Source organism: Barbus barbus (genome assembly GCF_936440315.1).
Source record: "Barbus barbus genome assembly, chromosome: 31".
Classification (NCBI taxonomy): Eukaryota; Metazoa; Chordata; class Actinopteri; order Cypriniformes; family Cyprinidae; genus Barbus; species Barbus barbus.
Genome location: NC_136759.1, coordinates 7,619,712 through 7,731,441, shown reverse-complemented (window position 1 = coordinate 7,731,441; position 111,730 = coordinate 7,619,712). Strand labels below are relative to the sequence as shown.

At 35.8% G+C, this 111,730-nt stretch overlaps 2 protein-coding genes across 3 annotated transcripts; both read left to right on the top strand.

Annotated features, from left to right (window-relative positions):
• Positions 1–9,170: 9,170 nt before the first annotated feature.
• On the top strand, positions 9,171–59,121 carry dgkb (diacylglycerol kinase, beta). Of its 2 annotated transcripts, XM_079387716.1 has the most exons (26): positions 9,171–9,188; positions 13,517–13,635; positions 15,419–15,544; positions 17,625–17,701; positions 17,927–17,947; positions 18,040–18,190; positions 18,582–18,722; positions 19,319–19,368; positions 20,052–20,126; positions 20,230–20,349; positions 21,020–21,137; positions 21,587–21,675; positions 21,974–22,090; positions 22,178–22,276; positions 22,375–22,473; positions 24,445–24,518; positions 26,241–26,315; positions 28,804–28,889; positions 30,293–30,382; positions 30,655–30,815; positions 35,661–35,725; positions 47,058–47,148; positions 47,497–47,692; positions 54,236–54,356; positions 55,296–55,356; positions 56,816–59,121. In XM_079387716.1, exons 3-26 carry the CDS (start codon positions 15,475–15,477, stop codon positions 56,918–56,920), a joined length of 2,352 nt encoding a protein of 783 aa, XP_079243842.1. In that variant the 5' UTR covers positions 9,171–9,188; positions 13,517–13,635; positions 15,419–15,474; the 3' UTR covers positions 56,921–59,121. The 2 variants fall into 2 exon arrangements, with proteins under 2 accessions (XP_079243842.1, XP_079243843.1); XM_079387717.1 differs by lacking the exons at positions 9,171–9,188; positions 13,517–13,635 and having other exon boundaries at positions 15,425–15,544; positions 18,043–18,190.
• A 1,110-nt stretch (positions 59,122–60,231) lies between these two features.
• etv1 (ETS variant transcription factor 1) lies at positions 60,232–79,726 on the top strand. Its single transcript, XM_079387087.1, has 12 exons — positions 60,232–60,741; positions 61,622–61,709; positions 61,951–61,998; positions 66,587–66,640; positions 69,654–69,783; positions 71,955–72,143; positions 72,306–72,550; positions 74,358–74,426; positions 74,535–74,603; positions 74,847–75,016; positions 76,934–77,035; positions 78,251–79,726. The coding sequence occupies exons 1-12, from the start codon at positions 60,697–60,699 to the stop codon at positions 78,470–78,472; spliced, it is 1,431 nt and encodes a 476-aa protein (XP_079243213.1). The 5' UTR covers positions 60,232–60,696; the 3' UTR covers positions 78,473–79,726.
• The last annotated feature ends 32,004 nt before the right edge of the window (positions 79,727–111,730 follow it).

The following is a 111,730-nucleotide window of genomic DNA, read 5'->3' as shown; positions in this document are numbered from 1 at the left end:
TACTATTTTAGTAAAACTCAGTCTGAATAAACCAAGAAACACTGTTGTTAGCTGTGGTGGGATTTCATGTAATTGTACAACTTAACACCAGGTGGTGCTAGCAGGGCCCCTAAAACTGTGTCCCATTTCATTCAATTGCCTGCATGTGTTTATTGATCATTTCAATGCTTGTCAGGGCTATAGTTTCACTGGAGAGCAATTACACTACCACTGTCATATGAGCTGACTAGTTCAAATAAAATTAGTTCATAATAAAGAACCTTGGTATCTTTTTAAAAATGAAACCACTACATGGACCTCGTCATTGTGCAGTAAGTCAGCAAGACAAATAATGCAACAAAAAGAAAAACAATCTGCCTCCCAACAGAGTAAGAACATTAATTTTAGTAAATGTTTATGAGAATTAAACCATATTTGATTTTATATTTTCTTTGTCAAAACTTGTTTATATGATTTAAAACAGCACCTTTCTAACATGATATGACGTGTTTGTCACTATTTTTTACAGTTTCATAACATCTGGATTTCACACCTGGAATAAAGCAAGGTGGCGTGCCTAAGTGGCATAAATAATTAATGAGTGTCTGAATTTAATGTTACTTAAATGTTATTTCTCATTAGGTTATCAGAATCTGCAGATTGACACTTTTTTTCTTTAATTTTTTTCTAATAATTTGTTACATTTATATAGCGCTTTTCAAGGCCTCAACCACCACCAGTGTGTAGCATCCACCTGGATGATGCGACGGCAGCCATATTGCGCCAGAACGCCCACCACACACCAGCTTACTGGTGGAGAGGAGGCAGAGTGATGAAGCCAATCAGTGTATGGGGATGATTAAGAGGCCATGATGGTCAGAGGCCAATGGGCAAATTTGGCCAGGATGCTGGAGTAACACCCCTACTCTTTTTCGAATGACATCCTGGGATTTTTAATGACCACAGAGAGTCAGGACCTCTTCAACGACCACAGCTGGAGAATTGCAGAAAATAGTTGAGTCTCGGGGTCAAAAAATTGTCAAACAGCACCTACATCACCACATGTTGTTTGGCAGGGTTTCAAGAAAAATTCTCCTCACTCCGCCAAAAACAAACTCCAGCATATTCAGTTATCAGACACGACTGGAACTTCAAATGGGACTGGCTTCTATAGTCAGATGAAACAAAAAAATTAGCTTTTTAGCAGCAAACACTCAAGATGGGTTTGGTGAGCACAGGGATAAAAAGTACCCCATGTGTACAATGAAATATACTGCTGTATTTTTGATGTTGCCTGCCTATATTTCTGCTGGAGGTCCTGGACATCTTGTTTAGACACATGGTATCATGGATTCTATCAAATACCAACAGATAAAAAATCAACAAGAGACTAACTCTGTTAGAAATCTTATAATGGGCCATGTTTGGATCTTCCAATCGGACAATAATCCAAACACAAACCTAAAAAACAACACAAAAATGGGTCACTGGGCACAAAACCAAGCTTCTGCTGGCCATTCCAGTCCTCTGACCTGAACCCTGTAGAAAATGAGTGAGGTGAACTGAAGAGAAGCACCACCAACATGGAGATGAGAATCTAAAGGGTCTGGAGTGATTCTGGATGAAGGAATGGTCTCTGAACTCTTGTCAGGTGTTCTCTAACCTCATCAGGCATTATAGGAGACAATTTAGAGCTGTTAAACTGGCAAACGGAGGTTTCAAAAATGATTGAATAAAAGGGTGCTGTTAATTGTGGCCAATGGGTGTTAGAGAAAAAAAATTATTTCATAATGATATTTCCTCCCATTTTAAATTCTTATCCAATGAAAGATTTTTGTGAATTTTTTAAATAAAAGAATTAACAATGCAGATTAATTTTCACAGCTTTCGTTGATCATATTTACCAAGGGTGCCAATAATTCTGACCACGACTGTATGTTATATAGGCAGTTTGCATCTAATATAGACTATTTGGACAAAAGTATTGGGACACCTGACCATTAAACCAACAGGAACTTCAATGACATTCTAAATACATGGACATTAATATGGTGTTGGTCTCCCCTTTACAACTATAATAGCTTCCACTTTTCTGGGAAGGATTTCTAAAGGATTTTGGAGTGTTTCTGTGAGAATTTTTGCTCAGTCATCCAGTAGTGCATTTGTGAGGTCAGGCACTGATGTTGGACGAGAAGTCTTGACTTGCAGTATCTGCTCCTGTTCATCCCAAAGGTGTTCGATGGGGTTAAGGTCAAGGCTCTGTGCAGGCCAGTCAAGTTCTACCACACCAAGCTCATCTGACTGTTTTTATGGACCTCGCTTTGTGTATTGGGGCACAGTCATGCTGGAATAGATAACCTTCCCCAAACTGTTCCCACAAAAATGGAAGCATAGCATTGTCCAAAATGTCTTGGTATGCTGAAGCATTGAAGGGTTAGTTCAGCCAAAATTAATTACTCGGTCTCATGTCATTCCAAACCCATAAGACATTTGTTCATCTTCAGAATATAAATTAAGATATTTGTGATGAAACCTGAGAGCGAAAATACTTCGCTCTCAGGTTTCAGAAAATACTTTCCTAAGTATTAATACATTAGAGCATGTAGTAAGGATCAAAAAGTAAAGGGACATTAATTTGCTAGGCAGAATCATAAACTCATGTAATTTGTGCACAAGAGGTTTATTAATTAAACACTAACACAAACTAGTCTAACAAACAAACAAACATACTTACAATCATTCATACATGGGGAAAGGGCAAATGAGAGTTGATGGATGAAACCATCCGGAAAACCAGAGAATGCAGTTATGGAAAAAGTAATTTAACCACCTGAGTAAAACCATCAGCGCCGTTTATAACGGGGTCTATAACTTGTACTAATAACCTCTGTTTCGTTTAGTTAAATGTACAATGCGTTTGGTCGTGACGAGTGTCCGGAATGCAGTCTCAGATGAAAGTCTTAATGGTTTCAAGGTTTTGGACTCCCGATCACTTTCTTCCGGGTTGAAGATGAATTCCAAAGATGTTCTGAGGTAGAAATGTTCTTCCAGGTAGAGAGTGGAAAATAGCTAAGAAAGAGATCTGCTGAGGTCCGAGGAGCTTTGGTTGAATGGAAAGACAAGGCCGCAAGGCCTGGCACAAAACTTAAGAGGTGCAGAAGAGTTCTAGCTCACATCCTCATCTTCTCAGAATCTAACAGAACCGCAGACTGCCGGGGCGTCACTGAATGTGAGAGGTTTATCTGCTATAGAGGTCACACCTCTGGGGAGTCAAAGAGCCTATGGTGACTTGAACTTTTGGAGGAAAAGTTTACGACTTTTTGTCTCCATGCATGGTAATTTGCATATGAACTGGATTGGAAGTTGATATACAAACTATTAAAGATTCCTAGAACACTTGTATGTTGCATAGGTATCGACATATAATATACACTCTTAATTTTATACACTATCATTTTCGTTTCTATAACGTGTGACTATATCCCCTATAGCATTCTAAAACAAAACCAATCAGAGCGCCTTGTTATCACTAGTTTTATTTTGATTTCTCGAGTCTGCTATTAGCTTATAGCCCATTAGCATCGGCAGCATGGCTGCCGCTAATCTCGCTTAGATTGCTAATACTCTATTCACACACATTACCATTGTTTCACTGTTACTTGCTTAAATGGCAGATTTGTGTCTACCTTTGAGTGCAGGTGAGGACACATTCGAGCTGCATTCGGTGCAGCTGGAACTGGAGGCCGTGGAGAAGCAGGCCCAGCTAGAAAGCGGAGAGCCGCGCTGGAAACATCCCGAGCTGATGCTCACAAGTCCGGGGTAAGTATACAGCATGCTGCTAACACTCCCACCACCTCTACTCTGTGTGTTTCTCTGCACAGACCCTGTGCACCCAGAACGCGTTCTTCCCAGATGTCCTTCACTCCGGCGCCGGGACGCCATGGACCCTGGGTTACCAGCAGCGGAAGATGCGAGCCAGGCCCCGGGCGACGACCTCTCCGCTCCCCTCCGCGAGACGGAACGCGACGCTGTGATCGTCGGAGACTCCATCATCCGGCATGTCCGTGCTACGTTAGCTGAAGGTAAAGTGCACACTCACTGTTTCCCCTGTGCTCGTGCTCTCGATGTTTCTGCGCAGATACCCGCGATCCTGAAGGGCGACGAGAGCATCGGTGCTGTCGTGCTGCACGCGGGGGTTAACGACACCAAGCTGCAGCAGATGGAGACACTGAAGAGGGACTTCAGGAGCCTGATCGAGACGGTACGCAGCACATCGTCCGCGATGACGATCATCGTGTCAGGACCACTTACCACGTATCGACGAGGACACGAAAGGTTCAGTAGACTGTTTGCTTTAAACGAATGGTTATCGTAATGGTGTAAAGAACAGAAACTGCTCTTTGTTAATAATTGGAATGTTTTCTGTCAGCGTCCTAGGCTTTTTCGTGCTGATGGCCTGCACCCCAGCAGAATCGGAGCGGAACTCCTGTCGGACAACATCTCCAGGACGCTACGCTCCATCTGACTAGTAAGCCAATTCTAAAATAAATACTATGATGACTTTTGTTCTACCCACTTAAAAGATAGAAGTACTTGCGTTGTCCAATCTGAACAGACTGTGTCTGTTCCCCGAATAGCGAGGTCAAAATATAAATTTAATGCAGGATCTAGAAAAAATCTTGATTGTGATTAAACCAGAAAAAAGCTGAATGAATGAACAAAAACTATTTTTAAAGCTTGAGCTCCTAAACATTAGATCACTCGCACCCAAAGCAGTTATTGTAAATTAAATGATCACAGATAATAATTTTGATGTACTCTGCCTGACTGAAACCTGGCTTAAACCAATGAATATTTTGGTCTAAATGAGTCTACTCCACCAAGCTACTGTTATAAACATGAGCCCCGTCAGACTGGTCGTGGCGGCGGTGTGGCAACAATATATAGTGATATTTTTAGTGTTACTCAGAAAACAGCATACAGGAGGTTTAACGCATTCAAAATACTTCTGCTTATTGTTACACTGTTAGATATGCAAAAGAAATCTCTCCTATCTCTTGCTCTGGCTACTGTGTATAGACCGCCAGGGCCATATACAGATTTCCTAAAAGAATTTGCAGATTTCCTCTCAGATCTATTGGTCAATGTTGATAAAGTGCTAATTGTCGGAGATTTTAACATTCATGTTGATAATACAAATGATGCATTAGGACTTGCATTTCCCGACCTAATGAACTCTTTTGGAGTCAAGCAAAACGTCACCGGGCCCACTCATCGTTTTAATCATACGCTAGATTTAATTATATCGCATGGAATTGATCTTACCGATATAGATATCGTACCTCAAAGTGATGATGTTACTGATCATTTCCTTGTATAGTGCATGCTGCGTATTACTGATATTAATTATATGGCTCCACGTTATCGTCCGGGCAGAACTATTGTTCCAGCCACCAAAGACAGATTCACAAATAACCTGCCTGATTTATCTCAACTGCTCTGTGTACCCATAAATACACATGAACTAGACGAAATGACTAGCAACATGGGCACTATCTTCTCTAATACATTAGAAGCTGTTGCCCCCCCTCAAATTGAAAAAGGTTAGAGAAAAACGTACTGTGCCATGGTACAACAGTTATACCCATTCTCTCAAGAAAGAAACTCATAATCTTGAGCGCAAATGGAGAAAAACTAATTTGGAAGTTTTTAGAATTGCGTGGAAAAACAGTATGTCCAGCTATAGACAGGCTCTAAAAGATGCCAGGGCAGAGCATATCCGCAAACTCATAGATAATAACCTAAACAATACAAGGTTCTTATTTAGCACAGTGGCTAGATTAACAAATAAACACATGCCACCCGATCTAAATATTCCCTCACAGTTTAATAGTAATGACTTTATGAATTTCTTTACTGATAAAATAGATAACATCAGAAATACAATATCAAATGTAGATTCTACTGCGTCTAGAATTTCAGCTTCATTCATCGCACCCAAAGAAAAACTGCAGTGCTTTACAACTATAGGACAGGAAGAGCTAAATAAACTTATCAGTGCATCTAAACCAACAACGTGTTTATTAGATCCTGTACCCACTAAACTACTGACAGAGTTGTTACCTGTAGAAGAAGAACCGCTTCTCAATATTATTAACTCATCGTTATCTTTAGGTCACGTCCCAAAACCATTCAAGCTGGCGGTTATTAAGCCTCTTATTAAGAAACCACAACTAGATTCTAATGAACTGGCAAATTACAGACCCATTTCAAATCTTCCGTTTATGTCTAAAATTTTAGAAAAAGTCGTGTCTGCTCAATTGTGTTGCAAAAAAATGTCTCTATGAAGAATTTCAGTCAGGTTTCAGGCCTCACCATAGTACAGAAACTGCAGTTGTTAAAATTACAAATTACTTGCTTCTTGCTTCAGACCAAGGCTGCATCTCATTGCTAGTATTACTTGATCTTAGTGCTGCGTTCGACACTATAGACCATGACACACTCATAGATCGATTACAAAACTATACTGGTATTCAAGGGCAGGCTTTAAGATGGTTTAGATCCTACCTGTCCGATCGCTACCATTTTGTTCATTTAAATGGGGAGTCATCTCAATTATCACCAGTAAAGTATGGAGTACCACAAGGATCTGTCCTAGGTCCTCTGCTATTTTCAATATACATGTTGCCCCTTGGTAATATTATTAGAAAATACGGGATTAGTTTTCATTGCTATGCTGATGATACTCAACTATATATCTCAACAAGACCAGATGAAACTTCTCAACTATCTAAACTAATAGATTGTGTAAAAAATTTAAAAGATTGGATGACCAATAATTTCCTCCTATTAAATTCAGATAAGACAGAGATATTACTTATTAGACCAAAAAACAGTACACAGAATCTATTGGATTACAATTTGCAACTAGACGGATGTACTGTTACGTCCTCTAAAGTCAAAAATCTGGGTGTTATATTAGACAGCAACTTGTCCTTTGAAAATCATATTTCCCATGTTACAAAAACAGCATTCTTCCATCTTAGAAACATTGGCAAGCTTCGAAACATGCTACCTGTTTCTGATGCAGAAAAGCTAGTTCATGCATTCATGACCTCTAGACTGGACTATTGTAATGCACTGCTAGGTGGTTGTCCTGCATCTTCAATAAACAAGCTACAGATAGTCCAAAATGCAGCGGCTAGAGTTCTTACCAGGTCAAGAAAATATGATCATATTACCCTAATTTTACAGTCTCTGCACTGGCTACCTATTAAGTTCCGTATCATTTACAAAATATTATTACTTGCCTATAAGGCCCTAAATGGTTTAGCTCCTGCGTACCTAACTCGTCTTCTACCACGCAACAATCCAACCCGCTCCCTAAGGTCGCAAAACTCTGGACTTTTGGTAGTACCTAGGATAACAAAGTCCACTAAAGGAGGTAGAGCTTTTTCACATTTGGCTCCCAAACTCTGGAATAGCCTTCCTGATAACGTTCGGGGTTCAGACACACTCTCTCTGTTTAAATCTAGATTAAAGACACATCTCTTTAGCCAAGCATTCACATAATGCATTTTATAATCTTGTACTGCAGTTATATCTGATCAATGATTTGTATCGCTTTGCAACGATTTGCAAGCGCTATACAAATAAACTTGAACACTCTCAATTAGATCATCCGAAGACGAATTGATAGACAATACACAAGAACATATACAAGAACAGTAATAATATACACAATGACCTGAAGGATATGTGTGTTCATTCACAGAAAGGTTTTTCTATGAATTAATTAGAGAATAGTCCATTTTCTTAAGGGGAAATGAAGTGAGTGTTGCTCTACCCGCATTCCTTTGAGTAATAAAACTGGTGTTATCAGATTGGTTGCCATGGAACCGGGGGCCTGGAGTCATCACAGACATACCAGCAACCCAGTATGTGTATTGGGTGTGGGGTCTGTGATTATTTGTTAATCTAATAACTAATTGATTTGTTAAATCAAATGCAAAATTGTGTGTCTGATTGGTCCAAATGCTACAATAGACATATGTGTGTGTTGAATGAGAGCCGTGACTAACAATTCCTTAGGGAAGATGGTCCCCCTTGACATTTAAAAATACTCCTTACATGGAATTGGTTATTCCGTTCAATAACTTTGGAGTCATAATGTGCGTGTGCTCAGTTATGGTATTGTTTATATAAACTAGCACAGCTCTATATTTACATGACAGCTCGGTTTGGCACAAATCTCTTTCCTGACATCACCGACTGTTAGTTGTTTTCCTGCACATTGAGTTTGAGCTAAAAGCTCAGCGATGTGAGGATAACTCACATTAGCAGTGACCCAAACCTCTTTTGCACAGATATTCTGTTGGTCTATTATGCTATTAAGTGTCCACTTTAAGATCTGCATTACAAGTACACAATGCAATCCACTGGAAACAATTTTCAGAGGCTTGATTAGGTAAAATGTATAATGTGGTGAAAATAACAGGCCTGTGTCCTCATCAAAATGGCAGATGGGTCCTGTTAGCCTCACAACTGTGGTGTTCTGCTGCCAGAAAAGACCCAAATGACTCATGTTCACATTATAACATTACACTGCTTGCACCAACTGGCAGAACTAGAAAGAAACGGGTCCATCCTTTATGTCTCCTCGCCTGGAATGAAACTCTTCCACGGGATGTTGACCATGTTAAAGCATACAGTATTATGGGATTTGTGGCCTCATTTAGCCTTGTAACAAGATTGTTTATAAAATATGTGGTGTTTGGGTTGCATTTTCCAACTAAATATGTTTACAGTTGGCAGTAATTTGCCTTTGGTAATGGCTTCCAAACAGCTATTCATTGAAAAGTGATGCGTTCAGATGTTTTTCTGGTTAACTTAAAAGGATAGTTCACTGAAAAATGAAAGTTTTGTCATCATTTACTCACCCTCATGCTGTTCCAAATCTGTTTGACTTTTTTTTTTTCTTCTATGGAATACAAAAGAAGATATTTTGAAGAATGTTTGAAAAGTTTTACAGAATGGTATTTTTCAGTTATATGACAGATGTGATTGGAGTTATTCAGGTGAATAAAAGGGATGCCGAAAGCTTGGAAAAGCTGTCAGTCACATCATAGCTGTAAGGATGTAAACAAAATGAATGCACCAGCTATCCCATGCATGGCATCCAAGAGGTTTATCCCTACGCAAAGTGTATGGTGAGCCATTTTACCTCTAAAAAGTTTAATTTTTGTTACACATAGTAATAAGGATTTTTGATATGTAAGTTTATAGTTCAGGCATACAATTACAAAAATTGTGGTTATACAAAATCTGTGCAGCATAAGTTTGGGGCAAGTAATATTTTTTTTCTTTTTAATTATTAATGATTTTTTTTAATTTAGCAAGGATGCATTAAATTGATCAAAAGTGACAGAAAACACATTTATAATCTGAATCAGAATCAGAATAAGCTTTATTGGCCAGGTATGTTTACATATACGAGGAATTTGTTATAGTGACAGAAGCTCCACAGTTCAACAGAAAGACAGCAACAGGACAGGACACAGATAATAAAAGAATAATATACAAATATATAAATAGGCAATGTTCAAAATAGCAAAAACACAATATAAATTTAGACAATTATGTGTGTACAGGTCTGATATGTGCAAATTTGAAATGGAAAAAAAAAGTATGTGTGGTAAATAAATAATGTATAATAATGTTGTGTGTTCCACGTTTAATGTCGTGTTCATGAGATGGATTGCCTGAGGGAAGAAACTGTTCCTGTGTCTGGTTGTTCTGGTGCTCAGAGCTCTGTAGCGTCGACCAGACGGTAACAGTTCAAAGAGGGAGTGTGCTGGATGTGAGGGGTCCAGAGTGATTTTGCCAGCCCTTTTGCTCTCTCTGGATGAGTACAGTTCTTGGAGAGTGGGGAGGGTTGTACCAATGATTCGCTCAGCAGTCCGGACTACGCTCTGTAGTCTTCTGAGGTCAGATTTGGTAGCTGAGCTGAACCAGACAGTTATTGAAGTGCAGAGGATGGATTCAATGATGGCGGAGTAGAATTGTTTCAGCAGCTCCTGTGGCAGGTTGAACTTCCTCAGCTGGCGAAGGAAGTACAACCTCTGCTGGGCCTTTTTCACAATGGACTTAATGTGATTGTCCCACTTCAGGTCCTGAGAAATTGTGTTACCCAGGAATCTGAATGACTCCACTGCAGTCACAATGCTGTTCATGATGGTGAGTGGGGGGAGAGCAGGAGGGTTTCTCCTGAAATCCTCGATCATCTCCACAGTTTTGAGTGTGTTAAGCTCCAGGTTGTTAAGACTGCACCAGACAGCCAGCTCCTTAACCTACTGTCTGTAAGCAGACTCGTCACCATCCTGGATGAGGCCGATCAGTGTGGTGTCGTCTGCAAACTTCAGGAGCTTGACTTTGGATCTTTGGATGTGCCGTTGTTGGTGTAGAGGGAGAAGAGCAGTGGGCAGAGAACGCAGCCCTGAGGAGCTCCAGTGCTGATCGTACGGGTGCTGGATGAGAATTTTCCCAGGCTCACTAGCTGCTGCCTGTCTGTCAGGAAACTGGTGATCCACTGACAGATGGAGGTGGGAACGGAGAGCTGAGTCAGTTTATTCTGAAGGGTGTCCGGGATGATGGTGTTAAAAGCGGAGCTGAAGTCTACAAACAGGATCCTCACATAACTCCCTGGCCTGTCCAGATGCTGCAGGATGAAGTGCAGTCCCATGTTGACTGCATCATTCACAGATCTGTTTGCTCTGTAGGCAAAATGCAGGGGCTCCAGTAAGGGTCCAGTGGAGGCCTTCAGATAAGCCAAAACCAGTCTTTCAAATGATTTCATGGCCACAGATGTTAGAGCCACAGGTCTGTAGTCATTAAGTCCAGTAATTTTGGGTTCCTTTGGGACGGGGATGATGGTGGAGCGTTTTAAGCATGAGGGGACTTCGCACAGCTCCAGTGAACTGTTGAAGATCTATGTGAAGATGGGGACCAGCTGGTCAGCACAGGTTTTTAGGCAGGTTGGTGACACACTGTCTGGGCCTGGTGCTTTCGTTCTTTTGTTCTTTCTGAAGACCTGGCGCACATCATCTTCACTGATCTGAATTGCAGGTGTGAGGGAGAGGGGGGTTGCTGGAGGTGTTAATGGTTGTGTGGAGAGGTGTTCAGGGTGGGTGTGGGTTGTTTTTTCAAACCTGCAGTAGAATTCGTTCAGATCGTCTGCCAGTTGTTGATTCTCCAGAGTGCTGGGGAATGGTGTCTTGTAACTAGTGATATCTTTCATACCATTCCACACTGAAGCAGAATCACAGGAAGAGAATTTGTTCCTTAGTTTGCCAGAATAATTCCTCTTTGCCACGCTGATTTCCTTTTCCAGTGTGTATTTGGCCTGTTTATACAAGACTTTATCCCCCTTTCTGTAAGCATCTTCTTTGGCCTGACGGAGCTGTCTGAGTTTTGCAGTGAACCATGGTTTGTCATTGTTGTAAGTTAGATGAGTCTTGGTAGGAATGCACATATCCTCACAGAAACTGATATATGAAGTTACAGTCTCTGTGAGCTCGTCCAGATCATTTGCAGCAGCTTTGAAAACAGTCCTATCAGTAAGGTCAAAACAGGCTTGTAAAACCCACTCTGTTTCATTAGTCCATCTTTTAACAGTTGTTAATACAGGTTTAGCAGATTTAAGTTTCTGCCTGTAGGTCGGTATGAGATGAACCAAACAGTGATCAGAGAGTCCTAAAGCTGCTCATGGGACAGAGTCATATGCGTCCTTTATCGCTGAAAAACAGTGATCCAATATATTACTGTCTCTTATGGGACATGTGATGTGCTGTCTGTATTTTGGCAGTTTGCGGGAGAGATTTGCTTTATTAAAGTCCCTTGAGAATGATTAAAACAGAGTCTGGGTGTTTTTGTTCTGTGTCTGTGATCTGATCAGCGCGTTTCTGTAAAGCTGATCTCGCGTTCGCTTGCGGCGAGAATGAATGAACAAATCTCCCGCGGCGAATAGAACGGCTTGCAGTTAATGAAGAGCGTTTCTAGATCAGAACAGCACATATTCTTTAACACAGTTACATCTGTACACCACCTCTCATTGATGTAAAAGCATGTCCCGCCGCCGTGCGATTTCGCCATTGATTCTGCGTCGCGATCTGCTCTGATCAGCTGGAAGTTAGGCAGATGTAGCACGCTGTCCGGTATGGCGTCATTCAACCAGGTTTCCGTGAAACACAGAGCAGCAGAGTTTGAAAAATCTTTGTTTGTCCAGGAGAGCAGAAGGAGTTTGTCTGTTTTGTTGGGTAGAGAGCGGAGATTCGCCAGATGGATGCTAGGCAACGGCGTTCTAAATCCACGCTGACGAAGCTTCAGAAGCGCGCTGGCTCGCTTCCTCTGTCTGCGTGTCCTGAAGCGTTTGACCAGAGCTACGGCTCCGCCAACTACAATGTCCAGCAAAACGTCCAAATAATCAAAAACCAGCAACAGATGTTGTGGTGTGCTCTGCGGAATGTTCAGCAGGTCATCCCTGGTAAAACTGATCTTGTTTGAGAAACAAAAAACAGGAAAAACAAACAAAAACAGTACAAACACTGAAGAGCAAAGCACTGTAGCTGCCATCTGCAGCGCCATTTTAGAAGACAAAATGTTATAAAAGATTTCTCTTTCAAATAAATGCTATTCTTTTGAATTTCAAAGAATCAGAAAATTTATCATGGTTTCCACAAAAATAGGTTTTCAACTGATAACAATAAGAAATGTTGAGGATCACGTGACCCTGAAGACTGGAGTAATCGCTACTAAAACGTTTAAAAGTAAAATCTTTGAAAAATATTTTCAGAAAAAGAAAATCCCGGAAATGTTGACATTTGTTCTGCATATAATAAATTTGTTCTAAAAATTTCTTATCCCCAACAAATCTTTAAAAAATATTAATTGAAATTATAAAAATAATCTACATGCTTCTGAATGTGGTTAATTTGTTTTACCATTTAAAAAAAATATATTTTTAACATAACATTTTATATAATTTTTTAAAAATAAAAAATATACAAAAAGAAAAATGATCCAAATTTATAAATGTGGTTAATTTGTTCTGCAGATTTATTTATTTAATCATTCATTACTTATTTTGATTGCTCCATGAATAAACAGATGTTGAACACTTTCTGTCAGACAACAAAGAAGCACAATAAACCCAGAACATGAAAAAGGATGTTAATTGTGAAACAACACTAGTCTCATTTGATGATGAGAAGTTGGCCGAGACTGGTAGGAGTCTCTACAGTAGGTCCGAAAAGATAGACATCCTCTACCCTAACTCCCCCTCAATAGACTGCATCCTACCAATATAGCATCATAGATCCACTGCCTGCTTAATGCCAAGATGGAGAGATGAAGGGGAAAAAGAGGAAGGGAGGGGGAGTGTGTGTGTGATGCGAGCAGAGGCACGAGAACTGATTGTTGCAGATGAGTAGATTGCTCTCCCTCTCTCCAGAGCTCCTCTCTCACGCTCATTTTCCCATAGATACAAACACAGTGGCGCTGTTAGAAGAGAGAGAGATGCTGGCAGGTGACGTCCCCTCCAGTCGATGCAGGAAAACACACGTCTGTTGGATCGCTGCTGTCGACTTTGAGAAGCATCAGGTGAGTGGAACTCTTGTTTTGCACTTGTGTTTGTGTGAGAGAGGGAATTGTGTTCAATCCGTTACCAGTGACAACATGATGGAGCTCTTGAGTGTATTTGCATTATGCTGTAGTGCAGACCAGTGGTGACAGGGTTGAACAAACACTGCTGTATTTGATGTTTTGTATGTTTATGGTCATATAACACATTATTTGTCAGTTTGTGAGCTTAATTTGTGGGTATTTTAACGGTGAGCTGTGAGTAAAAGCCATTTTGAATGTGGGTTAAGGTCAAGACGAGGCCAAGATCATCTATTTTTCGTAGCCTGAGGTAACGCTGAGAAGAGTTTGTTTTGGGTTCTTGACATAGCAAACACTTTTATTCATAAATACAGATTATCTTTCAGAAAAGACACTTGCCTCAGGGACTTCCTGCACTTGTCGCAGGAAGTTCAAAAGCTTGACAGGATGTGGAATTGAGTTTTCCTTGAGTAGTGAGGATTGTAGAATACTTCAGAAATGGATGAGCTCATAAGCTCATTTTATTTTCAGATTCTATGTGACTATCATAATTTTTTATGAAAATGTATGAATGTTTTAGCACAGTAGAGCTAATCATAGTTTAACTGCGATATTTGTTGCAAAAATCAGGTGAAACTGTCAGATCAGTCAGATATGGTTTCTTTAAAACAAATTTTTGCTAGCTTTAATTTAGAAACTATAAATATGAGGGTTGTGTGATATATTAGTACCATATTGCTTATCGGCTAATATTAGAGTTTTTTAAAGTCTCAGCATCAATCGATATTGGATTTTCAATTGTACAGTATTGTGCTGTATTTTTTCATCTAGATTATCTTTGCCATCATCTAACACTTTGTTAATTTTAAAGTTAATCGTTATGATCATTAATATCTTATTAAATGCAGACTTTAGCAAATTTTAAAATTAATAGTCATTTTTCATACTCTACATTATAATGTCTAAATCCACATATAAAATGGTTGTTTTTACTTTTTTAGTGTTTTATTTTAAATTTATTGAGGGTTGTGTGATATATTAGTACCATATTGCTTATCAGCTAATATTAGAGTTTTTTTAAAGTCTCAGCATCAATGTAATACTATTTATACAAAATAGTATTACATTTTAATATTTCCATTTATCGGTTATTGGCTGTGATATTAAAATAATTATCAGTTTATCAGTGTATAACTGCAACTGTATACTTTCTCCCCTAATAGATTATTAATTTGGAATCTACATTGTCTCCACAAAATACCAGTTATTAATTTCACTCATATCTCACTTATAACTTGGTATTTTCTTTTATACGATATTATCTTGAATAAGTCAAAAATATCTGGATGTTAAGCTAAAAATGTTGCTGATACTGTAATTTGAGTTTTTTTTTTAGATTTATGTGCACTACCATTCAAAAGTTTGGGCTTAGTAAGTTTTTTAAATGAATACGTTAATTAAAGAATGATCAGTTTCCACAAAATATTAAGCTGCTGCTGCACAACTGTTTTCAACATTGATAATATTTTCTTGAACACCAAATCAGCATGTTAGCATACTGTATTAGAATGATTTCTAAAGGATCATGTGACACTGAAGACTGATGACTGCTGAAAATTCATCTTAACCATTAATAAATTACAGTTTAAAGTGTATTAACATAGAAAACACGGCTTTACACGTATACATGAAATGAGAAATAAAGCTAGACTAGGCTATATTACACAAGATGAGTTTTGTCAAATTTAAAAGATGATTGACAGTTTTCTCATTCTCTCCACAGAGGCTGAGCTGCTGGATCTTATGTATGTAAACAGAGGCAGATAAACACTAGACAGCATGTCGAATGAAGAAAAGTGGGTCACTTTGAGTCCAAATGAATTCTCTCTTCTTCAAGACTATGCACAATGTAAGGCTTTTATTCTGCAATTCTTCCAAATTTACAATATTTGTTTATCAATCCATAAGTTATGGTTCAGTTCAGTTATATGTTTCCTAAAGAACATTTGTGAGATGGAAGTGCCAAATAATACTGTTTCAATTCATGGTTTATTCGATGCATAGAACATCTTCCAGCCGCTAAATATCCTTGTGGAGACACGCTGACAGGCTGCCATTTCACTGGAATAATAATCGAACCATTTAACAGCATTTGTGCGTGTGTCACTTAAGGAAATGTCATTTCCTGTCTGGAGCTTAAGGTTGAGACTTCAATCTAATCCAATTGGTACCAGACAATGAGGGGAGAGAAAATTCTGACTGACAGTTATTAATTCCCTTAAATACATAATCCATCCATGATGAACGTTGAATCCTTTGAGTGCTAATGCTGCAGTGGGAGTCAGTCTGAATGAAGTGTCACCTATAATCTCTTTTTTGAGGAAACGGTTAGAAAAGCCCAGTGTTTGCTGTCAAAGTAGACCATTTTTCACCATTAATTATTACATTTACCATTAAGATAAAGAGATAAAACTCTTATTTTAGCAAAAATCTGCTTGACATAATAATAATAATAATAATAAAGGATTCGATTACACACCAATTCAAAAACCAACCACATAAAAATGAAGATACAGATTTGTGCCGTTTGATTACCCTAAAACCTGCATTCATACATAACAAATCAACTGTCAACCAGAGGATCTTTCATTGTGTATGCAGAGAACAGAGATTGTCTGCATTTAATTGAGTAATCTGAATAATTGATACCGCAGAGCCCACTGTTTCCTGTGCCAGGCCAGGGCTTCTCTCATTCTGATTGGCTAGCACGCAGTATGACAATATGGGGTATTAGTGAAAAGGAAGGAGGGATATGAAACCTCTCTGCTCTCTCTCTGTCTCACAGGTTCGAAAGTTGTGAGCTCTAGTATCATTGGACTCCTGGTAGAGATGATCTGATCTACAACCCCAATTCCGGAAATGTTGGGACGTTTTTTAAATTTGAATAAAATGAAAACTAAAAGACTTTCAAATCACATGAGTTGACCTGTAGCAGGCATCCAATTTGAAATAAACTCATTTTGTGCATAAAATTGTAAAATTTCTGTTTAAACATTTGTTATGTTATCTATGTTCTATTATGAATAAAATATTGGCTCATGTGATTTGAAATTCATTTAGTTTGCATTTTATTCAAATTTAAAAAACGCCTCAACATTTCTGGTATTCGGGTTGTACTGAAAGATACACTCTGGTGAATCAGTGCTGTTTAAAACAGAGGGAAAAGATGTCCAGTTAAATCAAAACTTTATGTTTGAAGTTTGGAAGGGAGGGTGGCATAGTAATTTGTTCTTCAAAACCTGTCTTTTATAAAATGTCCATGTTCATTGACGAATAAGGACTTTTTAAATTGGGACAAACATTTTTCATAAATGTATCACAAAGATTAAATTTGAGAGCATTAAAATATTTTTCCTTTTCAAAAAGAAAACAATGATTTAATTAAGTCATAAAATAATAATTTAATAAAAAGAATGCAAAATATTACGCAGCACTGTTTTCAACATTGATAATAAGAAATGTTTCTTGAGCACCAAATCATATTAGAATGGTTTCTGAAGAATCATGTGACACTTAAGACTATATATATATATATATATATATATATATATATATATATATATATATATATATATATATTTATTTTTATTTTTTTTACTATATTTTAAACAAATTGCCTTGGTGAGCTAAGACTTCTTTTAAAAACATAAAAAATCTTACTTTTTAACAGTACTGTAACCTTGCTATGTCCAAAGAATATCCAAATATCTTAATATTTTTCACAAAAAGCATGAATATGAATATAGAAGTTCCAAAAATGTTCATCCTAAAAAATGCAGGTCATTATCTCTCTGATATGCATTTTTAATATTTTTTTCACCACATCAACAAGTAATTGACCATTAAATGCCTGAACTAGATCTATTTAAGTTTCTTAAGCTGTCTTAACTATTACAGTATCTTCCTTTTGTTTCACCCATTTGTTGCAGATACAACTAAGAAACTAAAAGATGTTCTCCAGGAATTTCATGGAGATGGGATTCTGGCCAAGTATAATCCTGAAGAGGTATTGCAACTCTTTATGGCCTTTTGAAGCACACTATTTTGCAATGTTCATGCTGAGCTAAGAATGCTGTACTGGTGCGAATGTTATGATGATGATCTAATTTCAGTGGTTATTAGAGCCATTAAACTATACAATGTTCCTTTTTGGTAATGGAATCATTTCAGTTTCCATAAGCTTGCCATCCATTTACTGAAGATGTTTTTACTTGTCGTTTGTGCTGCATAGAAGCCAGAAATCCTCAATCAGGTAAATTGTCATTTTATGGTTTTACAGCCTGGCTGCGCAGTTATTTGGTCAGTATGAAATATTAACCGAGTAACAGGGTGAATCACCTTTAGCAGGAAATTGACTTTGAGGGTTTCAAGCTTTTCATGGAGACCTTCCTGGAGAGTGAACTTTCTGAAGAGTTCTGCCAGCATCTCTTCCTCAGTTTCTGCAACAAAGACCCCAAACCAAGCCCCTCCATGACAGACAAGCAGAGAATCATGGGTAATTTAAATCTGCCCATTCGCACAGGCTGAACAACCTTCATTCAGACTTTTTTGTGAAAAACAAATATACTGTAATATCTAATCAAGAAACCACTACTAAACTACTTTAGTTTAGAGAAGACATTTGTAAAGTCAGTTTACACTACAACTAAATAGTTTTTTTAAAGAACATAATACTTTAAAAAGATGCATAAGTGACAGTAAAGACATTTATAATGATACAAAAAATGTAGATTTAAAATAAATGCTCTTATTTTGAGATTTCTATTCATCAGAGAACCCTGAAAAAATATATCAGTCCACAAAAAAAATGTGGAATTCCCAGGGATTTCTAGCGAGAAAACACCACAAAAAGTGATGTTAAACATAATTTACTTGTGGTTTACAAGGTCTAAAACTCATAAAGGGAAGCTGCACGCCGCCAAAGGTAACAACATCCCCGTCTAAAGCTCTCGGTTCAGTCCAGCTGAAGGATATGATCTGCTACCTCTCTCTGCTGGAGGGTGGACGACCAGAAGACAAACTAGAATGTAAGATCACTTACTATGCAGTACCTTTCCTACTAATTTACTAGTTTTATTCAAAATACCTCACAGTACACTTACGAGTCCTGTATGGTGTTGAAGAAGCTACCTTTTGGTTTCATTAATGGTTTTCATAATAGAGAAAACACGAGGCGGTGCTGCCATCTACTAGTAGCTTTTGGCACATCTGTAATGGTTTCCTGATTGTAATTCCAGGCTGCTAGTTCAGAAACCTGTTCCTATGGCCTGCTCAGATGCTAATAACCTCTTGCTAAGGTCTAATACTGCCTCTGAGATGCTATTATGCAAGAAATGACAAACTGTTTGAATGAAAAACATCAGTGATGGGCTAGTTCAGATTGAATTGTCTTTGAATCTGCCATTGGCTGAGCTGCTGGTTTTCATGGCTACACCTACTTATAATGCCTCATAGAAAAGATTGCACTCTGAATTGTGAGATTTCTTCCATAGATATCCTTTTTTTGAGAATACAGAGCCATTTTCTTATCAGGTTACCCTTTTAGATGCAGAAATGATCTTTGTATTGAATCTGCAGTGTTTTCTCTTTTTCATACTTTCATTATTAATTATTTCTGTCACAGTTATGTTTCGCCTTTACGACACAGATGGGAACGGGTTTTTAGACAGTAAGGTGAGACTTCATCTTTCCAGCAATCTTTCTGGTTTATTATTGTTGTATTAACAGCAAACGCCACCTTGGTGGTTCATTGCTGGATTGGTTGCATTTACTAATTTCGCTCTTCTCTGTTCAAATTTGTTTCAAGACTTGTCTGTAATTTTTAGTTTTATACATGCTTTTCATAAAAAGGACAGATTCAGGATGAGACATCTCAAGATAAACAAAATTATAATTAATGTATATACTGATTTGGTGTAAAAATTTGGTAAATCGTGGTAGAAATTGCTTGTAAATTTCACAGAAATTGCTAGAAACTTTACAAAGAATTAAAAAATGGCAAGTAACACGCATGAAATTTTGAAGTAGATTAATTACTCGTATGTAATTCAATATAAAGTCTAAAATATATATAAAAAATATTTTACAGTAAAATGTTCTCCAGTAATCTTTTTTATTATTATATAATATATGCACATAGCACACACAGACACATTTATATGTGTGTATTTAAATACACATTTATACGCGTTTATATGTGTATATGTTACAAGTAGAAGAAATAAATAATCCTGTTGGAAGTTGGAAGTAAACTTTTTACAAAAAGGTAGATGTAGCAGGATTCAGGATCCCACCACTAGGTCTTTGTGTAGAGTTACAGTGATGTTGTGCAGAAAATGTCTTCTCCTCTTGAACAGGAACTGGAGCACATTATCTCTCAGATGATGCATGTTGCGGAGTATTTGGAGTGGGACATCACAGAACTGAAGCCGGTAAAATGAACTTGAATTTGACCGTGGCCAGACAGTGTGTGCCAAATTTGATCATATTTTTATAATAATTAACATGTCTAACATCATTGGTTTTGGGGTGTAGATTCTGGAGGAGATGATGCAGGAGATCGACTATGACCGTGACGGGATGGTTTCTCTTGAAGAGTGGGTCCAGGGTGGCCTGACCACTATTCCTCTGCTAGTACTTCTGGGACTTGAAACTGTGATTATCAATTAAGCTTTACATATACTCCGGTTGCAAAGACAAGGCTTGAGCCTAGTCCCATACTAAAATGAAATTCTGAGCTGTTTCAACAGAAAGCAACTTGCACTGACTGATCTTAAAATATCAGTGGCTTTGTTTTGTTTTAAGAAGCACACCTGTAATGTTTTTCATAAGGCATGTTAATAAAAATACTTAAGTGTCCTAATTGAACTATGGCTTAGACTAAACCCTGTCTGTGAAACTGGGCCTCTATGTGTTTGTCCGATGTGTTTATTTTCCCATCTTGTCCATTCATCCAAACCAAAAGAACAGAAACAGTACATCATTGTTGATAAATTGAGATGTTACACTCTGTTTGCCCACTAGATGGAGTCCTTGACTAATTTTAAATGCCTTTTTGGCTGCACTAGTAGTCTAGTGCCTTGATTTATTTTGCATGTCATCCAGATTGTTAAAGATGCAGATTCAACATTTTTCAAAACATATTCCTTTCCTTTCAAGTTCTGCATTTGTCTCAGCGGGATTCCAGAGTACCCTTTATGTAATTTGCTGTAGTGTTTTTCATCACAGTTGTCATAGTTGTATTATCCCTGTCAAGTCCTCATAGCTGTCTTCCTCTCATTCTCTCGCTATTGTCTTTATCTTTTTCACTCTCTCTGTTTTGCAGAATGTAAAGGATGATGGGCAGCATGTGTGGAGACTGAAGCACTTCAGTAAACCTGCATACTGTAACCTTTGTCTGAATATGTTGGTTGGATTTGGAAAGCAAGGCCTCTGCTGCTCCTGTAAGTCCAGCACCAGAACTTCATTTATTATGCTAATCTGTTCACTTATCATTTTGTGCCTTATGCTGTAAGTGCAAATGGACAAATACAAGTCAATATCATCTAATTAATTTATTTTCTAATGTAAGCTAATGTATTATCTCATCTTTAAACATTGACATTCAAAGAATTAAAGATGGTTGAAAGGTCATAATAAGACAATTTCAAATGCTTGTATTTTTTTATATTTTTTGTACTTTGGTGAAGTATTATGTTTTTATAATGCGGTTATAAATTAATATAATAATAAATGCTGACATTAAATAACCAACTGTAGACATTATAATAGTAATACATTTAATTAAAATACATGTTAAAGTATTAAAAATTATAAAAACTGATACTAAAAACAAATGATCAAAACATTTTTACTTTACACTATGAATACATTTTCTGTGTCTGTTTTATAGTCTGTAAGTACACCGTTCACGAGAGATGTGTGGCTCGAGCCCCCCTGTCCTGCATCAAAACATACGTCAAATCTAAGAAAAACACAGAGGTGCGTCGAATTGTAGTGTTTAAAAACCAGCACGCTTGGATCACCAATGCTTCACGAGGCTTAGAGCAAGGACTTGTTTTCAGCTAATGAAATTAGAAAGAAATTCTCTCTCTAAGCATTGCTAATTACATGATTAACCTGGTTTAAACAGGGACCTGAATACACCAATGATGAGTCGTAATCAAAGCCTATGCTCATTTGTGATATGCCTGTATATTCTTTCTTCTTCTCTCTCTCTCTTTCTCTATATGTGCATTTATTTGCATTTTTACATGTTAACAAAAGCTTTTTTTAATAGCTTATGCATCATTTCTGGGTTGAGGGAAACTGTCCGAGCAAGTGCGATAAGTGTCATAAAACTATCAAGTGTTATCAGGGTCTTACAGGCCTTCACTGTGTCTGGTGCCAGATTACTGTGAGTTTATCAGTATTCTTAATTATTAAATAAATATCGATGAATTATCTGATCTGTTTTAAAGTTAGGTTCTTCTCTGTCTTGCAGCTACACAACAAGTGCGCTTCTCACGTCAAACCCGAATGTGACTGCGGATCACTGAGAGATCACATACTTCCTCCAAACACAATATGCCCTGTTGTACTGGTAATATGTCATATTTCTTTTCGTATGTTATTTTGGGACTCAGTTGTTATATAAAGCTCAGCTTTTTTTAGACCTTTACATGTGACCTTTAACTGCAGGAGAGACAGTCCACTCTGAGAAAAGACTCCAGCCAATCAGGAGGCCGGGGGAAAATACAAAGGACCAATTCAGTATCAGTGGATGGACAGGGGCTACAGGTGAATGACACACACTTATAGTCGGATATTGCTAAAAACAGGAAGTCCCAGGGGTACACTTCCTGCAGATGGAATCAAACAAAATAACATAATGCTTTAGTGAATCTAATAGTCCCTAATGCTATCAGGCAAAATACATGATTGATATGAAATACATTTGGGAGTTGACTTGGCTAGTTTTATGTTTTTCATGCATGCATCTTTTATGATCATCTCATATAAATTAGGGACAATATGGAATATGTGATCTTTTAGAATTTCTCAATACACCATTTAAATGAGCTAGTGTAGACAAAAGGTGATTTAAAATGACATTTTTAGAGATGCACTGATATAAATTTTTGGTCACACTTTATTTTAAGGTCCAATTCTCTCTATTAACAAACATTAACAACCTCAATAAACTCCTAATTTGCTGCTTATTAATAATTAGCGAGGTAGTTGTTAAGTTTAGGTTCTGGGTAGGATTAGGGATGTAGAATATGGTCATGCAGAATTTATTAGCACTTACTTTATTCAGTACTAATAAACAGCCAATATGTTAATAATAGGCATGCTAATAAGCTACTAGTTAATATTGAGAATTGGTCCCTATACTAAAGTGTTACCATTTTTTCCCACAAATTTTATTCTATATATTTATCTATGTATTATGCATTATTAATTATTTGTAATTATTTAATAAGGCTGATGCACTTCTGTAGAAAAGTTTATATTTAAATTCTGCATTTTGTCTAAATAAATTAGTTTTAAAAAATAATGAAAAACACAAAAATACATTAATTAAAAATAAACACTAACGACTAAAATAATTGTTTTAAATGCAACAAGTGAATCTAGGCATTACAACATTATGATATGCAGTATAAAAACAGCGGCCTGTTTCATAAAACAAGTTTACCAAATAAGCCAGGCTTATTTCAGTTAGTCTGATTTATTTTGAACCAAATCAACTGGCGATAAATCAGACTAACTGAAATAAACCTGGCTTATTTGGTAAACTTGTTTTATGAAACAGGCCCCAAGTGTTCTAAAATATAAGTATACAAATAAAAAATCTGTTAACATAATGTTAACGATTAATTTCCTGGTGAGTCATCAACTAAGTTTCGCTCAAAATTACAATTGTATCTGAAAATCACACTTCTAGGCAGCAGTGACCCTCTGTGATTGGGTGTTGTCTGAGCATAGTAATGACAGAACGAAAAAAGACGAATCATGTCCTGGGTCATCCATCTTGGCTGGCGGCGGCTAACCAATGTAATAATCAGGATTATTATTTATAATTAGAGGAAGTAATGGATCACTCGTCACCGGACAGGCGGCTCATTAATTCACCTGGGCCTGCTGGGATTGTTTCGATGGGTCCTGTTTTAAGCGCTTCATCTGTGTCACTGTTCACCGGAAGACGACTCACACTCTCTGGATTAGTTTGTGCGTGCGTCGTCCGCACCAAAACCCCACAATCATCATGCATCCATGCAGAAAAGTGACTCATGGTCAAAGACTGTCATTAATGACTAAAAATGGAGCTGATTACTGAGCTTTGCCAGTTGCGTCTCATGATGTGGGGTTTTGCATGGGTAGTGCATCACAGACGCTTTTTTTGGACTGAAGAGTTATTCTGAGATCTTTTTGAGCAGATCAGACTCGATTAACGTCAATGTGATTTTAAACTGTGTTTTATAATTATGAGAGGATGGAGAGAGAATTATCACATTGCTCACCGAAAATTAAGGTTCAGGTGGTGAAGAAAATGTTAAGAAAAACCTTTGTTGAAGAATAAATACATTTTCTGAGATGCATGGTATTACTAAATGTAAATTTGTGAATTTAAGGATGTTTTATGCTCTCTGTTGGTCATTAAAAATGGAATCATAAAGCACAACAGCTGATTTAAAAGCTAAATTCTCGTAAAATGTTTCTAGATTAGGATATGTAAAAAAAAAAATTTTTCATTTTAATCTGTAGATTACTCCATTAGAAGGAACTCATCCATTGTTGGTTTTCGTCAACCCTAAAAGTGGAGGCAAACAAGGGGAAAGGTGAGATCTGTGAAAGATGGTCAGATTTTAGTAAGAAACTTACACATCAATATTTTCATATAGCATTTTTACTGTCTTTGAATCAATCTGCATAATTTATCCATCACTACAGTTTGTTTGACACCAGTTTCAGTCAAATTAGCAATGCACTGAATGTGTTCGAGATTGTAGATGAAACTTCTCTGAGTTACAACTACAGTTTCACATCCATTTCTGGCAACCTAAATGAGGATCTAATCAAATCAGTTGCAATTTTCAATCCATTTTTGGCATCCTAAAGATCCTTATCAGATTTCAGTTCCTCTTGATGGACAATATTGGATGAGATGGCCATGATCACCAGTATTTCTTGAATAGCTAATGTCTTGTAATAGCTAATATTAATGACAAAATCCTTAGTTTCTATTGCGAATTCATCCAACCACATCCATCTCTTATTAAAAAAAAATCACTGTAAAATATATCCTGTTAAATTTATGTACAAAAATGGCATCTGTGGTTGCCAGAAATTCATTGTGAAAATATTATGGATGGAATATTGGTGCCTTAAAACTATCTATTTAAGTAAAAAAAAAAACTAGCATGTTCATTTACTACCAAAAATGAACTACCAAAATACTTGAACTTGAATGACCAAAATCGTTATGCTTGTATTGATAATAACCATAATAATACAGGTGGTAAAATAGAAAGCCACATAATAAATCAGAGTTCATCACACAGTAAGTGGCCTGTCCTTGAAACATTGCACAGGATCATACACACGAAAACAAAAGACACATGACACGGAAATAATGCAGTAAACATCAACTAAATATTGACAGAAAAACACCATAATGTACATTAGTGATAAAATAAGAAGAAACAAAACTATTTAAATAAAATATAATCATGCTGTGGGAATGTACTTTTATTGTTTTTCACTGTTAATTTAATGGTAAAGAGAATCCTGAAAAATAATAATAACACTGTACATTAGTGAAAACAAAAAGAAACCAGAAATAACAACAACAACAAATAAATGTTCCAAACATATAAATAATTAAATAAATAAAAAGTAAATAATAATTATAATAAATATAATTAGGAGATTTTACTTGAAAAATCATCAATTTGAAAATATTTGTCAATAAAATAATTTTTTTTACCAGTTTATAGAAGATCATCTTTAAACAGATGTTAAAAAAGTGACTTTATTGACATTTTTTCCTAACCATTGATTTGTCTAGAACATTTGATCATTGTTAAAGAAAAAACCTTTGCCGTAATTTATTTCAAATATATTTATTTCATACTAAATATACTTCAAATCCATAAACACATTTATTGACATATCACGTAAGATGTATTGATATAAAATTATATTTAAACATTGGTATTTCTTTATTGCACAATGCACATTTCTTAATATTAAGCCTAAAATGTGTTTTAATGTCACTATAGATGAGGATTGTATGATCTCTGTATAATATCAGTCTTTAGATTAAAGATTTTTAAAGTGTATCTGAAGTATACATGCAATAGTTCCTCTTTAGCACAATCATTAGTATATCTTTAGTTGGACCTCAATACAATTAAAGTGCATTAAGTACAAAATTAGTTGTTCCCATTTAGAAGAATTTAAGTATACAAAAAAGTACAATTGCAGGGTATTTTTATTAAACACATAAATATGTAAATGTACTTATATAGTTAACATGATATAACTTCTGCCCTATCTAGGATCTTCCGAAAGTTCCAGTACCTCCTGAACCCCCGTCAAGTCTACAACCTGGCCAAGAACGGCCCCATGCCTGGGTGAGTGACAGTTCTCCAGACACTCCAGAGAGGCTTTTCTCTTATTATTCTAACAGAAGCATTTAGCTCCCCGCTGTCTAGCTTTCTGGGAAACATATTGTTGTGCCACATTCTCGCTTTATGATCATATAAGTTCTGACAACCCCACGTTAACAATACATTGTATATGCAGACACCGCTTGATAATAAAGTGCACTAATTCATGCATGACAATCTCGCTCTGCATCTTAGCTGTAAATGTAGACAATATTAAAGGGTTAGATCCGCCATCACAAACACCACGGAGAACAAAGCCAGACTGTGGAAGTCTCCAGTGCTGACAGTCAGCTGGTAATAATAGATTCATGTTAGTGTTAGTGTGTTGCCGCTCTCAGGGCCTTGTGTGATCACGCATACCATCGCTGGTGTCAATCAAATGCACGCAACCATGCGGCTCTGTGATCACTGACTGAATTAGTTATTAGTATGCCAGCTACGTGGTCACTTTTGAATTAAGTGCACAGCCGTGAGGGTTGTGACAATACTCAATGAGACTTTATTTTGAAAAAGGAATTTCAAAGCGCAATAAAGAAAACAGTGGTAGGTAGACAGTGAATCGATTCCAGTCACTGTTCATACTGTTGGTTTTTTATTCAAATTTGGAAAATTTAGAATGATTCATTTTGATTCATTAATTGATTTGATTCAATTAGTGATATGATTCTAAATGCATTTTTATAAATGCATTTATGCGTCTTGGGCAAAAAAGAAGAAAGAAAAACTACTCTAAATGCAGTTAAAGAACTGAAACACTTTTCAGCATTGATAATAATAATAAAAAAGAAATGTTTGAGAGCCAAATCAGCATATTAGATTGGCTTCTGAAGGATCATGTGACACTGAATTCAAGATTCAAGATTTTTATTCGTCACATACACAATTATACAGAGTATAACCAGCAGTGAAATGTAAGTCAGGTCCGCTCCAAAGACAGTGCAATTATATAGAATACAAATATTAAGAAAAAGAAAAGTAGAAAAAATAAAAGAATAAAATAAAATAAAAATAAAAAATATAAATGTGCAGGTCAGTATGTTGTTGACTTAAATAGTAATATAAGAGGAATGTGCAAAAAAGTTGTACAGGGTATTTAAATAGCAGCAATATGAGGTAGAGAAAAATTATGAATAGCTTTATGAAGACTAGAGTAATGACTGCTGAAAATTTAGCTTTGCATCACAGGAATAAATTACATTTTTAAATATATTAAAGTAGAAAACAGTTATTTTAAATTGTAATAATATTTCACAATTTTATTGTATTTTCAGTTGTTGTATTTTTATTGTTTTATTGAAAATACAATAAAAATACAATAAAACAACAAAAATACAACAATTGAAAATACAATAAAATTGTCAAATATTATTACAATTTAAAATAAATGTTTTCTACTTTAATATCATTCATACATGCATTTAATCATACATGCATTCATACATTTAATAAATCATTCATACATACATAAATAAATAAAAATCTTACCAACCCCAAACTTTTGAACTGTAGCGTATTTTTCACCAAAATCTCAGTTAGAGTAATTGGATTCCTAGCATTTTAAATCAGTAGTTCAAAACAAACGATTCACAATTCAAACATCTTATTGGAAGCTCAATGCATAGAGTTGGCAGTTTTTACTTGAATGTTTTCTAGTGTAGGAATATTTGTAGGAATATTTTCTATAAATGCACCCCACTGAGCGATGCTCTCCAGACACCATTTAGTGACCTTGTCAGCCTTTGAACCTATTGATTATGGTGTTTGAAGTCAGGTGTAGCCTATGTATTAACGTTTCTCTGCTGGTGGAAAAGATAGCTTTTGACTTTATGCATTCACAGTCACATCTGTTGAAATAACACATGAGCTTGGCGTAGTCATGTGATGATAATGTGACATTGCTTTGTCGAGGTGACTGTCAGCCGTAGCTCTGGGATGTCTGTCAATTACAGACCCTGCTAATACAATTAGAGCAAATTGAGTGTTTGTTTCTTCATACTCAAACATCCTCAAAGTTGCTTCTTCATGTGATCTGTTTTTGCTGTCTAATATGATTTGCCAAGCCTGCATGTCCCAATAAGTAAAGTAATTGAGAGTCTTATTTTGTGCACCATTCTACTATGTAAGGTCCCTTCATGCAGTTAGAGCTTTATTATTGTGAAGGAACGGAAGAGGCTGCAATGAACATTGTCTTGGTAGATCTGATTAGCTTCTGAACAGGCTTGGCTTTCCAAAAGATGGATTTGCATTAGTTATTTAAACAAAAGATTCTTTCATAATCCAATACAGTGAAAAAGATTTCACTATTTTACTGTTTCTTTATGTGTATTGTCTAATAAATCATGGTTATCTTTCATTAAATACATGCATATACAGTATTTAATAGTTGTAGAAGTATAAAAATATGGTTAAATTGCTTTTCTAACACTTATTCTGAAAACGCTCTTTATTTCAGCTTAAATTTCTTTCGAGATGTTCCAGATTTCAGAGTCCTGGCCTGTGGTGGAGATGGTACCGTTGGATGGATTCTTGATGTTATAGGTGAGTTCAGATGAAAAGTTCAGAGTTGTACAACACAATTGTACGATGCCCACATAGTGCTTGTTTGTTTGCTTTGACCTCTTGTTGACCGAGTCATTTCTTAGAGCAATTATAAGCTCGAGTCATATAGATCAGGGCTTCCATACTGTGCCATGTTGTAAATTAAATCCAGGAAGTTTTCATTCTAGATTTAATAAAAACAACATGCTAAAGTAAACTTCATAACATAAAGACATCTTGAGGAAATACTGCGAAAAAGGCTTTTCTTGTTGTTTCAGAGGCTCTTTTGTACAGTTATATTTGTTGAAATAGTCAAATACTTATTTTTCACAGAACTAAAGCTATTACATTCGTACCTGTATTTTCAGGGCAGATAGGATGATTATCTTTCTTCAAGAAATTGCATATTACTTATATCATCTGAAGAATAGTCTCTGCAGGTGATTATTTTAGATGACTGCGTCCTCATTTAGTCCTTTATTTGTGTCAAAAATTGCCTCCATTTTTTATCAATCAAAACAAAGGCAGAGTAATAGACTGGATGCTTTCAGAGGAGTGTATTAGAAAAGAACCACTGTAGTTTTGACATTACCATTTATTTCATTATACAGTACATGTGTATATACATATGTACTGTAGTCGGTATGGTCTATATGTGTATGGCTCAAAATCAGCAAAGAGGTAATTAAATGTAACAAATAATGAAAAAATTGAAAATTAATTTTTTATTGGAAAATGAAACAATATTTTATTCAACTTTGATCATTGTTTTAATCTTTTAAACAACCTGTTAATTTCAGTGAGTAAAGAACAAATTTATACTTAAGTGCTACGTACATTACTATTGTTGTTGTTGTTCTTCTCCTCAGAAAGCGATGATGTAGTATTGTGGGTTTTCCAAAAAATGTGTGTGTTCCCTGAACCTCTATATTATGAATACTATTGTGCATGTTATTTTTTTGACAGACATTAATATTTTTATATTCACATGATCTAGGTTTTAGTTCAAATGTTCTGTGTAAATGGTTTGATTTTTGGTTATTATGAAACATGCTGGAGATGTCAAAAAAAGAGGTTTTGATGCACAAAGTAGCATTTTATTGTCTCTTAAAAATATTTTATTTAAACCCATGAAAATGCAGATCCTGTTGTAAATGATGGTGAAGAAAATCACTTTTCACTATTACCCCTTAGCAGATTTTGACTCTTATGTAAACTATGTACTGAGTGTAGTACAGTTGAATTCCCATAAATAGCCCTTTTTATTTATTATTGCTTTATTTTCTGGAGCAAAGGTAAAACAGGTTATATTTTTCCCCCCTGCCATTACAAAGCAACTTTAGTGGAATCATGGTATGTTCTGTTTTTCCTATTGTTCTCTGAAGTGCTGTTCTTTTTCTTAGATAAAGCCAACTTTGAACAGAATCCCCCTGTGTGTGTACTTCCTCTCGGCACAGGAAATGACCTTGCAAGGTGTTTGCGCTGGGGTGGAGGTAATTTAAGTCATTTCAATATTTTAATTTGATGCTGTAAATGAGATTTTGCATAAATCCTAAAGCCTAAATCCACACCGCGAGCCACACTGGGAAACTTATCACATATTATCACTGTAGTATTTTCACCGTTTTTTTAACTCGTTTTATAGCTACTTACATCTAAATGTTACAATTACATCAGTTCCTTGTCTATAAATAGCTGGAGCACAATGAATCCAAACCTGAAACACCTCAGTGGAGTAACTTGTAATGTGTCCTTTGGCTTTCAGGCTACGACGGAGAAAGTCTTTTGCAGATTCTCAAGGACATTGAGAACAGTCCTGAAGTGATGCTGGACAGGTGGAAGATTGACATCATTCCTGTAGACAAAGATGAAAGAGGAGATCCAGTCCCGTACAGCATCGTGAACAATTACTTCTCTATTGGCGTGGTGAGTCTGAAGAATAAAAGTTGCATGTAGAGACCCCTGGGGCTCCTTAACAATCCACATACTTCCACTCTTTCCCTCCCAATAAACAGAGAGAGACTCGCATATACGCATCTGGCCGGTGCGCTAGTCTGGTCTATTAACCATGATACAGTATGTGATGACTGTGAGCGGAGTTTATGAATGAAGAAGTGAATAAGGCCCCCAAGTAATAAGACTAAATGAGCTAATCAAGAGGGCTGAGTGCTTTTTGAAATGCCAAGAGCATCTATTACATTAACAAAGCCATCCCTCATCACTGCGGTGAGGAGTGAAGCTTGCCAATTGACAATGAAATATGCTGTAGACGTTAGACGGCTCTTGTCTTACCGAACGACGATCAAACACGTCGTGTGTTGATGCATCTCGGGCCGTCTGAAATCTAATGATGCTTATTACGGCGACCGCATGTCAGCCATTATCCAAAAATGTCAAGGGAAATACGGTAATTGACATTTACAGGTTTGACGGCTCTATTTTATTTTAGATTTGTACACATCTCAAAAAAAAAGAAATTGTAATGAGGGAGACATGCTTGGAAAAATGTTAGTCAATGTCATCTTGTTAATAAGGGAATTGATGGCTTTAAGTACTGATTTATGAAACATTCCCATGTTCACCTTTACATAAAACAAGTCTTTGATAGATAGACAGAGAGATAGTCAAATGTTAATAACTGAAACAAAATAAGAGGGATCATGAAAATTGCATGTTAGTTTTTATTTAGTACTGTCCTGAATAAGCTATTTCACATAATAGATATTTACATATACCCCACAAGACAAAATAATAACTGAATTTATAAAAATGACCCCATTCAAAAGTTTACATACCCTTGAATCTTAATACTATGCGTCATTTCCTGGATGATCCACGGCTGTTTTTATATTTTGTGATAGTTGTTCATGAGTCCCTTGTTGGTCCTGAACAGTTCAACTGCCAGTTGTTCTTCAGAAAAATCCTCCAGCTCCTGCACATTCTTTGGTTTTCCAGCATCTTCTGCATATTAGAACCCTTTCCAACAGTGACTGTTGGAAAGGGTTCTAATTCCATTATAGCCTTTTGTTTTATTTACATTTTGCACATTCTGCGATGTAATATTATGTAAACTTATGAGCACGACTGTATGTATATAAAATCTTTTTAATAATAATAAAAAAAAATGTTTTTAATTTTCAATTACATATAGATATATACATACTTTTATGCATACTATAAAACTATAAACATGTTGTAAACTGATTTATAAATAGATCGATCTCTGTCTCATTAATTATTCAGCAGTAATATATTCAGTACTGTGTTAATGAAATAAAATTTTCAATGTGTTGACAAATTTAGTTGTTTGTTTGGATTATAGAGAAGTGTAAATCTCAGTGGGATCAAGTGATATTTTTCCTATCACATTTGACAAGAAAACACAAATTCCTTTTGAAAACAACTGAAAACCAATAGAGATTACAGAGCAAGTCGTGCTCATAATTACTTTGCAGATTATGCAAATGGAAAACAATGTCTTCCATAATTATGTATATGAACTCTAGGAACAAAACAGCCAACAAATGCAGCTGCTGCCAGACAAGATGGTGCAAGAACATTTTAACAGATAGGGGTAATTTAAGACATTTACATCAATATCTGTGCCACAGCTTCTAAACAACTTGAACTTTTAGGTCTAAATTAACATGAGCTCAGAATATGCATCATTGCACATATTTGTAACTTAAAATATCACCATTGTATGCAACCTTTAATGAATTTCAATTAATTTAAGACTTTCTGCTCCAATTTAAGACCTTTTAAATGCTTTTTAAGAAACCCTGTCAAAAAGAAAACTTTAGCACTGCAAAAAGAAAAAGAAAAAAATTATTTCTCATAGCAAGCCTGATAAATAACCTGGAAGAAATACAGCAAAATACAAAATACTTTTTCAAAAAATGAGTCAAATCCAAGGACCAACAGGATTGGTAAAACAAATGTAACGCATCAACAAAAACTCTCAAATCAAAGCTGTTCTTCATATTACCGCTTGTCTCACTGACTGATCACCCTGTCAAGTGATATTTTGGGTAATTAGGTACCATTTAAATACCAAAGTTGAAATATCCCTCTCCGTTAGACAGGGGGTGTTATCATTTCGGTCAGAGCCAGAAGCTAGAGACAGTCCCTAATCACACAGGATCGCCTAAGATAATGTAGTCTGTTTCCTAATGACCCTGCGCTCATGTCAAAGTCATTACTCTCCCGCTGAAGGCACATCATCTGCCTGGACAAGCCGTAATTGGACTAAATGGTGAACTATGAGAGAACATTACACATGTCCCTTTATTAATTTGGGCACGAGAGTTTTGCAGTGGTAATTATCGGGGAGGGGTGGACAACGGCAGATGAAAGATAGCAAGTGACTGACTGCTGCAACTTTGACTTTAGAGTCAATGAAAGGAAATCTGCTCTCTCTCTCTTTCTCTCATGGACGCCGGATACGATGACGTCTCTGAAAGCGCCTTGGTTTCAGCGCCAGGCATCAAACCAGAGCCAGGCCGAGGGGAGACTGCGCCTTTGCTCTCATGTTTTTATTTATTGTGCAGTTTGTAAGAAAAGAGCAATACAATCTTTTAGATACACCTGTCATTTTACCTTTCTTCTTGTTCTGGGTTGAAGAAAACCAAGACTGGTGGGACCACGGGCCTCCCTTTGCTCTGCAACTAACGGCGGGTTTAAAAGATGTCAACAGTAAAGGAATTGATTTTTTTGGCTTACACTAGACTTTTTAAGCGGTGAGCTAGCAGGGGGTCTTCTGTGTGGAGGTGGTTTCATTGGACAAATGGTCCTAACAGTGTGTTTGGGGCTTGGGGGAAAAGAGAGGGAGGCCCTCTTAGAGGAAGAAGAAAGTTTCAGCAAGTTTTTTAATCTCTGTTTGAGCACACCCAAGTTCTCTCATACTTTATTTCTCCCGAATATACCTAGTCAGGTGGAAATGACCTGTTTGTGGAAAATTTTTTGCGAACCTTTGAACTCTATACAGTGCTATTTTAGGACACTTTTTTTTGTTAATATTTAGAATAAAGATTTAATTTTTCTATATTTCTTTTCATTTTACCTCTAAAGTTTTAGTAATTTTGTTGAATTTTTATTATATTTTTGAAATGTCTGCATAGTTTTAAGTTTTAGTTGATTTATTTATTTTGCGTACTTCAAATTAAACTAAATGAAAAGGAGACATGACAACTTTATTTATTTTGTTTATTACTTTTTTAAAAGCTTTTTATTTTTTATTTTACATTTAGTTTTAGTTATCAGTAGTAACCGTTTCTATAATCCTAAATTAATATTGCTATAATTTGCTTTGATGATTCAACCGAATTGGCATGTATTAAAAATCATGTTTTTCTTCCTGAAAAAGGTCACAAGGCATTTGAACTGTTTTAAATCAAACAATATAATAATTATAGTCCAAGACCCTGACTGATGTAAACAAATCAAAACAATTTAAACTATCTAATAAAGAAAAGATTGACTGTTACACATCTTTAGCAGGAAAAATAATTACTTCAAAATTAGGAAGCCAAACTTTTAATAGAGAGCATATATATACACACACACACACACACATTGTGTGCTCTGTCTATTTTTTTTTTTTTTTTTTTTTTTGAGAATGCAGTGAGACATTTTTAAGCCTTTTTAGCAAAAATACAAAGTATAAAACCTGTATTGGTAGAATACTGCTAAAGTGGAATGCTTACGTTTCTGTTCATTTCATTTCAATATTCATTCCATTTTCCTGTGTTTCTTAGATGTTTTTTCTTTTTTTAAATGGTTTTGTGTAACAGACTAATTGTCAGAAAATGTGCCTTTTGCCTGTTTTCATCATAGGTCCAGTAGTTTTGTGCCATGTTGCACAAAACTGCAAGTATGCAGCATCTTTATAATATGTCAGCAGTTTCGTGGCCAGATATTTACTTTTTTTTGCTGATAATGGGGGGCAAGCTGTGAAATTCTGCTGAATGAAGAATGTATATCTTCTATATTGTGTATAAAAGCGTCATGTTAGTCATGCTTCTCCTCTTCATCCTGACAAATGATCAGGCCTTCAGAAGCTACATTCCTCAATCAGGACATATAGTCACTTTACATTTCAGCCACCATTTCTATACATCACCAGAGCAACAAAACATTTACACTACACAAAACACATGCAAACAGAGCGCACACAAGTGCATCTGAACCTCTAACCGCAGATGTCAGAGTACCTGTGACGGGCGCCAGCAGAGCCGCAGTATCGTGTATGTGTGTGCGATTAATTAGCCTGAACCACGTGTTCAGTCCTCATGTCAATACTCATCATCATTGGCTAGAACCCCAGCAAAGAATCGCAAACACCTTATCTGTTAACACACATACATTTCCAGTCATGTGGAAGGGCGATCAGGCCCGTAATTGGAGCTCGGTGTGGGGGAAGGAATTTAGTTTTTGTCGTCAGAGTTTTGTCTGGTTTTAAAATAAACACGTCTCTGTCTGCGACGTCTCTGACGCGGGGCTTTTGTTTATAGCTAATGGTCCGTGATAAAACCATCATGAAACTATTCAATACAATCCTCAATCTGTTGTCTTTTCATCTTCACACAGCTGTTTTGACAAATTCAAGATTTTAAGACCCAGATGCACAGAGGATGATGAGAGAATCTGATGCACGAGTGTAATATGTCAAAGGCTCCTAACGAACCATTGTCAGAAGCTCGCAAAACAGCGATGATGGTGTATCGGTGTGCATAAAAACCTGATCTGATTTGCCTTTTCTCCTTTTTGCAGGATGCATCTATCGCTCATCGATTCCACATTATGAGAGAGAAACATCCAGAAAGGTTTAACAGCAGGTACCGCTCGCTCTCTATCTCTGTGTTAACACCAAACACTTCACCAACACTGCATCTTAACTCCCACTGTATTGGCTGTCATCTCAATCTGTAAGATCACCAGCGTGCCTGCTAGGTTTACAGTGAGTTAATGCCTCGATAACTCTCCTTTCCCCTCAGGTGTGTTTTTGAGACTTTGCTTAATTTTTTTTAATCTGATTGCATAATCCAGATTACATGTAATCAGTTACTACCCAGCAAGTACATATACAGAGAGAAAGAGATACAACCAATATTTTAAATTATTCATATATAAACATATACACAAGCATATCTAAAATAATGTAGCCTATATAAAAAAGACAAAGTATTGTTTTTTGCAGCATGCACTGCATATAGGCTTAGTCATAATTTATTGATTCCCCCTAATTCTATTTTTATTGTATAAAAATACACACTCATATACATATAATTTTTTTTTGTCAAGAATAAATCTCCATTCCTACCAGAAAATGTAATATAGCCACTGTAATAAAAAAAATATTAAAACTGTTTTTAAAACTATTTTAAAAGCCCATATTGATCACTCATAATATGAATATTATACATATTTTTTACAATCATAGTTGTTTTTTTAAAGGCTTAATATTCAGGTACAGCTATATAAATAAGGTATTTATAGGTTGGCTTCCCTGAAATCACTGTGGCTCTATGGTACTTTTAAAACATTGGCCTGACACAACAGCACCTGGCTCAATCAATGGCGTGAGTTTGGGGCGGGACTTTCTGTTTGTCTGACCAATAGATGACCAGAAAACCTGTTTGGAAATATTTGCATTTAGTCATGCCAGTGTCACAGAAATGATACACTTCACCTTTACTTTATTGTATATAGCTATTGGAGTAACATTGTGAGCCAAGTTTACTCATGTATGTATTTACAAAAATAATTTACTTCATAAAAACCTGTTCTTTTAGGACCTTTATGAACAGTTGAGCAACAGATGTAGGTGCTCCTTTGTGCTGGAGTGCTTTATTCTTTGCTAAAAGGATCTGAGTGATGTGGAACATCTGTGATTAGCCCACAATGCGTGCACCTTCTAATGATGAGCAAATTTGATATCTATGCTCCCATTAATATTTAATGTCCCAATAAGTCAGTACGAACGCAGCCGAGTAATTGGTTGGGTAATTGAATTTGCTTGGGTAGTTTGACATCATTTTTCCATCACCGTGATGACATAAGACCTTCAGGAGAGTCTTTTAATAATCAAATGATAATTATACTTTTTACGTGCGGTCCTATATTTCAAACCTGGTGAGCAGATAACATTTTAATTTCAGGAATTAAGGATTGGTGAGGAGTCAGAAGACACAAATGCCTTTGTTTATAGGACTGTGTTGATGTTGATTCAGATCCGTGTTAGACGTATAAAGAATCAAAACGGATTCTGATCACACAAAAGCATGTGTACAGGAACTGTTTAATGCCACTGTGTCTTTTGAATAATGATTAAGATATTTTAAGAAAATTATACCATCTGTTATTTGAGTTTGCTAAATAATTCACATGAGAGAATGGGTTTAGATCTTTCTATTACATAGTATCTTTTCTCCCTCAATAATGTATGATGTAGGAAGGTATTGCAGATTTTTGTTGGATTTTTCTAGGAACCTTTATCTTTTACAAATACATAGCTGTTTTAATTTATCATCATATTAGTGAAGCAAAGGGCAAGCATATCTCGCTTACAGTTAATGGTACTGGAGGTTTTTTTTTAATTGACACTGACACATCTTAACCCAGGGGTCGTTCTGTGAAACAGGGCCTTTTAAAGTTTGATACGGTGCTTTTAAGGATACATTTTGCATGATTTTCAGAATTCTATTTCAGATAAATAGTGTGTTAATGTCTTAATGAATTACACAAATCATTTGAGTACACATTTGGGCACAATTAATGGAATTAAATCAGAACAGATTCTGAGATATTTAGCATTATTTCACTTGATCCTGTGCTGTGAATGGGTGCCGTCAGAATTAGAGTTCTGATAAAAACATCACAATAATTCACAAGTAATCCCAGCCCAATCTCACGGCAATTCATACATATTTTACAAGTTGCCAATTCGTATGAATTTGTATGAATGACCTACACCTAAACCCGCCCCTAAACCTACCTGTCACTGGGGTTTAGACAAATCTTACTAAATCGTACGAGGTCATACGAATTAGCCACCTCGTAAAATATGTACAGATTGGTCGTGAGATAGTATTGGAAGAACACGTTATCTAAACGTATCATTTGCCAAGACATGTTATTTTTAATTTGCTTCAGGAAATAAAAGACAACTTGGAACCCTAGAGGAGTCACGAAATACCAGCTCGATCAAAACTTCTAGCAAACCTTCATTTTTTTTGTCCTCCGGTTCTTTTCAACGTTACTGTGGCTTCTTTATTCTTTATTTGTGACTATGCTAATTTGTGCTGCGCTTGTTGTATTGGGTTGGTCGTTATATGTAAATGAGATGTTGCGTCTGTGTTCTTTAATTTGCGCATTGTTAGTAAATCACCCGCAGAAATTTCCCCTCCCATCAGTGCTTTTTTGGTATTGCGCTCTCGTGCTAATTTGCCCTGTTTAGTAAAACTGGCCCTGTAATGCATAATAATGCTTCTTCTATTACAAAAGTCCATCTCTTATCAAAATTATATTTGTTTAGAAGTGTTTTGGACTGTTTTCACTTGCAAACTGTGCTTGATCTGTGCATATTTCTAACCTGATTCAAACAAGACTTTTTCACTGGAGAAAGCAATATTATATGGAAAGAGGACTTGTATTTTAACCAGAAACAAAAAGGGCTTAATGATGGATTTCTTTATTACAAACACGCAGCTTTTCACAAGAAGTGAATTAATGAACTGGAGTTGTATGAGTTACTTGTGGATTATTGTGATGTTTTTATCAGCTGTTTGGACTCTCATTCTTACGGCACCCATTCACTGCAGAGAATCCATTTATGAGCAAGTGATAGAATGCTAAATTTCTCCAAATCTCATCTCAGATAGTACATTTTATTCAAACTTTCATTTTTGGGGTGAACTATTCTTTTAAGCCTTAAGAAAGGTATCAGTGTTGACAGTTGAACTTGTTTTTGGTTTTTTACTGTGTTTTATTTGTTACTTCATACAGTCCTTTCCTTCTTAAAATGGTGTAGCATTAAAATGAGCATATTTTTAATAACAATATTTAATGACTGTTTTCTCTGTGCAACTTTTCCAGTCTCTAACGTTTTCTCCAGTTCTCACCGCCTGTTATTGTATGTCATTGCATTGACCTTAGTGAAGACACAAATATTTGATCGGCTTAATGAGCAACCCAGCAATGGCCAATTGGTTTTTAATTATAACAAGGCATCATCTTGTTGATAACGGACACGGGGTCTTGAGCGAACCCGGCGCCCTGGTTTTATTTGCACCTCGGGTGATTACCAGGAGGAAGGTGAGAAGATTTGACACTTTGCAGATAGATTAATTTACTGCTGGAGTAAGACCAGAGGGTGATAATGAGGTCGAGGATTAAAAGCAGACAATCAGTGTGGCAGCGCTGCATGGACTCGTTAAAGTACACTTTCTCTCTCGTCACTGATCGTTCATGCGCTTCAAAGATAATCTCTGTCTTCAGGAGGATGTGAAAAAGGAGAAAAAAACGTGTCTCAGTTGTCTTTGTTTTGTGAACTTCAGTGTTATGTGTGGCATCTTTTTATGGTCTTGCGGTTGTTGCCTACAAAAAATACAATTTTACACCAAAATACCATAGTAAAATTGTGTTAAACTGGAATTAGCCATCACTTTCATAAATAAATAAATGGTATTTGAAAGCCTCTTAAAATGTTTGATGCAGATCTCATATGAACTTATTCAGGTTTTACGATAATAGCAATAAGAGCTATATGATCTCAAGGTGGAAATGGTCATAAGGCAGATGAACATGAATGGATGTGTGACTGTAAATATTTTTGTGCTTAGTCTTTAGTACTTTAATATTTAAACCCCAAAATTATTTTTTTGTTCTTATTTTTACATGGATACTAAAAGGGGATTTGCATACAACACGTGGTCATATATATTTATTTTTATACTTTCTCTTTTTTTATTAATTTACATTTTTTTAATCAGTACAGAAAAAAATATACCATTCAAAATTTATGGTGTTTTTTTATTTTAATTTTAATTAATACTTTTTATTCTTTAAGGATGCATCAAATTGATCAAAAGTGACAGTAACAACATTTATAATGTTACAAAAGTTTTATATTTCATATAAATGCTTTTCTTTTGAACTTTCTTTCTGAATCCTGAAATCCTGAAAAAAATGTATTACAGTTTCCACAAAAATTTTTTTAATAATAGTTTCTTGAGCAAAGTTCCACTTTGGTCTATCAGGAAAAATTAAAATTCTAAATTTATAAATTTCAGAATCTAATTTACAATTTAATAACTAACAATACTGTAGTTTTTACTGTATTTTTGATCAAATAAATGCAGCCTTGGCGAGCATAAGAGACTTCTTTCAAATACATAAAAAAATCTTTCTTAACTTAAGTTTTTTTTTCTAGACTTTTAAAACTTATTCGAGGGTTTTAGTCATTATTTCCTTGTTGGCATTTTCACATCTACACCTAGTGTGAAAGAAATGAAAGTGTCATTAATGTGTAATTTATTTCAGCCATATGATACTGACTAGGTAGGGGTACTTGAGCGCTGCTGAGCCATCTTTGAAACAGCCTGCTGCTGACCAGAGTGTCGCCTTAAGGGTGACACGCTCAGCCTGAGGTGCTCTTCTTTAATTATGCTCTGTTTAACCTTTCCTGGAGTCGGAGGGAGGCTGAACCATAGAGGGCCGTTTAGCGTAATGAGGGTCCTCATCAAAAAGCTATTGCAAGAGCTAAGACTGTTTGACCCACTGCTCTCTGTCTCTCTCTCTCTCTCTCTCACACACACACACACACACACACACACACACACACATATATACATAAACCATCCCAGCAGAGCCCTGGGCAGCACCGCTATGCACACTGCTCCTCATTTCAAATGAAATCGCTGGTCTGACTGGGATGTCATCTATAATTAATGACCACTTCAGAGTGTAATTTATTGAGATCTCACCTGTGGCTCTGTCCCCTATCCCTGCTGGACTTTCAAATCCCTCCCTGCTCCACCTCCTCATGTTCACACACTGCGTACATACAGAAATAGCAGACGACTTCACCTGATGTTTGCCATTTCACATACTGAATGCTAGAAGATCTCACACCTTGCACAATCATGTCAGGTATCAACACTTCAAAAAAAAGTCACCATAGCGAAGGAATGCATTATAGGAATGTTTCAGAATCAATTATTGAAAAACCCATATGTATTAAACAAAATATTGTCCTCCTCAATAGTTAATGGTTTCAGCCCTGCATTGACTTGTTTGTTTGACTTGGAAGTTTATGCAATGGTCTCTGCTGAATGTTCCAACTGAAGCATCTGTTCTTAAAGTAATAGTTTGAAATAACATGAGGCAAAGTAAATGATCATTTTTCAGTGAACGCTATTTTTTTACATTCTACAAAGTAGCATTTATAAAATCATTTATAAAATTTTATAAATGTTTGGAAGACCCCATGTGTTTGATTTCAGATGGATGGCCATCGACCAGATCCTCTCTGGTTTAGTCTCAATTCATTCATGTTGTAGACGTGCCAGGACTTGCTGTCATCTGATTACCTATGTTGCATCTCTTAGATTCAGTTGACAGATGCTGGTTTCCATCTGCAGGGCCTGTGAGACATTCCCCATCTGCACTGGAACAGAATTCCACAGGGAAACCCTTACTGTACAAGAGACTGAGTGTATACTTGTGCACCGATGACTGTTGGGTATCATGATCACAGATTACGCAGAGCTGTTAGGCTCGAGTTCAGTTTTAAGTGCCGATGTACACTTCGTCTCTGACCAGAACGGCGAGCCAGATAAAACCCAGCGGTACTAGAAAGGCCTGCTTCCCCTGCTGAGTTCTCCTCCGCCTTCACGGCAACCTCTTCAGTAGCCACAGCCCCATGTGGAGCCACTGACTCCTGCAGGGCTGCCAGCTGTCAGGGAACCTCTCCTCCTTCACACTCTCCAGTCATTAACCATCACCCTGAGTCAGGAGAGCCTACTTCACATGAAGTAGGCCTGGCTTTACACTTTACACGTCTTTAAGTGGGTTTTAGGTTTAATTTATCATTTTGTAATGTTGCATCAGTCATGTGGGTCTGGTGTGGCATTGTCTTGCACAGTATGTTTTACATTTTAGCCTGATTGAAATCATACAGTCCTATTTTTTTTCTGTACATCAGACATGTATTGTGCAGTATGATAGACTCAACTTGTTTTCAATGTTACAAAGGTAACTGCTAAATGCATCTTTACATCTTGTATTTTCACTGAGCTTGTTGCAGTGCATTCTGGGATTGCTTTGTCCACAAGGGAAACCTACCGTAGAAATATTACATCTTGAGGAATTATACATGTATAATTACAATGAACTTTTCCAGATTGAATATGTATAGTATTTTGTTTTTAGTTTTTTTCTATATATTTTTCTCTTCTTTAATTTTTAGATTTTATATACACTACCGGTCAAAATGATTTAAAACTACTATTATATAAAAACAATTAAAATCTGATATATAAGCACGGTAATGGTCAAAATTTAGAATAAAAAAAATTGGAATTAATTTGCTGCACTTATTTGATCAAAAATTCAGTAAAAATAAATATTTACCTGAAATGAATTAAACTTTAAATAAAATCAAATATATTTAAAAACTTTTATTTTATTTCAGCTAGTTGTCAAGACAAATTTTTCTACTAAATCTACTAAAATAAGTAAAACTAACCCTGAAATAATATATATAATGACAAGAACGCAACTAAATTGCTAAAACTTTAACTTAATAAAAATGAAAAACAAAATCTAAAAATAAAAACTAATTCAAAATATTATTAAAAACTCATATCTCAATGATACTAAAATATCACTGTGCTATAGGGTTACGGTTTTATAACAAGCAACACCTCTCTCTTCCTCTCTCTCTGCTCTTCTTCTTGTAGTGCCATGTTCTACAAACCAGTGCATCAGAGCAGTCCTGACAGAGCTAGTTATAGCAATGTGATATTTATCACCTCAGATAAAGACGAAATTAGTGTGAGAATGAGGTCGTACATCACTGCAGGTTAGATTAGGTGTCAAAGAAAAAAATCAATGACGAGACCATGTTTGCCTTCCTCAGATGCAGCAGAAAGTGGTGAAAGGCAAAGTTGCCTCGGGTCGACAACACCACAGTGACTCTTTGCCTCAAGTCCTTGTTTGGTAGCACTGGGAAGACACACAATAGACCATTTTGATTCAAAACACTTTATGTACATTTTTGGTACTTTTAGTACACTTTAATTCTGTTACCATGTAAGAATATACCAAAATTTCATTCCACCCCTCCTAGTGTGTGCACACAGATCTTTCCCTCAGTCTTTAGTGCAGCTGTGACGCTGTCTATCAGCCCTACTTGTGTGTGTCGGTGAAAGGGAACGGAACAGATGGGAATCCGATTGAAGAGATGAGATGCTCCTAATTACCTAATGAGCTAAGGGATCGGCTTGATTTGTCGCTTTAGCACTCTTGTTAGGTTAAGTGGAGGGAATCGACTAAGGACATAAGGGCTCAATCTATCCTCATCTTTTGCTCAAATGTCTGCAATACTAGAAATTAGAGGTGAGGCCTAAAAAGATACATTGTCTGAGATCTGCAATATGTTATAAACCTTGAAACTTCTATAATTAGACAAGTATATTCTATTTAGTCTTTACTTCTTTATTTTACTTTATTTTATGCTTTTTTCTCTCTTTGTGAAAAATTCTGACATTTTCACACTTTTTTTTATATACAAGGACAGTTTATCTGGCCACTTCTATGGTCACAAAATGTCACAAAGCACCTGTATTTAAGTCTTCGCTAAATGAAAGCTTACCTATATCTTCTAAAGTAATATCTTTGTGTGTGGAACAGAATGAAAAATTATTTACTTTTTTTTTAAAATCTCAAAACTATGAAATCTCATCCATATTGATACTTTGATGCAAAACTGGTTCTTATTTTTTATTTAGTAGTTAGTTACTTTTTTCATGTTTTAGAATGTTGTATTAAAATTAGCACGTTAACGCAGGCGATTCATTTTTTTCAGTTTAAATATTTAATGCGGTTAACGCAGGGCGAGCTAGGGTTGGCCACCCCACACACAACGGCTGTTTCTGTCTAATATTTCTTGACAAGAACCATCGTTTATTTAAATGCAGAGGGTCTTTACGACCACATCAAACCGGAGACGTTTCAGACGCGAACACCACTTCGCCTTAGTATATTAAAAAATATACTGTCTTTCTGTTGTTTTGACATTAATTTGAAGATTGAATGTGAAATTATTGCAATGTAAAAGTAATTTTAAAAACTTAAATGTTAGAAGGGATTAATCGGGATTAATCACGATTAATTTCAGAAAAAAATGTGCAATTAATTAGTTTTTTTTCAGGATTCAGAATTTAAAGTCTTATAGACTACATTTTGTGCAACTTTTAAAGCTGTATGACATTTCTTCAGTTCTTTAAAAATACAGCATATTGATTTGGAACCAAATTCTATTACATTAAAACAAATATTTTATAAAAATATCCAGTCAAAAGTTCACAAATGACACTGCACGGATATTTACCTGTGGCTGTTACCCTTCGCATTCAGATAAAATATAATTTATGCAAACAAGCCATCACTCGACATTCTGCTCTGGGTTTTAACGCAGCTTTTAATTAGAAGTCTTTTAATTAGCAGCCCTACCAAGATGCATAACGAACATAAAGGTCCATATGTTAATCCAGGCATCCTGTATGTCCTGAATCTGTACTATAACTGTAAGTACTCTCTGGGAGGAGAGTTTTCAGCATCTGTCACTATGAAGAAGTGTGTGTGTCCATGCAATCTGTGCTTTGAGGTGTGTGTGGTTATGTACGGGGGCCGATCTCAGCGTGTGCACCGTGTTTTCCTCATCCGTTCTGCCATATATTGACCATGTTGCACATTATAAATCAAAGGCGGCGAGGTTCTCCTGCAAGTGGCTAATGAAAGCTCATTTTTAACGTCACTAAATGGTCCTGACAAAAAGTCTAATGAGGAAATCAATAATTCAGCGATTGTTGTCCTGCTTATACTAATAGATCCAGGTTGTTGGGGCTGGGATCCAGTGAAGAGGGGGCCATTTTTTATTGCGCAGTTTCTGCACATCAGCGTGTTTTAAAAGGTTTTTTCCCCCTGCTGCGGACCCCTGATTGATAATCTGTTCTGGATTTGCGACTGATGCCAGGACTTTGGTCGGATTCAAGTTATGGGCATTTAAGAAGTGCTGCTGCCATTAATATAAATTTAATCCATTCTGTGTGAAATTAGGTGAAAAATACCTCTCACCTCCCCTTTAATTACGATTGATGTTACAAAGATAACACTTTAAAATGCTTTTATGCGTTTATCTTTTTTCTTCTTTTTCATTATGGCTAAAAAGTTGAAAAACTACCGTGCTAACAAACACTATGACTGCTCGTCAGTCTACTCCTTCAACAAAAAATGAAAATTTACTGAAAATGTTCTCACGCCCAGATGTAGATGAGTTTGTTTCTTCATTAGAACAGATTTGAAGAAATGTAAAATTACAGTACATCACTTGCTCACCAGTGGATCCTCTGCAGTGAATGGGTGCCGTCAGAATGAGAATACAAACAGCTGATAAAAACATCACAATAATCCACACCACTACAAGTAATCCTGTTTTGGACTGTTTTTTTTTTTTTAGAATGAGTGCTTGATTTGGGCTTATTTCTCTCCTGATTCAGACAAGATGACTTTAGCTCTGGAGAAAACAATATTATGGATAAAGGACTCGGAAAAAAAGGTTTGAAGTTAAAAATGCTTTGATGGATTTGTTTCTTATAAACACAGTTTTTCACTTCACAATACATTAATTGATGGACTGGAGTCACGTGGATTACTTGTGGATAATTGTAATGTTTTTATCAGCTGTTTGGACGGCACCCATTCACTGTAGAGGATCCATTGGTGAGCAAGTGATGTAATTCTAAATTTCTCCAAATTTTTTCTAATGATGGAACAAACTCATCTACATCTTGGATGGCCTGAGGGTTAAGTACATTTTCATTTTTGTATGAACTATTTCTTTAAGCCTTTTTATTGTTTTAATGCCAATTACTGAGTCCTCCTTCTCCTTTATTTTTCCTTTAACCAGATCCCTTTTTTCTGCTTCGGATTGTGTCATTCTCTAAATCTCGAAATCCTTGCTGTTTGGTCCCTGCTGTAGAAGGTTCAGGTGTGTGTGTCTGCTGGTAATGAAAGCAGATGGTGGTTTGTTCTGGTGAGGTCACTGATCATGATCCTGGTCCCAGAGAGACTTTGTGTGGGGTGGGGGACAGGGGTCCGGCTCCACAGCCCACTCTTAATTGAAGGGGCAGCTAGATTACCCTCTCTGAACCCTAGCTGGGATCTTTGATGGTAGGGGTTTGCGCCATGTGCTTCAGTTTTTGAGTCATCCTGGATATCTATCAATTTCATTCAGACAAGACCAGACAGTCATTGTGAATTACTTTAGGTTATGCATAACTCTAAAGCATTTTGATTTTGAGCCTACAGTCTTACAGTTACAATGCACTAATATTAAAATTCTGGACATTATTTGTAATATTTCAAAATGAACATGTACTGGATTGAAACAACTTAGGTATTTTTAATTATCCATCATTTTATCATATTATCTTTTAAAAAACATTTATTTGTTTATCTCTGAATCATCATTGTATTGCATTGCATTATATTTTTGCCTCCACAATAAAAACTGCAGCTTTGATTAAACAATTAAACATTTAGATACACTCTTACACAGAATTGGGTATAAACTGATATTTATATGCATTTTATGTAGTTAGTCTGTTATACTGTCATAAAGATCTCATTGATTTACAATCGAAACTATCAGAATTTCATCTTACTTTCTGGCCATATAAATATCAGTATCTGATTCATAGGTTAAATGTTTGCTTAAAAAAATCATGCACATTAAAATATATCGACTTATAACCATGGTATCCGTATATTCTGCAGGTTACCCGCTCAGATATTTAATACCATGCCTCACCACTTACTTAATGATTGCATGAGTTGTAAATGATACATTATCCATAAAAAACTGACACAACTTGTTGGTTTCAGGAGGAAGAATAAGCTTTGGTACTTTGAGTTTGGAACCTCAGAGACCTTCTCGGCAACTTGCAAGAAGCTGCATGATTATCTTGAGGTGGAGGTAATGAGAATAAAGTGCGAAACCCACATGCCTTATCACCTTTCTAACACTTAAACACTCCCTGCTGAACCACTGGAAAGAACTGTAGTGTATTGTTTTAAGCCAAAAAAGTACATTTTGACAAAATGTCTTTCAAGATTTTGTTGTATTCACACAAAATACTGATGATTTTTCAGAAAGGGCCACGTAACAGAAAGCACATAATTTTTAGCTTGTTAATGCTAGTGCAACAGTGATTTATTTATTTATTCATTTATTTATTCATTATTGATTGATTGATCGATCAAGCCAATTATTTGTTCACTCATTGTATAATAATTGTAATTTTATCTTTCTCATGTTTTATAGTGTGATGGTGTCACCCTAAACCTCAGCAACATCTCATTGGAGGGCATTGCCATCCTGAATATTCCCAGCATGCACGGCGGTTCCAACATTTGGGGAGAGAGCAAGAAACGGAGGGGTCACCGTCGAACAGGGAAGAAGTCTCCGGAAAAGAAGACCCCAATTGTTGACCCCAAACAACTCGTTTTTGCTGTCCAAGGTATATAAACGCTTATATTTTCTGTGGCAATCAACATTATGCCATAAATGATGTCATTAGAGCTTAACTTGCATTTAACTTGGAACATTTCTTTAAGGGTCACCTTTACGTTACTGGTTTGCAAAGTCCTTGTCTTCATACCTGATTAATCAAAGGCAACTTCTGAGGAACTTTTCTTTCATGATGAATATTTCACCAGTGACACATTGAATCATGGCGAGTGGCTTTTGTTTGGGTTGAAGGGATGCAGTTTTAATGTCAGTGTTTGGGATTGTCAGTGGCTCTGTAATGGCTTGTGCTAGCGTTGGTGGACAGACCTGTCCAATCAAAGCAGACTCAACTGTACCATGGTAAAACAGGCTGATTGGGGTTTCAATAACTTTCTAAAGCAGCAGGCTTACTGTCACATACATCTGCTGCTGCCACTAGCTGTGCTAAGTGTACTGAAATGACCGACATAAATCAGAGCCAGGCCTGCAAATTCCTGTTTTTCATAATACAAAATTCACACAGTTGTGAATCTTTGGTGCTTTGTAGTCTCGGACTACAGTCTGTTCACTGACTGTTTAATACTCATTGCACACAAAACTAATCACTCAGTTTGCCAGATTATTATGATAACACATCTTTAAAATATATTCCAATTTTATTTTGAGGCACTTAGTAGCAATTTAACTTGATAAACTGTTTAACTGTCTTTAAGTTATGTTTGTGAGATAGTCAGAATAGCACAAACATAACTCTGTACTACTGTTTGCTAATAAAGCCTGTCTCTAAGAAAAAATATAGTTTGTGAGAGGCAAAATTATGTTAAATACAACGTCATGATGTGAGATACTGTATAAAGCCATAACATGAGATATAAAGTCAAAATTGTGATATATAGAATCACATTGTAAGTCATAATATGCTATACAAAGTCCCATTTGTGAGATATAAAATCTCATTTGGGAGATTTAAAGATCCATATATGAGATATAAAGACACATTGTGAAAAATAAAGTCATAATGTGAAATACAGTATGAAGTTGCATTGCTAGATTTAGTCTGCGGTGGAAAATGACTTCTACAGTTTGAATAATTTGCCGCAATGTTATATGTTTGGTAAATACAATATGTATAACAATGTTTTATCACATAATATACTTTTAATAAACCCACCTCTAAATGGCACATACTGTAAAAAAAAAAAAAAAAAATCTAACTGTAGTTTATCACTTTACATGTCAGTCAGATCAACACAATTCATAGCCATTTTACATTTTGGTGAATTTTTGCTATAAATTCTAACAATTTGTGTAGTTTTTAAAAAATCTGCTTAATAGACTTTAGTGTTCTTATGGGGAAAAAGAATACAAATTCATACATCTCATAGAATAGTTACATTTTGGCCAGAATAAGCAGCAATTTGGCCTAGAGATTGTTGTGATGAACCCTAATAAAAATTATCTATGCAAGAAGAGCAAATGCTGTGCTGCTGATACAAGTGAGATACCAAACACGCATAAACACTTACACCTAGTTCTCTGCCAAATGATATTAACCCAAATCCTGTCAAAGTGCAAAAAACACTAAAGACTTGTTGTTGTTCAGATAAACACTTAGATGTTCCCTCCACGGAGAATCGTGAAGGCAGAACGCTATTCACTAATCTAGAAATGTGTACGCCGGTTGTCACCACGTTGGGGAAAAGCCATGTATCGTGCTGCTTTGAGAGCATTGATTGTAGTTTTACAGAATCTCTTTGGGCCGTTATCATGGGACCGTTTGGGATCACAAAGAGCAGAATGAAGGGTGAAACGTCAGAGCCTGTTCGAGTCTTACAATCACAGTATTCGAGGTTCCCTGATGAGAAATCACCCATTTGAAAGAGATTGTCAGTTCGACTTTCTTGTTTAAAGAGTTTACTTGCTTGGCCCAGCTGCTTTCTTTCCAGTCAATATGGGTGAAAATGAAATATAACCTCTAGTATGAGTATTCTTATTCATTTTTTGTACAGTATATCAATATCGGTACATTTACACGCCATAACTCCGTAGTATCTCATTCATTAAACTCTTTAATCTGTCCACCTCAGTTAAACCCCAAGTACCAATCCATTATCTCAGGTGTCGTTAGTCTGAGACGTCTTTACGGTTCATCCAGCCCCTTGCACTCTTTAATTTCAGTCAATACAAGTCAGCAGCTGATAAATGCACCCATTTGTATCATGCATGTTTGCTTTAATATCCTGCCACTGCATCTCTGCTGCCGCTCTCAGTAGAGACGGAGCACTTGGTGAATAAAATCGGCATCCAAAAAAGAGAGCAAGAGTACAAAACCCTTTACGCTCCATTCTATTCCATTTACTCTGGAAAAAAGATCTATTGATTGGCGTGAAGGCGACCACGAGCCCAGGTTTGGACCAGAGAAGGCACTAAGCCTGGGTGCCTCGCTGATGGTTTTGAAAGCCTTCGTAGATGCGGCTTCATCTGAAGGAGCTCTGAAGGTGAGAGGCCTGTGCTTGTCAGATTAGTCGAGGGAGCATTAGCTGGTTGGTAAACAGGGAGTGCATTAGCCCCCGAGGCCCGGCTCTCAGATGGGGTAGAGTCTTACCTTTTGGGAGCAGTTGAGTGGCCCTGCTGGTAACGCTAGGAGACAGGCCTCCTCAGGTGGAAGGGAATGGCGGCAGGCTGAATTATTCAGCATGGACGTGGGCTGCACTGGGGCTACTGATGTCCCCTGACACACTGTGCGAAAGCCCCTCAAACCCCCTCCCGCGCACCATGTGCGTCATGAGCAACACGGGCTGTTCAATCACACAGAAAAAAAAACAGGTGACAAGAAAACACCATTATCAGGTGCATACGGCTTGTATGTGTGTGTGCATGTGCAAAAGAAAGAGAGGTTTGTGTTCAAAAGTGAAGGTGATTTGACATTTTGGTGTTTAAATATTTTTTTCTTATCCCAGCTTTACATGCAGGGTCTTTTAGAAATAGATGTGGAGGTTGAAAGTGTAAAAATAAAATCTAAATTTTTCTAAAAAGTTTAAAAAATGTCTGTTTGTTTAAGTAGTGGACATCAACCAATCATGTCATCTATGGGTGGGGCTATTTGATTTAAAGCAGTTTTATTGGAGTCTTCAGAAAACCTGTTTGAAAACAGTCATTATTTCTGAAATTATGTTTGGTTATTCTTTATTTTTTAGTATATTTTTAGAACCAAGGGGTTAGGGTTTGGCCAGTTAACCCCTCCTGGTATATTATGTGCACAAAAGGATATTTCTTCACTGGCAGCTATTCAAAAAGCCATGTAAATTTATTTTTATTAATATTATTTTAGATAAATGTAAGTTTTAATTAATTTAAATGTGTATTTTTTAGAATTTAATTTACTTTAAATGTTGCAAATTATTTAATTAAACATTTTTATTATTTAATTTAATTTGATTGAAATTGTACTTTTTTGTTAGAATATAATTAGAGCTTAATTTTTTGTTGGCTAGTAGATGTTTCACCAGCTGCGTGTCCAAAATCACATCCTGTCTGAGTAGGTATTTCATTTGAATTTGAACTTACTTTGCAACTGATAAAAAAAATATGTTCTATATAGTATGAATCTGGATAGTATGAATGAAATTCAGACATACTATATCCGAAATGTTGTTACTGTCATATGACCTACCAGCGTCAGTTGTGTCACTTCACTGCCATTCAGAAATCCTCTCCCTTGGCCTCATGGAATAGTGTCCATCGAATACAATTCAATTCCAAGAGAATTTAAAAGAGATGACAGCTCCCATCCAGAGCATGTGAAGCTGTAGGTAGAGAGTGTGTTTAGAAATCCCCTTAGACTGTCTCTGACGCTGTCCACACACACACACACACACACACACACACACACACACACACACACACACTCAACGCATGCAGTTCTTACTTCTCACACTTTTTCGAATCCCAGCAAGGCCTCGTTCGCAGCCTGTCTCCTTGACAACAGTTGAACACCGCGTTAGTACAACAATCCAAGAATTTGTGTTACCCCGTTAACTGTGGTTGCCAGACAACTGTAACCAACTCTGTTTTGTTGTTTAGCTTTTACATTTTTAAGAAATATATTCCTGCATTGCCCTTAGGTACCTGTGGAATGACTTTTTCCATACAAATGGCATTTAACTTGAATATGTGAATGGACTTTCTGATCCTTGCTTCTGATTGGTCAACAGTGTTTGAGCCATGCAAAAATACATTTTATAGTAACAGTTATGACTCCAAGCACTACCTAGCACCCGCAGGGGATCTAAATAGAATTTATACAGAATATAACAGAAAAAAGTACGAAAAATATATGTAAGGTAGAATAGAATAGAATAGAATAGAATAGAATAGAAATGTAAGATACAGAATAGAATAAAACAAGGAATAGATAGAACAAGATAAAATATGTAAGCTACAGAATGGAATAAATGTAAGGAAATAGAGCATAATAAATGTAAGAAATAGAATTACATTAGATATCAAATATGTAGACTAGAACTGAATGGAATAAAATGTAAGAGAATTTGATAAATATAAAGAATAGAATGAGATATAAAATGTGCGAGCTATAGAATTGAATGTAAAAAGATTAGATGTAAGAAATAAAATATGATATAAAATATGCAAGTTAAAGAATGGAATAAATGTGAGGCAATAGAATAAATCTAAGGAACAGATTAAGATAAAAAACATGTAAGCTATGGAATAGAATTAAATAAATGTAAGATACAAACTAGAGTAAATATTAAAAATAGAATAAGATATGAAAAATATGAAAATAAGTTGAAAAATATGAAAGCTATGGTATAGAATATACTAATGAATGTATGATATAGAATAGAATAAATGTAAGAAATCTAAATAAATATATAAAATATGCAGGATGGTATAGAATAGACTAAATGTAAGATATAGAATAGAAAAAATGCAAGAAATAGAATAAGATATAAAATGCATAATCCAGAGTTAAATAAATGAGAGAAAATAGGTTAGATGTAAGAAATTGATTTTTATGAAATATGCAAGCTATAAAATCAAATGGAATGAATGCAAGGTATAGAACAGAACAAAAGCAAGGAATAGAATAAGATATAAAATAATAGAAATAGAATATAATAAATGTAAGGAATAGAATAAAATAAGATTAAATATTAGCATTAGAATATAGGATTAGAATAGAACAATAATGTTCAATTTAGTAAATGTAAGGAATAGAATAGAATAGATGTAAGATACATGATACATATGCACATTAAGCCATCGTGCTTATGTTAGTGGCAAGAGTTTGAACTTGGCTCGCAACATTTCCTTATCACATTCCCTCTCTTTTTCCATCTCACTAAGATTTCAAAAGTGGCTAAAGCGTAAATAGAAATGATTAGTGCAACAGACCTAACTGGACCTTGTGCTAGCGGTCAGAGCTTTGCCAGCACTCGCTTCTGTTTATTTGTGTGGTTTGACTGTTGCCTGTCTGTGGACTGAATGACACCGTGTGTGTGTGTTTGAGGAGGAGGAGAGGAAGACTCATAGGAGCTGTTACTGAACAGATGGTCCCAGCGCGACACTGGACCTCCGACCGAGGAAAAATCAATGCTCATAACTTCAAAACAAAAAAGAAATTAATAAATATGGAGGAACACGAGATTGCTTTGCATCAGTATCGCATTCTAATTAATAGGTGTTTTGTTTGTGGGTTGTTGGTGTTTTTTTCTCCCCTCCTTTTCTCCAACGGTGACAATTTATGCTTTTTTAGAGCGGAAGGCAGACTGTGAAGATTCCAATTCAAGCTTGTCTGCTTTTTTTTCTCTTCTTCTCACCCCCCCCCCCCCCCCCCCCCCCCCCTTCCGCCCCAAACACACCTCCACTGTCTGCTCCTCATCTTCTCTTTTGGTCTTTCTCCTCATAATCTTTTCCCCCTGACGTCCCCCACGGGTCAGACTCAAGCGTTTGGTAGAAAGCGGATGGTTTAAAAGGCTAACCCATTTTGACAGGGATATTGATATTGGTTTTGTGTTTTGGAGGGAGAGGACTGCCTTTTTGGGCTCTTTGGTTTGTGTATCTCATGTACGTTAATGATAATGCTAAATAATTCACTTTAGGTATTAGCACATATTTTGCATGTGTTACATATTTATATTTTGTCATTTACCAGATGTTTTTTTGCAAAACGAATTATAAATGTGAAAAATCATAAGCAATTTATCATACAGGACACAACAGGATATACTATAAAAATGTATTATTTAAAGGAAGTTCATTTGTGGTGCATCCAGATAGAACCAGGCAGATTGATTCAAGATTCATTATCTGGATCTAGAGGAACTGGCAGGTATGTTCGGAGAGTTTAACCAGACTAGACTTTTTATTTAATTAAATGATGTGAATGAAAATGTCTGTTAGGAACAGAATTTTCTAAGATGAAGTGCAACTAGTCTTTTTCATTATTTGATGGATTTTTGCTCATTTTTAGATCAGGTTGACCTCATTAGTTTTTCTATTGGTCACAAGTTTTCTTTTTGTCTCTTAGACCCGTCTGATCAGCTGTTGGAGGTGGTGGGGCTGGAGGGGGCAATGGAAATGGGGCAGATCTACACAGGTCTGAAGAGCGCAGGCAGACGTCTGGCCCAGTGTTCCTCCATCATTATCAGGTTACTTTTCATTGTAATTACAAATCAACCCCATCCTCCAGTGTGTTGTTCCTAATATACTGAATTTAGAAATGTTTACTTGTCCAATGAAGTAGTGCATTTGGGGAACATTATTTCTATAGTAGAACCCTTTATATTATGCTTTACTTTTTTTGCTAGTTCTTTTATTATTAAGATAATACAATTACAATTAAGGCAGCTTTTAGGAACTTTTTAAGATTTTTGATAATATTAATGATATGCTACGGTTTCAAAGTTTAGGGTTAAGTTTTCTTTAAGAAATTAATACTTTTACTCAGCAAGGGTGCATTAAATTCTTTAAAAGTGACATTGAAGACATTTATAATTAAAAAAATATATATTTCTGTTTCAAATAAACACTGTTCTTTTGAACTGTCTATTTATAAATGAAAAAAATGTTTTCCACAGAAATATTAAGCACCACAACTGTTTTCAACATTGATTAAAATACGAAATTTTACTTGAGCAGTAAAAATTCAGCTTTGGGATCACATGAATAAATTATACTTTAAAAACATATTTAAAAAAAGAAAACAGTTGTTTTAAATTGTAATAATAGTTCACAATATTACTGTTTTTACTGTATTTTTTATCAAATAAATGCAGCTTTGGTGAGCATGAGACCTTCTTTCAAAAACATTAAATGTTGTACCAACTCCAAACTTTTGAATAGTTGTGTATTATGTTTAGAGACTACATAGAATATTTTTACAGTACTTTGACTACATTCAAAGTTAATTTGCCACACTGTAAGACTTACGACAGAAAAATATTAAAAATGGTGCAGAAAAACAAAAAAATTAACCTAATATCTTGATGTTTACAGATATACTGTACTGTATATAAACAAAAATAAAATTTTGTTTTACTTTTAACATATTCATGTTTCAGTATTATATAACTATGTTCCATTGACAGAACCAGTAAAGCCCTTCCTATGCAAATAGATGGTGAGCCATGGATGCAGAGCCCATGCACTGTAAGTATGGCATGCACATTTAATATTTTTAAATGCTTAAATGTCCTTTATATTGCATGTGTTTTTGAATTTTTAAGTGTAGGAATATTTTTGCTGACTTTGGGTTTTGGCTTTAGTTGGTCAGTCTTAGATTCTCCTGATATCTTGTGCAAAAATCACAGCACCGTTTTACAAGAAAGCTCAAAATAAGCTCCAGCCTGAAACAACCACCTCATTTGCAAAATTCGAAGCTTTGTTTGCTTTTAATTAAAGTTTCCTTTCTCTGAAAGCATCTTTTCTGAAGTGCAGTGTTCATTTACATATACTTCATTTTGTCGATGCCTGGAATTCAAAAAGCATGACAACACAATTAATTGGAAGGAGCACTTGTGGTTAAAGGTAGACACCAACAAAACTGTTATCGTAGCAGGTGATCTCCATAGCAACCTATGGCTTCGCTGTGGCTTAATTAGTGTCAGTAAACGTAAGGAATGCTTTTGAGACACTACAGTCAATATTCAGGTGTTCCAGCTTATCCTCAGCAAAAGTGATTATGCTAATCCATTTTTAGGTGGCGCTGCATTGTATCTGCTTGCTTGTGAGGGTTTATGTGTAAATTAGTGGAATTGCATTTTTAATAGATTTTTTTGTTATATATTTCATGCAATCAATGTGGAAATAAATGAAAATATTCCTTTTTTATATATATAGATATTATTTATTTACCAAATAATATCACTAAATATGTATTTTTTTCTTAAATAAAATTTTTACAAAATAAATAAATATTCCAAAAAACATTTTTTTTTTTTTAATTATTTAGCAATAAAGATCAATTTTATTCCACAGAGAAACATCAAGTTTATTTATTCATAAAAATAAGCACCTAATTTGATCTTGTCTTTCTAAATTGTTCCAGAGAGACACTAAAAAGGGCATGATTCCAATAAATTTGCATTATATATGAACACTCTCGATTTCACCCCATATGTTAAAAAATGTCATGTTGACTCTTCCTCTTAATTAAACATAAATGCTCCAAAGGTTTTCTTTTTGAGGTGTTCAGTACCATTTACCTTCTGATTCCCATTACTGTGTCTGAATACTTTCATGAACAAAGCAAATGGGTGAATTCAAAGAGAAGAGCTTGATATTTACCATCACCTTTGATGTGGAATTATAATTGACCCACAAAAGGGAATTCAGCACCCAATTAAATGTGACAGGAACAAGAAAGTTAATAAACAAGATTTTAACGACACTTTCACTTCACATTCTAGTACATTAGTTCACTGGCTGTTTTTTAACATGTTTGTGTCTTGGAGAGACTCTTTGGCAAGTTATGTGCCTTTATTTGTGTATTACGCCAGTTCATATAACATTTATCTGTCATATCTTCTGTCATCTGATTGTCTTTATGAATTTATATCATATAACGTAAACGTTTTCACATCATATTTGTTTTCAATCTTTCTGACAGGTTAAAATCGTGCATGAGAATCAGGCCCGTATGCTGATGGGTCCTCCTCAAAGCTCTAGCTTTTTCTCCTTCTTTCGACGCGACCGCAGAGAGAGTAAAGACTGACAGCTACACCTGCTGTAGAGCTCATGTGAATGGTGAAAACCATTGTGAAGGTTCCTGACAGCTGCGGTTAGGCTACAGATCTCTAGATTTCAGCTGATCACTTTAGCCACCAGTTTTCTGTCTCATGCTGTACTGCCATTATCCAGTACAAGCCAAGTACTGCAAGGAAAAGGCCAAACTTGGGTTTTTTTGTTCACAAATGTTTAAAAAGGTATGTTTTGGCTCAACTGGAATTGGAATCAGAGAGATCTGAGGATAATAGGCCCTGCAAAAACACTTCAAATCTGAAGTCTTTTGGAGTTTGAGTCTTATTTGCGGATTCTTGAACCGGAATTGTTTTATTTTGGGTATGTTATTTAGGAAGTGCTGGATTTCTTGGTGCCAAATGTGAGATGAGACATGGCTAAAAGAAAAAAAAGTACTTTTTAACTCGAAACGTGTAATGTGTTAGTCTAGTGGCACATTTTTAATATTCTTTAGTATGTTGTGTTCAAATCCAGAACTTTGTAAAATATATATATATATATATTTTATTTTATATTTTAAATTTTAATTAAATTTTATTTTAAATTTTATTTTATTTTATTTTATTTTGCATCTGAAACTGACAGCCAATAATTTTTCTATAGGATTTTTTTTTTAACTTGCCTAATTTTGATGTCAGTGGGTGATTTCTACAACAGCATGTTCTTACATTAATCATGCAACTTTTTTCAAAAGTATAAATATATTGATTGTTTTGGAAGTTGCATTTAAAAAATTCACTTGGATCAAAAAATCATTTAAACTGGTTTTCTGAATCACTAAACACGGTCAAGTTACTTGAAGAAGGATCAACTAAACATTGAAGAGAATCATTTCCAGAAGCATGAACATGTGGTCTTTTTATTTCAAGCACAAATGGAGGTTTTAGGTTTTCGTTAGACAATCCTCGTCCAGAGTCAGTAGTCGATGCACAGTTTTTAGGCTTTTTAATGTGAATACCTGTCTGTGTTTTATTTTAAGCTGAAGCTGCTTGCTTGTTGACGAAGAATCAGATTGAAAGACTTGTATTTTGTTGTATTTTGTCTTTACAAGACATGGTTGTCATGGTCACAAGGTGCTTTGCTCATGCATATTCATGTGTTGTGATGCACTTCTGCCAGAGCTAAAGCAAATGTGCGACTGCACCTTTTCTTTTCTTGCGATAGCAGCATGCAATGATGTGAGACACTATTGCACATCCTGGTAACTAAAGTTTCTAGTTAGGCCTAGTTTAGTTGCACTCACCCCCACATAGCCCTCAGTTCATAATAGGTGCTTTGTGCAGTGAACTGACAATGAACTTGCCTGATGTATTTGCATGTTGCATCCAGATATGACGTATGACATTTTTAGCAGTTAAAAGTTAAAGCGCACGTCATAATTCATAGACCATTTATACCAAGGATATTCAAAGCCCGTTTTGGTAAATTGAGAGATTTATATTGTATAAAAGTGAGTGTTGCATTTTGTGCTTGGCCTATTATAACATGCATATATGATGCTTACTTTGTAAAGTCATTAAAATAATCAATATTAATGTGCCACGTCAAATACTTGTGCATTTTAATTTTACTAAATATTATTTTTCTTTTTCTCACAAAACTCTGTGTGAGATCAAACTGTTTAAGACCCCAGATTTATTTAGAGATATGCAGAAAAATCTAACCTAAATGACATTTTTGATCCTTTCATAAAAGTTTTGAAATCAGTAAAAGCAACAATATTTATAGAAAACACATTATTAGTATGCCAGGTAAGTTGTCCATTCGTAACTCTAACAAACACACCTACTTTCCCCTTTTGACCCTGTCAGCTTGCCGCAGTCGCTCACCTCTTGACCTGACAACAGATGCATCCCTATGGTTGTAACCTTTTGATGTTAACCTGTCAAATGAACATCTATACCTGTCCTGCATTCCATAAAGCTCACGGGATTATACATTGCGTCAAGAAGGAGTTAAAATGTTTAGGTTTCCATCAGTTCCCTATAATGGAAGATCCTCTGTTTATGTGCTGTTTTACCTGATCCTGCAAAAGTGACATGTTAGATGTTTCTTAATGATGTGATTAGAGCTTTGACACGAGGAAACGCCGGACTGACATTTTTAGCACGTGTTAAATATGTTGCATGTAAATGGATGTAATGAACTTCATTTCAAAGGCCAGATAAGGTGTGAAAGCATATCTATAATAATAGGTGTTATTGGGGGGGGGGGGGGGGGGGGGTATATTATATATGCATTCAAATACTCATCCACAAAGACTTATTTTGATTAAATCAAATTAAAATACCAATCTAAGTGGCTCTTTGTTAATCTTTTTTTTGTCATTCTTGCTATTACGATTATTGAGAATGAACATCTTTGTGTATATTTGTCAGTTCATGTAATAAAAATTAAAACAAGGTTACTGTTACGAAACCTATAGTAATGAAAAATGGAAAAAAATGAAAAACTGTGAGAGCATGTTGTGACCTACTATATTTATTTATATTAAAAATTAGTCTAGAAACAGTTTTCAAATTACTTGAAAAAATATCAGATCGTTTTTTACTTTTTTCTTTGTAATGGTTTGTGAAATTTACATTTACTTTAATAATAAAAATTGAATACTTTTAATCATTTATATTTGTTTTATTTTATTTATTTAACATTTTTTACAGAATGCATAACTCATTACACAGCTATTTGGAATAAAGTTATTCTGATTGGTCAAGTATTTCTGGATATTGTCTGTTATCCATGGCAACACTGTATAACTGACCACTCATCTGTGCTTGTCTTCTGTCTCAGCTTTTTCCCTTATTTCAACCCATCATTTCAGAGACCATTTGGAAGTTTGCTGAGGCCCTCTAGGGGACCACGGCCCCCAGGTTGAGAACCATTGCATTAAATTGTCTAAGATTTACCCATAACAGATACTTTTGGAAAATGTGGCTGTGGCCATTCTGAGCATATGCCTGTTTATTTCATTCTTTGAAAGTTTGAAAGCTTTTTCAGCTTGCCAAAAACTGTAAGGTAATTTGTAAGCCTTTAAAACGGGATCCAATGATTGTGTGCACTTTTCACGTCCAAAACATCTAGACACATAGAAATTATAATGACTTGCTGTGTTTCTCACAAATAAACACCTTATAATTGCAATATCAGTTTTGCATATTTTAATGAAGGAACGGTCAAATAGGCTCTTGATTGACAGGTGGAAATCTGATCCGGCGGAGGACAGTGGCAGCCAATGGGAAGCTGGGCGCCGGCTGTTTCTGAAGGGAGGCCCCTGGAGCAGCAGGCAGCGCGTGTGAGCGCGGAGGAGAGACACGAGAGCGCTTTTCTCATTCAGTCCGGCGACACATCCATGCACGAATGCGGTGCGTTTACTGGGGTGAGTGCAAGCTTTAAGTTCACCTTCGACGCTTCAGTAAAACGTAACTAGAAACAGCAAAAAAAAAAGAGTTTCCAAAAGTCCAGTCCCTTCGGAGGATCGGCTCACCGCGTTACGCACGCACAGACCGCAACATATTTACATTAGGATACTTGCAACTTTATCTATAAAGTGTCTCGGATCTGCTGCATTTAATGTCTGTTTCATAATAGTCAGCATGTAGTCGGTCAAATGAAAGATATGTTTATGAATGGAGCCGCTGAATGCGCTCGAGCGCGCAGCAGTTCATGTTCCATCTCCAATAAATCGCTTAAAGTCAGTCTCCTACTTCAAAGGGTGACCGGACGGCGCGCTCAGAGCCCAACCGCTGCAGAATGGACGGACTTTACGACCAACAAGTGCCTTTCATAAGATCTCATGTAAGTCTAATGAAGGTAAATCAGTGCTCTCCATAATTGTAAATATGTATCTGTCATATAAGTGACTGATGAGCAGAATCTGCGTTTTTTAAACCGTAACGTGACAGGTCTGTCATTTGTATGTGTGTGATTCTTCACTTCAGGAAAACTTCTTGACTGATTTCGAAGATATTAATAATCATTGATAGTTTTAAAGTATTCTTTATAATAGCTGTGAATCCTGTTATTGTGTATTAAACTACTTGTATACCAGAATTGTTATATTTTGGACTGTATAAGGTTCCCTATATAATACATTTAAATTGTTTTAAAACAAGGGAAATCCTATTTTTTCACTTTTTCCCTAAGAAAATCATATTTTCAGTTCTGCAGTTTACTTTTTTTTTTTAAATAAAGCATTACTCTTTTATTAGTCACAAATGCATTTTACTCAATTATTGATCAAAGAAATTGTGTTATGATGTAAACGAGAAGTGACATTGTGAAGATTTAAAAAAAAGAAAAGTGTTTAGAACTTTTAAAAAGGTATCATTACCAAACAGCTCCGTTTTTGAGACTTTTTCAAATAAAAATAAATAAATTGTTGACTTTCTAACATGTTGGGTCAGTATAGTAAGTTCAAGACTTATTTAACGTTTTCCTAAAAAAAACAACTCCACTTGAGGGTTGATCAAGGCCATGAGCATATCTAATATAAAACACAGTTTTATATTTCATTTTTAAAGATTTCAAACAAGTCAAAAGTGCCACTAACTAAAGAGTCTCTCATATGTTAGCTGTAAATATGATGTGTTAAGGTGTAGTTGTGTGTTGCATGTCTTTCAAAAACCAACTCAACACACTCCATCTTGAGACAATTGATCTGTTGCTTTCTGCTTAGAATCCTCGGGGAAAGACGTCCAACACGAGACCAGCGAAGGACAGAAAAAGAAAATTCATTAACTCTGACCTGGCGTTGGACACAGAGGGTAAGCACTCAGGTGTGGGTGAAAAAGACAATGTTCATTTCACGCCTTCTTAACATCTCGCAAAATGCAATATCGCTCGTTGCCACCTGCACTCGGGGCTTTAAAATCTCAATCAGCAGCGCTCGCCTCGGTCTTCAGAGGGCTTTGAGACTGGAATCGAGAGGTGCTGAGGGCCAAAACTCATAATTAAAGCTTTGTACCTGTTGTTTCGCCATCTCAAACTCTGCCGTTTTTGTTTTAGAGCTGTTTCAAGATCTCAGCCAACTTCAGGAGACCTGGCTCGCTGAAGGTAAGCTCTGGTCTGTTTACTTCAGTCTCACTCAAGGTTTCTCAGTGGTTGATCAAGCTTTTGTTTTGAAGCTGAAGAAGCGGAGAGAGTGTTGGGGAGGGAGGGGGGGGGGGATTTGGGGGAGGGGAGCAAATATGCCTCAAGTTACAGACCTAATCTGCAGTCCAATTAATGCATCTGTAGCGAAGGCACTTGGTGTGTCATGCATACATTAGTGTTTGAGAAGAGCAGGAGTCTAGGGGGAGACCGAGGAGGTTCTACTTTGAGTGTCATCACAAATTACCAGAAGAACTTGCAGTCTCGCTCACTCTCTTCTCCTTTCGTCCGCTTTTGGCAGGAGCTAAGGCAGACGAGCCACCAACACTGCCACCTCTCTCTCTCGCACGCACGCACACTAGCACACCTTCTCTCCCTCACTCGTTTTCTTTTGCGTATCCCTCTCTTTCTTGTCTGATACTTCTTGTATATTAGGTTTTTCTTTATTTTTGTAACTCTTTTTGTTAAAGAGATGGATTGACGGTAGATCGCTTCAAGAGCTTCAACTTTTAGCACTTCGGTTTTTTCCCCTCAACTTTTTTTTTTTGGGGGTTGTTTTTGGCAATTTTTTGTTTCTCATGGCAAGACATGCTGGTTGTGGTCTAACTCAAACGTGATGCTTCAGGAGTTAAGCGCGAGTGTCTTCTTCCCACCTTGCTTGCAGCACCGACCTTTAGGTTAGTAAATGGTTCACTCTTTAGTTGATTGTTCATTTGTTTGGAAATATTTTAATGTGATAAAAATTTGAAATTTCTTACAGTGTTACGTTAAAAAAAATGTAAATGGCAAACATTTTGATATTAAAAAATTTAATGTTTTTCTTGTCTTCAAAATTTAAAATTTTACATTCCTAACAATACTATGTTAAAATTTTCTAAATGGTAAACTGTCAAATTTGATGTTAAAAATGTGTGTGAATTTTACTCTAAACTGTGATTTTTAGTGGTGCAAATATTACTAAAAAGTATTTTTTCTGGCTGCAAAACGTGAATGATTTTGAAAGGTTTGAACATTATTGAAATGTTGTTGAGAACATTTATACATTTAGAAACCTTAAACTGATTATGTGCATGCAAATTAATTTGAACTGATAAGTTAAATAACTTTTTTTTAGTTTGCTAAAAAAATATAAATATTCATATATAGTTGGCTACAATTATACTGTCATGTTTCCATATTTATCAGAATCTAAACAAGCTTTGTGGGATTTTATTATTGTCGTAAATTTAATATAGGCTGTGAAAAAGTTTAAAATATAATCTGTCATGATAGACATAAGAGCCTTTTGTCTGTTTATTGTAAAAGAGCAGTTTGGTTGCAATTTGTGAAGAAAACAAAAAAAAAACAAAGTAGTTGGACAGCTGAAAATCATGCAAAGCAGTTTATAAAACCGATTCCAGCGCTTTGCATTTGTGAAATCCCAGCTGCCTTTCAGCCGATGGAATGCATTTGCGTGCACTTTGGACAAAAAGAGGAAATGAAGATGAGTGTGTGTCTGTTTTCTGTTAGCGATCGCATTACATCTGGCTCGTGTGACTGAATTTTTGAATGCCACATGAAAGTCCGATTTAATCAAGTATCTTTTTATTTAGTATCATCTGAAATAACTTCATTGAAACATGCTTTAGTACAGCTGCACCACAGGACACTGTTGTGTGCACCGGTCACCTTTTACAACCAAACATCTAAAATAAAAGGAAATAATCTAACATGTAAAATAGGACTTGCCCACCTGCATAAGGAAAGAGAATCTTAATTTTTAATAGACCGCTTTCATATATTCTTTAATATATTTAAAAATGCTTGCAGTATAGTTGTGGATTTTAAAATTAAAAGTACGCTTTAGAACAGATTTTGGACTTTACCGTCCTTGTCGTGAGTTTGATTATGCCAAATCCACCCCAGGGCCTCTAAAAGAATAAGACATGACTTAAATATTTTAGTGTATCCGGCAGGGGAAAAAAAAAAAAGTGTGCAGAGGAAAAAAAAAAAGTAGATATTACAGTGAGGAGTACAGTACAATTCAACCTGTCTTCCATCCATCAGCCGCAGCGCCCAAAGATTCCAGATAAATCGCAGATAGATTTAATATATGACTTCCCGTCCATTAGAACCCAAACGAAGACCTAGCGGTTTCATTTCAGAGATTTATTAGCTCAGGTAATTGGAAAGAAGAGGAAGACGTATGAGCGACGGACTGAATTTCCGGCAGCGTAGACTAAAGAGCTGATGGCTTGTCATTTGACATACATGTGTCATTTTGGCCAGAGACAGCTGACAGTCACTTATTACGTCTAGAAAACTTACAAAAGACTTGATTGAATATGCCATATCAGGATTTAGTTTACTAGTCTTTTTTTGATTTCATAGTGTGACCTTAATCTGATTTCTCTGCATCTTTTCCTCTTTGTTTGCCAGAGAGGTGATTATGAGTCTCTTTATGTAGCTGGATTTGCGCCGTTCACGGCCTGGCGCTGCAGTTTGTGTGTTTTCTGCTCTTCTCTTTTTTTCTTTAACTGGTGGACATGCTCCAACACCTTAGCTAGCCTCAGGAGTGGTGCTGGGATCAGCTGTCCCATTCACAGGTTGACTCATTCACCCTGCTGAGAGTACTGGCTGCTGCTCAGTCTCTCCCTTCCTCTCACCTTTTCTCTCTTTAACTGATGTTTACTAAAGCTACCTTTCTGACTCCTAATGCACTTGTTCATTCTCTTCTTATCTGGTGAGGGGATTGTTTAATATTTCTTTGATTGTGTTTGCTTTGGAACCAGCCAGAGAAATGGTGGTGCTATTTTTTGTTGAGTTCAACTGGTTGTGCTCGACTTGCCTTTTCAAAACACTGACAAATACTGTAACGATAAATTGGTCCTGATTACCGTACAACTATATGGAATTGTATGCTATACAGATTGAATTTGAAGTTATAGAACAGGGGCTAGTTATCACACTTTTTACTCGAGTGAATATTTTTTAGCGCGGGTTTATTTATGAAAGTCAATTTCTGCATATATTCTCACACACACATTTATATTTATTATATATTTCTATTTTAACCATTATTGCCCAGCAACAAAAGATACAGGTAATTAAATACATGTGGGCCTTTGTGGGGTAAGATGTCACAGAAAAACCTGTAATTAAGCATTTTTTGCAAAATTTTAAACAGTAAAATAAATATGAAACAATAATTTTTGAAAGAGCAAAAATGTAAAAAGTAACACAAAATAAAATATCAAACCATTGCTTTGGCCACAAAATATTGTTTTAAAAAATATATTTTATTTATATGATTTACAGCACATATGGCAACTTGCCATGATCTGACATATATATTAAAAAATATATATTGAATTTTAACTTTTCAGTTATAATGTATCTTCATTATATAGTTGTCTTTTGTTTAAATTAGATTTTTGACTTAAAAACCTGAAAAAGTACTAAGATAAAAGCCTTATGACATCTACTCTGAAAATAATTAGGTGTTTTTACTCAGAAATTGTTATTAAATTTCGCAAATAATTTCAAAGAAACAGCAAGTAGTGAAATTTCAAAGTAGAAAGACAGATTTGATTGTGAAATATGCTCCCATAAAGTTTTTTTTTTTCAGTTAAAAATTTTCCCATCTTGCCATCAGATATGAATACATTACAATTTACACAGACATGAGAAAACACTCCCATTTCCAAAAGCACAGCCGAAAAGCCAAGTAGTCGAGCGAAACTTGTTGCCTTACACAAAGCAAATGTGGATTTGTGCGTGTTGCGACTTGTTACTGTTGTTGTGAAAATGAAAATCCAATTTTAGCGCAGAGGAACAAATGTGCTAATAGCCCCGTGCAGCGAGGTCTCGTGCTCTCCTCCGCCACGGTGCGCCTTTGTGTCGAGCTGAACAAGCAATAAACAACAGAAGTCTTACAAGAGTGCAAACGCATGTGATATAAACATGAATGTGCTTAACTGAGCTCCGTATGAAGGCTTCATTATTTTAGCATTAGCTACGAGAGAGGGAAATGTAGGGGAACGTGCTCTGTTTGGACGGCAGCCGTCGCGGCAGGTACAGGTGCATTCACCAGTGGGGATGTGTCCCAATTAGACAGTGTGAACAATAGGTGTTTTCTCGCTGCATGGCTAGCCTTATGAAGACGCTGTGTAAAGCACATTTGATCACAAGGCAAGGTGTTTTTCCTTTGGTTGCCTGGTTTGTTTTATTTCGTTTTTTCATTCTCAGACTATTTTAAGACACAATTATGTCAAGACGGATAAGGGATGCATTTCACACGCAAGAGCCTGCTTTGTCCAACAAATTAAGTTGAAATTAAATTACTGGCATAATTAGAGGATATGTTTCTGGTTTAAACCAATAAATGTCTTTATGGGTTGGCCTGAGAATTTCAAATCATTAGTGTTTCAATTACAGAGGATTATTAGAGGAAATAACTCATTAAAGTGATTATTAGAGTAGAGATTGTGTTAGAATGACTTGTGGAATCCTAATATAATAATTCTGAAAGAAAAATGTTTATTTACCCTTTTCTCTCTTATTTTTCTCCCAGCTCAAGTTCCTGACAATGATGAGCAGTTTGTTCCAGACTTTCAGAGTGAAAACTGTAAGTGTGAACTTTTACTGTGGCTCTACAAAATAACAGCTTATATTTTGCAAAGCGACTTCTGACTCTAAAAGAAGCTCAGATTTGATGATTTCGTGTGAAATTTTTCCAAACGCAGCTCGCGTTTGTGACATGTTGTCGTTCGCCGCTGTTGTTTATGTGAATAAACAGAGGGAGAGCGCGAGCGGCGTGTGTTCTCTAGGTTGTGTACCTTCTCAGCGAGTGCAGCCAGAAGCAATAGGCCTTTAAATGGGCATAGGAAGTAAAGTTGGCGCGCAGTGGTCGTGGCAGAGCCGGTGCCAGTGTCGGAAGTGGCATGGACTGAATGAGGCACAGTAGGGAGCGAGTCCAGCTTATGTCTTAAAGAGGAGCCAAAACAGACTCTGCTACTGAGGATGTAGGGGAGAAGAAAGGGGGGCTTTGTCTTTCTAGAGAACTCAAGCTCATCAGGCAAATAAAATATACTAGTGTTTGCTGATAATGGGCTATTGTCCTGTATCCCTTCCCTAGACTCTATTGTGAGCGTAGGCCGTGACAAAAGAGGAGTGAAATGTCACTAAAGGAAGCCTTTTTTGGTGTCGATATTTTCAAAGTAAAGATTTTTCCATTCCAAATGTATTTTTAAGCAAAAATGATGGAACTGCAGGGTGTTAGTTGGTGTTGTCGGCAGGATAGTGGAGGAGAGGTGGGACAGGCAGATGGAGGTAGAGCGAGGGCATGGCGGTTGGGCTCTTGAACGGGCATCCTGGCCCTCCCATATGGGTCTGAGTCGACAATGCCAGTAGATCACTTCCGTTTCATGTGGTCCATTCCCACAAAACACCTCGAAATGGGATTTACAGGGATAACACAGCCAGAAAATACACCTCTCAAACTGCTGCTGCGCACAAGACGTGTGTGGCCTGATAAACTGGTTGTTTGTGAAATTATTTTTGTCATTTAAAGATTTGTAATATATATGTTGTTTACTTTTACCATTTAAAAGTCATTTTCAAGGAATTCATATTTTTAACTAGCAAGCATGCATTACATTGACCAAAAGTGACAGTAAATATGCAAAGAAATTATTTTAAGTAAATTAAAAATAGTTATTTTGAACTTTCTATTCATCAAGAAATCCTGGAGTGTTTGAAACATCAACGATAATAAGAAATTGAGCACCAAATCAGCATACTTTGTTTCTGAATGATCATGTGACACTGAGTAATGCTGGCTGCTGAAAATTCAGTTTTGCCATCACAGGAATAAATTACATTTTAAAATATGTTAATATATTACTGTTTTACTGTATTTTTGATCAAGTAAATGCAGCCTTGGTGAGCGTAAGTGCATAATTTCTTTTTTTTTGAATGGTAGTGTATATATTTTTTTTCTTTTAAATGCCTTTGTAATTGTTAAGAGAATTGGTGGTGGTACTGTAAAAGATCAGTTTAAAACACTAGTATAATAGTGATTTGTGGCTGGGGAAGTGTGATCAAACAGTGATTATATTTTAGTTATTTGCCCTTTTGTAAAGGCCATCGTAATTTAAGCCCAGTGTTTAAGAAGAAGGTGTGACTGAATCTATTATCAGCGAGTAACAGTCAGCGAAGAGGTGAGAGTGAGAAAGAGAGAAGGGTGAGAAAACGCACAACCATCAGCACAGAAAAAAAAAAAACCAGTATGACACTTAGAAACAGTCATGGTTTTTACCCAAATGCACTTTTATGTAACACATGGAGCAGCGAAAATGCTGTTCGGTAGCATATGAATGGACTTTTGCCAGAGAAAAGACTATTGATTTATGAAAATGAAATCTATTAGAGCACAGCTTTAAGGAAAGAAATGTAACATTTTGAGGAATGGAACATGAATGTTTAGTGAACGTCATAACAGTGGAAATAATTTGTGAATATTTTGCATAACAAGTTAAGATTCAGAAATGAATATTTTGCTGTATTCAAGATGTTCTTTTGATTTTATAAGAGCTCTTTATTTTAGTCAATTAAATCAAATGTTTTTAATTTTTTTTGAAGGTGTTGCCCACTTCAATTGACATCTGACGTACTCTGGGGCTTTTAAATGCATCTCATAAATTGCAAGGACACAAAAAATTCAAAGTAAATGTCATAAACGACTTCTTGAAAATGTTGTCCATTAACACCAATCAATGAACGTGGAATTGTTGCAATCCTGGAATGACATCCTGCACGTATGATGTCCTGTGATGCTAACAGATTTTGTATTGATTCGTTTACTCATATTACTTTGCGTAAAATCAATTATGCCATTTTTTCTCTTCGTCTGTCTACGCGCTTCTTAATATGATCCGTCAAGAAGTCTTCTCAAGTATAAATTATTCATCCATACTGCTACTTTTAGAATCCACTATCATGAACAACGACACATCCTAACAAGACCATTTAAAATTTCAGAAGACTGCCAAATAAATGACGTTTTTTTGCTTTAGACATTGATATTTTTATTCTTAACTTTGAGATTACACCAGCTTAATCAAATAAATGAAGTACTTTCTATTTATGCTTTTATTCTTCTTCCCTTTTTTCATGTTTTCAAAGATTACCTTTAGAAGCAGAAATGTTTAAATACATTAATAACACTTCTTCTTGACAACAGCTGTCATTCAAATTACTGAATGTAAAAAATCTCATTTCTGTGTGCTAATGAAAAACAATACTGAATTTACTTAAATGTGCATTTAAAGATATTTTTAATGGAATTTGGTTACTGAATTGATGCGGATTTATATTTAAAAAGTACTTTATTACATATCCATCTGTCCTTGTTTATGTGAGTTGCAAGAAACCTTTGCTGAAAACACAAACTTTTTGCATGCAAAAAGAAATCTAATGATTTTTGGTGAATGCATTAAAAATGTTAACGCTGTAAAGTCTTCTCAACTTCATCTGCAGATGCCTTGTGTGAGTGAGAGACTGATTGTAGCTTAAAGTGACACTAATGAATATAGTGAGGATCTTGGTGTTAAACATCTATACGTTTGTCTCTTCCTCAGTGGCGTTCCACGGGCTGCAGTTGAGGATAAAGAGAGAGCCCCACAGTCCGTGTACTGATCTGGGCTCAGCCTGCAGTCAGGAGAGGCCCTTCAGAATCCACTATGGGGAGAAGTGCCTGTATAACATCAGGTAGCGTTCACAGAATCCCACATAAAATAATCAAATCTTGTATATGACACTAAATGATTGTACAACTTACATGCATCAAGTGTTATAAGAAAATACCGGTAGTAACGAGACGAACGCTAGACATGCTAGACTGCGACGTCTGTGTGAAACCATAAGTGTTTTTGCACCAAAGCAGTGAAAATCAACTCTAAACTTTATACTTTTAGCTGTCAGAGAGACTCTAACATCACATATTTTGGTTAGCAGATCCAGCCTCAGCATCTGGAGTGAGAGAGTTAAGTGATAAATGGGCCGAATATGTCTACATACATTTGCAATAACGCTACCGTTTAACAAACTATTTTTACCTATTATTTGTCAATTTAGGGTGTGTTATTTTCTTAATTACAGATGTTTTGTGAAAAAAGCCTAATTTCTGAATGCAAATGTTGGGTTTGTTAATCACGCTGCTCGTGACGCTGAATTTTCAGGGCTTCGCATAAAGCACAAATTCACCTCCGACACTAAGGTGTTACAGTGGGTGTGTGTTTCACCTTTTATATGTGACTAAAGGCTGAATAAAAGCACAGACGTTCATTTGACAGAACAGCCCTAAAGCAGATGGGGTCTTGGCATAGATGTGACTTTTCAGCCTGAGCCAAGAATAGTCATAAAGATTTATGGAGGAAAAAAAGCACAATAATAATAGTTTTCCTTTAGTTATTTACTCAAAGGCAACTGTACAGCAGGTGCTGTTCGAAATGATTTGAATGAGATCCACCTGAAATTGGAAAGGGGGAAGAAAACACCGAAAAAAAAAAGAAAAACAAGAAATTACACTACGGTGCATTAAGTGCAATAAATGGCTTTTCCACTTGGACAAGCGTCTACGGCAAACACGGTTGCTTGGTTACAGTCATCTTCCTATTGATTTGATTTTAAATTTATGACATTTCACTTGGATGTTTTATTTCGCTGGAGGAGCCGACCTGCCCTCGTGTTGCAGATGGCACTCAAGCTGAACCAATAACCTCTGTGATAATGATGTTCTCTTCAGAGGTGCTTTGGAGATTGTCAAGCCCCATAGAAGCCTGTTCCTTCCTTGTCTTTTAATGTTTCTGAATGGAGTGTAATTGCGTTAAGGTTCATATCTGACAAGATATCAGATGGTTTCTCTCTGGTACCTTGTCAATTGTGGCATGTGAGGGGTGGAGAGCTAGTAGAGCTGGATGGATAAAAGATAGATGTGGGGAATTGTGGGATTTTTTGTTAGATTATGGAACTATGTGAACAATTCCTGCATGTAAGAGGTCAAAATTTTATTATGTGTGTGTGTGTATACACTATTGTTCAAAATTCTGGTGTCAGCAAGATTTTGTTTTGTTTTTTTACAAATTTTTTAATGCTGCTTTTTTTGAACATTCTATTCATGAGAGAATCCTGAAAAAATAAAAACAATGGTTTCCACAAAAATATTAAGCAACGCTGTTTTCAACATTGATAATAAAAATGTTTCTTGAGCAGCAAATCAGCTGAAGGATTAGAAGGATTTCTAAAGAATCATGTGACACTGAAGACTGGAGTCATGATGCTGAAGCATCAGCTTTGCATCACAGGAATAAACCACAGTTTGAAATATATTAAAATAGAAAACAGTTATTTTAAATTGTAATAATATTTCACAATATTACAGCATTTACTGTATTAAATCCAGACTTGGTTAACATAAGAGACTGACCCAAAACTTTTAAGCAATAAATTAAAATGATATTTGACTAAATATTCTATGTTTATTTGAATTATAATTTATTATTGTTGTCATTATTGCATAAATTATAATTGTAATACCTTTAGTCTTATGAATATTGTTTTCACAATGGTGCAACATAAATAAATAAAATGTCATTGAATCTGCTGTTATACATATTTTTTATTTTTATTTTTTAATTAATTTTCCCCTTTAAAAACATGTAATTCAAAAGATATAAAAATATATTGAAAAAAATCATTTTTGAAATACCAGTTTAGCATGCATTATACAGTAGGCTATGCTGCAGACAAAAAGCTTTAGCGTTTATGTTTTTTTAATTCTCCAGCAATAAAGTCGAGCACAGTCTCATAATAATCTCAGTAGCCTGAAAGGCCCTCCGGAAAGACTAACTTAAACTGCTCTTGTTCCCTGGTGTCTCCAGTGCCTACGAGCAGAAGCATCCCTCGGGAATGAAGGCCTCCAGCCCAGTGTCTACCCCCTGCAGCACGCCTGTGTCCCCTGGCCAGCATGTGTCTCCCACTGCCGCCCCCACCCCGAAACCAGACAGGACGTACCCTCACCTCGCACCCCCCCAGCCCCTCCCTGACAGCGCTTACCCCATGGACCACAGGTACTGACAATTACCAAAACACTAGATAGATAGATAGATAGATAGATAGATAGATAGATAGATAGATAGATAGATAGATAGATAGATAGATAGATAGATAGATAGATAGATAGATAGATAGATATCATGCGTGATACTTATTCTAGTCAGTGTTTTGTTCAGATTTCGGCGGCAGTTGTCGGAGCCGTGTCATTCGTTCCCCTCTCCTTCGATGTCGCGGGACGGACGGCCCATGTATCACAGACAGATGTCAGAACCCAGCATCCCCTTCCCTCCTCAGGGGTTCAAACAGGAGTACGGCGACCCCCTCTTCGAACATCCGGCCATGGTGGGGGCACCGCTCCCCCAGACGTACCCGCACTCCATGATGATCAAACAAGAGCCTCGCGACTTCACCTACGACTCAGGTGAGTTTCATTTCTATGCATTTACATGTCTGCTAGTATACTGACAGAGCAGTAAATTGGTCGATTTGTAACATTTACACAAAATATTAGGCCAAGCAACTGTTTTCAACATTGATAATAGAATAAATGTTTATTGAGCTCCAAGTCAGCATATTAGAATGATTTCTAAAGGATCATATGACACTGAAGACTGGAGTAATGATGCTGAAAATTCAGCTTTTTAAAATATATTACAATAGAAAACCGTTTAAATTGTACTAATATTTCACAATATTACTGTATTTTGTGCAAATAAATGCAACCTCTTTCAAAAACATGGAAACACCCTAAAGTTTAAATAATTAAACAGAAAAATAAATAAATAGAATAGAATAAATAAGGAATTTTTTTAATAAATAAAGCATGATTTATAAGGATATGGAGACAGTATGTACTTCACTAAACTAACAGGAAACAATCTGAAGATAATTTTTCTTTTGGGTACTCATACAGCCAGATAGCAACTTTATTAGGGACTGGGAGATTGATAGAATTAGCGTGTTATTAGGAAATTTGGGCCTGATCTCATTTCCTGAGGGCCTGGCTAGGAAGGAGAGGGGCCCCTAATCTCTCCCCCAGGGACCCCCAGGCTGTCGGCCCAGCTCTGGCATGAATGAAGAGGCTTTTGGTTTTCATTCATAAAAATGGAGGTGGAAGCAGCCGCCTGTCAGGAAAGAACGCAGCGCTGCTTCTCAGCTGTTTCCTGTTGATTATGTGAATCTCTAAAATATAACCTGAGGATAATAGCAGTAATACTGGGGTCTTTTCTGTTTACTTAATGTCGAAGCAAATACAAATCTAATTTTATTATATTTTTAAACAAAATATTTGTATTATTATTTTGAAATTAGCATTTACAACAGACCATTAGTTTGTTATACTTATGCTTTAGTCCAGTATGTGTTCATCTTGAACTATTACTAACAATATAAAAGTTATTCTTACATTTACTTTTTTTTTTTTTACATTTTTTTTTTTACATTTTTTAATTAAATTTTATTATTATTATTATTTTAAAATGAATGTTTACAACAGATACTGTGACAGTTCCTAAATAATTGTTAGTGGTATTTAAAAAATGTAAGATATTTTTGCAGGTACATACAGTACATTAACTTTTACATTGTATGTTTGTTGATATTATTATCTATAACATATTGTCCAATTATTATCTATAAAATTAGACACACTAAAAGCTAACAAATGAAGTGATGAGAGCTTCTTGAGTGTGTGTGATTTGTCTGCATTGGTTCTTTACATCAGTGGAGGAGATCATTGACATGTTTTGCATCCCCTCCCAGCCATTTAGAAGAATTTATTCTGCCTCATAAAGGAGCTTGTTTGTTGTGAGCTGTGTAAGGACTGGGCAGTCAGCGGCTAATTTAATCAGCGGTAATTTCCTCGACAGGCCCATTACTTGAATGAAACTCTGAGAGATCTTTATAGGTCCAAATGAACAGGGTTAGATGTTTTATGGAGCATTCACTTAAGCTGTCTTGCTTTGCTTTGATTGAATCACAGCTCCAACAAACAACATGTCTGATGCGGAGCACAAGGCGTCCGCTGCGGTTAATCCTCACAAATCTGTTGTCCATAATGTTTTAACCTACTCTTTTGAATATTAAGGGATGTTGTCATGGGGATTTTTTTCCCATTGTCATTGTAATAGTAAGCAAATAAATAAATACATATAAATATAAGTTTTAGTTTTCAGCTGAACCCATGCATAATTAAATGCTTTTTTTTTTGTTTTGTTATCCTTTTTCAGAAGTGCCTAGCTGTCACTCTGTATATCTTAGACAAGAAGGATATCTGGCCCACAATAACAGAGCAGAGGGTAACTATCCACACAGTATATTTTTGATCTTATATGGGTATTTTATTATTTAAAATGTCTATGCATAAAGTCATATTATAACAATATCTCAATGTCTTTATTCAATAGGATGTATGTTCGACAAAGTTGCAAGGCACTTCTATGATGACACTTGCGTGGTACCAGAGAAGGTCGAAAGTATGTATTTATTCATTTACTTATATTTATGTGCTTAGTTAAATATTATTTATCAAATAATAAGTTGACTCTTTACTGTACAGTCATCTAGAGACTTGAATACTGTATGAGCTGCGCCATTGCTTTACTTTTTATTTATTTTTAATTTTTTTGCCCAGTTTCACCATGATGATGTCTCACCCATAGGCATTATAGGATTAGGCTATGTGAGCTAACGTCTTTTTGTAATTTTTCCTCCCACAGATGAGATAAAGCAGGAGGCAGGGCTGTACCGTGAAGGCCCGACTTATCAGAGACGAGGCTCCCTGCAGCTCTGGCAGTTTTTGGTGGCCCTATTGGATGACCCCTCAAACTCACACTTCATTGCGTGGACAGGCCGAGGCATGGAGTTTAAACTCATTGAGCCCGAGGAGGTACTAACTAGCCTTATTATTACATTTTTCAACCAAGATTTTATCTGTATGTGGTGTGCATTAGGAATATTTTATTTTATCTGTATGTGGTGTGCTTTATTAATAATATTAAAGTAACTAAAATAAGTAATTTATTATAAAAATTTAACCCCCTATAAAACCTGACATGAATTTTCTTTTTTTCTTTTTTAAATGGATATTAAAATTTTTTTTATTTTTAATAAAAAAAAAAATTTTTATGCACAGGAGTTTTTTGCTGAATATCATATTTGATACTGCAGGCTTTTATGGTTCATATATTACGATATAAGAGAATATGGAGCTCATATTTGGGGAAAAATAAAACAGAGGCCCAAACTGAGCGAAAATGTGCTACAGTTGCTTTTCAGCAGTTTTAATCATGCTGATAATTTAAAGGCTTTTAAATTTTGTGCATCAAATATGATATGGCTATATTATAGGGTTAAAATCATTTTAGGGCATGATATATTGCTTAATTGCATCATTATCTGATTATCTTTACTAAATTTAATGTATCTCCATGCTATATGCAAGTTTTGCTTCCTAGCGAGTCTCTTTATTTGTGACCCTGTACCACAAAACCAGTCATAAGGGTCAATTTTTCAAAATTGAGATTTATATAACATTTGAAAGCTGAATAAATAAGTTTTCCATTGATGTATGGTTTGTTAGGATAGGACAATATTTGGCTGAGATACAACTATTTGAAAATCTGGAATCTGAGGGTGCAAAAAAATCAAAATATTGAGAAAAACACCTTTAAAGTTGTTCAAATGAAGTTCTTAGCAATGCATATTACTAAACAAAAATTAAGTTTTGATATATTTACAGTAGGAAATTTACAAAATATCTTCATGGAACATGATCATTACTTAATATCCTAATGATTTTTGGCATAAAAGAAATATCAATAATTTTGACCCATACAGTGTATTTTTGCCTATTTCTACAAATACACCCCAGCGACTTAAGACTGGTTTTGTGGTCCATTTGTTTGTTCAAAAGTGCCTGTCATGTCCATCCAAAAAAATTAAGTATTTCAACATGTCGACTCTCCAAAAAGTCAGAAGTGTTTAGAAAGCACGGACAGAGGTGTGTTTGTGTAAAGTGTCGGCAACAGTGGGATTTGTTAGGCCTGTGTGTGTGTGTGTGTACTGGCGTTGGTCCACAGGACAGCTGTAGGGAACAGGGGAGTCATTCATGCCTTCAGGTGACTGTGGGCTGTTGGGATTGTCTGGGCGGGTGCAAGGCGTGAATGAGCCGCAGTAGAGTGAAAAAGGCCCACAGCGCCGGGTTCTGGGAGAGTGATGGGAGGGAGATTTGAAAAGGAGGGGGGCACAGGTGGGTGGTCGTGCGGACAGGTGCAGGAACATCTGCCACAATCTGCTGTTCCTAATGAACACATCTCTGACTAGAGGTATGAGTACACGACTGTGGCCAATGAAAGGATTCCGACTTGTATTTCACTCCTGACAGGGTTTAGCTGCAGACATATCAATGCTTTGTTTTTGGGGAGGGCCCTTGTGTGAGATGGTTTAAGTCAAGTCACCTTTATTTATATAGCGCTTTTATCAATACAGATTGTGTCGAAGCACTTAACAGTATCAGATTGGAGGATAGAGTGTCAGTATTGTATAATAATAAGATTAAACACTCAATTTTCAGTTAAAGGAATTTCATTATTGAATTCAGTGATGTCATTGTCTAGCTCAGTTTAGTTAAATAGTATCTGAGAAATCAAATTGACGATAATCACTAGAAATGAAGTGTCCCCAACTGAGCAAGCCAGAGGCAAGTTTAGTGAGTGTTAGGTCTTATTTTTGTGTAATGTTTGAGAGAACCTTATGTATTTTTGCACTACGTCATTTGTAACAACATATTCTCTTTGCTTCGAAGGTGGCGCGACGTTGGGGAATTCAAAAGAATCGGCCTGCCATGAACTACGACAAGCTTAGCAGATCGTTGCGCTATTACTATGAGAAAGGCATCATGCAAAAGGTAATACAGGCTTCTGATACACCATGAAACACATCACAACTAGTTTTTATACTTTCAAAATACTGTCCTTTTTCCATATATTGATTTTTCATAATAAGTTACTTTTTAATGATGCTAATGACTGTTTTAAAGCTCATATGCTAATAGGAAAATGTTATGCTCAGCTGCAGTGCTAAAGTCTGAATACACTATCGTTCAAAAGGATGCCAGTAAGGACATTTATAATGTTACAAATGACTTATCATGGTTTATATGCTGTAAAACATATAAAACAATTTTCATTTTTAATTGCTTTTATAAATATATAAAACTATTTTAAATTGCAATAATATTTAAAAATATTACTGTTTTTACTTTTTTATATACAATAAATGAAGAATTGGTGAGGCTTTTTAAAGACATTTAAAAAAACACCTTTTTAAACTATAAGTTTAAATTGTAGGATATTTTAAGCAAAAAATAATAATTTATGGTGAACAATAAGACATCAAAATTTGGACTTGAATGTAGTGAAAATTCTTGTTTTTTGACATGTTATTGTTCTATATATTTTTTTTTCTAATTTTTGTGTAATTGTTAAACGTCATTTTTATGACCTCATCTTATTAAAAAATGTCAAGGAATATTTTTGTAAGAATGTTTCACACTAAATGACTGTAAAGGGATAGTTAACCCAAAAATGAAAATTCTGTCATTAATTACTCACCCTCACGTCGTTCCAAACCCATTCCAAAGACCTTTGTTCATCTTCGGAACACAAAGATATTTTTGATGAACTCTGAGAGCTCTCTGACCCTCCATAGACAGCAAGGGTACTAGCATGATCAAGGCACAGAAATGTAGTAAGGACATCGTTAAAATAGTCCATGTGACATCAATAGTTCAACCGTAATTTTACAAAGCAACGAGAATATTTTGTGTGCAAAGAAAACAACTTTATTCAACAATTCTTCTCCTCTGCGTCACCCTAGTGCCATTTTGAAGAGTATCATGACGCATACGCGATTGCTGCTGATATAGAACACGCATGCGCTGTGCCTTTTTTACATTCAGAGGAAATCATGGAAAAAAAAACACGGAAAAAGTAAAAATCTGATTTAAAAAAATTTTTAAAAGACTTCCCAAAAACACTTTTAATGTAAATTATTATAAAAAAAAAACATTGTCCTTGCACTGTTGAAATGTATAGTAATATTCTGGTTTCTTGACTCAAAGGTGGCAGGCGAAAGATACGTGTATAAGTTTGTCTGTGACCCCGAGGCTTTGTTCTCCATGGCCTTCCCTGACAATCAGCGTCCGGTGCTGAAGACCGACCTGGAGCGGCAGATCAACGAGGAAGACACAGTGCCGTTATCACACTTCGATGAGAACATGGCGTACATTCAAGAGGGCGGCTACTGCAATCCACACCCGTACAACGAGGGCTACGTCTACTGAAAACTGCAACCGGCCGTTGGAAAACAAAACAAAAAACTTTCAGACTTGTCCCTCATTTCCTTCAGTCATTCCCCAGGACAAAAGAGAGCACTTTATGGACAGAGGATGATGGCAGTGTGTAAACCTACAAACGTACTGGTGTAGTTACGTTAGATGCTCCTTTAGTGTTTTTTGTTGCTATTGAAGGGGATGGGGTGTTTCAGCATGCCGTTTTCTCAAAGTGAAAGACTTTTGAGGGCAAATGGGCTCTCTTCGGACAGATGTTTTGAACTATTTAGACAGGTTAGAGTCTGGAGCACGTGAGTGGAAAAATCCCAACCTCTTTTACCATTGAAACTCTTGGATTGTTTGTGGAGCGCTTTGTTATTTTCGCACATTTTCACAGCATTTGTTCTCTTGGTGTCAAACTGAGTAAATAATACATTGTATTACTATGGAAATAAAATCCTTCAAACTCTCCATCTCAAAGTGAGCACATATCTGAACTGAGTAAACGGCCCTTATACATCCTTTCTCGCACGTTCAGGACCCATACAGTGATTAATTACTAGCACAGTTACAACGACTGATTCATGTTATTTGTGAAACACTAATATTCAAGTTATACCCGTATATATATTCTCCTATGAATATAATGTCTTAGAGGAGGGAAGATGCAGGTAATTTTCTCAATGAACAACAGATTTTTTCTTAATGAATTAAAGACAAAAAAAAACCCATGACAGCATGATTTTGTAATATTACAGTACATGGTGTTTCAAATACTGCTTTTCGAAATCTATTTAAATGAACATCTGTATACTTCAGTAACAATACAGTAAAATTAACACCGTATTTCACTGAATATGACTTTTTGATCAAAATCGCCAATAGATATCAAATAGTTATCTTCAGACAGGCTTCGCTTGTGTCTATGACATCATTCTTTTAAAACTACATTCTACTATTAGAGTGACAAATTGCTTTTTTATTAGGAAAAAAGTGGATGTTGGTCCATTACTCGCTCCCCATGCCATCATTGAAAATATAAAACATGTACGTATATTCAGGTTAATGCACCTCAATGCTGCTTTTCGTGTAAATCTAGTCACACATGATCAGACGGCAGCTATGCCCTGTACGTTCATTATAATTTTTTCTTCGTTTTTTTTTTACATTGAAAAAAAAAACGTCAGTGTTTATTGAATGTAAAAAATATATACATAATTGCGAAGGGAATGGCAATAGCTACACTTCTGTAATAAAATAGTGTTGAAATACAATTGGGTTGTTTTTTTTGTATGCAAATGTGATTTTTGTCAATCTTGGTCTCCTATTTCAATCATAAAAACAGCCAAGCAAATAATGTTGTTCCTTATAGTTAATGATTTCATTCAGGTTCCAAATCCACAATAAAACTGATAAAAATAGAAGTTATTACTTGAAATGGTTGACCAATTTATTTTTTTGTAATGCTGACTTTTTACTGTATTGATGCTTGCCACTATATATATATATATATATATATATATATATATATATATATACTCTCACAAATTAAATTTACAAGCAAAATGTAACCACTTTAATTTAATTAAATAGCTTCCATTTAGCTTTATCCTTTAATTTGTTGACTTTTTGTACTTTGAAATGTCAACATTTGTTTGGGCGGTGCAGACAAACCGTCATCCTTTATACGCTTCTACAAACACGTCACTACACTACAGTGGTAAACAAGCCTGACAACTGTGTCCCATAATATGAAACACACACTGGGCCAAAGCTGTGGTCAAATTTGGCTGTTAAAACGACCGTCACGGGTTACCAAAAAAGCACAAATGACTGTGGTTTATTCAAACATCTCCCATTAAAATCTCATGCAAAAACTCTCGGTGCTCAAAATATGTGGTGGAATGGTAAGGAAGTGCTCTGGAAAGTGAGTTGAAAAGAGGTAAGGGGAAAAAAGGACCCATGTAAGGCTCGATAATCTCCATGCTAATCTTGTTAAACAAGTCTTTCAATAGGGCTACAGATGTCCTCATTCTGTTATCTCATACGCTGAATTGTTCTCAGGTCTATTTGAATACTCTACGCCCAGAATAGACCGTTTTTATTTGTTTCGAGATGAGCCTGCACTCATTATTTTTTCATAACACTGATTATTTTTGCAGGTTTAATGGTCACCGCTTAGTTTCGAATCTGCGCTTCTACATTTGTGACACCACGACCCATTAAAACCTCTGTAAAATTGCCTTTAACACGCTTTTACCACTTTGAAGCAATAAATCAGCTATAACCTGCAAGCAAATGACTACTAGATCCATTAACAAAGTAGCTCCAGCAGTTTAGCTTGATTCTGTCTGTTTGCTTAGAGTCCTGCTACCATGCTTAGCTTTACAGCAGGCCGTGTTTACTTATGGGAAATGGTTTGTGTTGTCTGAGTGGTTGTGAGACACACTTGTTTGACAAGTGAAATGAGACCAAATGTTCCCCTTGTAGCCGAAACGTCTTTGAAGCGCTGGCTTTTAATATGGCGTGTTTACCTATGAAAAATCTTTATTGGCCCTCAGCCTTTAGCCATCGAAAGCCGTAGCGGTGAACATAAATCATTCACGAGGTAATTCAAGGGAACAACTGCGCTGGAAAGGTGGACTGATATGACGATGACCATTTAAACTGTTTACAGTCACGGAAAATAAACAGCAATTCGAAAAGTGTTAACGCTTGAGCAAATATTTAATATTTGTGTCTGTGATCTCTCATACGCGACCCATTATAGATGCAAGCTGTGCACATTTTAGTGTGCAAATGATTGTTTTCTATTTCAAATCAATTTGAAATGGTTACAGATTCTGGTTTTAAGAAGATATTTAGCACCATTGCATATTATAGAAACACTCTGAACATAGACCTGATTTACACACCTTTGATAATCGTATGTGGCGAGATGATCAAAGATGGGAGTAGTTGCTGCTGACTCTGGAAAGCATCACGGTGTTGGAACAATAATTGATGCTGAGCAGAGACTGAACTCAGGCATTGCCACCGGTTGACACCCATTACATTGTTCGGCGCTGCTCACTTTGCAGGTTCGCAGCAGATAAAAACACAAAAGGGGTCGGGCTTTTGGGAGAGATGTCTGCAAGTACGACAGTGATGAATCGCTCTTGATATGTGCTCAGAAAGCGGTGAAATTGGGTTGTGGCGCCGTGCTATAGCTTTGGGTCACATGCATCCGTGCTGGTTATAATCAGATGCTGGCAGACGGTGGGAGTCTGAAGTTAGTCTGGAACGGGCTTCTGTCTTGATCAAAGTTTTTTTTTTTGGTCTAGTTGCTTTCCACTAGATTTTTTGTGTGCATGAATGTTAAATGATGTTATAAATTAAAAACAACTTTTTTTGTGTGTACTATAATTGCACAAAACGTCATTCTGTAATTTGGTGCAAATTAGGACAATTGCAACACACTAAATATTATAAACAAGGTAGAATTAGGTTCCAAGTAATATACATACACACACATACTGTATACTATAGACATACTATATATATAGACATTTTAAAATATAATATATAATCTCTTGGTTGTTAGTTAAATGTTAACATGAATTACACATGCTAATGTTGCTTGCTGGTACTAAAATCATACAGGATTTTATCATTACTGTGCGGTCGTCGGTCGCTTTTGTAACACTAGTTCTGAAATTAAAATTGTATGACCGCAAAAAATGAACCTTTATCATTTAAAATGAACATTATTTCATTAAAGTAGCTAGTTGAAGACTGTCCTTGACTTATTAGCTGAAAACTATATTTTAGTTAAAAGGATTTAACCCATTTAGCATAATAATAAAGTAGGTACCACTTAGACTTTTGCTTTAAACTCAAATTATACATGGCAGCTAAAAGAATTAGGACCATAAAGGTAATACAACTCAGTAATTGAAATAAGTTATTGATAACATTTTTTTGTCACAATGTTTACAAAATCGCCCTTTAAAATTCTGACTTGTTTAAAAAAATGTGTTTTTTGTATGCAGATGTTATAATCATATTATTACTGTTAGAACTTGTAGATGCCTCTTGTATATATAAATGTGTCATACAAAAATATAGCATATGTTACTGATACAACTTTTAATATAATGCCTTTTTAGATTAAATTTAATATGATAATATAATGTTTTCCTATGTGTATCAGTTATAATAGAATTAGTACTGTTGGAACTTATAAATGTGTCTTGCTGAAATATGGCACACTGATTACTATCTTGATCACTATTTCTACTTCTTTACTAAAATATTAAATTTTGTCCCCAGTCTCCCCTATAACAGTAATATGAGACGGTCAAATGATGATGATGGTGGACAGATGTTGATGCAAACAGTATTTTTGCACTCTCTTCCACTCTGCCAGCATTCAGTACTAGCATTTTGTATACTAAACAGGTTAGTAAGCAGTTTGACTCCCTGGTCAGTCAGGCTGCAACTGACCTCTTCTGCCACGTGTCACACAGCGAAGCTGGCGAAAGGAAAGGCTCTTCACCTTCCACAATGTCGTTTGATCTCTGCCGTCCTGTTAGGCACAGACAGGTCCACATTACACTGTCCTCAGAGAGGTGGGCCAACCCATCTGTCACTAGAGAGAGAGGGAGAGAGCAGACAGAGACAAAAGGAAGGGGTTAAGCAGGGAGAAATCAATAAGGAGAGATCCAAAAATATGATTTTTATGTGTTGTTTTGATGAACCCTTTCATGGAAGATATGTCTGAAATGTTGATAATTATTAAAAAAAAAGAGTATTTTTACATATGCCTAATATGCATGGACTGCTATTTAAAGTATTTTAAATAGCTCAAAAAATAAAACCAGTGTACATAGAAAAAGCTCAGCAGATTTCCACAAACAAAACACATAATTCTAATTCCAATTGTTTGTCTATTAAATACTGTAGCTAATTTGATTATGACTTTAGCTACCACCTTGATAACAGATGTTACATATGTTTGTGGTCTGAAATGATAATTAAAAAAAAAAAAATGTATTGTTGTCTACGTGAATAAGAATCCTTCTTAGACTGTCTGTTACTATCCCAATAAAATTAATTATTCATGTTTGTGATGGTGTGATGGTGTGATGGTGTGGTGATGGCGCAGTGGATAAGACACATGCCTTTGGTGTGAGAGACCTGGGTTCGAATCCACTGTGAGACACCAATGTGTCCCTGAGCAAGACACTTAACCCCCTAGTTGCTCCAGAGGCGTGCGACCTCTGACATATATAGCAATTGTAAGTCGCTTTGGATAAAAGCGTCAGCTAAATGAATAAATGTCAGCTAAATGAATAAATGTAAATGTTTACTTTATTATACAACAGGGTGTTAAAGTTATAAAAGTAGGTCAGAGGAAAATATTTATTATTTATTTATTGAACAGAAATGAATATATTTATGCAGTAAGGATGCATTAAAATAATCAAAAGTGACCTTAAATAATTTTTCGCAATATTTCTACTTTAATAAATATTTTTCTTTTGAACTTAACATTTTTTCTTTAGCAACAAATCAGCATAACAGAATGATTCCTGAAGGATCATGTGACACTGAAAGCTGGAGAAAGGATGCTGAAAATTCAGTTTTGCCATAGGAATGAATTACATTTTAAAATACAAGAAAATAGAAAACACTTATTTTAAACTGTAATAATATTTCACACAATTGCTGTTTTTAGTGTATTTAATTCAATAATTGTTCAAAAACATAACTAAAATCCAAACTTTTGAATTGTAGTGCACATTTCAAAATTCCTATCATTATTTTTGTTCATACTGTACAGCAAAGATAGTACAGAGACTGTACAGAAGCTTTAGAAAGTCATGACTGATTGTGCTTCATGTGCCTTATGATCGTGACAGCGAAGAACAAAAGAGGAGAAAAAGCTTCCCACAAAGCAGTCATGTCATCTCCACAGATGAAGTCTTGTCATCGCGCTGCCTGGAAAATATACTAGTAGAGGTGGAGTCAAGACTAATGTTACTGAGGTAAATTTAGGCAGACACATTTATAACGCCCCTTGGCTCCTGAAATAGCTTTTAAAAAAGAAACCTAGAAATAGGCCCTCTGAATAATGACGTCTTTTTCTCTGCTTTGCTTAGTTTTTATACAGAAATTGGATCTCAGCGTTAACGTATGGCCCCTGTGTCAAAACTGCTAAATAATGCATTTATTAAAATATACCTCAGCTCTTTAAGGACGATAATGGATGTACCTCCACCTTAAAGGCTATAACCGTTATCCTGCAGAACAGAGTCATTGTCCTTAAGTACATACAAAAACAGCTTTCGCGATTCAAAAACACCTTGGAATAGAGGTCACAAGAATAAAAGCACCATACATTCAGCCCTTGCCACATGTCGTAATTATACTGCAAAAACACACAACAAATTCAGTTTGTGACATAAATTAAATGCTTAACTGTCCACCCAGCAAACAATGCAATGGCAAGATTCTCTCAAAGATATAAACAAACATTTTTCCAGTAATATTAATAGAATGTTCGTTTTAAAAAATATTTTACTGTAAAAATGTTTTAGTTTATGTTAACATTTTTCAATGTCCCTACTTTTCTCCGAATGTTTAAGAACATTCAGATGTAGCATTTCCTTAATGTTCGCAAAATGAAATGTTCTGGCACGATTTTCTCATAAATGAACATTTTTCAAGTTAATAGAATGTTAATAACGTTCGCAAAATGTTAGCACAAAAAATATTATTCATGAAATGTTCTGAAAAATGTTACGTTTTCAGAATGTTTAGAGAACATTCCAAAGTAACATTCTCACAACGTTTGCAAAATTTGCTGAAACAAACATTCTCCAGTAACAGAATTTTCATTCAGTTATCTGGACTTTAATAACGTTCTCAAAACTTTAGCACAAAAAACTTTATGAAACGGTCTTGGGCTTTAATAACGTTACTATTTAAAATTTTTTGGAACATTTAGAGAACATTCAAAACTAATGTTCCCATTATGTTTGCAAAATTTGGTCACACTTTATATTAGGTGGCCTTAACTACTATGTACTTACATCAAAAAATAAGTACAATGTACTTATTGTGTTCATATTGTATTGCAAAACACTTTTGCTGCTGTTGAGGTGGGATACGGGTAAGGTTAGGGACAGGATGGGTGGTATGGGTAAGTTTAATGGTGGCTTAAGGTGTAAGTGATGAGTCAACAGTGTAATTATAAATGTAATTACAGAAATTAATTACAGATGTAACTACATATAGGTATTTTTAAAAATATAGGTACAATGTAAAAACATGTATGTACACAATAAGTGCATTGTACCAAATGATTAATTTAAATGTAAGTACATATTAGTTAAGGCCACCTAATATAAAGTGGGACCCAAAATTTTTAAAAATGGAATGTTCCCTTCATGTTTTCTATCACGTTTGTAAAACCAAGAAATATGTTTTTAAAACAGTTAAGGAATTGAACAGAATATTCAGAACTAACATTTTCATAACTTAATGAGAACGTTAACAAAACATTTGTTTTCCAAGCACGAGTTTGGGGTTATTACAATTTGTCCCCATCCTAAACTTTTTAGTCACACTGAATTACGCAAAAAGACAGATGCTGTCACGAGTGCACGTGGTCAAGCATGAATAAAACCCTTTGTGAAAACACATTTTTCTTTTGCGCATCTATTTACGAGTGATGCACGGTGTGTGTGTGTGTGTGTGTGTGTGTGTGTGCATGCAAGGGTGTGTTGGGGTGCGTGCATATTTATTTATTTCTTTTCTGCCTTAAAAACAGATGGTTCCTTGTGCTGAACGGAAGTTGTGTTAACTCGGTTGGCTCGTGATTGGTGGCTGCCGTCCAACGGCAACACGGGTATCGGGGAGGGGTGTTAGTAGAAGTGCAGTTTGCCTACTTCAGATGTGCTGTGAACAGAACAAACAGAAGGAAGTGAGGTGGTACGTACTGTTGCGCCGTGCTCCTCGTGTCTTAGCGATACAGCACGGGCCACGACGGACAACAACCCTCTAGCTCTCTTGTGAGTCCAGACATATGTAACTGTGTAAACACTGCGTTGGAAGGAAAGCTGGTGTTGTCGGCTCCTTGTAGCGATAGTCAGCCAAAGAGCTCATCGTTAAGTCCTGCTGGGAAGAACATAGGGTGTTTATTTAGTGTACGCTCTAGACCACTTGTGCCTCTTTGTGGTTTATTAGGTTAATATTTCAAGAGGAAACTGATTCCAGAACGGCATGCAGCATGTGGTGCTAATATCTGCATATTTAGAAAACAAAGAGGAATAATATACGATGCTGAGTAGGAATAGCAAGTAGTAAATTACTGTACTAAATAAAGGCTATTGGCACATACAGTGGCCAAAATGATTAGAACACTAATATTTTCACCAGGTAAAAAATGGTTTTAAGTTTTGCTGTAGTGTAATATCAGTTCCAAACATTCATTTTGCCATTAATTGTAAGACTCCAGTGAGATTTTTGTTTGCACAACAGCCAGTGCTCCACACAAAGATGTGATCTTATCATCATTCAGTCTGTCTGGAATGACACGAAGAAACAGAACAAACTGAGAGACAGACTAAATCCAGAAGAACTGTGGCAACGTCTCCAAGATGCATGCTTTCAAGAGACCAACCCGCAAAGCTGAAAAACTATGCGCAAGTGGGCAAAACTGCTTTAAACGCAAACGATGGTCACACCAAATGTTGATTTAATTTGGTTAATAGAAGTTCATTGATAAAGAAAATCTATTTATGACATTATTTTTGAAAGCATGCAGCATTTTTACACAAGTGCCTAAAACTTTTAACAGTACTGTAGCTTTGCAGGTAAGTCTCTTGAAGCATCTTGGAGACGTTGCCACAGTTCTTCTGGATTCAGTCTGTCTTAGTTTGTTCTGTTTCTTCATGTCATTCCAGACAGACTGGATGATGGTGAGATCAGATCTCTGTGTGGAGCACTGGCTGTTGCGCAAACAAAAATCTCATGGCAAAATGAATGTTTGGAAATGTAAACTGACACACTACAGCAAAACATAGAATTAACTAATTTAAAACCATTTTTAGCTGGTGAAAATACTAGTTTTCTAATAATTATGGCCACCACTGTACACTGTAAAAACTAAAGGTGCTTCAGATATCCTTTTGAGTACTCTAGGAACTTCAAAATGTATTTTAAGTGCCCCAAAGCTCTTTTTCTCATAAAAGGGTTCCTGGAGGAACCATGACAGTCTTTCAGGAACTCGTGGGATCCTTGAAGCACTTTGTTTCCAGTTCTGCAGTTCTGGAGTCACCATTTCATTACACCGGGTTTCTAGCGATTATCGTCAATTTGATTTCTCAGATACTATTTAACTAAACTGAGCTAGACAATGACATCTCTGAATTCAATAATGAAATGCCTTTAACTGAAAATTGAGTGTTTAATCTTATTATTATACATTACTGACACTCTATCCTCCAATCTGATACTGTTAAGTGCTTTGAAACAATCTGTATTGATAAAAGCACTATATAAATAAAGGTGACTTGACTTGACACCGAGACCTCAAAGTGCTCTGGAGGTTCCTGGAGGAACTCAAATTTTAAAAAAGGGCTATTGTATGATCTCTTAACATTGAAGTGGTTCCTGGAAGATCTTACTTGTAAAAGCCAGCATATGGAAGAACCCAGAGATTCATGTGACAAAATGAAATATGACTGATTATTATTATTATTTACTTTATCGGATGGAACGCTATGAATTTTGTGGCACTTGCCATGTGAAAACAAAAAACTTGGGTTTAAGACTAAATGGTTTTAAAATTGGTCATACTTGTTCTGTTCACAGTCAGAATTGGCCATCATAACAATAAATAAATAAACAAAAATAACAGAGGGACTTATTAAATCTACAAATCACAGTATATCCAACTAAAATTATTTCTGAAAACACTGTTCTCAGCAATAGGGAATATATACATATACGGTCATACAGGCATCCAATGGCTACACCACGTTATTACAAATTATTTTATTTATTTCCACCAGATTGCACTTCTGTCTCCCTCCATTTGTTAGATTTTAAATGTTGTTTAACTTAAATATTGCAATAACAAAAAAAAATTTTATTGAAATAAATGTTAAATCATTTGAAGGTGGAAGTTTACCCTGAAACTTTAAGGCAAACATTAAAAATGTTATTGAACTAGGCCTAAATATGGCTCAGTACCTTCATTTAATAAAAAAAAATCCCCATGTATTCTTTTATATTCAGCAGTTAATAAAGAAATGTGTTCTGCATATGTTTCATGAATATGGCTCTGTAGTGGACGCCTCAAATGTGAGGCAGTGGACAGTTGCTGATGTCTGTTGCTGGCTGACAAAAAAAAAAAAAGACTTCTCTGGACAAACCCCATCCTTTGAAGGTGTGTAAACAAGTGATCAATTGCAGATATACATCAGAAACCCTTCTAAAGCATTCAATTATTTATAATTTATTAGCAGTTTTTTAACCCTTTTATTATATTCTGAGAAATCCAGCCTTGTCCTACCTGTTATATGATGATCCTGTCGTGCTGGACTGTATATAATAAATGAGGTAAGTGCATGTGTGTATACATATACTGTATACACACACATGCACATTACATGCACTGTGTGTGTTATTGTAATAGATATTGTGCATTTAATTAGTCCACAACCATTAATCAGTGCACTAATATGACAAAAAATTGCTTGTGGTGTTCCTCATTTTTAAATGAATACATGCTAAGTGAATAAATGTAAATATTTTGTTATTTCATTTTATGCAACTCCCTTTTTTTCAATGAACTTCCTACACAGAATCTCACAACAACTGTGGTAATAACAGGAGACCCATTTGGTGAGAGCAGCACTGCAGATTCTCCTGACATGAGTTCACCTTTATATTCTATTCAACATAATACAGAAAAGCTATTAAAAGTACACTAAAGTTCTACTATGTCTGTTGGGCACTCGGGAGGAGATCATGGACCCTTTTCACAAGACTGCGATGATGTATTTCAGTGGTCATCAGCATCGTAAACCCTTTTTTTATTTTGATTTATTTTAAATTATGTACATTTATAACACTATACTTTGTATTATATCACATTTGTATCAAATTACAAAAAAAAACTAGTTAACGCTAATGCGAGGGTGTTTCTAATGCAGGGTCTATGGGAGGGACGATAAAAAGACATCGTTCTCTCTTCTGACTGCTGTTATCAGTCTCTGTCAATTTTTGTCCTTTGATTTAAAGTCGTGAAAATGCTATCGCAGAGTTTTTCTTCTGCTATTTGAACAAATGGGAATGCAAAAAATATATTTGTGGTACTCTCCCATTCACTGCTCTCGACGTTTACCCAACTATGACGACTTCCGCTGCTGAGAAACCTGGAAATGTGAAGGTTTATTACATACAGCTATCTTGAGGCTTATCCATTTCTTAAAATGTCCTGTGTGAATGTTCCCAATCAGTGACCTCCATTCAGAACAGGAAAGAAAATTTTACTATTGATTGCACCGTACATAAAATTTTAATTAAATTTGTAATTTAACTTAATTTAAATTGTACTATTTTTGAGGTACATGAAATGTGTTTTAAAGTTCTAAGATATTTGAGTCACATATATTTCTTTACAGTAATGTCAAGGTGTAAATGTTTTATGTTTTGTTTATAACACTGTTAACACTATGTTTCCATGAATGCGATTGTGATGTGCAGTATTGACTATTTAAGGTGATTATTTGAAACTATGTATATTGTTGTTGTTTATCAATAAACAATGTTTGATATGCATTTTAGTTTTTCATTTTGTTTATTAAAAATGTCAATAACAAGAACAATAAACTAATGGGAGGGCTGGGGGGTGCAAAATTAAATAACTGAAATTAGGAAGCTACTTATTTTTGGAACTAATATTTTTGATCAATTTAATGCATCCTTGCTGAATAAATTTATTTTTTTCAAACTTTTGAACACTATTGCTACAACTATATTTTAAAAAGTAAAAGTAAATACATCAACAACACAGAAAAGACACTTATAAGACCTGTTGTGTTGTGGGATTTTCCGAGGTAAATTCATGATCTTCTACTCAGATAACTTCAACATCTCCTCAATATAAAATCACTTATGTTAGAAGCTGAGAAACCAAAGCAAACCATCAGAAAATATTATTTTTGTCACAATGTAAAATAGCCAGCCCCTTCGTGCCATCTTTATCTTTGCGACATATGTAAACAATGCTAACCGCGGCATTGTTTTCAATTTTCCGCTGCTCTGCGCACGAGATTTGAAATCATTTATCTCAAATCCAAAACAATGGAATCCCTCCATATTGTTTTATTTGTGTGCATCTGGCTCAGCAAGCAGCATACAGTTACCATCCTATATTTCCAGCTTTATTCGCACCTAGCAATGAAAGCCAAATGTGAAAATTGAAGGCAGAAGGATCGTGTGACGGGATTAATTAGACAAGGCCAAGTGAAGTCACACTCTTCATGGCAACACACTTGAACCTTCAATTACGCACTGCACAAAGCAATTAAAAGCCTCCCTCTCTTGCTCTGTCCTATGGAGTCTACCTGTTACTGCGGTTTGCTTTCTCTGTAGGGTCCCCCCGGGGCACCAGGCAGACTCCAGGTCCAATCCGCAGGTCGGTAATTACAATTGATCAATTGTTGTCGGGAGGTGAAATGACTTGGTTGTTTTAGCCAGAGCTCAATTTGAGGTGTCCATTTTTAACGGGTTATTTATATGGCAGGTGGTTAGGAAAAGAAAAGAGAAGAGGGAGGAGGTAGAGAGATGAAGAGAGGAGCTGGAGGAAGAGATCGGGAGAGAGAAGACAATTTGGCAATTTGTAACCGCTGATAGATCTCAGCTTTTTCCTTTTCATTGTTTCTGGAGTCATTGGGTGGCTGGATGAACTCGGGCCGGAATTGGCCAATTTTGCACACTTTTCAGCCGAAACTGTTCAATTTCTCTTTCTGAAATGATTTGTATACATTTGCCATACTTTCAAACAATTTGGGTATAATAACTTTTGTACAAAGGTTAGACTCTTATAAATGAATTTTTGCTGCTTGGTCATTAATGTGAGACAGTTCTACAAATGTTTCTGTCACAACTTAATTTCATGCAATTTAGTATGCAATTAACTTCAATTTGTAAAACTGTTTACCTAGTCCATTTTAGTTGTGACTACAATTTAAACAAAATTGGCATAAAAACAATTTTCACTCATTTCAAATTGCTTGTAAAATGCACAAATAATTCCAAAATGACAAAGAAATGACAAATAAAACAGTAGAATTAAAACTAGTAGAAAGTCTGAAATAATATTTTTTAGTATTTACCATTTTTTGATTTAAAACTTTGAAAAATATTTTTTTACAGTTATTAATTTCCACAATTTTGAGAAATTTAAAAAAAAAACTGATATTTCAAAATATTTCAAATAAAACTCTTAACATAAAATTATGCAATAAAAAAATAAACATTACTATTCATGACAAAATGAACTATAACAAATCTCTTAAATAATTTTTGTAAAGAATTATTATATTCAAGTAATATAATTAATAACTATTTTATATAAATTATTACTTGTTAAATAATTGTATTGAAGACTCACTGAATGTTTATATTTGTTTTTTACTTTAATTTAATATTGTATAAAATGAATAGATAAATGAATAAATAAAACAAAAAAGAGGGTTTTTTTTTTGTTTTTCTTTGTCATAGACCACAACTTTTAATATTCTCGTCTTAACTTTGTTAAAAATCATGACAAAGGCAGTGCTGTTTCATGACAAAGCTCCAGCTAGACTCAAAAAGTTCAAGAGGTCGCCTAAATAACATCAAAAACCCATCACCATCTGAAAATCACAGAAGAAACAGCAGCAAACAGGCTTATGGTTACATGGCCAAATCCATACCGCACTTCCAGGAAAACACTCTCTTACATTATAAAGCCATATCTGCTCTATGGCAATGACCATACTGCACTTCCCAGAAAACGCTCAATTACGGTATAATGCCGTATCTGCTCTAACAGAGAGCATCATTAATCTCATAATGATCTGACTGTGGTGGCTGACGCGGAGCGTATATTTCTCTCCAGCACACAGGCAGTCCTTTCACATGGATCACCCCGCTTTGCTCTGTTCCAGCCTCTGGGATGTCACCTCTTGGCACTGCTCGTATTTATATGGGACATTTGATTGATTAAGATTTATTTGACTATTTTTTCTCAGTCACGCTGTCCCCCACCCCTCAAAAAACGTAGTGTAAGGCCACAATATTATTTTCTATGACAGGCCCTGAGCTGAGACTCTTTATCTCTCTACCTAGCATTCTTGTCCTTAAGCGATCTTTATCCTGAAGCTGTTTGCGAAAACTCAACCCACAACAAACAGAATGCTGCTCAGAGAGATCTGCCTCACTTCCTTAAAGCTGTTGTGTCTCCTGTGGTTTCATCAGCTCTGGAGCTCAAGCCAAATCCTCCATTTCAGCCCGAGAAGATGCTGTTTGCACTGTTTCCCATTTACAGTCCAGATTTGTCGCAGTGAAAAAAAAAAATGTTTGTTTTTGATTGCGATTCCACCGGGATGCACCGAACGCAACTACAAAACGCCATCTTACCAAATAAGCCTTTTACAGTACCAAAACTGTTTATCATATGAAAGTAAACAAAAAAGTACTTAAAACCAAACAAAAATTTATTAAAATGACAATGACCCAATAATATGCAAAATTATTAATATGACAAATTTAAAAAGGACAATTCTGCAAACACATAAATAGCAGACGTAAATTCATAAATGACTTACAACCCAAAGACAGTCAAATTGGTAAAATATCATAGCCAAAAACGCCAGTTTTATATTGTGAATAGTGTAGCAATGTATGACACACAGCTCACAAAGAATTTACTTTCAAACCAAGCAACTTTTTGTTGTTTGATCAAGGTTATGAAATCTGTGTGGAGGAATCTTTCAAAATTCCTGATTGCTAAATCCTATTGAAATGACTGGATTTCACCCCCCAAATTTGCCATACTACGATAAATTGGACCACACATTTGTGTCAAAATAACAGATGCACAGCTTTTGACATCAAAAACAAATTATATGCTTTTTCACCTCCCGGTAACTGCAATAATATAGTTAGCTGCATTTTATTATTAGCATTTAGCATTGTCTATTTACCTGTCATTCACAGCATTTTCAAAATATATCTCCAGCCTATTTGGGCCATAAAACATAGAAAACAACATTTTTTGGCACTAGATACTGTATGTCTCACAGCACTTTTCAAGAAAATAAATGTCTACTTGAGTATTCTAAACACACATGTTGTATGCTAATATTCATGAGGACACAATAGGGAACAGCACTTGGCATTTCTGTATATAGCCAGTATTAGCCACATTAGCGAGTGAAAAAATGTGTCAAAATCAACCTGTAACTGTAGCTGCATTTTATTATTAGCATTTAGCCTTGTCTATTTACAGCCTGCATCCTATTTTTGGGCCATGACACACCGGTGAAAAAAACACTAGATATGTCTCAAACCCCTTTTGGGCCTCTATAGATATGTCTCACATCACTCTCCAATGTATCTAAAGTCCACTTTAATATACTAGACACAAATGTTGTATGCTAATATTCATGAGGACGCAATAACCACACTTAGCACTTCTGAATTTTAGCCAGTATCAGCCACATTAGTAAAAATTAAAAAAGTACATTTGTGTCAAAACAGCATACGCACACATCAGTTTTGACATCAACAACAAAAGAGATGTGTTTTCGCATCCTTGTAACTACAATAATATGGTTAGCTGCATTTTAGTTTTAGCATTTAGCATTGTCTGTGTACTTTAAAAAAGACCTGCAACCTATTTTTGGGCCATATCCCACTAACAAAACAGAAAACACTGCTTTAGGCCATTAGTCTCACAGCACTCTCCAAGGAAATTAAAGTCCACTTTAATATTATAAACACAAATGTTGTATGCTAATATTCATGAGGACACAACAACCACACTTAGCATTTCTCCTATGCAGCCACCAGTCTAAGCTACATCCTGAAAACAAATAATTCCCAAAACGCACACTTATTTCAAGGGGACCAGGTACATATCCTCTCAAGGCTGAAGAATTCAGATGTCTCTGGTCCGCCCTCTGTTAGGCTACTCCGTGGCCCCAGGTAACGAAGTTAGCCTCGTTTGAGAAACAGACTCTAGCTTGAGCAATACTTGCTTTAATTCTCATTGAGGCAGCAAATTGACAGGCCTCCCTTAAGATCTTGACAGGTAATGAAGATTTAATATCAGAATTATGATCGTTAAAAACAAATGACTGATTCTTAGGGCAGATGATAAGCTATTAATTGAACCTTCTCTTCCTGTAATAATGCTGGACAGTCTGCCAGTTATTAGATCATAATTAGCTTGTGCAATTAGCATGGAACCAGAGAAGCATGTAGCCAGGCTGTTGTTGTGTCTCAATATTTCTCCAGGGCTCTGTAGTAAAATGTGCTCATATTTCACGATCTGTTAAAAAACGTATGTCCCAACAAGCTATTGCTGTGGTTCTGCTGGTCTATGTTCAACTAGATGGTTGAGAAATTATAAAAACGCTGATTAAGCGTGTTTGCACGCGTGTGTATCTCTGGGTGAGTGCGTGGAGCTCTCCAAGTGGCAGTCAGCCATATGGAAGCATGCTGAAATGAACTGGCCAACACTTTGTTGTGACAATATGGCCACACAAACATCAAAGTTTACACTAATGCTCTGATTAACGGTGATTTTCTACATTACAAATACTTTTATTCCAGCTAATTATTTTAGTTAAGAACAATTTTCATGGTTGTGTCCCCATCTGTTTTTCTTTGCTTATATGTTTGTTCATGGCAGTGATGTTTGTGCCAGAATGTTTCTGTGAGGCCATGAGATTTCATTATTAATGCTTACTGGTATCTATACAGACAAATCCAGTCATGTTTACTTAACTACAAAACTTTAAAAAAGTAAAAAAGAGGGAAAAGAAAACAAATGAAATTAAAATAAATACTATACTATACTATTAAACTATACTGTCATTATTTAAAAAATACATTTTACATTTTTTTTATATTTTAAAACATGAAACTATATTCATTTAAAAATATATATTTGTATGCATTATTCCAAAATTTGCATAATACATTGATAGAAATATGGTTAATGATTATTACTTTTCCCTAACAAAGATGTCATAAAGTGTTTTGAAACATAACATAAAAATTCTCCTTCAGAATACTAAAAAAAAACTAAAAAAAAATACTAATTAACCAAAACGCTATATATATATATATATATATATATATATATATATATATATTCATGAATATTAGCATACAACATTTGTGTGTAGTATATTAAAGTGGACTTTAGATACATTGGAGAGTGGTGAGACATATATATATATATATATTTGGCCTAATTTTCCAAATACTTTTAGGACCACTTGCATATCAGATCCTTTATAACTGCTAAGCTAACAAGTAGGCTACATTTAAATTTACATTTAGTCATTTGGCAGACGCTTTTATCCAAAGCGACTTACAATTGGGCTACAACAAGCGTAGACATAGATTGCAGTGTCTCAATGCTTGTGTGTATGCTAACAAGTGCACACATATGTGAGTGTGTCCTGTGCCAGAGCTGTGCTAAGAATCTGCTCCCTCAGCAGTTTTCTCTCGCACACACACACACAGGAGCGAATCACACTCCTGGCACTCTCCCCCCAGCGCCTCGCAGTTCTGCTCCGGGTTCTACCCGTCCACCAGCCTATTAATAGGCAACATATTTACTTTTTGCAGCATGCACTCGCTGTGGCATTCTCCAGTATCTTACCCTACAACAGGAGCGAACAAGTGCACTTCTACAAGAGGAAGTCACCGCTGCGGCAGAGGTGTTGTGGCACCCAGGGGTGCCTGGCCCCCGTCTCCATCTCCTATGGGTGAGAAAAGAGAAGCTGAGAACCCCATGCACATACTGGCATGTCAGAGCTGAACCCCCCCCCACCCCGTATTGAACATGCCAGTTCTTGTAATTAAATGCACTTGCTGTTTTTTTTCCTGTCACAGCAGGAATTATATTATTTCAACTTGAACCAAATATAGCTAATTATAAAGAAGATGTTACAGCACTTTATGAGGCATAACAAGGTGATAACCCATCTTTGAAGCTGGAAGTGAACTTTATAACCAAGACTGTCTGTGCATGTGACTGCTGTATACTCACTTAGATGAATAACAGATTTGTAAACATGTAAAAATTGGTTTCAATGCTAAATTTAGTGCAACAAAAAGTAACTGAATTTTTAAACTAATTACATGAATTTTAACGTTTACAAACAAAGTTGCTCCCCGATAAGTGCTAAAACAAAGATTTGATGGGAAAGTAAAAAAAAAAAAAGGATCGTTGTAGATCATAATATCATATATACAGTTATATACTCATATATACAGTATATATATTGGGTATATAGAGTATATTGAATTCAGTAAGATTTTTTAATGTTTATGTAAGAAGTCAAGGCTGCATTTATTTGATCAAAAATACCGTAAAATAATTAATATTGATAAATATTTATTTAATTATTTTAAGATATTGTAAATTAAGATAATGTAAATAATTCCTGAGATGGCAAAGCTCACTAAAAATTCCAGTCCTTCAGAAATCTTTCTAATATGCTAATTTGGTGCTCAAGAATTGTTTTATTATTATTAATATTGAAAACAATTTTTTTCAGGATTCATTGATAAACAGTTTATTTGAATTTATTTGAAATACAAATATTTTGTAATATTCCAAAGATTTTTAATTGTAATTTAATTGTAATCCATTTAATTCATCCTTGATTGTTTTTGTTTTTTTTTACAAAAATAAAAAATAAAAATCTGATTGATCCCAAAATTTGGAAAAAAAAAATAATAATCTGTCATTATTTAACCACTTTCATGTCATTCCAGACTTTTATATTGCTATTTTTTCATGGAAAAAGTTCCAGAAGTTACAAAAAGTCAACACAGCTATAAATGTAGCACATACTAAACAACAAAAAAAAATATTTAACGCAAAATGATAGGTTTGTGTTGGAAACAGGCTGAAATTTAAGTTGTTACGTATACATGATCTTCCCTTCTCAAATCTCATTGTTATCAACTGTTGCTGGAACAAATCTGTGGGAAGATTCTTCAAAATTTCCCTTATTGTGTTCCATAAATAAAATAACAGCATACAGATGTGCAATTAATTAATGACATCTTTTTCATTTTGGGGTAAACTATTAATTTTACTATGGTAAAATTAATAACACTATTTCCCAAATTCATCAGACTGTTACAGTGCATCTGTATGGCCAAGAAAGATACAATTGCAAAACACTGACATAAATGCCTATACAAAACTTTCCCACTCCTGGGAGCATAATTCCTATGAGTGTTTTCTCGGCAGTGCAGAGAGTCATTGTTTAAAATAGCATTGGTGACAGCACTGAGCGCCGTGTCCTGTTGATTGGAGCACTGATGGCCCACCGTTTGTCAGCGCTCTCTAAAGCCTCATCGGCAAACAGCAGGGCTCCCTGATTATTTAATTGCTTGTAAGAAGCTCATTAAGGCCTCCTATCCATCATAAGTTGTGCAGTGAGGAAGATCTGTGAGAGAAGAGAGAGAGAGAGGAAGATTAACACAGCCCACTCCGTCTCCCGTCTAGACGCAGTTTTCAGCCTGCAAATCTTACATGAAGCGCTTATAGCATGTTACAGCATAACATCTTCATAAGTGTGACTGTAATATTTCACATATGTTTCATGTTTATACAAGTGCATATTTCACATGTAAAGAAAACATATTATGGTGACAGAGAGAAATAATGCTGGATTTTGAATCGTGAGCTGGGAGTGTGCAATACATTTGAATATTGTCTTTTACCCTCAAATTTTAATTTGCATTGACCACAGTTTTAACTTCCTAAAATGGCTGACTGGAAATATGTAAATAGTTTTACAATGCTTACTCACAGGTGCTCATGCTTGGATTTTTACTGGTCCTGATTAAGAAAGTTCCCAAGATGCCACTAGGCATGAAAGAGGATCCTGATGGACAAGCCGGAAGCGAAAAAAATAAAATAAAGTACAAATGTATTCAAAAACATTTATATAAAAATTACATAAAAATGTATATTGTTATTATTTTTTACATTACATATATATGTGTATATAATGTAAAAAAAAAAAAATTATGTATAATGGAAAATGGAAAAAATATCATAGGTTCAACATGCATTAATTTGAACATATATATATATTTATTATATAATTTATATATTATATATATATATAAATAATACAAACTTTACATACAAGGTTCAGTTGCTTAGATTTGTGTTGATTCTAAATCCCAACTTGGACAATCCATATATTTTTCCATATAATCTAATTATATATATCTACACACATTTTCATTCCTTGTCTATGCTATAGAAATGTCAATTTGGACAATCGCCACAAATCTAAGGCATTTGAACCTTCAGTATATGGTGTAATGCATTTCACAAAGTTTAAACTTGCATGTAAACAGGTGCAGAATAAGCTCTGGATGCTTGGCATATTAATTGCCGATCATTTGTAAAACGGGGTGGAAAAAAGTCTTTTGCCAAATGCAGTCTTGCAAGCGTCCAGCTGGGATCGTCAGGGGAAGGCTTGTTGGCATCGTGGCAGCATATGTTTGGTGCCAAGAACACCAACGATTTGCATTTTCTTTATATCAATTTTACAAAGCCGAAATGCTCTCTCTTGTGTAAAAATGATCGGGATTTGAGTGTTGCAATTAATCACAAGTGAAATATATTTGCCGATGAAAAGCCCTAATTCTAGTCGAGATTCTTTTTTTTTTCCTATGAGAAAGAGAGAGCAATCAGTTACTTGCATTACATCTGCACTGAGCTCGCAGGCGCACTGTGATGAATGTGCCTTTAAGGCTGTATAGTTTGGCTTCATTTAGACTGGCTTGAAAGATAGAAAGAAAAATAGCACTGTGGTGTATGTGGGGTACTGCAAACACAATCAGTCATTCGTGGGGTGAAGGAAAAAAAAATACAGTTCCTTTGTCTAAAATGCATGTTTTCTCCTAAACCCAAAGCTGAATAGGAGATGGCAAAAGGCCACATTTTGACTATGAAACTTGAGTGCTGCCTACAGAACTTTTGCGGTTTTGAAGCTGAAAACTCTTCTGGAGCATCTCTGAGTGAATTCAAGGGGAACAGACATTATCCAGATAGCAGATTTTGTTGATTTAAATGTACCATTTAAGTGGCAAATCTCAAATGGTTTCAGTCATGTAGATTAACTTATGAAGTCAATTGGAATGGTTTCATACTATCCCTTTTTAAAGCATTTTTTAAAATAAAGTGTACAATTTAGTGTCAAAATGCACCCAGCCTAAGGAAAATGCCACTCAAATGGACTTTCTCACTAGTTTGTATAGTTAAATAAGCATTTAAGAATACCACAGCTCAAGCAATTCATCTTAAAGAGACAGTAACATAAGAATTAAGTTTCGAAACTGACTAAAAAAGTAAAAGCTGATACTGATTCTGATTCTGAGAAAGTAAAATGAAATTTTGGATCAGAAACGTGCTTTTTTTGGGCCAGTGCTGTGATGCCACTAAAAATTTTATAGTCATTCTTGTACATCCATTTTTTTGCCTCGCAAACTTAAATGTTTGGCTTTCTGTGATGGTGCAAATTGGGAAATTTTGCTGATTGGTCATTAAAATTGTAAAAATGACTTGATAGTCTTGAAACCATCATTTATCTTGTGTTAAAAAAAATACAAACCAAAAGCGAATTCATAAATTCATAAATATGAGTTGTATTACAGCTGTATAATTTAAATTTTGTTGCAAATAATAATTTTTTTTTTTTTAATAGACAATTTTAATTTTTTTTGAAGAGAATATATAACATTATAAAAATTGCATGCAAAAAATACATATATAAACTTTTTTTTAAATATATATATATATATATATATATATATATATATACACAAGTAAAAGTTTTTAATAAACTTAATAAAAAATTATGAAATGTTTCTATTTTCTCTCTCTCTTTTTTTAAATAAATGTCAAACATAAACATTTTGATGAGAAGGAAAAATTTGAACCACTGGCCCGACTACACCAGAAGAAAATAGTCCTTATTATTGAGCCTTTTTGTTGGTTTTCTTTTAGAAAGGTTAAGGTGTGATGGAGATTTATGTCAGTCAAGTGTTTGTAGGAAGAGGACTTCACATCTTCATCTTCCATTTTGTCTATACACTCTATGAAGTACTCTAAAATGATCAACGTCAATGAGAGGAGCCCTCAAACTTGGCTGCAGGTTCAGCGCTGAACTTCTGCATTTGTCTAATTAAACACGTTGTTTGCAATGGGCCGTATAACATCCCAACTGAAATCCCAAAGTAACATGAACATACACACAGAATCAACACAACAATTAATGACCCTAAAAAGAACAACTTTCAATAATGACCCACAACTCAACGCTCAACTTTTTCCCCTTACACCTTGCGTTTTCAAGTTTAATGGGTAAAATCGAGAACGTTTTTTTCCCTTCATCTTCTTCTTAGGATAATGATTTACAAAATGCCTCTCATCAAAGAATTCATTAACAAAGAACATTAATTAAAAAATAAATGAGTAAACATCAATATCAAAACCTCAGCACTGTGGAAGTGAATACATTATGTGTGGTAATGATGTTTGAAAGGGATCCTAACACCTCAGTGGGACTCTTTTAAACCCCTTACCTCTCAGGCAGTTGCTTATTTTGCAATCCTTTGTTGTTAAACAACAAAGAGAATGGGCTCTCATAATGTTATATTAATCAGCGGATTAATATTTCAATTTGATTTTCTTTATAGTTGAGGTGCTGTTGGCATTTCCATTTTCCCTCCATATGTGCAGCAGTGTTAAGTAGTATCATTACCATTTCTACCTGGGGGTTCTGGAGATAACAGGCAGCCGTGATAGCTCTATTCGATGCAGCGAGAGCAGCGCTGGGTAGCACCTCATGCATTTTTAACGGCGCTGTTTGCTGCCGCTCTGCTGCCATTCTTTTATAACGCACCACACAAACAGCTGAGTCACAGACTTTGTGCTTTACACAACATCTAATTGGAACTGAGAGCCTCAATAAAGACACTGGGCCTCCACTTCTACTATGACGGCCAACACATATAAAGAGAGACGATCAAGACCTCACAATAAGAACATTTATAAATGACGTGATGTTAAGGGGATAGTTCAGCCAAAAACGAACATTTCATCATTTACTCTCCCTCATTTCTTTTGAAGGGTATAGCAGGATGTGCAAGCTGCTCTTTTTCCTACAAAAAAGTGAACAGTGAATTGATTTAAGGCAAGATTTTCAGTGAATAATGATTTGAAATTCTCAAAAACTTCACACAAGGCTATTACATAGCTTTGGAAGACTTCAAATATAGTGCACAAGTCATATGGAATGGTTTTATTATGCTTTAATAATGCTTTTTGGAGCTTGACCCCATTCACTTTTACTGAATGGGGAAAAGCAGCTTAAGCATTTTGGTGTACATCTTGTTTGACAAGACACAATTTGTGATCATTTCCATTTACAAACTGAAAATTTGCTTAAAACGTAGTAGCCCTCATGCCATCCAATATGTAGATGACTTTATTTCTTCATTTGGATAAATTTAGCTTTAAATCACTTGCTCATCAATGGATCCTGCAGTGAATGGGTGCCGTCAGAATGAGAGTCCAAACAGCTGATAAAAGCATCACAATAATTCACAAGTAATCCACACGACTCTAGTCCATTAGTTAATGTCTTGCGAAGCAAAAAGCTGTGTGTCAAACAAATCCACCAAGACACTTTAAAACCATTGCTTCTGTCGGAAATACAAGTCCTCTACCAATAAATCTACTTTCTGCAGTGAAGTCATCGTCTTGCCTGAATCAGGAGAGAAATATGCACAGGCAAAAGCAGTCCAAAACATTTCTAAACTAATATGTCGGGTGGATTTTGATGTGAGAGGACAACAGGGGATGGACTTTTTCACTGGAAGAAGCGTTACTATTGTTTATGGATTCATGTTTTGGCCAGAATCAATGGTTTAACGTTAAACCTTAACATTGATGGATTTGTTTCTTACAAACATGCAGCTTTTCACTTCACAAAACTTTAATTGATCGACCAAAATCATGTTGTGGATTATTGTGATTATTGTTTTTATAAGATGTTTGGACTCTCATTCTGACGGCACCCATTCACTATACAGAGGTGAGTGAAATAATGATAGTGATATGATGCTAAATTTCTCCAAATCTGTTCCAATGGAAAAAAAAAAACTCATCTACATTTTGGATGACCTGAGGGTGAGTATTTTGTGAGTATTTGTTAATTTTTGGGTGAACTATTCCTTTAAAGGTTTTATAATTATTCTCATAAATGCACTCTGTACTGTTGCTGATTCACAATGACATACTTGTTTTGGTAACAATTCATGTCAAAGTGTTACTCACATTAATAGAACTAATTATAATATTGAGGTATTATTAAAAGCAGTGCTGTAGCTGTATACAGTATAAATATGGAATGATAAACAACCTTTTTGTGTGATCCAGGCTTTTTGCTTCCCATTATCCTGGGAGTTCAGGAGTCAGTCGGTTTTCAATCACACTGGAGGCTAATTAGACAGAACTCCTCTCAGGTAACTCTCACGGCAATTACATAAGACTGCATTTCTCATAAACATCAGCCAATTCAGAATAAAAATAGCTTAATTGCAAAACACTTTTTTGACTGACAGCTTTTGATTGACAAGCTATTAGGTAATTGTTCACGACAGCTGATTAGTCTATGACAAGTATTATTCAAATATCACAGCATCTCCCAGGAAACCAAAGCAAAGCAAGTTCTTGTCGGCATGCAAAGTGATACCTCTGTGTGACAAATATACTATTCGATTCATTACATGAAGTATTGACAAGTATGGAAATTATTTAACACTTTTGCTCACAAATTACACAATGTGTAAATATTTGCCCTGTAGATTGCAGGGGTTTGAGTACAAATTCTGGCAATATCAGTGAAAGCTAACTGAATTGACTCTAGAGAAATTAAACCGTGAGTTTAATTAAAGTTCTGAAAATAAATTTGAGTCTAGAGTATATACACTACCAGTCAAAAGTTTGGGCAGGCTTTAGTTGTTTTTTATTTTCTCATGAAATTATACAAGCTTATTTTTATGCTTATACTTGAAATTAGTTTTGAAGCCAATTAAAACAAAACAAAACAAAAAACAAAACAAAACAAAACAAAACAAAACAAAACAAAAACAAAACATAAAATAAAATAAAATAAAATAAAATAAAATAAAATAAAATAAAATAAAATATTCAAGGAAATGCAGCCAACCAGAATCCAACATTCAACTGAACTGCAACAATAATGTTTTAAAAAACTGTTTTTAGGTAATTAATCATAAAATAAAAAAGATCCAGAATAATTTGAACTTCTTCAATGAAATGAAATAAAAATAATAAAAATAAATAAATAAAAAATAAAATTACATTAAATAAAAACAGTCAAGGAAAAGCAGCTATCTGAACTGCAATAATACATAAAGCATGTTTTTTTAATAATGAATTAATAGTGCTAAAAAAAACATTCAGCACACATTTAAACCCCTTCATAAAATAAAATAATAAAATAGTAACAATTTCCATACTTCCACCTGTAATAATAAAAAAAACATGTAAGTGTGTCCAAACTTTTATTATAACTTTATGTATAAACATTATTTCAAATTAAATTGGTTGGCTTTTGTGCCTGTTTAATTCTGCATCCGTCAAAGTATTTGGCTTTCCATAACTGCCTTTACATATTCCAGTTCGCATAATGAAACTATTAGGCATATCAGTGGAGACACTAAGGTGACTCGAAATGAAAACACACAGTTCCAGCTACCCAAACAGCAGTTAGCACCTAATAAATGTTGTCAAATCAAACTCAAATCACTCGCTGACCCAGGGTCCACACAAATAATTAGCACAGTAAGTCCTCCGTACCATCAGTGACCTGCAGCACACTGGCACATGGTTCACCCTTTAACCAACACGCACACACACACTTCCACACTGATAATGCACCCGTGATAAAGGCCCATCAGGCTGAATTGCCCACAGCTGCAGGGCCCCTTGTTGCGCTGGCAGCATTGCCCCTGTCATCGAGAGCGTGCGCCTATCTGACCTGCTAATTTGGAGCATATGCAAGTGCTCTTAAAGTGCCGGGCCTTTTGACATGCCACAAACAGCAGCTGCCACAGCTGCCCTCCAGAAGCTTCATTTAATTCAATTACATCTCTGGGAGATATGTAAACGAGCCCAGGCTCGGAGAGAGGGTGCAGCCGTTAGGGGCTGGAGGGGGTGTAGGGGGTCTAAACCCTCCTCTCCCCGATGCACCGGAGTCATTCACCCCGAAGCTCGCCCGCACTCGCAAGCGTGCCCTCCCCCCACCCCCTCCGAAGTGTCAAGGCCCAGGTGGCTTGATAGGCAAATGATTGGGTGAAGCGGTCGCACCAACCCCCTCCGAATGTCAGAGCCACCTTTGCAGGGAAGGCCTGGCACCGGGGTGTTTGGATGCAGGTTGGGGGTTTAATCAGGGTCACGGCGTCTCCTATCACTCTGATCAGTGCGACTCAGCCCCCGGGCAGCCCTGCAATTAATGCAACTTTCAAGAGAAGAAGGGGGAGATAAATATCCACCATCTGGCAATTAGGGTTCACAGGGCTGAACAACCGATTGTGAGACAATTCTTCATGACACTAGCAAGAAACGGTGCTTGATACTGGCCTGAAGCCCACAAGCGAGAGCGCTGCGGCTTTTGAAAGTGGCGTCCTGTAAAAGACGAGGCTATTGAGGCGCATCTCTCATTCTTTCAATAGAGGTTTGATCATGGTTCTTCTGTAGCGTCTTTTTGGCTTGCGTTCGGGGCACCGACCCCCTCCAGCTGTTGGCTGTGGTGGCGCGTGGCTGAAAGAAGCCCAGATCGCGGTGATCAAATTAGCTCCCCCCTCCTCACGGGGGCACAAAGGTTGTCAATGTGCTCTGCGTCGCATTTCAGCGGCTCATTGATGTTATGATTACTCATTTAACCAAACAATGAGTGCCAAGCAGCCCTCGTTGAATGCCCTCTCGCGTGAATAGAGAGAGCTGCTTGTTGAAAGATAGTGATTTAATAGGAGAACTGATTCTTTTCAGCTTTTTTCCCCCTTCTTCTCCTCCCCACGTATTGTGAAACACAAATGGAGGTAGAACAAATACAGTGATTAGCGAGATGATTAATCCCAATTATTTGAGTTGCAAATTCAAGACCTTTGGCAACACCAAAATGTGGGAAACAAGAGGTCTGGGCAAAGTCAAGAGCGGCATGAAGAAAACAGGAAAGAAGGGGACTCTGAGCTCGAGGTCGGACAAAATAACAAAGCAGCGAAACCTAGAATTATGTTACAAATGCATTCCATTACAAAAGAGATTTCAAGGGATTGCTTACAGTCAAAAGTAGGTAAGCATGCTGTCTCTCCATGAGAAGATAACATCAAATAACCTCAGACCTCAAGATAACAAGTGAATAAAATTATTTTTTTTTAAAAAGGAAAGAAGGGGACTCGAGGGGGGGCAGGGATGGGGGGGGGGGGGGATTCATGGGAACATTTGAGCAAAAAAAAAATCAAAATAATAATAATAAAAAAATAAATAAAATAAAATAGCCACAATCTAACATAAATTTCAACTGCAAAAATACTGTTTAAAATGCTTTAGAAATAGTGGGGTTTTAAATAATTAATACTAATAAAAAAATATTAAGGTCCAGCATACATTTAAATTAAATATTAAATTAAATTTAAATTAAATTTTAAATTAAATTAAATTCCAACCAGAGTCCATTCTGAACTCCTTTCAATACAAAGCGTCTCAGGATGTACCTCACTAAGTTGGATGGGAGAATAAACCCATGATCTGGATTAGTTTAGTTTAGAAACATTTTGTGTCTAAAAAGAAAAATAAACAGGACAAGATTCAAATGTATTCTTCTTAAATGGTCACCACCTCACCCTTCACCCAGGTCCAGGTCTGATCTGTTGACCTCGATCTTGCAATAATTGCCAACGTGCCTTCAGCATCCTGCCGCTGTTGTGCTTCCCCATAAAGAGATAATTACACACTTTGAATTATTAAGCATCATTATCAAAACTCGCGCTTAACTTGTTTTGCTCTACTGTACGGTTCCTCTGATCTTCGGCAATCATTACTTATTAAAAGGACTGGATGCTTTTTCCCAGCTGGAATATGTAGAATCGTGGCTTAAAGCAGCAGCTATACCGCAAGCCCTCGGATCTAAACTTCAGTTAAGCGACAAGAAAATATTAGTGTAACTCGCCTCCACTGCCGCCCTGAATAACGAGCAGAAGTCTAGTTATTGGTTCAACTGGATTCATTATCATAGTGGCAGATTAATTAAACTAGTATTTTGAATTGGATGTGCATTTAACAGCGAAGCCCAGTGTTTCTCCAGGGCCCAGACGACAGCGGCGGCTGTGTTTTAAGTAATTTAATCATGCTGTCAGAAGAAAAGCTGTCCATGAAAAGTTTCAACCGAATGATCGAAGCAAACATTTGACATATCTTATGTTTAATACATAATGTCTAAATGTAACTAGGAGGAAGGATAATGTTGGAGAAGTTTGAAACTGTGACTTACAACAAGCTACTCAATATGAACTTCACAGGGCAAAAACACACTTGTGAGCTTTCCTACACTTTTATCTTAACTGAATTATTGCTCTCATGATATAAACGGCAATAGGTGGTCTTGTCCAAATGAAAAACATTAACAACACTTGCATCTGTTTTTTTTAAACTCACAGGTGGTCATATGTGGATATATCTGGACCGTATGCTATAACAGACACCTGGGCCTAAATTTAGTAACAGTGAAAATGCAATTAGCTCTGCAAATACCAAGAAATCTGCCAGCATCAAAACCTGGAGAGAGAACAGTCTATTTATGCCTCTGCTTGTGAGTTTTAGCACTGAGAATAACACATACACACATGGTTATTAAAGGCTACAACCAGAGCGGTTATCACATGTCCAGACACCATAACCTACCTGCTGAAGAGGCTTTTTATGAGTTGAGCACACAAACACAATAAACTGTTTATTTTCATGGGGTCAAGGTTTCGCTGGTAAGCTTCAGAAATTTGCCCCTGCTGGTAGATGCCATAACTACACCAATCTGTGTGGGGGGGTTGAATGATGGCAGTTTGAATGTAGCCATGCACACTATTCTGATGAAATACAATTTTATACACATCAATTGCAAATATTCAATTAATTAATTCATACAATAGTGATATATGTTCAAATAAAATTACACACAGCTCATTAAATCACAGTTTCTTTTTGCTAGAACAATTGTTTGATATTTTTGTGCTATACCTTTTACACTGTTGCTGTACCTTTATTCACAAAATAAAGTTTCATAGGATAAAGCTCTAAAAACCCATTAAATATCCTAAATTTGCCATTGGGACAACTTCCCCCATAGAGCAAGATAACTAATACTCTGCTAATGTTGACGAAAGTTTAGTATGTTTAGTATAACTGAATATTTTTTTCTGGCCAACATTGACGGGAATATTCAATAGCCAAATGACTTTCAAAACAAAACCAGATAAAAAAAAAAAAAACTTAGCTTCAGTCTCTGCTGGAAGATGCTGTAACTACACCATCCTGGAGGCAAAAGAATCAATGACGACAGTTAAAAAAAAAAAAAAATTAGCTGTATTTTCTGATAAAATACAAAAATATATGAAAAAAATCAATTGCAAATATTTAAATCACAAAATAATAATCACAAAATATTTCAATATTCAATTATACTAAACCAGTTTCTAAACAGATTTTTAAGGGGCTATTAATGTTTATCATTCATATTTATACACAACCCGAATTCTGGAAATGTTGGGACATTTTTAAATTTGAAAAAAATAATTTCAAATCACATGAGCCAATATTTTATTCACAATAGAACATAGATAACATAACAAATGTTTAAACTGAGAAATTGCATGCACTAAATGAGCTCATTTCAAATTTGATGCCTGCTACAGGTCTCAAAATAGTTGGGACGGGGGCATGTTCACCATGGTGTAGCATCTCCTTTTCTTTTCAAAACAGTTTGAAGATGTCTGAGCATCGAGGTAATGAGTTTGTGTTGGAATTTGGTCCCATTCTTGCCTGATATAGGTTTCCAGCTGCTGAAGAGTTTGTGGTCATTTTTGATGTATTTTTCGTTTAATGATGCACCAAATGTTCTCTACAGATGAAAGATCTGGACTGCAGGCAGGCCAATTCAGCACTTGAACTCTTCTACTACGAAGCCATGCTGTTGTAATAGCTGCAGTATGTGGTTTTGCATTGTCCTGCTGAAATACACAAGGCCTTCCCTGAAATAGCCGTCTTCTGGAGGGAAGCATATGTTGCTCTAAAACCTTTATATACCTTTCAGCATTCATAGTGCCTTCCAAAACATGCAAGTTGCCCATACTGTATGCGCACATGCACCCCCATACCATCAGAGAAGCTGACTTTTGAACTGAATGCTGATAACACTCTTTAGCCCGGAGAACACTGCATCCATGATTTCCAACAAGAATGTCAAATTTGAACTTGTGTGACTATAGAACACTTTTCCACTTTGAAACAGTCCATTTTAAATGAGCCCACAGGACATGATGGCGCTTCAGGACCATGTTCACATATGGCTTCCTTTTTGCATGATAGAGCTTTAGTTGGCATCTGCAGATGGCACGGTGGATTGTATTTACCGACAGTGGTTTCTGGAAGTATTCCTGGGCCCATTTAGTAATGTCAATGACTGAACAATGCCGATGAGTGATGCAATGTCGTCTGAGGGCCCGAAGACCATGGACATCCAACAGAGGTCTTCGGCCTTGTCCCTTACGCACAGAGATTTCTCCAGTTTCTCTGAATCTTTTGATGATGTTATGCACTGTAGATGAAGAGATTTGCAAAGCCTTTGCAATTTGACGTTGAGGAACATTGTTTTTTAATATTTCACAATTTTTATAGCTAATCATGTTACAGACCTGATGTCAATTAACTAGATTTAATTAACTTGAGTCGCTATATGTTCTCCCAGCTGAATCTTTTCAAAATTTCTTGCCTTTTCAGCCCTTGTTGCCCTAGTGCCAACTTTGAGACAGGCATCAAATTTGAAATGAGCTCATTTAGTGGATAAAGGTGTAAAATTTCTCCATTTAAACATTTGTTATGTTCTCTGTGTTCTATTGTGAATAAAATATTGGCTCATGTGATTTGAAAGTCTTTCAGTTTTCATTTTATTCAAATTTTTAAAAAAAACAAACTTCCCAACATTTCCGGAATTCAGGTTGTATATCATTTGTATTATGTTCTTATTTTTTATGGATTTTTGTTCCTTACCACATCACAGCTCAGGACAGTTTTAGCAAAAGGTTCATTCTTGTGGTGCCAACAACCACTCAGCATTTTCCTGTGGCTACAGAGTAAAATAAAAAAAATAAGAAATAGAAAATCCTTCATGTCTGCAAAAATGTATTACAATTACTGTAATGCCTTATTCTGACTAATTACAAGAGTTTTTCTTAACCTCTTAGCACTATGCTATGCTAAAGGTTAAGCTGTTGGTCCAAAATGCAGCAGCTAGAGTCCTTACTAGAACCAGGAAGTATGACCGAACTATTAGCCCGGTTCTGTCAACACTGTACTGGCTCCCTATCAAACATCGTATAGATTTTAAAATCTTGTTAATTACTTATAAAGCCCTGAATGGCTTAGCTCCTCAGTACTTGAGCGAGCTCTTATCACATTATAGTCCTCCACGTCCGCTGCGTTCTCAAAACTCTGCCTAATACCTAAAATATCAAAATCGACTGCGGGCGGCAGATCCTTTTCCTATTTAGCACCCAAACTCTGAAACAATCTACCTAACACTGTTCGGGAGGCAGACACACTCTGTCAGTTTAAATCTAGATTAAAGACACATTTCTTTAACCTGGTTTACACATAACACACTACTACACTTCTATTATTCAAATCCATTAAAGGATTGTTAGGCTGCATTAATTAGATCAACCGGTACCGGGAACACTCCTCATAACACACAATGTACTCGTTACATCGTAAGAAGAATGGCATCTACGCTAATATTTGTCTGTTTCTTTCTTATTCTGTTTCTCAGTCCGTGTCCGGATCAGATGGTGGATCGGCACCGGGAGATGATGTCTGCGGCCCTGATCGTTGGCGGAAGCCGGCACCTGGATTAGCCTCAGGGACATATCCACAGTGAAGACCTCGACTAAAAATACAATAAAACTAAAAATAAAACAAAATAACAAAAAATATAATAAAATGCCTAACTACATAATACTATTATTGTTAGAAATTGCAACAATATAAAAATAGAAATATAATACATTTATACATATACATTTTTAATTAAATCAATAATTAAACAATAAATAAACAATAATATCCTGGCCAGAGGAGAACTGGCCCCCCGACTGAGCCTGGTTTCTCCCAAGGTTTTTTTCTCCATTCTGTCACAGAAGGAGTTTTGGTTCCTTGCCGCTGTCGCCTCTGGCTTGCTCAGTTGGGCACACTTGATTTCTAGTGATTATTGTTAGTTTGATTGCACAGATACTATTTAAACTAAACTGAGCTAGACAATGACATCACTGAATTCAATAATGAAATGCCTTTAACTGAAAATTGAGTGTTTAATCTTATTATTATACATTACCGACACTCTATCCTCCAATTTGATACTAAGTGCTTTGACACAATCTGTATTGTTAAAAGCACTATATAAATAAAGGTGACTTGACTTGACTGTTAGCTTGCTTATCAAAGGCTTACTGAAAGCAAAGAAATTATTTAATTTGAACATTTTAGAGTTGATAATATGTGATATTTCCAAATAATGTCTTGAATTAAATGACATTAATTAACATTTTCATTAATAAGACTAAATATACAGCAAAATAATGAATGGAAATGTTAATTAT

What these genes read in the sequence shown, in the direction of transcription:
- dgkb (XM_079387716.1), top strand. Translation starts at nt 15,475, where the DNA reads ATGTCGAATGAAGAAAAGTGGGTCACTTTGAGTCCAAATGAATTCTCT. An exon ending in ACCAGAAGACAAACTAGAAT is followed by an intron (nt 18,723 to 19,318) that starts GTAAGATCACTT and finishes TTTCTGTCACAG; the next exon opens with TTATGTTTCGCCTTTACGAC. An exon ending in ATGATTATCTTGAGGTGGAG is followed by an intron (nt 47,149 to 47,496) that starts GTAATGAGAATA and finishes CATGTTTTATAG; the next exon opens with TGTGATGGTGTCACCCTAAA.
- etv1 (XM_079387087.1), top strand. Translation starts at nt 60,697, where the DNA reads ATGGACGGACTTTACGACCAACAAGTGCCTTTCATAAGATCTCAT. An exon ending in AGACTTTCAGAGTGAAAACT is followed by an intron (nt 66,641 to 69,653) that starts GTAAGTGTGAAC and finishes TCTCTTCCTCAG; the next exon opens with TGGCGTTCCACGGGCTGCAG. An exon ending in GCTTACCCCATGGACCACAG is followed by an intron (nt 72,144 to 72,305) that starts GTACTGACAATT and finishes TGTTTTGTTCAG; the next exon opens with ATTTCGGCGGCAGTTGTCGG.